This window comes from Barbus barbus, assembly GCF_936440315.1.
Source record: "Barbus barbus genome assembly, chromosome: 8".
In the NCBI taxonomy this organism is placed as follows: domain Eukaryota; kingdom Metazoa; phylum Chordata; class Actinopteri; order Cypriniformes; family Cyprinidae; genus Barbus; species Barbus barbus.
The window spans coordinates 19,519,617-19,663,795 of NC_136736.1; the positions used below are offsets into that span (position 1 = coordinate 19,519,617).

The 144,179-nt window shown below is 36.3% G+C and overlaps 7 protein-coding genes across 12 annotated transcripts in view; 3 read left to right on the forward strand and 4 right to left on the reverse strand.

The window, feature by feature from the left end:
* Nucleotides 1–1,090: 1,090 nt before the first annotated feature.
* On the reverse strand, nucleotides 1,091–27,912 carry LOC306874264 (general vesicular transport factor p115-like). Of its 4 annotated transcripts, XM_079424167.1 has the most exons (26): nucleotides 27,654–27,889; nucleotides 27,134–27,220; nucleotides 26,077–26,141; nucleotides 25,909–25,985; nucleotides 25,630–25,641; nucleotides 24,460–24,560; nucleotides 24,251–24,353; nucleotides 22,314–22,369; nucleotides 22,098–22,218; nucleotides 21,833–22,011; nucleotides 21,151–21,291; nucleotides 17,312–17,400; nucleotides 17,070–17,224; nucleotides 16,519–16,724; nucleotides 15,394–15,414; nucleotides 9,763–9,873; nucleotides 9,322–9,440; nucleotides 7,909–8,090; nucleotides 7,358–7,479; nucleotides 6,443–6,581; nucleotides 6,183–6,346; nucleotides 4,619–4,678; nucleotides 4,416–4,514; nucleotides 2,877–2,972; nucleotides 2,535–2,750; nucleotides 1,091–2,425 (listed from the first exon to the last, which is right to left on the reverse strand). In XM_079424167.1, exons 1-26 carry the CDS (start codon nucleotides 27,717–27,719, stop codon nucleotides 2,333–2,335), a joined length of 2,880 nt encoding a protein of 959 aa, XP_079280293.1. In that variant the 5' UTR covers nucleotides 27,720–27,889; the 3' UTR covers nucleotides 1,091–2,332. The 4 variants fall into 4 exon arrangements, with proteins under 4 accessions (XP_079280293.1, XP_079280294.1, XP_079280295.1 ...); XM_079424168.1 differs by lacking the exon at nucleotides 25,630–25,641; XM_079424169.1 differs by lacking the exon at nucleotides 15,394–15,414.
* A 460-nt stretch (nucleotides 27,913–28,372) lies between these two features.
* LOC306874267 (ras GTPase-activating protein-binding protein 2-like) lies at nucleotides 28,373–37,882 on the reverse strand. Its single transcript, XM_079424176.1, has 14 exons — nucleotides 37,668–37,882; nucleotides 37,300–37,555; nucleotides 36,739–36,855; nucleotides 36,568–36,649; nucleotides 36,300–36,473; nucleotides 34,762–34,852; nucleotides 33,602–33,704; nucleotides 33,280–33,466; nucleotides 32,205–32,306; nucleotides 31,985–32,087; nucleotides 31,789–31,848; nucleotides 31,532–31,657; nucleotides 31,307–31,425; nucleotides 28,373–30,800 (listed from the first exon to the last, which is right to left on the reverse strand). The coding sequence occupies exons 3-14, from the start codon at nucleotides 36,831–36,833 to the stop codon at nucleotides 30,519–30,521; spliced, it is 1,524 nt and encodes a 507-aa protein (XP_079280302.1). The 5' UTR covers nucleotides 36,834–36,855; nucleotides 37,300–37,555; nucleotides 37,668–37,882; the 3' UTR covers nucleotides 28,373–30,518.
* Nucleotides 37,593–43,594, forward strand: LOC306874268 (integrator complex subunit 12-like). Of its 2 annotated transcripts, none has more exons than XM_079424177.1 (6): nucleotides 37,593–38,845; nucleotides 38,929–39,087; nucleotides 39,188–39,372; nucleotides 39,795–39,954; nucleotides 40,049–40,201; nucleotides 42,779–43,594. In XM_079424177.1, exons 1-6 carry the CDS (start codon nucleotides 38,690–38,692, stop codon nucleotides 43,385–43,387), a joined length of 1,422 nt encoding a protein of 473 aa, XP_079280303.1. In that variant the 5' UTR covers nucleotides 37,593–38,689; the 3' UTR covers nucleotides 43,388–43,594. The 2 variants fall into 2 exon arrangements, with proteins under 2 accessions (XP_079280303.1, XP_079280304.1); XM_079424178.1 differs by having other exon boundaries at nucleotides 38,358–38,845; nucleotides 40,049–40,195; nucleotides 42,779–43,586.
* A 97-nt stretch (nucleotides 43,595–43,691) lies between these two features.
* Nucleotides 43,692–55,164, reverse strand: LOC306874265 (rho guanine nucleotide exchange factor 38-like). Of its 2 annotated transcripts, none has more exons than XM_079424172.1 (14): nucleotides 54,821–55,164; nucleotides 51,747–51,931; nucleotides 51,472–51,589; nucleotides 50,896–51,043; nucleotides 50,780–50,797; nucleotides 50,290–50,489; nucleotides 50,006–50,139; nucleotides 49,814–49,918; nucleotides 48,952–49,074; nucleotides 48,216–48,527; nucleotides 47,226–47,327; nucleotides 46,915–47,116; nucleotides 45,098–45,309; nucleotides 43,692–44,104 (listed from the first exon to the last, which is right to left on the reverse strand). In XM_079424172.1, the coding sequence occupies exons 1-14, from the start codon at nucleotides 55,044–55,046 to the stop codon at nucleotides 43,922–43,924; spliced, it is 2,268 nt and encodes a 755-aa protein (XP_079280298.1). In that variant the 5' UTR covers nucleotides 55,047–55,164; the 3' UTR covers nucleotides 43,692–43,921. The 2 variants fall into 2 exon arrangements, with proteins under 2 accessions (XP_079280298.1, XP_079280297.1); XM_079424171.1 differs by having other exon boundaries at nucleotides 47,196–47,327.
* Nucleotides 55,165–59,784: 4,620 nt separating this feature from the next.
* LOC306874274 (inorganic pyrophosphatase-like) lies at nucleotides 59,785–66,273 on the forward strand. Its single transcript, XM_079424211.1, has 12 exons — nucleotides 59,785–60,043; nucleotides 60,413–60,477; nucleotides 60,605–60,646; nucleotides 60,726–60,779; nucleotides 62,435–62,554; nucleotides 62,680–62,766; nucleotides 63,143–63,269; nucleotides 63,353–63,480; nucleotides 63,573–63,661; nucleotides 63,826–63,895; nucleotides 63,971–64,010; nucleotides 64,085–66,273. The coding sequence occupies exons 1-12, from the start codon at nucleotides 59,869–59,871 to the stop codon at nucleotides 64,111–64,113; spliced, it is 1,026 nt and encodes a 341-aa protein (XP_079280337.1). The 5' UTR covers nucleotides 59,785–59,868; the 3' UTR covers nucleotides 64,114–66,273.
* A 2,541-nt stretch (nucleotides 66,274–68,814) lies between these two features.
* LOC306874262 (methylcytosine dioxygenase TET2-like) lies at nucleotides 68,815–92,861 on the reverse strand. The gene is made up of 10 exons (XM_079424165.1): nucleotides 92,757–92,861; nucleotides 75,564–78,392; nucleotides 75,251–75,341; nucleotides 75,082–75,175; nucleotides 74,670–74,878; nucleotides 74,226–74,376; nucleotides 74,051–74,140; nucleotides 73,677–73,814; nucleotides 73,118–73,472; nucleotides 68,815–72,964 (listed from the first exon to the last, which is right to left on the reverse strand). Exons 2-10 carry the CDS (start codon nucleotides 78,346–78,348, stop codon nucleotides 71,577–71,579), a joined length of 5,301 nt encoding a protein of 1,766 aa, XP_079280291.1. The 5' UTR covers nucleotides 78,349–78,392; nucleotides 92,757–92,861; the 3' UTR covers nucleotides 68,815–71,576.
* Nucleotides 92,862–125,094: 32,233 nt separating this feature from the next.
* The window catches only part of LOC306874275 (CXXC-type zinc finger protein 4), a gene marked incomplete at both ends in the record, with an annotated part of 20,256 nt that continues 1,171 nt past the window's right edge, over nucleotides 125,095–144,179 (forward strand). Inside the window, one exon of the mRNA XM_079424212.1 lies at nucleotides 125,095–125,919. Within this exon, the coding sequence (XP_079280338.1) occupies nucleotides 125,095–125,919 (825 nt within the window). The remainder of the gene's footprint in view (nucleotides 125,920–144,179) is intronic.

Consider the following 144,179-nt stretch of genomic DNA (forward strand, 5'->3'; position numbering starts at 1 on the left):
CAAAACTACTATGATTGGTGCGAGCTTGTACAGCGAGGTGAAAAGTAACACACGCCACGTGACACCGCAGTGTGTGTTTTAAACCAGCATTTGCCTGGACAGCAATTTCCCACGATTAAGAATATTCCCGACTAACTTTAATACTCATTTAGTCTAAAGATATGGTTAAGAGTTCAAACAAACCTTACTTTTTTCGTACTAATTATACCTGTCCAATTAGAAATTACTTGCACGCACTAAGACCCGCCCATTTTTGTTCAGTGTGTTCCGTTCACCATCCGTCCCGTTTTTGAGATGTCTATGGGTGTGAGGCGGCGCTGCGGTGGAGTACAGGGTGGGGAGATGATGAGAGATGATATAACCCATAACCTGTGTTTGAGAACACTGTCCCCCTCCCCCCATCACACAGTACACAATCAGAGGGCCAAATAGGAACACAAAACATGCAAATAAATAAATGAAGTAATGTACGGGATACATGTGTAACGAAGTATAAATGCACGATAAATAATAAATCCTGTCGGGCATTTTTTTTTTTTTTATCTACAAGTAACATTTGCAACTCTTTAGTCATGAATTAGAGTTTTAATATTTTAATAGCTTATTAATTCTTGCAATACTGCATTTATTATTTTAAAACGTATTTATTTAGGCGTTTCTTTCTACAGTATGATAATGAGGGGGTAGTCAGTGTTGTTTTGATTCATTAGGATTTGGCTGGTCTGAATGGTCCCAGTAGCCCCTACTGGTAAATGTCAGAACTACACCAGTTTGTTTCAATCTTTCTTCATTGGCAGCTATTCAGATTTATATTCTTATTCTATAGCTTAGCATTTCAAATAAATGCTGTTCTTTAAATCACAGAACCATCAAGGGTCTCTATAATACAGCGTATTCATTTGGGAAAGGGGGCCACCCATAAAAATGTCACAGGCCCGTGAATTTTAACAAGGAGTCTCTGATATACTTGTCTTCGTTGTCTCCTGGTTGCTGAAAATAGGGCTTTCCATCAGAGGTAAATGTTTTAAAATATAAAAATAGACTTTTAATTTTATAAAAATAAGAATATTTCAAATTACAAAATTTTTATAATATTGCAGTTTGGACTTTTGATTTTAATGCTACCTTGAAGAGAAGAACAAATTGTAGTGTACAAACAGCAAATATTTACTTATATAGTAGCAGATATTTTTTCCCCCTAGTGCACAATTTTCTAATTATGGCATTGTTGTCTGTAAAGCTGCAAAACATGCTATGAACTTTAATATTATTATATACCTTCCTTCACAATTCCAAAATAATTATGGTAGAATTCATTATCAAACATGAGCATGAATGCAGTTGATAGCAAAATTATATTTGTAGGTATTAGGAGTGGAAAAATCCTCAGTCAATCCTCAAATACAGCTGTATATTGAACAACACACCTATTAAGAACATGAACTAAAAACTTCAGTTTAAAACTAAAACATCACAGACAAGCATTTATATAGTTTATTCTAAGGAGGCTTGTTTATCCATAAATTAACCAAAGCTTGAATCAAATTTTGCAAAATACCTCTCCAGTTTTTTAGGAACCTGAACGTGTAGCATACCAACATTTAATGGGACTTCAGAAGTGTTATACTGAAGAACACAATGCAGTACTAACACAATGTAATGCAAAGTGGGTTGAGTGTGTTTGATCATTTGTAGATTTGAATGTATGGATGAACAATTCTGAAAACTGCTGATACGGAGGAACAGATGAAAAACAAACAAAAAAAAAAAAACAGCCATTTGACCAGAAGGTCAAAAAAGGAAAGGGACAAAATTTGAATGAGATGTTAAACAGTTCACTATGCACCTGAGCAGAGAAGGTCTTACAGAATACACCCATCCATAATCAAGACACTCACTCACAAGTTGCCAAACCTTACGGAAATGCAGAGTGAACTTTCTCGGTGGCCTTGCACTATGTATAACAAAGAAGCAAATCTTTATTTTCTCCTCTCCATCATTAGTGCAAACAGCTCTCCAGATTCTTCTACAGGACATAAGCACTGGGAATGTTGATCAAAAATAAAGTATTCATCTGTATTTATTATCTGAATAAATTCAAAGCTTCTTTAAAACGAAATGGGTCTGGTTCAATTAGTTGGACTGTTTTCCACTGCAAAATAATTTCTAAAAATTAAAATGCAGTTTTGAAGAAAGTAAAGAAATATGTGATTCTTCTAAAAATCAGAAGATCAGCTCTACTGTCCAAAGCTTACAATCTCCTTCTCTAATCGTGTAAGTGACAAGTTAATATTAGCAGTCTTTCACTTCCAATTCTTTCACTTTCAATACTTTATTCATCACACTCTTCTTCCTCCTCTTCATCATCATCAGCATCATCATCATCAAACTGGTCCCTTGAATCCAAATCATCCTCATCTTCAATCTGTGTGGAAAAAGTCAAATAGGAACCAAGAATAAGAAGAAATGCAAGAAGACATTTGATGAGTACAAAGCCAGTGAAACTATGTTCTGCATTGTTGTGAGGAATGTACCGTCTCTCCCAAGTCCTTGAGTCTCTGTTTCAGGCTCAGAATCTTCTGGTCCTGGTCAGCGAGTAGCATGAGAAGATCGTCCTGCTCCTTCTTGGACTCCTGCACCTCCTGCTGCAACTTGCTCTTCTCTGCCTGCATGATGGCAGCTGTGCTCGTGGCTGAAGCAAGTTCTTTATCCATCAACTCCTTACTCTCCAGAAGAGTTTTAACTTCCACCTGAAAGACAGAGTAAGACAGAAAAAAGAGCAAGTGTTAAATGGGAAATTATGCAAAAGCACATAAAATACATAAACGAGTGAATGATGAAAAAAGGAAGGTGGCCATTCCTCTAGGGCAAGTCACCTTGAGCTTTTGTGTCTCTGCTGTCTGAGCAGAGAGCCTGCTCTCTAACTCTGCAATCTTCTCTGTGTAGACACTGTCTTCTCCTGGAACTGCAGCCTGAAAGAAAGACAGTACTGAAATAATAAGCACAATCACAATTGTACAAAAGTTTAAGGTCAGTTAGATTTTTTTTCATTGCTTTTATTCAGCAAGGGTGCATCAATCACTGTGAGACACCAATGTGTCCCTGAGCAAGACACTTAACCCCTAGTTGCTCCAGAGGCGTGCGACCTCTGACATATATAGCAATTGTAAGTCGCTTTGGATAAAAGCGTCAGCTAAATGAATAAAAATTTAAAAAAAATCTAAACATCTTTTATCAAATCTATGATAATCCTGAAAAAGAAAAAAATCTGTTTTCAACATTAATAATTATAAATGTTTCTTGAGCGCAAAATAAGCATATTAGAATGATTTCTGAAAGATCATGTGACACTGAAGTAACGATACTAAAAATTTAGATTTGCAATCACAAAAATAAATTACATTTTAAAATACCTTAAAACAAAACATTTAGTGCAATTTGCCTATTTTTGTGTATTGTAGGATCAGGTACCTTGTGAACAATTTAGTTTTTCTGGTGGACTCACTGTGAGATTGGTTTCCCCATTTTGAATCGAATTTCAATTCAGTATCGTACTTGAAATTTCAGGTGGTTTTTGTTCTGACCCTTTCATTTCTGGATGATAGTATTCAATGTGGCACTGCAGAGGTGGCACAGATGCTACCTCTGAAGTGGCATTTAGATGCATTTACAAATTAGAGTATGGAAAAATTAAATAATACTTTAAATTTGAAGCTAAAACCATTAGTAGATGGTGGTAAGTTCTTGTTTTAATGAGTAAATGAATCATTCAAACAATCTGTTCAAAGCATATGATTCATTCAGAAATGAAGCAAGTCACTGTTTTTATGCATGGATCACTGAATTATTCACTCAAATGATTAGTTAAAAAACACAGACTCATTCAATAACAAAACACTACTGTGTGTTGCTCAGAGATGCACAATGTTTCTGCTGTGGCTTTGTTTGAAACTATTTTCGTTGGCATTCTAACAGGCTAAATCATGCAGTGAAACCATGCCCTCTCAAGGCTTGTGTTTTTGCAAAGTGAGTGACACATTTATGGTATGTTTGTAGATGATGCATATCGCACATCCCTATGTACCCGACTGCTGCTCATGGCCTGAGGTGTCCCCTCTCTAAACTGTCTGGGTGCTGAACTGCTCTCACAATTGCCAATTTTATTTTGTTTATTATTTAGAAGATACATTTTCATAATTTGGGAAGCGATTTGAATTATTAAAAATAGAAATCACAGTGTTTCCCCTCCACTCCTAGTGGACTGATGAAAAAAGCCTACCCATGATGACTCCATAAGACTGTATTTTACGATTTTGAGATTGAAATACAGGTGGTCTGTGGGAATACTATCTGAAGCTGAGACTACAGTGTGGTGGACTGTACTGTCTGTTCAATTATTGTACAGACACACTTACTGTGGTCTCAGATCCTTTGAGTAGCTCCTTTTTTTCACTCTGTAGTTGTGTGATCTCTGCGGTCTGGCTCTGCAGCTGGGCTTTCAGCAACTCCACCTCCTGCAATCAAACGTTTAAAAAAAATTACTTTCAACTCAAAGTGTTTTGTATATAATATTAGTGTTTTGTAAGTAATATATTGAAGGGAAAGGTTGGAATTTGACCTTTTGTAATTCTGTGACCTCTGAAGTTGACCCCTCTGCTGATGGTACTCCCTCAGCTTTCTGTTGGGCACAAACCAAATATTTCCAAATATACCATTACTATTCAAACATTTTGGGTCAAAGTATCACAAAAATATTAAAGCACTTTTTTCAACATTGTAGTACACGTTTCTTGGGCACCAAATCAGTATATGAGAATGATTTCTGAAGGATCATGTGACACTAAAGATTTGAGAAATGGCTGCTGAAAATTAATCTTTACCATAACAATATACACTCACTGGCCACTTTATTAGGTACACCTTGCTAGTACCAGGCACACATCTTTTGCCTTCAGAACTGCCTTAATTCTTCGTGGCATAGATTCAACATTCTCTACATTCCCATGTTTCCATTCAACATTGGAAACATTCCTCAGAGATTTTGGTCCATATTGACATGATAGCATCACACAGTTGCTGCAGATTTGTCAGCTGCACATCCATGATGCGAATCTCCCATTCCACATCCCAAAGGTGCTCTATTGGATTTAGATGTGGTGACTGTGGAGGCCATTTGAGTAAAGTGAACTCATTGTCATGTTCAAGAAACCAGTCTGAGATGATTTGAGCTTTGTGACATGGTGCATTATCCTGCTGGAAGTAGCCATCAGAAGATGGGTACACTGTAGTCATAAAGGGATGGACATGGTCAGCAACAATACTCAGGTAGGCTGTGGCGTTTAAACGATGCTCAATTGGTACTAAGGGGCCCAAAGTGTGCCAAGAAAATATCCCCCACATCATTACACCACCACCATCAGCCTAAACCGTTGAGACAAGGCAAGATGGATCCATGCTTTCATGTTCTTTACGCCAAATTCTGACCCAACCATCTGAATGTCGCAGCAGAAATCGAGACTCATCAGACCAGGCAACGTTTTTCCAATCTTCTATTGTCCAATTTTGGTGAGCTTGTGCGAACTGTAGCCTCCGTTTCCTGTTCTTAGCTGACAGGAGCGGCACCCGGTGTGGTCTTCTGCTGCAGTAGCCCATCTGTTTCAGGGTTTGTGTTGTGCGTTCAGAGATGGTATTCTGCATACCTTGGTTGTAACGAGTGGTTATTTGAGTTACTGTTGCCTTTCTATCATCTCTAACCAGTCTGCCCATTCTCCTCTGACCTCTGACATCAACAAGGCATTTTCATCCACACAACTGCCGCTCACTGGATATTTTCTCTTTTTCGGACCATTCTCTGTAAACCCTAGAGATGGTTGTGTGTGAAAATCCCAGTAGATCAGCAGTTTTTGAAATACTCAGACAGCCCGTCTGGCACCAACAACCATTCCACGTTCAAAGTCACTTAAATCCCCTTTCTTCCCCATTCTGATGCTCGGTTTGAACTTCAGCAAGTCATCTTCACCACATCTAGATGCCTAAATGCACTGAGTTGCTGCCATGTGATTGGCTGATTAGCAATGATCCAGAACTTTTGAATGATATTGTAAATGCTACTGTAAAAGGCTAAGAAATTAGAATACCATTAGAAAAAAAAATTCCAATTTTGAATTTTTGAACACTCATACCAGGCTGGTTATTAGAGAGTGCTTTTCAGTCAGTTGTGTCTGCAGCAGCTGGTTTTGTCTTTGCAGTTCCTCAAGTTGTTCTCGGAGTTGGCTCAGCTCCTCTGGTTGCAGGCCGTTCACGTGTGCTGCCTCTGCCTGATTACCTGTCTGCTGGTTATCTTTACCTACAGAACATGAAGAAAGAGTAGACCAATTGTAACAGTAACTTCTACTGAAATACTGCAAAGACTACTGATATATATCTGATATTTTCTCAGTACCTAGTTTGAGTTTGAGGATGTTGTACTGATCTTTGTGCTGTTGGATCTGAGAGAACTGCTGTGTTATGGTGTTCTGCAACTTTTCATTTTGGGAAGTCAGCAATGTTACTTGCTCCTTCAGCTCATTTATTTGAGAATCCTGCAATTAAACGGATATGAACAGAGGAGAAACGGAAAATTAACGCGTAATTTAAACATGCTATTTTTCCTTCTAAAACCCTAAAGAGGAAAGAGAAACCAGTGTTTAAGCAGGGTTAACCCACTTTTCTTTGGTCATAAGTTTAATATATGTTTAGTTACCCTTATGACAATTATAGCCCTATAATACTATAATCATATTAGCCAGACTCCAAGCCAAATACATAAGGATTCACGTCTCTTGATTAAGATCCATTAGGGCTACCTATGGCAGCAATCAGAGCTCTAAATAAATATAGAAAATATTTATCTGTTCATCAATTCTTTTTGGTCAGATTTGCACCCTTTTGAACATCATATTTGAAGTGGTCATTTCACAGAAGTTGCTCAAGGTGCATTGGCTGGCTCACAACATAAATAATAATTAGAATTTAAATGTATTGGCATATCAGCTTTATGGTAGGTACAGATAATAATCAAACATTCAATAAACAATCTTATAAAAAGGAGAGACAATTATGTGCAACATGACTATTTTTTACAAGACTCTTTACATGTACTTATTAAAAAAAAGTTTTTAGCTGGGAAATATTTTTTTTTCAACAGAGCTTATGATTTTCATATCAAATAGACTGATGAGGTATGCAAATTATTGTTGCATCATGAATAACCCAAAATAATTGAATATACTACATAGATTAAAATATCAAAAGGACTACTTTGAAACCTTGCACAGACATAAATGTGAGAATGGAATATAGTTTGATGTATTTTTACCTGTTCTCTAATCAACTCTTTGTACTGGGTTACAATGCTGTCATGCTGTTCTAGTGTTTTCTTCACCTCTTCTTCTTGTTTCTCTTCCTCGCTTGACCTAAGCACCGCTTTTGTTATCATACCTATGAACAAATACAGAACCACAGAACATGGAAAAAAAAACTATTATGGATGAGGTAAAAGGGTCATATTATGAATAATCAAATTTTCTTCAAGGATCAGCAACAAAATACAGTATTTAATTCAAAGAGGATGAAAAATATGAACAAAATGAACATTTTACGAAGCACAGAATGAAGAATGGACTTCAAAAAACAACAACAACATTATGACACTTTAATACTAAACATAAAATTGCAGAGGTAATACTGCCCCTGGACTCTTAAAGGAATAATTCACCCAAAACTGAAACTTTTCAACAATGGAATTTCAATGGGTCTGCATCACATTTAGACTTGATTTAACACCGTGCACTTGTGATCGGATGACTGACAGATGTTAATAACGAGGGAAAAGAGGTATTAGTTTGTGTTCAGGGCTCCAACACTGACCTTCCAACTCTTTAACAAGTTTGGTGAACTCATGATCAAACAGCATGTGTTCTGGGGTGGAAAAGGCTGGCTGAGGTTTCTGAGCAGCACGAGAATACAGTTCGTGTTTGGTTATAAAGCTTAGCTTCTCCACAAAGTTTTCTTTTCCTATGCGCTTTTCAATCAACTGCTTCAGCTTTTCTCTGTGGAGAGGAGGAGAAAATACTTTGTGAAACAGGAGGCGGCATAACTTACGGCATATGGGGAAATGATATAAGGAGGGCTGTCAATGGTAAAATGTTCATTTATCAGGTTAATTAGATACACTTCCATTCAAAAGTTTTGGGTCGGTAAGATTTCTTTGATGTTTTTCAAAGAAGTTATTTAAGCTCACCAAGGCTGCAATTGTTTCATCACAAATACAGCAAAATCAGTCTTATTGTGATAGTATTACAATTAACAATAACAATATTAAAGTTTTATTTGTTTCTGTGATGGGAAAAAAAAACATTTTACAGCAGCCATTACTCCAGTCTTCAGTGTCTAATATGCTGATATGGTGCTCAAGTAACGCATTATTATCAGGAATGTTGAAAACAGTTCTGCTTCTGATTTAAAAATTTTTTTTTTATTTACAAACATGTAAACAAGCATTTATTGACCTTTATGTTTAGAGTATATTTAAAGGGTTAGTTCACCCAAAAATGGAAATTCTGTCATTAATTACTCACCCTCATGTTGTTCCAAAACCGTACGACCTTCGTTCATCTTCGGAAAACAAATTAAGATATTTTTGATGGAATCTGAGAGCTCTAAGACCCTCTCATAGACAGCAAGGATATTAGCACGATCAAGGCACAGAAACGTAGCAAGGACATCGGTAAAATAGTCCATGTGACATCAGGGGTTAAACAGTAATTTTACGAAGCTACGAGAATAGTTTTTGTGTGCAAAGAAAACAATAATTTATTCAGCAATTCTTCTCCCTGAGTTACAGACTTCCGCCAGTTTGGAGAGTACCCCAGAACGTAATCAGCATTGGAGGGTCAGAGCGCTCTCAGATTCCATCAAAAAATATCTTAATTTGTGTTCCAAACATTAACGAAGGTCTTATGGGTTTGGAACGACATGAGGGTGTAATAAATGACAGAATTAAAATTTTTGGGTGAACTAACCCTTCAACACCAATTTGTCCAATTACCTAATTTTGTACCTAATTTTACACAAGAAGAATCATATCTGCTTTCTAAAAAAAGGTTCTGTGTTCATGTAATGTTAATGTATTAACACAATAACATTATATGAACATTAATTACCAATTAAAAGATTAATCATAATTTTACATAAACTGACAGCCCCAGTTATAATACAAATAAATATGAATAAAAGAAAGTATGAGTAAAAATAAAGAAAAAGGGTAAAGTAAGAACATACTTTGTATAATTCTCTAAGCTGTTGTCATTATAGTAGATACAAATGCCCAACAACAGAGCACACAGACCCTGAACCAGTCGCTCATCCTCACCCAGGTTTTCTGAGATTTGACCGGTCAGCTGATAACTTAAGTTAAGTATAACGCACAAAGCCTGTGACAAACAAGTAACTGTACTTAATGACATGAGCCATCAAAATCATAGACAAGTCCACACTGGTTGTAGTCTAGTTTGCAAAGACTGAAAGGTGTAATATGGTTGCTCTAAATGTAATTCAACGACTAGCTGTAACCAGAACTGATCACCTTAAAGCCCATAGTCGCACTGTGAATTATTAACTAAGATTCAAGCTTTATCATCACTGTACAATGAATTTGGTCACTGTTTATAAATATGTACATCAGCTTAATAATCAGGTGTGTGAGTGTGGATAGAAGGATACAAAGGGAACATTGTCTTGATTGTGCAGGAAGTGCATGACAGCAATTGGACAGTTGCTGATCCAGGTGCAGAGCAACATGAGGAGGCCGACCTTCGTCTGCACCCTACTGCCCTGTACACAGAAACAAAAAAACACAATCACACACTCATACTGCCATACATATTTATATTGAGATGCACACATCTTTAACATCTAAGAAATGAGCAAATGAGTTAAAGAAATCACTGCAAGAAAGTCACATTGCATTGTACATCTGTCATTTGTTAATAAAACTAATTTTAGACAATATTTCCAAGGTCCTCCAAATCATATTTGCTCATTTCTGTAGAAATACAAGATTGCAGAGGGTTGCTTTTTGGAGTTAGAAATGTGCCGAGCAGTTGGAGCCCATCTAACCCTTGTCTTTGACCTGTTTTGCAGTTAATTTTACAAAAAACGATTCAACAAAAGGACTTAAAAAAAAAAAAAAAAAAAAAAAAAAAAAAAAGAGAATTACAAATTGAAAAATGTTTGCTGTTAGAGGGTCAAAAAAAAAGCTCAGCTTTCAACACTATAGTCCCCATCAAGCTGGCATCTAAACTCACAGACCTCGGCCTAAACTCCTCACTCTGTGACTGGATTCAAGACTTCCTCACCGGCAGACCTCAAGTGGTGAAAGTTGGCCAGTTCACCTCAAACTCCATCACTCTGAACATAGGAGCCCCACAGGGCTGTGTCCTGAGTCCCCTGCTCTACTCTCTCTACACGCATGACTGCGTGTCCTCTCACAGCTCCACATCTATTGTCAAATTCGCTGATGATACTGTGGTTCTGGGCCTCATCTCCAACAACGATGAGACCGCATACTTGGATGAGGTAGAGAGTCTCACATCATGGTGCCAGGACAACTGTCTCTCTCTGAATGTGAGCAAAACTAAAGAGCTGATCATGGACTTTAGGAAGAGACAGCAGCAGCCCTACACACCTCTTATGATCAGTGGGACCCCTGTGGAGAGGGTGAGTAGCTTCAAGTACCTCGGTGTAAACATCTCCGAGAACCTGACTTGGACTACACGCATCCAAACACAGGTCAAGAAAGCCAGGCAAAGACTGTACCATCTGCGACAGCGGAGGATATTCAGGGTCTCACCAGCAATCCTGAAAACTTTCTATTCAGGGACCATAGAAAGTGTATTGACTCAGTGCATCTCAGTGTGGTATGGAAACAGCTCCAATCAGGACTGCAAAGCACTACAGAGAGTTGTGCGCTTAGCTGAGCGCATCTCAGGGTCTGCTCTCTCCTCTCTGCAGGACATCTACCTCAAACGCTGCAAAAATAGAGCTGTTAAAATAATCAAGGACTCAAATCACCCTGGTAACCGTCTATTCACTTTGCTTCCATCTGGTAAACGCTTCCGTAGCCTGATGGCAAAAACTGAGAGACTTAGGAGGAGCTTCTTCCCCCAGGCCATCAGGCTCCTAAACTCTAACTCTGTGTCATAACATCACTTGACTCCATGTAAATATCACCATATCAATAAGCTATTCATAATTTTTCTCTACCTCATATTGCTGCTATTTAAATACCCTGTAGAACTTTTTTGCACATTATTTTTGCACATTCCTCTTATTACTATTTAAGTCAACAACATACTGACCTGCACATTTATATTTTTTATCTTATCTTTTATTTTATTTTATTCTTTTATTTTATTTTTTTACTTTTCTTCTCTTAATATTTGTATACTTTATAATTGCACTGTCCTTGGAGCGGACCTGACCTACATTTCACTGCTGGTTATACTCTGTATAATTGTGTATGTGACAAATAAAACTCTTGAATCTTGAAATTATATTCAACATTACAAAAACAAAAACAGTCAGAGAGAACTGTGTGTGTGCCATTTCGATTTTAAGTTTTAAAAAACCCAATTCATGTTCCATCACAGCATATCTGCAATTAGTAACTGAACAGATACGTTTTATTCAAAAGTCAAACGAGAAGGTTAAAGGCTTTCCAAGATTTGACAATTTTCTGTACTATCTACCAGCACACACACACACACACTTTTAGTTAATTAGCTTTTGAGGCTAAAATAAAAAATAAAAAAGATTAGATTAGGTCTATGACTTCCCATTAATAAAACAAAGGTGTAAAATATAAGTTATGTGAAAAAAACAGGAGAAGGAAACATCAAACACAAGCTCAAGTCCACTGAGATACTCGGAGCACTTATACATTTTAAGATCTTGCTAATTACCTATAAAGCCCTGAATGGTTTGGCACCTCAGTATTTGAGTGAGCTCTTATCGCATTATAGTCCTTCACATCCGCTGCGATCTCAAAACTCTGGCCATTTTATAATATCTAGAATATCAACTGCGGGCGGGAGATCGTTTTCCTATTTAGCGTCCAAACTCTGGAACAATCTACCTAACACCTGGTTTACACATAATACACTATCGCATTTCTATAATTCAAATCCTTTAAATGATTGTTAGGCTGAATTAATTAGGTCAACTGGAACCGGGAACACTTCCCAAAACACCTGATGTACTTGTTACATTGTTAGAAGAATGGCATCTACGCTAATATTAGTCTGTTTCTTTCTTATTCCGAGGTCACCGTAGCCACCCAGATCCAGACTGTATCCAGATCAGATGATGGATCAGCACCTAGAGATGACCTGTACAGCCAGGACACCTAGATGAGCCCCAGAGTCTGATCCCCAGTGAAGACCCTGTCTCCAAGACGGCCATCGGGACAAGACCACAGGAACCAGATGAGTCTTTTGCATAATCTGATTCTGCTTTAGCCTAGATTTAAACTGCTGATTTTATCTGGCCAGAGGAGAATGACACTATTTCGACAAACTATTTCCCCATCTAAATACTGTAAAGCTGATATAAAGCCACCCAGCTTTATATCAAGCCGATGTAAAGCTGCTTTGACACAATTTGTATTGTTAAAAGCGCTATACAAATAATATTGACTTGACACAAACACAAAATCTGGAGTGTTACAAGCTGTTTGTGCATATAGAAGATCTGTAAAGTTGCAAAGATTCTTTATAAAAGTTAAGACCGCCATGCCTTCCTAAAACAGCTCATTCAAACACACCCCCACATGTCTACATCATGGTGTGGGAAGATTTGCAAAACACTGCCCCAAACGTATACGCAATGAAAGAAGGCGGAACTCTTATTCTTGCTGTAGTATTGTTGCTGCTGCTGGCGCCATGTCGTGGAGATGCTGTGTGTTTCGTTGTGAAAGCGAAAGTACTTTGTTTGGGCTTCCAAAGGAGTACACATCTAGAAATCAGTGGTTAAGTTATATTTATACCACTGTTCCAGAACAGTACAAAGCAAATATCAGAGTGTGTGCAATACATGTTATGGAGGACTGTTTCCTGATCCTGTGAGAGAGTAGCCTACAATGTGAACACTATGAATGGCTGTGAAAACTATAAAGTGGGGCAATTCCAACGTCGCAAGGACAGTCTTGTGCTTCTGACTCACAGCCTGTAAGTATGTTTTGATATTTAAAGAATTTGCTACTGACTATTCAAACACGAGTTCTGAGCAGTGTAAAGTAGCGCTTGTTTGGCGTTTCTACTATAACAAATACAGACATGTTTATGCAGCGCGGCGCAACGCGTAAAAATACCAAATGAGTCATTATAATCAGTAATTATGTCCTCACTGAATGCAACAAATGCCTCGTTTATAATGGGTTTGATTGTTTTTGTGTCGTTGCGCCGGGACATGGCATCACAACATGGTAAGGGGCGTAACATTTACGCTTGAGGTATTTGGGAAAAATCGCAATGCACTGGATAGCTGGCCAATCAGAGCAAACCTCGCTTCTCAGAATGATGAGATTTGTAAAAATCGATGCGTTTCAGAAAGACGGGGCATAGATGAGCAACAATAAATGTACAGAATGTGGAAAATGTGTTTTTTAAACCTTAAACCGCGTAAACGCATTGCATTACACCAAATACACAAAATAATGTTCTTTTTAGCAACATCATATAACCCCTTTAATACAAATGCTACCATCTAGTTTATGAATTTAAGATGGGTAGTGTAACTCAAAAGGAACACTCAACATTTTTAGTACATGGAAGCAGTTTTTCAGTTGCAGATAATAATGTGCCTAATGAATGTTTAGTCTCTGCTCTTCTTAAAGAAAGCTGTGACTGAGTTTAAAAAGTATTTAAAATATGACTTTGTATTTTTAGTCGAAGAACTACATCCAGATATTCGTACACACTACACCTCACTGCATATTTCAGTGTTAACACACTTTAGGTCAATTCAAAGCGCACAGACAAACGCCAACAAACACGTCGACTGTTGGATTTAGAATCTTATGAAAAATAACTGTCATGTTTACACTGCCCCAAAAGGCACCAACAAACGCTGACTGAACATGTTCAGTCGGGTAAAAAAACAAACTCCGACCAACTGCAACAGACGCTGATAGGGGTAACACACTGAACTAAAAAACCCAACAAACGTGTTTGTTGGCATTTGTCTGTATGGAGTGAATTGGTCTTTACATGCATTACTAACACTAACGTTCAAATGTTTGATTTTAAAAAACTTTGTTTTTGAACAAAGTCTCTTATGCTCAGAAAGGTTGCATTTATTTGATCACTAATGCACAGTAATATTGTGAAAAATTATTACAATTTAAGAGAACCGTTTCTGTTTCAGTATATTTCAAATGTAACTCAAAATTTACTCCAGTCTTCAACATTACACAATACTTCAGAAATCATTATAATATGCTGATTTGGTGTTTAGGATCAAGTTTTTTGCTCAATATTTTCTACAAAACAGTGATACGTTTTCTCCAAAACAACTGTATTTATAATGACATACAAACATTATAAATGTCTTTACTCCTTTTGATCAATTGAACGTGTCCTTGAAAGTATATTTCTTTACAAAAGAAAAAAAAGAAAAAACCTTTTGAATGGTATCAATTTCGAGTTTGAAATTAAGCATGAACATTTCCATTCAAACACTATGCAGTTGGTTTTATTGTTCAACTTTGCAACAATTTTTAAAAGAAACAGCGTCTGTAAGTGTGAGCTTATGTGATTAAGGGTTATAAAAGGCATATTGGAAATTTTAAGTGATAAGCAACTTTTCTCAGTGTTAAACTGCAGTTCTAAATCATGACATAAGAGTAACAGAGATGCCGGGATGGGAGAGTGTTAATTGCTCAACAACTGACAAAATAAACGTTTAGAGGGGGAAAAAAATTAAATCACAAATAGCAAAACAGGAAAGTACTGGGCAGCAGAAAAAAAACAATCAGAAAAAATAGTTTTGAATGAATATTTGCTGTCATAAACTCATGGAACTTGCAGCCACCTGAAAATGAGTGAATAACAGTACAGATTTCACAGATTGAGTCCGAAACATCTGTATCTTCCAGAACAAGCCCGAAAGACCAGAGCATGCAGTCAGCAGTTGAAAATCAAATGGTCAAAGCCAGGGCTGCCAGGGTCAGTAAGGGGACACAAACAGGGCAGAAACAGCAAACAGAAAGAACACAAAACACCTAATGAACCCCCAATGTGGAAAATGAGGCCAAGCCACACCATTACATTAAAATGTCCACGCTGAAATACTCACCCTCCGGTTGAGCTTATCACCCTGCAAAAACCACAGCACATTTCATTTAGTGACAACCACAAGCTACCATTCCCATACGAGTTCCCAGTGTCTCCAAAATTTGGGACACCTACCCCACACCTGTTGAAAAAACAGCTTAGACCAGTATGAACTTGATGGTCTAGGCTTGTTTATGTTAGTTTGGTGCTGGTCTAGCCAGGGCCGTAACCACCATAGACATTAAGGGGCACAAGTCAATTAGAAATAGCCAAATTGTAACAGTGCGCTCATCAGCGTTAACAAAAACAAAGCGCAAATTCCAGCGTGATAATTCAGTTTTTAATGGTGAAAGAGTGTGAGGTAAGATTTAAATAGCTAAATATTTGTGACCCTGGACCACAAAACCAGTCATAAGGGTCAATTTTTGGAAATTGAGATTTATACATCATCTGAAAGCTGAATACAACTATTTGAAAATCTGGAATCTGAGGGTGCAAAAAAAATCTAAATATTGGGTAAATCACCTTTCAAGTTGTCCAAATGAAGTTCTTAGCAATGCACATTACTTATATATATATATTTTTATATATTTTTGTGGTCCACGGTCACATTTATTATTTAACAGATTTACGAAAGAAATGTTAACGGCAAACAGAAACTTTCAGTGATACAAACTACTAAACCTTTTTTGTCAAATTTATCTTTGAATTGAAAATAAATGCTGTCATTTATGTGATTCACGTCATTTTTTTAAATGAATGTGACGAGACAGGAAGGCATTTTTTGTGTGTTTGCAACACTACACATACAAATAAGACAAATGGTGCATATCTTCAGAATATTATGGTTCAAATTAGAGTCTTTACCAAAAAAATTGTATTGTTCTTGAAATGTTTTTCTTTACTCCACTGAATCCACGTAAACTTTTTAAATTAATTTAAATAAAATTAACATTACCATTGGGGTCTTTAAAAGACCCTCAAAGAAAATGGTCCCCCCAAAGTTCAAGACATGGTAAAAAATAAAAAATCTAAAAGTTTCTGTACCCTTGACCAAAGTCCACAAGCTCAGAGCCTTAAACCCAAATGTCGACTAAACATCCATGAAAAGAAAACACTGCCACATTTTGAAGTTAAGAGAGGGTACCTGGGACAGGATGTTGGTGCACTGCTGGAGAAGGGAAACGGGTGGCTTGCCGAGACTGGTGGCCAATTGTACTCGTAGTAGCTGTTCTTTCTGGGTGAGGTTATCCTGCAGCGCATGAGCCAGAGCCACAGCGGCACACCAGTTTGACAGAGAGTCCGCTGAGAACAGACCTCCACACAATAACTGCCCTGCTGAGATAGAGTTAGCTGAGGGATAGAGAGACATGACATGGGTCATAAAATGTACTCAAATGACAAGGGGGAAAAAAAATGTATTTTGAATGTAAAAGTTTGATTAGTAATCAAAAATTTAAACCATGAAAAACAAACAAAATAACAGTCCGAAAAATAACCAAAGTTATTTAAGTTAGTTAAATTGTAGTATAATTTTACAAATAAAATAACACAGCTACACTGGTACACAGTTTTTGGACAGAAATTGTCCTCCTATTGTTCCAATATATAAATCATAACCAACTGAAGTCAAGAAATGCATGAATAGTCGACACCAAGGCTTCCATTAATGGCAGAACTAGTCAGAGCAACCCTTACCATCTATAGTGGAGGGCAGCAGTGTGGCTACAATCTCCCCCTGTCCTTTATGGTTCTTGTACAGGAAGCATTGGAAGCAGTAAAGTACAGCACAGCGGAGAACAAACGGCTGTCTCTCGTTCACCATCGACATTAGAAGAACCACAATCGCAGGCCTGGAGGAAACAGCCAATATATTCATTTAACCAACTCTTCCTTTTTCAGTTACTGTTTCAATAAACAGTGCTAAGGACAAACCAGACCTTGGTGGATTGGATGGTGCGTTAACTGATGCAAAGTAGTCCTGATTCACTTCAGAGCCACGTATGACTTCCGACACAGTATTGATGGTCTGCACAAGAAAGACAAATAGAAAATACTTTAATACATTTCAGTTGGTACATCACTGATACAGTGAAATTTGATACAGTTAAAAAGAACTGAATAAGTAAAAAAATGGCAGCTTTGTATACATGGTGCAATACTGCACTTTTTTAACTGAATGCTGCACAGTTTTGACAGTTTTGCTAATATCTGGCATCATTTTCAGTATCTTGCACGTGAGCACTGCATTTTTAGAATGCTGTTTCAGTTGAACTTAGTTACACTGAGACACTGCATTCTTTTTTCCTTTCCACTACTTGTGCCTCGCAATTTTAAATGCAAAAACGTGCACTGTGTGAATGACCCCTTACTTTGAAAGTGCTTAATAGGGATCCATTACTTTGAACAGTGGTTTCACTGTCTGATGTATGTACACTGGTTGCTATAGTAATGACACAGCATGATGTCAAGTGACATGATAAGAGTAGACAGAAAACTAAATTTTGCCTCATGTCATCTCTGAACTCATGAGGTGCATGAGAAAACATAGGCGATGCAGGAAACTAGGGCTGGGTATCGATTCAGATGTCCCGATTCGATTCGATTCTCGATTTTTTGATTACATTCAATAAATATAGTTAATTCAAAAGCTATTGATATTTCTAAAAAATTATCCGTAAACATCAGTTTACAAAATGGTGAATTAATAAAAAGAAATTAAGAACCACAGGCCTGTATTTTAAACCTATTCTTTTTTTTTTTTGTATATGGTGTATTTTTTGTATTTTTCTTTCTTAAACAATAATAGGGCCCTATAAAATGTTCTTCATAATTTTTCTGGTAATCAGATGAAGGCATAAAACATTAATTTAATGCATCCTAATCAAATGAAAATTAAACCCTTTCATTTTTTGGCAAACAAAGTGCTGCATAACAGTTTACTGTTAAAATTAAATAGAAAACAAATGAGATTATTCCTTTAAAAATAAAGATTTATTAATATTTATTAGTAGTAGTAGCATTGAGTCTTAAGCCTGCTAAATAACTTTTATTTTGACAGGTTGCCGTGAGGAATTTGCAGCTACTGTGTATCGAAAGTGAAAGTGAAGTGACATACGGCCAAGTATGGTGACCCATACTCGGAATTCGTGCTCTGCATTTATCCCATCCAAAGTGCACACACACAGCAGTGAACACACACACACCGTGAACACACACCCGGAGCAGTGGGCAGCCATTTATGCTGCAGCGCCCGGGAAGCAGTTGGGGGTTCGGTGCCTTGCTCAAGGGCACCTCAGTCGTGGTATTGAGGGTGGAGAGAGCGCTGTACATTCACTCCCCCCACCTACAATCCCTGCCGGACCTGAGACTTGAACCCGCAACCTTTGGATTATGAGTCTGAATCTCTAACCATTAGGCACGACTTATCTGATATGATGGTAGTTTTCTCAAATTAAACGGTAAAATGCTAATGAAATGACTCTCAGAGCAGCAGTGTGTTAATATCATCATATAGTGAGACGGCAGAAGATGAAAACACCGCGAGCGTTTGTGTGTAGTAAACAAAACGTGCGTCGTGCCATCCGCCATTCATTGCGGAAATCATGGCGCCTTATGCATGATATCAAATGCTTCCACAGATTTATAGTATATAGCATTTCATATCATTTCACATTCAGTATCTCCACCATAATAAGCATGGACTGAATGACAGGCTTTCTGTTGTAACATAGCGCAAGGTAAATAAGAGTGACATCTAGTGGAGAAGACTAATGATAAGATTCACATTAATCAGATCTTGTTTTAAATGTGTGCTGAAATAAATACTGGAAAAGATCGATTTGTGGCTTTTGAGAATCAATATAGAGTCGAAAAGAAATGAAAGTTTTTGAGAAACATTTCAGGATTTTTCTTCACATAGTGGACTTCAATAGGTGCCAATGGGTTGAGGGTCCAAATTGCAGTTTCAATGCAGCTTCAATAGGCTCTACACTAGGGCTGTAGTACTCGAGTCCGGACTCGAGACGTTTTTCTGTCGTCTCGGACTTGTCTTGGACTCGTTGGTATTTGGACTCGGACTTGTCTCAGACTTGGTCATTGGACTCGCCAAATGTTCTCGACCGAGTCCAGCTATATATACAGTACGTTCGGAAAATGGGTAATGTAATTGGTTTAATTTACAATCCATCTAGAACGGGCATCGCCATTGGTCGCCTGGTAAATGTACGGCTGCGTCATATGCCTGGCTCTGAGTGTGTGCGCTGCACAGAGGCATAATTAATTTTTATTTTGGCCACAGACACAATGTCGGCGAGTTGCATAATACGGTTTGGTTTTACAAAGTTCGTTTGAGTTTTCCCTCTCTTCCACCTGACTTTCCTTCGCTTTTATATAGCTTATAAATGCCTGTGCGCATTTTACTTTCAATAGCGCAATTCCGCGTCAATTGTTTATAACTTACAACAACAAATTTTCTGCGATAAACATGGGACTTAAATCTGTCATTTTCTAGCTCAACCTCAAATTAATTTTTTTTGCCCTACCCTACCTTTTTGAACCGCAGCGCACAGACGAAAAACAACCATGCGTGGCCTTTCCATCATTATTTTGTAATGCGTGAAGTCGTGCATGCACATCACAGCGCAAATGCAAGTTGAGCATTTGTGGTTAAAAAGTATATATACACATTTTTATATCTTTTAGAAAATGACCAATTGTTTTACTAGATGCTATCCATATTTTTTGGCTGGGATTGTGTAGAGCCCTTTGAAGCTGCACAGAAACTGAAATTTGGACCTTCAACCCACTGGCTCCCATTGAAGTCCACTATATGGAGAACAAATCCTGGAATGTTTTCCTCAAAAATCTTAAAGAGTTAGTTCACCCTTTTATAATTTTTTTTCTTTCTTTTTGTACAAAATTTTTTCTCGTAGCTTCGTAAAAATTACGGTTGAACCCCTGATGTCAAATGGATTATTTTACCGATGTCCTTGCTACGTTTCTGGACCTTGATCGTGGTAATTACATTGCTGTCTATGGGAGGGTCAGAGAGCTCTCAGACAGCATCAAAAATATCTTAGTTTGTGTTCCGAAGATGAACGGCGGTCTTACAGGTTTGGAACGACATGAGGGTGAGTAATTAAAGACAGTACTTAACTTTCATTTTTGGGTGAACTATCCCTTTAATTTCTTTGCGACTAAAGAAAGAAAGACATGAACACATTGGATTCTGGAAGTCTTAAAACTGATTCTTCTGATTTGGGCAGTTAAATCGAAAGTACTGTTCAAAACTCTCTACGTGAAAGTGACATGTGGCCAAGTATGGTGACCCATACTCGGAATTTGTGCTCTGCATTTAACCCATACAAAGTGCACACACACAGCAGTGAACACACACACACCCGGAGCAGTGGGCAGCCAATGCTGTGGCGCCCGGGGAGCAGTTGGGGGTTCGTGCCTTGCTCAAGGGCACCTAAGTCATGGTATTGAAGGTGGAAGAGAGCGCTGTACATTCACCCCCACCTACAATCCCTGCTGGCCCTGAGACTCGAACCAGTTAATGTCCACTGTTAGATTTCACTTGCCAGTGATTGAGTTAGAGGCTAAAAAGTTTAGAACAGATATTTTTTTCGCTTGCCTACACTACACTCTGACTAAGTGCTTTCATGCTCTGTCTTTTCAGTGCACTATTCCTATTGATATCAACAGAAGCGCAGCAGTATTCTGAAGCAGTTTAAACTTCCAGGTTCTGGAAAAAAGGTTCTGACAGCAATCTGACCTCTGTGAGGATGTCTGCAGGAACACCTGTGGCCATGAGGATGGTGCAGAGCTGCTGGAGGAGACCACACTGGAACATGGCCTTCTGACAGCTGGAGGTGGCCCCTGGAGAGTTCACTGGAGAAACCATCACTCGTACCAGCTACAAAGACAAAACACAACTAGAGATTTTAACTTATCTTCACATAACAAAACAATGATTGCTGATTGTTGCTTCTATGCAACCTGGAATATTTTTGGGAATAACTAGTTAACTAGAAGAACAACAAAGTGCAGTAAACGGTAAAGCTAGTTTGTGTAAAAAAAAACATAGCATTTATGATTGTTAATGAATTGAAATAATATGATGACATATAGCAGGTTGCAATATAAAGTAGCATAACAGACTGCTTTTATACAACTCAAATAAATGGAAGCAAAAGACACCGGACCCATCGTACATTCAAGTTACCAATAGCCATGCCTGCTCTTATATTAAAAATAAGGTGGGTAATATTGTATAATATAATAAAATAAATAAATAAAAACACTAATAAATAATAACATTTGTTATCATTATTATTATAATAACTAGAACTATTCAAGTAATCTTCATAAAAACTAAATTCACAGTAAATGTTTTAATTCCACAATAAATCTTATTGTAACTAGTAATCATATTAAATGGATTCTTCATATCAGACCTGTAGCATTAGATGGAGGTTGGTGACCTTCTGTGCCGACCAGCCAGAGTTGTCATCCCCCACTTCAAACCACGGCTTCATCTTTTGTATATAGGAGCCTTCTTTAAAAAAATTCTGGTTGGAGCTATTGTTCTTCAGGAGGTTGAGCAACAATAAAAGACAGTCCTCCACCACAATACCTGTGAGGTGAAGATGTAGATTAATTCACAATCTTTGAAAATTAATTTTCCATTTTAAAAAAGAAAAGTGTCTGTTAACTGTATACCTCCGTCACTTGAACCCTCCTCTATTATAATTTCAAGAAGTCTCTCAAATGCATTTTCAAAAGCCACAATTTTCTGTATAGCAGTGTTGCCTTTGGTTAGCTGCTGCAGCAGCAGGAGACCCTTAATTGGGGGGGAGGGAGTGCAATGGTTTAATTTAACTTTAAAAAAGACTTCCTCTATGAATATTCATGTTAATGTAGAGCGATAACACTTACGTCATTACGAATAACTTCTCTGGAGTCAGCAAGTAGATCCATTAACCTGGACACTCCTATCGAGTGCGAAAACACAACAACATTAGAAACCAGATATCTAGAAAAGAATCCATACAGCTTTAAATAAGGATATTGACCTGTGAGAGTAAAATGAAAAAAATATTTATCCTCCAAATTTCAAGTGGCCAAAGCAATGGGTTGTGAATATCCCAACCGACCCAGTGGGTCTATACATTTTTTATTTTAAATGTTTTTGAAAAATGTTCACTAAGGCTGCAATCATTTGATCATAAACAGTAAATCAGTAACATTATAAAATATTATTAAAATAAAATACTGTTTTCCATTTTAATATATTTTAAAATGCAATTTATTCCTGTGATTTTTTTCTCAGAATTTTCAGCAGCCATTACTTCAGTCTTCAATGTCACACGATCCTTCAGAAACCATGTTGATTTGGTGCTCAAGAAACATTTTTTCAGGATTCTTTCAAGAGAACATTTTAAAAGAACAGCATTTATTGAAAATAGATTATTTTGTAACAATGTATAAGTCTTTACTGTCGATTTTGTACATCCTTGCCTAATAAAAGTAATTATTTTGCTGCATATATTAGTCTTTAACCACTAAACCTATAGTCACCACAAGCCACATATAAACTGTTTTTGTGGCTGCTTAGATTTTTGGGAGTGGCATTTATTCAAGGATTAACTGAACAAAAGGGTGCTGGAGTTGTCACATTGTTTGCTTTAAGTATATATTGGTTGTTAAATTGCAAGCAAGCAGTACAATACCCAACAAATCCAAAATCATTTCAAATGACCACTAATGCTTTGGTTCTAAAACTTCTTTAGGTGTCAGCAGATGCTTTTTTTTAAAAAACTGGTTAGTTCACCCAATAATTAAACTCAGCGGAGACCAACGTTGTGTTCAGAAATAAAGTCAGTGAGAGTGAATAAATAAAGACAAAATTATTATTCCTGGGCAAATTATGCCTTTAAGTACTCATTTTCAGGGTGCCAACCTGAACAAGTGAAACTTATGTAAACAGCACCTGCACCACTGGCTTCTGAATCCTGACTTGCCACTGCATTTCATGCACACTATTATGTGGTGCCCTGCTTTTTATATCACATGTTTTCTATTTAAAAAGAAGTTAAAAATTTGTATGAGAATGTGTGGGCTGTCATTTTTAATTGTGGTAGTCCATTGGATCACATTGGTTTATAGTACTTCATTTTGTAGTAATTCATTTCATAGATATCTCAGCTAATTTATAATTTCGTATGCAGTGTTATAAAGCACATTAAGTTGGCTAAATATGTGTGTAAAACTTATAATATATACACTCCAATTCAAACATAATATTTTTCAAAGAAATCTCTTATGCTCATCAAGGCTCTATGTATTTTAACAAAACAAATACAGTAAAAACCTTAAAACTGTGAAATATTATTACAGTTTATAATAACAATATTCAGCATGATTCTTCAGAAACCTTTCTAATATCCTGATTTAGTGCTAAAGAAACATTTCTTACTATTATCCATGTTGGGATTCACAATGTATTTGTGAAAATGTTTTTTTGCTTTGTTTTTTTTACCAGGATTCTATGATGAATAGATTTTATTTGAAGCAGAAATCTTTTTTAATATTATAAATGTGTTTACTGCAAAAAAATTAAAAATACTGACAAACGTTGGAACGGTCTGTATATGAAATGTGATCAAATATTCACTGTACATAATAAGTCATTTATTAAATATATTTATTCAAAAAGAAATTGTGTTCTATCACAAGAAATTTGCATGTAATTATCAGTGTTTTCAAACAAAAGCAGACCACTGGTACCAGCAAATAGTACTAAACAATCAGACACACTAATTTTGCAATGATTCTTTCCTAATTACAAGAGAAAAGGAAATTTTTGGACTAACCCATTGGGCTGACAAGGATGATGCCTTGGACCTGAGCACACTGGCTTTTCAAAAGTGCAGTTAGGAGCTTAACACCTGGCCAGCGGACATGGAAGTCAAACTCCTACCGCAGACAAAACAGTCAAACAACAGGAATATGTTAGAGAAATATTGTAAGCAACAAGACAACAAAAGTATAGTTAGCAGATGAAATATCAGCTCCAGTTTACCTCCAACAGTGTGAGGAGAAGTGTGATATTATCTGTTTCCCGGATGAACTTGTCAGTGAACTGAGCTCCCAAATCATCCTCCTGCTTTTGCTGGTTCTCCTCTGAAAGAGAAAATGAGAAGCAGAGAAACTTATTCTTTGCCGTTTTTACTTTTCTTTGATTACTTTAACGCAAAAAAATGCAGGGAGGAAAAAACAAAAAACAGTACATATGCTATCGAGACTTCAGATGGAAGAGCAGTGGAACATGTCTGCTGACAAGAAGTGTATTAATACAAAGAGAGAGAGAAAAAAAAGCACATCAACCCACAGGTTAGTAAACTGAATAAGATAAAATAAACAAAACCACACACCAGTTAAAGCTTAACCTCTTCCACACAGAGAAAAATGTATTGCACTTAATGCTACTGATGTTAGGACAAAGCAAGGACAAGGACATAGCTTGAGAAGTGCCGTTTTCTTTCCTGTTTCCAATAGAAATTTGATTTTGGGGTCTTTATTAAAAGTAAACAACCTAAAAAAATTCTAAATATATGGTTCCCTACATTTAGATTAAACCAGACTAAATCCAATTATTATTAAATGATTGTTAATTATTGTTATATTATAATTGTTTATTCATTTTATTCTTACAATTTAATTAGCATTAACTTGGAAGTCCACTAACAACTAAACCATGTAATCAGTGCAGTAGCTCAACGTTTGATTGAGTTGAACATATGGGACAAATGCCTGCAACCAAATCTTAAGTATCTCATTTAATATACTGATCAAAAGAAATTTTAGGTTTTGTATCATCTTATAATCTCTAATCTCCCAACCAGAAGCAGAAACTACTCTTAAAAATACAAAATCTGCATATGACCCGTTAAAAAAACATCTGGAAGTGAGTTAAATTAGATTTGAGTTTCCATTCATTTACGCATCTTTCCATTTAGGCATCTAAACAACATTTTAGCACTTGAGAATGTTTTCAATTTAACTGAACATCTGTTAGAACCAGAAACCATTACACTGTTATATGTAAAATGCCTAAATGTTGCTGTTTTATGGAATTGGGAAACTGAGAAATTCCCCGAGTATCAAATGCATAGTGGAGGTATTCTGCAGGGATTTCAAAGCGCGGATGGGCTAGTGGTTAGACAGCATCATGCACAAAAAAGTGCTTTACCTTCAGAATCATCTGGTGGATTAAACATAGAAAGAAAAAGGAGGACGATCAGATATACAATATTTCCCTGCTCATCAAACATAAACTGCAAGAGGGAGACTAGTAACAGACTGAAACAAGGTTTATGGATTGTAAGAACAATTTAAAGGAAAACAATTCATTTGGAATCAAAGAATAAGACCTGAATTAGCCCAAGATGCTTTATGGACATTGAAACAAATCAATTAAAATCCCAACAAGTCAATATATGAACCAGACAATATAAAGAATATAACATACCTGGTTCCTCCTCTTCGTCACTGCAAACAATATTGTACAAAGTGTCCAAAGCGTAACCTAGGATTTCAGTGTCTGTCCTGTTTCAAATAATCACCAAAGACAAGTCATATGATGAGGCAAATGTCTTTACAGTGAATGTTATATTTTTGACCAAAGTTTGAGACATACCGGTCAGTCTGCAGTATACGAACCAAATGGTCCATAGCCATAGTGCCAACCTCCGTACGGTATTTCTGTAATCAATAAATCTACTTGACACATGTTCTTATGTATATATTTCTGTCAATACAAAAATTTCTTTTCTGAGACAAAAGTACTTTAGAGGTGTAGGAGGAAGCATTTTACGTTTATGTTTGTGAAATATAGATCATTCTGTGAGATTTACACATGTGCTGCTGTAGTCCTTCTATTTTGATACTCCATTTTCTGTAATATCACCAAAGCATTATGAGCAGTTCCCAATGTTCAAGTTCAAGTTTATTTGTATAGTGCTTTTTACGATACAAATCGTTGCTTTAAAAATAGTTTTTGTTCATTTATTTTGCGTTTTTCTGGTTTAATCACGATCGGACTTTTTCTAGATCCTGCATTAAATTTATATTTTGACCTCGCTATTCGGGGAACAGACACAGTCTGTATAGATTGGACAACGAAAGTACTTCTATCTTTTAAGTGGGTACAACAAAAGTCATCATAGTAGTTATTTGAGAATTAGCTTACTAGTCAATGTAAATAGACAAAACAATTAACTATGGTCTCGAGTCCCGACCTCTAATTGATTAAATACATAATTAAATTTAAACATTATTACAATTTAAAACAGCCGTTTTCCATTTCAATTTATCTTAAATTACAATGAATTCTTGTGATGACAAAGCTGAATTTTCAGCAGCCATTACCCCAGTCTTGTGCCACATGATCCTTCAGATTTCATTTTAGTATGCTGATTTGCTGCTCAATAAACATTTCCTCTAATTATCAATGTTGAAAACAGATGTGATGCCTAATATTTGTTGAAACCATGATACAGGGGTCTTTGATGAATACAAAGTTCTAAATGACAGTATTTATCGGACAATCCTTAATGCAACCTTGCTGTTTAAAGTATTTAATTTACTATCTTACCAAAACTTTTCCCGAAACTTTTAAATGGCAGTGTTCAAGTACAGCACCCATAATACCTCAATTACTAACATTAACATGAAAAGCATTAATTGCTGGTCACCTTGGAAAGAGATTTGAGGGCACGGACAGCATCTCTTCGATCCTCTAACAGGGTGGATGAAGCCACTCGGTCACACAGTTTTTGAATCTGACAATGAATAGACAGATGCACAAGAACAGTTTGTGAATACCTTGTCATTATATGGAATAAAGTGAAGTCAAATTATCCATACATAAAAAAATAAAACACACCAAACAGCAAACATACAGTCTAACTGAACATATGTCATTCAAACTTACTTTACATCAAGGCAAGCATAGACATAAACACTGCCTGATTTGGAAATGTCATTTAGAAACGTTTTGAAATCCTGATTCATAAGCTTTCGTATTTAAACACACACAAACACACACACACACACACACACACACACACACACACACACACACGCGCGCTGAACTGTTAAGCCTTATGTAATGTTTGACATTGACTCGATAAGCAGGTGCTTTCAGTTGTTTATAGACTGCATTAATTTTTATTTGTTCACACGTTTATTTGTTTACGCAGTAAATAAACTCACTGTTTCTTCTCCAGTCGGCTGTTGGCCTGTTGGGTGCCTTCCCACTACTTCCCAGATGTAATTCATCCTGCTATGTGTCCGCTTTAGCTAGTATTGTAAACGTCGATGTTCAGACAGATTAAACGTCTGTTAAAGTAAAGAGAATTTCCAGGACAGACAGACAGACAGTAAATGTCATTAAAAGCAGCAGCTGCCTGATGTTGATCTCTCAACACAACAGCACCTAGCCCGGAACTGACTCGGACGCGCATGCGCAGAGACTTGGAGATACGTGGCTGACCAAAGCGTCAATGACGGTCTTTTAAAGACACAGTTACACATAAACACCATGGTGGGCAACTATATTGTATAAATTCATTCATTGACCAGCATATTTTTATGTGTAGTAGCTTTTCAAATAATAATAATAATGATGATATTTAAATGATTAAAAAACTCAAATAATTGATTGTTGACCTTGTGGTTCTGTGGTGTAATATAATATGATTTAGTCACTGATCTATAATAGATAATAATTATATATAGATCAGTGGATTTAGTTCATTTAAGAATTTCATGTATTGTAACTCTCATGTATTGTAATTGATTCACTGCAACAACAACAAAAAATAAATAAAAATAAAAAAGCCACGCTGAATGTTTCTTTTGATAAATTAAACAACCTTCAAGTATTACACTTCTGATCTCGTCTTTTGATTTCAAGCCACAACACTTGCACTGAACAGCACAGATTTCAGTTTATTGTATGTCAAGTCTAACACATTGAGATTGAATAAAAATGAAATAAAAAAAATGTAAATAATAAAAACAGTAATAAACATCCAGCTGCAACATGTTCTACTCGCACAAAAATGCAGTCTAAGTAAAACAACATGGTAACCACCTTCTAATACAAGAACATGTTCTTGTTCCACCAAAATGAACTACATCTATAAACAGAGCATTTATAAAACTCATAATAACTGCATGAAAACCAATGTTTTGCATTAGGATTAGAGGGTTAAAAGAATCTGATTAAAATGATATGAGCTAATAAAACAAATTAAAGTCTGATGCATATTTTGGGTTGAAAAGCACAGTTATTTGACCAAGCCCTAGGTGTATTGTCTTCTTTTTGCTCTCCTGTAATCCAAACATTCAGAGTATTTGGCTGACTGAAGTACTTAACATCTAAAAAGAAAGGCCATTGTGGCATTTATTTACACAGTAATTAAAATGTTCCAGGTCCCAAACTCAGAACACGTAAGAACTAGGTAGAGTTGATGGGGAAAGAAGTCTCTAGGCGGGACTGTAGGCATATTTTCTTCCAAAAGTTAATGTATCTGCAACCAAAATGTCTTTTAACAGCGAATAAGCTGTCCCAAAAAATTAACAAAAAAATACAATGTCCCTGATGAAGATTGTCCTAGAAATACTGCAATTAGTGCAATCTACCTGACACGGAAGACATTAAACATCAAAAATAGCGCTACATCAAACTGTACTTACAAAATCAGTGCAAATTGTAGACGGAGTACCACTGCACAATGAAAACAGTGTCTACCCTACTGTACTTATGCTTCCTTCCATTCATGAAGAGCAGCATTAACATGTTCCTCATCATGCAAATGGAAATAAGTGGATATCAATTAAACAAATACACATGAAAAATAATAATAATAATAATAATGAAAAAACAAAACAAAAAAACAGGAAATTATGCTTCCCCCAATAAGGCATAAATTCTGAAAGGACCAACAGTTCTGGGGTTGGGGGGGGGGCATTAATGAAGCCTTATGTGTCTGGAGGAAAATTGACAAACTTTTTCTAATCAGTGCTATTTAAAATACCATAATTTCTTTTTTTTTGAAGAAGAAGAATGCAAAACTAGTCCTTTTGGGAAAGTCAGAAATGCACCAGCAAAGTTTCTCTGTACCCTGTATAAATACTGTTATGCTTTAATTTAAAAAGAACAAGAACAATTGCTTGGATGTAAAATGAAACTCGCATCACAAAAATGAGATTAGGATTACATAAAAAACTAAATGTAATAAAGTGACTCTGCCTTAGAAAAAACATTCAGCATATATCCAAAATGCCTTTACACAAAAATCATGGTACCTTTCTACTTTACAAATGCTTCCATTAATGCTCCATTCACTTATTCAGGCAGACCCAGAACATAAAATGTTGTCAAATCTGTACATTAAAAAAATAAAAAACAAAAATAGTACATAAACACAAACTGGAGAGGACATGTCTTGTCTCCACTCTCACGGTCTTGTACTTTACCTTTCCTTTTTTCTTTTTTTTTCTTCCCGTACAAGTCATTACCATTAAATGAAATATTGTTAGCTCACAGTTATGATTACAGGTAGCCTTTCGCTTATTAATGAGCTGATTAGTGAAATTACCTAAATAATATGTATTAAAAGGCTAGCTTTAAAAAAAAAATTAAAAAAAAATTGTTTTCAAAAAAGCCACCTTTCAATCTGCACATTTGACACTAACAGCAACTGGAAGGTAAACTAACAGGAAATGTCAAAGAAACATCACAGAGCAGAAATTAGACTTCTATCAGCACTAAATATACCTAACTGATTTGTTTCCCTACAAAGTTTGTAATTGTTACCACTTGATAAATGACAAACCAGAGGACTTGCAGCACAATTCCAATTTAAAGTGAACAGTGTGTTTTGAGTCATTACATTGTTCAAGCTGTTGATCTGTTTCACAAGAAACAGCTGACATTCCAAAAGGCAAAAATGCAAGTGTACACAAGAAACTGAAAAAAAAAAAAAAACCTGATGTATGTTTTTACATAGACTTCTCAATATCATCATAAATGAACATTTTACTACTTCCAAACTACAAGGGGAGCTCCTCTCAACGCCTCTGAGCAGTAAAACGACCCTCACTAGAACCTGCGCCCCTCCCAGAGGCCATGCCTGGTTTAGGTACGGTGGAAACACGTGAAGGTGGGCCTCTGCCGTCACGGTCTCGCATCATGCCGCTTCCGGGAATGCCACGTGGCCCGCCTGGACCACGGTCACTACGCCTTGAGTCCCGCCGATCTTCTCCACCTCCACTACGTGTTTCCCGCTCACGCATCGCCCTCGTCTTTTTCTCCTCCACGTTCAGACGTACCTCACCACGGAACATGATCGGCTAATCACAAATGAAATGGAGATGGGTCAAAAAGTATTCTCTGAATACCATATCTTTGTACATGAAGAAAAGTATAACAGGTATTACAACAAAAAGCAAGGATGCACGTGTTATATATATATCTCAGTACCATTTAGCAACACAAAAGTTAGAGTTTTATCATAGAGTTATCATAGAAATTGTTTGTTTTTTGTTTTATTCACTGAATATTTTATTTCATGTGACAAAAATGTTTTTTTTATATATATATATATATATATATAGTATAAGTACCTGTCTCACAGTGCTTTGCAATAATTCTGCAGTTATCAATGTTTTTTTTTTTTGGTCATTTATTTAGAGAAAACTATAGAATTTAAATACAGGCCATTTCTATGTTATTGGCCCAAACATGAAAATGATTATTAGCTTATTGTGTCGGCCAGAATTGAAAAAATTGTAAAATAGTGCATTCCTAAAAATTGTTTTAAAACCACATGCATAAAAATAAAAATAGCTTTCCTTACTTTAACTCCTAAAATTCTTTGTACCGGCTCTGAATCATCAAAGACAACAAAACCAAAGTTGGGAATCTTTCCTCCAGTGCCTTTAGTGTTGATTCGCAGCTCAACAACATTTCCAAATGCTTGATGGGATAGACAAGAAGCAAATGTGAAACTGATTGATTAACAGATATGAGAACATGGATGGTTACTACAATCTTAAAAAAAAAAAAAAAAAAAAAAACTTACTCATGAAGAAGTCTTTGAGTTCACTCTCATCAATGTCATGAGGGAGATTGCCAACAAACAGCTGATGACTGTCTGGATACCTGACAACCCTTCTGCTGTCCATTTCACTTGACTCATCACCCCTTCCTAAGCAACATACAAGATTTCATCTGCTACGACAATGCAGGAATCAACAACATCAACCTTTCTGTATACATTAACAGCATTATTGCCCAAACAAAAGCTATATCCTATTAACAATGGAAAGACATATTTACCTTTATTCACAAAGCTGAAATGTGGCTTTCCAGTTTGAGAGTCAGAAGATAAGACACCATCTAATGATATAATAAAAAGTGTTGTTTTGAAAAAGGTCTAAAACACATTAATAACAAATGAAAGTTATCTGTAATAAAATCATTTGTAAGAAAGTGTGAAAGTATTTGGAAAGATGTAAGTATTTTAGATTCATACCAGATCTAGGCCCTCTCGAGGTTACCGAAGGTCTGTCACGGATACGCTGGTCACGTGGACGGATTGTAGCAGACGATACCTCCGGCTTGGTCTCAACTCTGGGCTGACAACATTAAAAATCAAGAAAGCATGCACATGAAGCATGGTTCTAGTAACTTTGAGTCAACAGCATTATTTTAAAATGAGAAAGAAAGATGTTAAGGTATTCATAAGTACTTACCTGTGAGTTTGGTGCTTTAACAACATGTGGTTGAGCTCCAGAGGATGGAACAGTGCCAGCAAGAGGCAAATTTTTGCTGGTCACAGAAGCCCAAGATGAAGTCTGCCAGAGATATGATCATTAAAAATATAATAAGACATACATAATTAAAACAATAATAAAAATAACAGTAATCTAGAAAAAAAACAAAAATACTTTCCAGTGAACAAATTATAATGGAATTAAAAATAAATTATCAAACTATCAGTACAAATCAAGCTCTTTTATCATTTGTTCAGATTAGGGATCTAAAATAGTCTGAATTTGTAACTAATTAAATCCAATTTTTTAAACATGGGTTAACAACAACAACTCTGTGATGAGATGAAAAGTACTTCATGCATAAATGGCATTAAAGACCTTGGCAGGTCAACAGTGCAATTGAACAGTGCATTGTAGTGTCATCCCAAAGAGGCACAAAATCACTTTCACGGACTTCTAAATCAAATGCTCCCTCCTGGTGGAATGACCTGCCTAACACAATCTGAGCAGCTTAGTCCTTAGCCATCTTCAAGAATCGGCTAAAAACACATCTCCTTCCATCTTTATTTGACCCTCTATTCTAATTTTAGCTATTTGTTTTCTTTTTGTATTAAAATAAAAACACTTAACCCTTTAAAGACTTGCACTCGATTTGTTTTCTAACTGCTTGTTTTCTTAAAAAAAAAAAAAAAAAAAAAAAAAAAAAAAGTCTAACACTAGCTTTCTCTATTCTATCCATTTATTTTTTATTATATAATTAAAAACAATCTATTTATTTTCTAACTGCTTGTTTTCTTTAAAAAAATGCCTCTAACACTAGCTTTCTCTATTCTATTTGTTTTGTTTTCTAGTAATTTATTATATAAAAAAAAAAGCAAAAAAAACTTGCTACATGTACTGCGTTATGCTAACTAAGACTTGTTATAGCACTTGCATATTATTGCTCTTTTGTTGATTTTGATGGCTTCCATTGTCCTCATTTGTTAGGTCGCTTTGAAAAAAAAGAGTCTGCTAAATGACTAAATGTAAATGTAATGTAACGATTAAAACTTACTTTTGGTGGTTCTTGTATGTTAGGTGGCGATTCCATAGGAACAGGAGACGGTGGCTTCTCCTCAAACTCCTCTATGACCTTCTCCTCTGCCTTGAGCTTCAGCTCTTCAATCTTGGGTTCTGGGGCAACCTCAGGCTCTAGTTCCATAACTGCTTCCTCATGAGATTCTTCAATACCATTGTTACAGCTGAAGGTGAAAAAGAAAGAGATAAAGATATTTATATTTAATAATTCAACAGTACCATACCAGAACGAGAAACCTCTACAGTTCTAGAACATTATAGTAAGCTTTCTTTTTAAGTTCCAAGTGAAATTTGGATACCTCACAGGATGGGGTTCATAGCAGTTTGCATTACTGGGGCTGTCCTGGAGGGGCTCAGGTGATGGTTGCCTGTCTTCTGGCTCATCGATTTCTTCTTCGGACTCTGTCCCAGCATAATACATAAAGTTTTAAAAAATCTGAATGATAAAGAACCATCCTATTGCTTTAAAACGTTCCTGTAGTTCTAAAGAAATCAATTCACAAAATATAGCTGCAAGCAATTAGAAGATACTGATTAAATAGACTTAGGTGACTTCTGTAAAACATAATTGAGTCTTTTATGCCCGACCAAATCTAGTATTTTGTATGGCTGACTTTCGTCTATAATAAGGTAGCATTGACTGTTTATATCCTTAGATACTTAGAGTTATATGAATCCCAAACGCTATATATTTTACAATCAATAAGAAGTCCATCATTTTATGAAGAATGCCCTTGTTAAAGTAGCTTTGTATAGATGTAGTCCAACCCGCATCAATCTGAAAATGCTGCATCAATTTGACTGGTGTAATGAATGGAAAAAACCCCCCAGACATTTTGGGATGTAAAACATTAGTGTATACCAAAAAATTATTTTAAATGAGCCAATTCATAAAAGCCACATCCAGACAGATTCATTGGGTGAGCGGTTTCTTTAGAAGATTGTTTGTAATGGTTTGACTGAAAATGTCAAAGAAAACATTTTCAAAGTTGGACTTATGAGTACTTTAAGTTATTCTTGAAATTTGTTCCACATGTCCCCATGTGGGGATTTTCAAGCAAATTTGAAGATTTTAGCTCAAATAGTGTAGCAGAGCTGATGTTTGGAATATTGCAAATTTAACTGCTAGTTGCTAGGCAACCATATATCACATCCATCTCAAAACGACACAAAATATAATTAGTCACAGTCCATTTATGCACTTAAAGTACGATGAATTTTCACTAAATGCATAAAAAGTTCAAAACGTGAAGAACAATAAATGAAGAAACAAATGGAAATCCCTGGGGTCCAAGTTTACTGTAAAAGTAAAGAAAAAGACTCCAAGCATAACAGAGCTAGAGCAATACCAATGCCAAGACATGCACTGCTAATACTTTTGGATATGAGAAGCAACAGTCTTTTTATCGATGCTGAATGTATGAACTGTGTGTGTAACAATCTTTAACTATCAACTAACCTTCATCAAGCTCCGCCTCAGAGTCACCAAAGACCTCATCCTCATATCGGAAGATATCGTTGTGAACATAAAACTTATTGGCCACAGAACCCTAGACAACAATGAAACAAAACTAAATAAATGTCATTCTGTACATACTAGCACACAGCAGGACAAGTTTGTTCTTAGCATTGTGGGATAAAATTAACAGCAGACAGCCTGAGCGGCAGTGAAAGTTTCTTGCTGCTTTTGGGCTTTTTGGTTATTTTCACACCTTTATATTGGGCATGTCTTTTTTTTTCATTTATGTTAACTTTGAAAAGAAATAGTCTTTTGAAGCTTATGCCTGTAACTCCTTTACAATTGTGAAATCAAATCTACCACTTATTGACAAACTCAGGGTCTTTCATATTTAACAATGTGTCAGGAGTCAAGAGAAAATGAAGACTATTATGTTCACTTTTACATCCAACTACAAAACACCTGCTTTGCTTAAGAAACATTGTTGTCACTACAGCTGCTTGAGCACGGAGAAAACGGCGGATAGCATACGACTGGCTGAGGGCAGAAATATACTATTGTCCACACACTAAGACACATTTATTTGCAAACCATGTAAAAGTGAATTTTGCATCCAATGTCCCCTTTAACACAAAGTTTAAAGGGAACTCAATATGCATCTAAGTTTTCTAAATGTAAATGCCTACAGAGCACAAGAATTACGAACATTTCAGAGTTTAAAAATACAACATATTTCCATTACTTTTTAATTCATTTTGCAAAGCAATAGATAAAGGCTTGAATAGTTCTGTTTCCAACCACTAGAAAATGGAAATAACCATAACTTTCACTGTACCTGCAGAAAAAGATCAGTATTTTTGTCTTGGTTTTCAGTATGAATGTCTAAAGATTCTTAGCTGAAGATACATATAGATGAGAAGCTAAATAACATAAGAAGTTGGTTATCTGAGAAACTGATGAAAATGTAGTAAGTTTATGATTAAAACAAGAACAAAATCTGTCAGTGGGCTCAGAAACATGAAAACAAGTTGATATTTGTTCTCGTTTAAGCATAAACTCACATACTTTTGTTCCGTTTTTCAGGTAAGAGACTTTATACCCTCATTTTGCATCTCATACAAATGTATCTTGAGTTAAGGATGTTTAGATATTTGTTCTGAAAACAAGACAAACACTAAGGAAGATATTCATTTTTGCAGTGCATGCAAGTGCATTTAATATTATAACTTTACAAATGTAAGACTTTCTGTTCCAATTTAACACCATTTAAAGGCCTTGATTTGTGTAAGGACCTTTGGAAGACCTGCAGAAACCCCATACTAAACACCAACTGTGGAGGTGAATACCAATGCAGATGATTATTTGGTGTTTAATAAACTGACAAAGTTGTAGAAATTCGTTTTCAGTAAGCAATGCTAAAAAAAGACTAAATAGGTGCTTCGGGGTTTTATGCTGCAAAACAAAACTTCTAAGGATGTCTATCCTTTTTTCTAAGGAATGTACAGGGAATTCACTTGTCATGTTATTATTACACACACCTCTGGAGCCAGTACAAATGTCTGTAGGAACTTCCTCATGGGCTGCCCATTATTGGAAAGTTCCCCCATCACCTGGACAACCACACCATCACTCAGAGTGGCATGGGCATCCACATGCCGGATTTTTGTGTGGCACTCACTGAATTGCAGGGACATTACCTTTTTATGTATCTCCTAGAGATGAGGAGAACAGATGCTGGTGAATATATTTAAATTTCTGATGTTTTGACAGGTTATACATGAACCCTCAACAAACATCAAGACTTACAGCTTGCCCATAGACTGCCTCTGAAAGCTTTCCATTCGAATCCAGTCCACCATGGACATAGGATGAGTTTCGTCCATAGAATCTGAATTATGAGAAAGTTTTTTCATTTTTCAGATGAAAATTCCATGAAAGAGATGAACTCATGAAATTATGATTTTACAAAGCATATACCTGTGCAGAAAGTCTGGTGCTTTATTGAGAAGTGTGTAATACTGTCTCACAAACTCCCGCCCTACCAGCAGGGGACTGGGCTTCTCCATCACCATTTCTTTGCTAAAAAGTCAGAATCTGAAGGGGTTTGAAGTCAGAAAAAAAAAAAAAATTATTATACTACTACTAACAACAACAATAATAATAAAAATAACAACAATAACAAAAATAAAACTGTAAAAAACTAATTAAAATAATCTTCCCCTTCTCATTAGTAAATTGACTCTTTTTATAAGAATTTGTATTATAATTAGCATGCCAAGAATGGTTTAAAAGTATCTCATGTAATTTATTATAATGATGCTTACACGAGGGCTGTATGCAATGCATTAAGAAAAAAATGACAAAGAAACAGGTTATTTCAACTTTACTCTCTGATAACTGTCAATAACGTCATAATCAACATTTATTTATGCACAATAATAATAAAAACATGACATCTAAATGAATCCTGTTAGACTATAGAGAAATGAAGCGTGTCGAGATGAACTGAAATGGTTTGGGATTTATAGATCCACTTACCTTTTTCTGGGATCTATTTGATTTATTTAAGTGATTAAATAAAAAAAGGAGAATTATTCAAGTCGTCTAATAAAATTTTAACTGCCGTGTGTGTGTCAGCGACAGCTGCTCAAAACCACAGAGAGATCAACTCCATCTATGCTGTGTTATTAATGGAAATGCTGCTGTTTGGATCCTTATTGTCTAACCCCTGCGATCTGGGACAAGAACCCCCGTCACACTGGAACAGCCAATCAGCTTCTTACACTCGACAGCCCTGTCAACAACACCATAACCCACGTGATTCGCCACTTAATTCACACAATAAATACATTGGATGGTTGTATAAGAATATGGGTTTTGATCGTTCATTATAAGACCGCACTTACCATTTTATCGAGGTCAATACGCAGTGCGTAGCATTTCCTTGTGTTACATTTATTAGTGTCCGACTCATTTGCTCTTTAAATTCACTGATACGCTCTCATTTTGTTTGCTTGTTAATAAATGCATATATTAGTGATATTTGTAAATCATTTGAAAGTTAATATTTCTTGTGGAGGTGTTGTGACTGAATAAGACAGCTAAAACACATCGTCGGTATGATTTAAAAGAAACACAAAGAGTCATCATCAGAGAGAAATTAAGCAAGAGTCATCCTGAAGGGGGCACCTAAAGGCTCAAAAAACAGCATCCTACAGTGAGACACATTCAAACCTCATGGCATTTTTTTCTTATTAGATACATTTGTACAGAAAATCAATAATAATTTAACTCAGTTTACTTCAAGGAATAGTGTTTAACCCACTTAGACATTTCCGTCACGTAATTTTCATTTTAATAATTTATAATTAGTAATCAAAAACGACTGTGATTGAGCCATTCTGATTAGCGGTGAGAAAAGTAACACGGATCACGTGACAAAACAGATTCTGTGTAAGCAGTTATGTGATAACAATACAATAATTTAAACGTGGCATTGATAAACGTTTATTGTCTTTGAATTGAAAACCCACAGAAAAGAGATTAATTAGAAGATAAAAGCGAAAAACCCGCAAGCCCCGCCCATTTGGAGTCTTCCCAGATATAGGCTTCTCTGTTCAGTGTGTTTCTGTAAGGTTAGGTTGTCGGACCATAGCAGCAAAATGCTCACTGCTAAGTTAGTTAATTAGCGCTAAGGGTAATATTGTGATTTACTAACGTTACTGTTTATAAAAACGAGCTTCCCACAAAAACTTGAAGACCTTAATTTCGTCAATCGGTTCCAGTTGCTTAGTTATCCTAAAACTAGAGGTTGTGCGGGACATAAATGCTGGTTATCTCGTGTTATTCTTGTATACAACGCATTAAACTCCACAGGAAGAGGGCTGATTCGTTGTCTTATGTAAAATCATACAATAACCGCTAAACAATGTCTGGAACAGTAAGTTTCGAGCTAGACCCCATCTTTCTGAAGGGACTGGGGTACCTTCACTCCAAGAGCAAAGACTCAGCAGAGAAACTCAAGGCCCTGCTGGATGAGTCTTTAGCCAGGGGCAGTGACTCCATCTATAGGACACCACTGAAGGTGATCATATTAAAAAAGGTATTTTTATGTTTGGAGCTTAATTGTTTGATGTATTAATGTGCAACTCATTTTCCATGCATTAGGAAGCCGAAGTAAGCAAGGTTTCATTACCAAAAATGACCAAACAAGACTCCAAATCCTCCTCTAGTTCATCATCCTCATCATCCATCACCAGCAGCAGCAGTAAATCAAGCAGCTCAGACAAGACCAAGAAAGAGAGCGAGAAAAGATCTTTGGAAAAGGTCTTTTTCAATGTCATTTTGCACTATTATTTATTATTGTAAATATGATATAACTGGAAAAGCTCAACCGAAAACTAATAAAAGATCATGTAATATGTAGATTAGGGTTGATCCTGGGGAAGGAGTGGAGCCACCAAAAAAACCTCGTGTGGATAAGCAGGACAGTCGTTCCTCGCCGATTGCTTTTCAAACCAAGGACATTCCCATCCCGGATTTCACAGATATTGATGAAACCAATGCTGACGACTTTGCCATGGAAATGGGTCTTGCTTGTGTGGTTTGTCGGTGAGTGATTTAGCATAATATTGGCAGAAAGGCCTGGTAACCAAAAGGTTGCTGGTTTGGATTCCACAAGGATTTATCACGTTATGTATAATTTAAACTCTTAAACTCTGGTTTCATTTGAACTCTTTAAACATTTAAAGTCAGCTGTTAATACCATTTACCTATTTTCTTACCCTAAATAAATAAGTTAAAGTACAAAATATTTACTAAAACTGAAATAGTGTAAAGCTACATAGAAATATAATTTTACAAAATTGCTAAAACTTAAACAAAAATTCAAAAGAAAACTGAAACTATAAAAATGAAAGCTCATTGAAAATATCACTGAATAATATGATTTATAAACATTGGAACGGTATTTGTCTTGTCATTGACGTCTATGGAATCCTTCACTAAATTGAGCCAGCTTTCTCTCTTCTCAGACAAATGACTGTCACTTCTGGCAATCAACTAGTGGAGTGTCAAGAATGTCATAATCTGTATCATCAGGAGTGTCACAAACCTCAGGTTACTGACAAGGATGTCAATGACCCACGGCTAGTGTGGTACTGTGCTCGATGTACCAGGCAAATGAAACGAATGGTAAGAATATTATGACTAAACGTTAGATGCATATCACTTAAGAACTTTCATATAATAGTAGCAACACTCAGTATGATGTTTATTAATGTCTCAGGCCCAAAAGACCCAGAAACCTCCACAGAAACCAGCTCCTGCTTTGGCAACAGCAGCACCTATGCTGAAAGATCCACTAGTGAAGAAAGCTGAGCTAAAGCCCAAACCGGACACAACAGGTTCATTCCAGGCCTTTAAGAGAACGGAGGTGAAGGTTAGTGTATTCACACACCAGTACAGGTTATGGACCAGGGGTCTCAAATTCAAAGTACTTGAGTCAGTTGAAAAATTATAACAAATTTAAGGGGCCCTATCATACACCCGGCACAATGTGACGCCAGGTGAGACACAAGTGTTTTTGCTAGTTTGAGCCCGACGCAGTTATCATTTTCATGTCCAGTGCCACTTTGTTTAAATACCAAATGCACTTGCACCCATCTATTCACCCATGGGTGTACTGGTCTGAAAACAAGGTGTGTTCAGGTGCATTGTTGGCACATTGCTATTTTGAGGCAACTGAAAACAATTACACCAATGACCAACTAAACCTGGTCTAAAGTCAATGGCCCATTATTATTTTTTTTTTTTTAATTGGCGTGTTTGTAATTTGTGCCTATAGGTGGGTGCACAGTGCACGTACACTCTACATTTTACACACAGGGTTGTGCAGCAGCACACAAATATGCCAAATATTAAAAATAAAAGGATTACAATGTAAAAGATTATTATTGTGTATGCTTTAACCTCGCACACAGGCACATCTGTTTCCTTTCTGGAGAAGCAGAAGCACATTCCTTTCCTTTCTAATCTTTGCTATTGCAAATTCCGCCATGTAAATAGCGAATCTGCCATGGTGCAAGCGCAACTGGTTTTAAAAAGGGAATGGGAAATGAGACTCTGGTTTATTGCACATTACGCCCAAAACACACCCATGACTCATTAGGAGAATAGGTACAACCCTTTAGGGCCATGCGCCTGGTGCGGCGACGTTTAAATTATACAGTTACTGATGCATGATAGATTGACTACCAACTATCAAAAACATAAGCTGACTTCAATGTAAAGGTCAGTAATTATTTAAATATAAAAAGGCAGAATAGTCTAATTAAAGATGCAGAATGCTTTTAATTTTAAAAACTTTTTATATATATATATATATATATAACACACACACACACACAGTGGGTACGGAAAGTATTCAGACCCCCTTAAATTTTTCACTCTTTGTTATATTGCACCCGTTTGCTAAAATCATTTATGTTCATTTTTTTCCTCAATGTACACACAGTACCCCATATTGACAGAAAAACACAGAATTTACATTTTTGCAGATTTATTAAAAAAGAAAAACTGAAATATCACATGGTCCTAAGTATTCAGACCCTTTGCTCAGTATTTAGTAGAAGCACCCTTTTGATCTAATACAGCCATGAGTCTTTTTGGGAAAGATGCAACAAGTTTTTCACACCTGGATTTGGGGATCCTCTGCCATTCCTCCTTGCAGATCCTCTCCAGTTCTGTCAGCTTGGATGGTAAATGTTGGTGGACAGCCATTTTTAGGTCTCTCCAGAGATGCTCAATTGGGTTTAAGTCCGGGCTCTGGCTGGGCCATTCAAGAACAGTCACGGAGTTGTTGTGAAGCCACTCCTTCGTTATTTTAGCTGTGTGCTTAGGGTCATTGTCTTGTTGGAAGGTAAACCTTCGGCCCAGTCTGAGGTCCTGAGCACTCTGGAGAAGGTTTTCGTCCAGGATATCCCTGTACTTGGCCGCATTCATCTTTCCTTTGATTGCAACCAGTCGTCCTGTCCCTGCAGCTGAAAAACCCCCACAGCATGATGCTGCCACCACCATGCTTCACTGTTGGGACTGTATTGGACAGGTGATGAGCAGTGCCTGGTTTTCTCCACACATACCGCTTAGAATTAAGGCCAAAAAGTTCTATCTTTGTCTCATCAGACCAGAGAATCTTCAGGTGTTTTTTTTAGCAAACTCCATGCGGGCTTGATTTTAGCAAATGGCTGCAATATAACAAAGAGTCAAAAATTTAAGGGGGTCTGAATACTTTCCGTACCCACTGTATATAAGTAAGTGCATCATTCGGGAATGTAAAAGGCTCTCTTTCTCTTGGGAAGTTTCAGTGTGAACATACTATTCACTCTATTTATATTACAAAATGCCAGTGAATAGTGCAAAGTACACAAATTGGAATGCACTTTAGCAATGTAAGTCCAGCTTTAAAGTTATCTGTTGTTCCCTGCAACCACCTAGTCGTGTGTTTGTTTTTTTTATCATTTATTTAGTTTAGTGTTCATTTTAATATTTATTTATTTAGGGGGTTAATACTTTTATACATCAAAGAAGTATTAAATTGATCAAAAGTGACAGTAAGGACAGTTATTATGTTACAGAAGATTTGTATTTTAAATAAATGCTGCTCATTTGAACTTGCTATTTAAAAAAGTATCAGTCCAGTTCTGGGTCCAAGCGCTCTGTCAGATGGCAAAAGCAAACAACAGACGTATACGTGTACTGTACAGTAAAATCATGATCCTGACCTTTATCTCCATACTGAAATCTCAGAAGGCTAGGCAGGGTTTTTATTTATGTATTTTTTTTTATAAATTATTAAAATATTGGTGAACAGGATGGCAGGCTGCTGAAAATTTAGCTTTGCCATCAAAGAAATGAATTCCATTTAAAGTATATTTAATATTCAATTATTTAATAGTAATATTACATAGTACTGTTTTTACTATATATCTGATCAAATAAGTGTCTTTTTTGTGTTCAGGCATCTGTGGCATCAGGAAACTCTTCCAGCAGTAGCTCGTCTTTGCCCACAGGCCTTACAGGATGGGCCGCTTTTACCAAGACCTCAAATGTAGGACCTTCCAGTACCAAGTTGAGCACCAGTCAGCCAGGTAGCAGTAAATCAACCCCACCTCCCTCGGCCTCCAAACCTGTGGGACTCTCTGCACTGGCCAATGTTAAGCCCGGTCTGGCTACTAAACCTTCAGGAAGCAGCAGTGGTGGAAGTGGTAATGGAAACAACGGCTCTAGCACGGTACCCATGAAACCACCCCCTCCACTCACACTCGGCAAGCAGGTGTTGAGTCGCTCAACAAGTGGAGATAGCATGGGGAAAATGACTTTGACTGGATCACAGTCACCTGGAGCAGCACCCTCTAGCAGCCTGGGAGGCAACGGTGGGTCAGGAGGCAATGGAGGGGGCAACGGGGGCAATAGTGGTGGCAATAGCAGCAGCAGCAACAACAACAGCAATGGAGCAAAAGCCTCAGCTGATAGCAAGACGCCCACTTCCCAGGAGTCTCAGCTCAATGCTATGAAACGGCTGCAGATGGTGAAGAAGAAAGCAGCACAGAAGAAACTGAAGAAATGAGGAAGAAAAAGCCAGACTATTATGATAAAGAGCAAGTCAAATCCTGTTTTTCAAATCAAATATACTTGAATTTGAATGTTACTGGTCTTTCAGAAACGGTTTGGTTTGAAGATGTGCTTCATTCTTTCTAAACCAGCCACTTTACTGAAAACAAGCTGCTCATTTTAATGATGTGTTTAATAAATAACACCTTTTTTCGAAAAATTTATTATTTTAAATTATTTTTATGTTTATGCTAATACTTTGAAAAGTGTAGGAGATGAATGAACAACAGCCCACAAACAAATAGACATGGTAATCTGCATGATCGTAAATATTTTATTCATCACATAATCTTTTATATATTACTATTACTATATACAATTACTTAAAATACATTTTTTGATTAACAAGCTCTCTATAACAATTTGTATAGAATTCAAGCAAACACTGTTGGTAGCATCACGTGCAAAAATATTTGTGCGGGGGTAGCCTTCATTAAGCAATTAATTTAAATGCTATATTCATATTTTTCTTCTTAATTTTTTTTTTTAATTAAGCATATGACATCTTTCCAAGGTAATTTGCTGGAACGTAGCCTTTTTGCCCATTAGATTCAGCGAGCCACCAGTCTTTGTTACCAACGAGGTCAGAAAACTGAAGGATACGAACATGCTGGTACTCCTGAAGTGTGAGCTCTTGTTCACAGCGTGCCTGGAATGCATAAACTGCATAGAACTGTGAAAAAGAAAAGTAAAATTAGTCTCTTTAATAATTCAGCTTGACAGCAATACAGCCTCAAAGCAAGAACATTTAACTTTAAAGAAAAGATCATTTGTTTGATAATTTCGATAATTTGCCGATGTAAAGCTGGTTTGACACAATTTGCATTGTTAAAAACGCTCTACAAATAATACTGACTTGAGTTTGAAACTACAAAATGCACTGTATTGCCACATAACAGAATAGTATCTTTTTGTCTCATTTGAAATGTCTTTGTTTGTCCTCCTGAGATCCTTTCCAGGACATATTACCAGTAGATGGTGCTGTCTATCCGTAGTTTAATACAACAGAAATAGGACATTTGACTTCGTTTTACTCCACTTGTGTGTGTTTGTGGCATTCCATACAGGCTGTCAGTTCAGCAAGTCATCATTTTACCAGTAGGAGGTGACAAGTAAGTGGCTTTTTGTATCTTATGAGTCATTCATTAATTTGCTTAACTGATTAGTTCAAAAACACGGATTCATTCAGGAATGAAACTGAGACATGCAAAGGTCGATCCTGTATGACTTCCCTGGGAACCATTTCTATTGGGGGAGCTAAAAAAATTAGCTGCATTATTGTGCCTAATATGTATGCTTCTGAATATTATCTTTTTTTAATTGAGCTGTTGTATACAAGCAATGTCACACTCACAACTGTGTTGTTCTGTACCTGGGCTTCGGCCATTATTACCTGCCGAATCACATCCACGCAAAATAATTGTTCCGAAACAGAAACCAAAAACCTATTTCCTGTTGTAGCTCATCCACATAGTGTGACTGAATGAAAATGTATCATCGAATAAGCACTAATTAAACATCACTGTTCCTGTCAATGATTCTGCCATCCAAAACTCACTGTTATGCTGTTTCGACCGGTTGCAAAAATTTTGAAACAACAGCACTTCTGCTTGTATAATTTTCTAAGCCTAATGTACTACACATACACACTCTTTATGTGTCTTACATGTTGGTCCTCAGAGGTGTCCGGCTCATCCTGTGGTCCAGACTGAGGGGACATACTGTCTGAAGTGCTGTATGGACTGAAGCTCCGCATGCTACTGCTCCTGCTGTTCAACATAAACAGACTCAGATTGTCAAAGTCATCTGGTCTCTCAGTCACCTCCCGTTGAGGGTTGTAGGCTTTCAGGAATGAGGAGTACACGTAGCCCTGCATACCTAAACACACACACACACAAAGAGAAATGTCATTATCAGCAGCAGGAGCCTGGTTAACCTAATAGGAGTAAATAAAAAATTGCTTTGTGAGACCATAAGAAATAACGTGATCTCAGACAGATCAATTTCAGGCATCAAACAAATTGAATGAGCTATCTGAAGGATTATGGATTCCACTTTTCACATTCCTCTTAAGTAATACAATTAAAATATCACTTTCATGACCAAATTACAAAAAACACTCTTTTTTCCGTATTGTGATCTTTAAATATTTCATGTAAAAAGTATCATTTCAAGGGCTTTAGTGGCTTAATTCTTTTTTTTTTTCTACTTCCAAACGCTGTTGTTTTATTCCCCTACTGACCTCAACAACCTACAGTAGTTGATACAGACAATAAGTCACCTGACATAACCAGAACACTGGTCCTGTTGTGAAGCAACAGTCTCTGTGGAGTTAATGAGAGGCTAGTTTATAGACATGTGATGAAAGAATATGCTGAGGGGACTTCATTACTTTCTCTCCATAAAGTTATGGAGTGCTACCACAGATAGTATTCATCCAAAATTTCCACCAGCCTTATTAATGCTTTAATTAACGCTGTCTCTTGGTTTAAACTCACATTTGAATTCATAGCATAAACATGGGTAAAAACAACAACAAAACACTTGTAAGGTTTAATTTGTTAACATTAGTAACAAATTGAATTATATTTGGTTACAGCATTTATTAATCAAGGTTAAAGATAAATTATAAATATGCTATTGTTTATCATTCATTCATATTTATTCATGATACACAAACTACTGTTTATACAACTTGCGCTGTTAAAATGTATGAAATGAACATTAAGACTAATGAATACAGTAAAACTTAAGTTTCACCGAGAAATTTTAGTTTTACATGCTACAACCACTCTTTTACTAATAAATAACAGAACATTTGCTACTGTTCAAAGGTTTGGGGTCAGTAAAAAATAAATTAATACAGCAAGGATACATTAAATTGATCAAACGTGACTACAGAGACTTCTGTTACAAAATATTTATTTAAAATTAATGCTGTTATTGTGAACTTTCTCTTTTTCAAAGAATCCTGAAAAAATCTGAATTTTCAACTGTGATAATAAGAAATGTTTCTTGAGCACCAAATCAGCATATTATTATGATTTCTGATGGATCGTGTGACACTGAAGACTGGAGTAATAACTACTGAAAATTCACTTTTGCCCTTACAGGAATAAAGAAAAATGAAATATTAAAATATGAAACAGTTATTTTAAACTGTAATAATATTTCACAATATGTTGCTGCATCTTTTTTTTTTTAAATCAAATAAATGCAGCCTTGGAGATTATACAGAGAACTAATCTTACTGACCTCAAACGTTTGAATGGTAGTGTGTGTCCTGTTATTTATTTGTAAACGAGTGGTTACAGCCTGCAGAACTAAACTATTTTTTGTTAACACTTTACAACAAGGTTCTATATTTTAACATTAGTAATGACTATCAATATTTCATAATACTTCCCTCTTTTGTAGATTATTATATATTTTTCTTCTAAAAAACAAATGTAAGGCCATTTGAACTGACATAAACAGACTTACTCCCAGTATGTACCAGCCAGCGGCTGCTGCTTCCCATAGGGTCTTTGTCTTCCAGCAGGCCCACCAGCTCCCCCTCCAGCAGGCTGATGTCATTTTCCTGGCAGGCATTGCAGTTACGCTTGAGCTGATAGAGCCGATCCACTGCAAACTCTTCCAGGAGCCAGGCTCTGTGCTCCTCTGTCTGTCTGGGGATCTCTGGGACCTGAAGAGAATTTTCAAGTCAGCTGGGACCTTATTGGGACCCTATGGATTTACCCATTTTTTTTCATTTGTAATCCTACCATTTTCTTGTCTCGTTTTTCAAAGCTCACTTTGCGCTCCATCAGCTTTTGGGAATTATCTTTGAAGAATCCAAGGTTGCCCAGCTCCTCCATGATTGAATTTTGGATTTCACTAAAGTTTGATAAGGGAACCTAGATGACCAATGGTTAAAATGTCATATTAAACATCCATGATGGAATTTAATAAGTCTTAAAATTATTTAAAATGAGTCATATCAATATAATCTTAATTACAATTCTAAAATACTTTAAATAATGGCGTACAAAATTAAAGCGACTGTAGTTTTGTATATTATTGAGAGCAGTTAAGTGTTGTACAGTGAATTACAGTGGATTTCTGTACACATGCAATTGTTGCTGCTGTAAAGCAATACACCCTTTTTTCAAACCCTTTCACCAAACTTCGCCATATTAGAAATAAGTGTACCATCAGAGTGATCTTAAAATGATATCAGGATAAAAAAAATTATATTCTGTTGTTTTAAACTTACATAATATTTTGAGTTGATTGCTTTTTATTAAAGCAGAAGTCAAAGAGGTACATATCAGCTTGATATGTGGGCCTTCAAATATTGGCTTGTACAAAGGAGTCAAAAAAGGTCGAGAACCCCTGCTATGGATGGAACAACTACTGTAATATTAAAAACCCATATTACACTTTTGACTTTTGGTATTTATCTGCATTATTGCTGTTTTACAGGAAGTATGGAACTGAGTTTTATCTTGTAGCCTATGCTTCTCTGTGAGAAGCTACAGTATATTATATGCCTGAAGATTTATGCTTAGAATATAATAGGTTAATGGTTTCGGATAACATAAAACGTTGTAGGTTTTAATCCAAGTGTGGACCACAGCAGTAACCTGATAAGTTAAAAAAAAAAAAAAATTTGCCCTTGAGTAAGATACTTAAACCTGAGTTTTCTAGGGTGAAAAAGGGTTCTGTCACTTTTCATCTTGATTTTGTTGTTTTTTAAAACTACATCAGTATTTTAGCATAATTTTCTACCTTCTTTAACTTACCGGTATCTGGTAGATAGGCGGCTGAGCTGCTTCCATCAGCTTTCTAATTAATTTTACTACACAAATCAAGCAATTGGTGAGGATTGTCCTGACAGCTCGGTTGAAGCATTGCAGCTCCTCAAGCAACTGGGCATTGAGGGCCAGGTAATCTTTTTTGGCCTGGCCCTGTTCCTCTTTGGAGGATCGGGAATCCAACTGGCTGCAGTAGTCCAACAGTTTATCGTAGCGCTTCTGTATCAGCTTCTGTGGTGATGCAAACATTCCCAGCAGGCTCGAGAGTGGAGCAAGAACAAGATGCTCCATATGATCTTTCTGAGGAACGCAAACCACACAAATTTTTAATAAACAGGATGAAGGGTGGGAAAGCTGATATTCACTGATGCAGACATTTATAGGCCTACATTACAAACTAAATGATTTGATAGAAAGAAAGCACAGGGATGTGTGTGTATGAAATGTGAAATAAGCCTTACGGGAATAGTTAAATGAGTCTCATAAAATATTCAATTTAGAGTTCAGCATTCTGGTCATATATTTTGCTGTTATTTTATCCTACTGTACTTCCTATTGCTTTAACTTTAAAAATAATTGTCATTGACTGTTTGAGATGTTATGGCTCACACTAAAGGGTTTTTTTTTTTTTTTTTTAGAAAGAAATGAGAAAGAACTGAGGAGGACTTTTAATTTTACTTGCTAAATTATGCACGTGCATGTTTGTGTGAGGGAAAACACTTACAAAGTGTTTGTATGGGTCACTGCCATTCCTCTTTTGCTGAAAGCCATTTGTGTCTATTTTGTCTGGATCCTTCATTATAGCTTCTAGGTCCTGTGCATTTTGAACAGCAATGGATATCATCTCCTACAATATAAAGAGAAATAGAATTATATACTTCAGGTGCTAAATTGTCTTAAACAATACCCAGAGGACACAATATTTAAACGTTTGCTTTGAAATGCTTTCAATTAATAGAAATGCAATCAATGGGGCTCTGCCTTTCCCCCCAAAACACTAAATAAACATAGCTAAAATAATCTCAGTACTTTCCTAAGTTTCTCACTGCACTGGAAATATTGCAAAAATTGATCCGTGCAATAATTTTGAGATTTATTTTGAGGTCATTTGACAATTTTATGATTTTGCTGATTAAGCAGAATGAATGTATTATTCATTTATGAGACTTTATCTCATAGATCAAGAGTCCCTAAATTCATTACATATATTTTGAAATCACATGTACATTCATGTCAAGGTGATTAAATTAAAAGTTTTTAGAAACCGCTGATTAAATGCAAGGAGGACAGTATTTGGGGTACAAAAAACATCCACCATAAAAGACCTACTGTGGCCAAAATACACCCAAAACACTGTTAGGTCAGCACAGGAGGAAGATGGAGAACACCGGTCATGCAACAGATTTTTTCTATAAGTGTGAAAAATATACTTATGAAGGATGTAATTACACTAATTTTTTAAATTAATTTTGTTTTTACACAAACACTTAAGTATATTTTGGATATTTTAATGAATTTGTCTACACTTAATGTATTTATTTTTGCATGCTTAAAAGTATTTCCCGTTTAATAATGCATCTTCATACCTGAGTATAGAGCAAGTAACAGGTGATGTTTTTCACTAGCTGTCTCACAGCTTTCTCAAGGCTACGGAAAAGTTTTTCCTCTTTGTCAAACTCTTCATCTCTCACCTGTGAAGACAGAAGCCATAACAGTACACTCATACTGCCTTTAGAAAGGTAAAACATGGCCATTTTAGCCTTGTTTCATTAAACTACCTGTGGCTCAACACCAGTGAGGATCTTGAAATAGCTTGTCAGCCGGTCTGATTTCTTCCTGATAGAATGAATGTTGAACTTGTTGAGTTTACCAATCAGTGAGGTCTCATCGTCACTCCTCTTATACTTCAGCACTGAAACAACACAAGTGTCCTTTATTTGCATACTTGAAAACTCCCAAATCAAATAGAAAGACATTTAGTCAATTGTTAATTTAGTAAATAAGCTAATTTGACAAAATATATATTTTTAAAGTGTACTTGATATAGTGTACAGTGTCTCACCTATGTCTTTCCTCCTCTTGAACTCATTAATGTTGATGTTAATGATCTTAACCGTGGTCAGAGCTTCCTGTAAGGGTCTGTTGTCGGGGTGGTTGGTGGGTGTGGCATTCCACAGTTCAGCCAATAGCAGCGGGTATTTCATGATACGCTGCACTGGTTTAATGAGTAGAGAGCCCATGTCAAGCAAATTGGCCTTCCCTCTAAAAATAACATTGAATGAAGAAAACATTAAAAACAGAACATGGTGCACTCCACTTTGTTCACTCTATATAAACTGTATAGATTACTTTTATGATGTTTCTGTAGCAAAGCTGGTGTTAGCAACAACAAAATTGGAGGTTTGATTACGTATTTATCAGGCAATGCCTTGCTTGAGTCCACTCTAGGTTGTGTTGAGAACTAACATAGGTCTATAAACTAACATTCATGTTTATGATTATGAAATATCTGAATGAATATTATTTATGACAATGTTTAAATGCATACTTACTCTTGGTCATATATTTTCCTGTAAGAGAAGAGACAATAAATCATTAATGTGAACTTAAAAGCCAAAGGCCTAAATATTACACGTATATCTGAGATAAATGCAGATAACATCATTACTTGAGTGTGGATATGCATCTTCTAAAATGCTGCTGGACGTCTTCCTGTGCTTCATAAGACTTGAGTAAAGCATTAGCCTCGTCATGATGATAGCAGTAAATTTTGTATTCATCCTCCATGACGGCTTTGGTTTGGATAAACACTTCTCCTAAAAAAGACCAGACTGCATTTTTGCCAGAACTCTATGAAGTTTAAAAATATCGTAAATATATTTTCAAATAATTTGATATGGAAATCTTCATATAGTTGTATAATTTGATTTTTTTTTTTTTTTATTGAAATTAAAAAATGTTAAACGATTAAATAAAGTTGAATGAAATTATAAATAATTATGATAATAGTTTAATTTAATCTTTTGTAGCCTATTTAAAAACTAGATCTTAAAATTATTTTATTAATTTTATTAATATTTAGCTTAATAATAAACATGAATAAAATAATCCTCATTTTTAATGTTGGCTTTTGCTTCACAGAAATGTTGAATAACGTTAGTCATTATCACTATAAAACGTTTTTGTTTGTTAATGAAATGATTGTTAGTCAAATATGTCTGTTAGAATTTTATTTCAAAATTACCTATGAGTTGTGTTTCAGGGTCAGGGTCAGCTATGGCATCTCTCAGTCTTTGGAGCAGTTCAGCAGAGACAACACACACAGACTCAATGTTGGTGAACAGTCGATCTACATCCACCACCTATGAAATAACACATCAGACCCCATTTAAATCAAATACGGTTTTTATTTAAGTGGCAATTGATAGATATAACATATTGATAGATTTTCTTTTTTCTTTTTTTGAGAGAGAAAGAATACATCTCTACGGAAATATGGTTGTGGGACTGTGAACATGCCTGGGCTGCTCTTAAAGGAAGCAGAACCTCGCTTATGCAGAGCTCCAAGTCCTTCTGATAGTCTCCCTCTGTCCTAACCAGCTCCTCAATGACCTTTGACCTTTTTATCATCCTCCTGTGGCGGATTTCTTCTGGATCCATGGCTGGGGACGTGGGTGAGGAGAGATCATGGGGGGACATTTTCTCTGATGTGAGAAAGAAAACAAGAGACAAATTATGCTCTTTAGATTTACATACACAGTTAAATCCTGTTAAATTTATAGTAAAAAAATGAAAAATAAAATAAAAATGAATTACCATATTGCCTGTATATTTGTATATTTTATATAACTTATAACCCTATATTTAATCAATTGATATAATGTTAATAATGATATAAGGTTAATAATACAGGTTGTTAAACAGAAAGCCACATGATGAATTAAAATACCATCAATATAACACAAAAAATATGCAATAAACATTAACTATATTACAGAAAATGCAACATAAAACACAATATGTGAATTGCACTTGGACTAACTGGAAAAGCTGACCTAGAGTGGTACTGACCACTAATATAGGTGCGCAAAGGAACAATTACATTACAGTATTTTCATTAGTAGAACAGAATATGTTCAAATTGCATTCAAATCGAAGTAAAAAAAAAAGATGTCTTGCTGCTGAACAAAGCAGGTATGTACTTTGGGAAGTGAGATGATTTTTTTGTTTCCTGATCAGCTGAATATGACACTTCCTCTTACAGAGAGGCTACTGGCAAAGGTGGGGCCAGGTGTCATATTACTTTTTGTGATGTAATTGCTGTCTAGGCCTTATATATTTTAGTACTTGCACATCCCAAAGATACAGTAGATTTAGTGTTTAAACAGACTAATCATTAGACCGAATTTCAATCATTTCAGATGTAAATAATGATACGATTGCTAGTATGCGAGGATTTTCCCTTGCATTACATGGTAATAACACTTCTAAAAAGATCCAATCCTACATTTTACACTTAAAGTTTAAAATTCAGTAACTTTAATTACCCAGGAAACAAAACGGTGACTTATTCTGTGTGAAAAAATGTGCAATGCACAGACATAATTTGAGAAGCAAGTCGTAGACAAAGAGTTTGGTTCTGACAATGGAGGAGCTGTATTTCACTCATCCCATTCACACAGAATCATATAACAAATCTCTGCCCTACAAATCACCATAACGTGTTCATTATTCAGAAAAGAGTGACACATGACACCAGACTCAAGCTAATTCAGTGGATTTCTTCATGGCAAATGCTTCATCAGTAGTAAATTATTCTCTAGTGAAGCTGCAATTGAACTGCCTGAGCAATTTAGACTGGCAGAAAGGAAAATACAAAGCCTTTCACAAGACTTTTCACTGAAGGCCGACTAATGGAAACTTGTGCTGCACAGAACAGATCACATTTCTGCAGGAAAACGTGACCTGACTGAACTCAAGTTTGGAGATGCGAGCTCTGCTCTGCGAGCTCTGTGTGAGTGTGGATTTACCTCCATCGATAATGATTTGCCTATTTTATTTTAATTATTTTCAATCATTTGACAGCCTCAAGCAAGACTGTCATCCTACTCTCTCTGCTTGGTTTGACTCAATAACACAAAAGTAAACATACAGGATGCAAACATATCTTTTATACACACACAAGTGGAACCTGCCCTGCAAGTGCCCATTAAGAGCTTGTGTCTCATGTGATCAAGTGTTTGCTTTAGACATTTATTTTTCTTTTGGGACAGGCATGAAAATATCATATTTCAAACAAAGTCATGCTAACTTGCTAACACAATATTCTTTTTCAGTGAATCTATTGTTTCATTTGGTGTATTTTTTTTGAACACTTCCTGTTCAGGGATCACCATTTCCTCAATGATGTCATCATATTTGACTTGAAATGTGCCATATGACATACAGCTGGCTGTCAAAGACATACTAAGAAATTTAAATATAAATATAAATTATATAAAATGGATTACAACACTGTGCTGGAATCATTTGCAAATATATTAATAACTAGGAGTATTTCATTTGAATAACTAACATATCTAGAATTTAAAAGTTACAAAAATTATTTTAATGTCTGATTGCTAATGATTCTATAGAAAAAGGAACTAAAACTGCTAACATATTCCTTGCTGTCAGCGTTTCAGATATTCAATATGTAAAATGGTTTGTTTGCTTTTCAGAGATATAGTTGTGAAGTCTCAGAATTCTCCTTCACATGATTTGAATGAATGACAACTCATTTTGTTTACATAAAGGCTATTGTCTGCAAACTAAGAAGCTTTTATGACAAGACTGTCTACATATCTGGAAGATGTCCTCAATGTCATGACTTGGCTGTCCTGAACTATTTCATTCCCTGTTCACTGGTTAAACTAGTTTTTTGAAGTGATGTCATTTTCAAGTTAAGATTATGATGACTCTGACATATCAGCGCGACCAGACTGTGACATGATGTTCACAAGAAAATGAATGCATGAACAACTGTATATTTCTCACATTATTTCTTTTTCATTGAGTTTAAGGCTCTAATGAAACAAAAAGAGTGCAATTTGGAATAAACTAACTTAGTAGATGCCTAGAAACTTCCTGATAAAGTAAACAACATAGGCATTGTGGCTGAGCTTGTTTACGACTATTCCACGGCCATGTTCTGCACTGTGGCCAAGGTTCAGTTTGCATATGTGACATCAGTCCAGTGGGAATAGATCTTTCTCTGTAACGTAACAACGCAACAGGTGCTAAGCATCAGCACACATACATGCCCTCTTTTTACTTCGCTGCATACAAAGATCTAATGGAATTTGAGATGGGAGGCTTTACAAGAGTATAATTGGTATAAAACCAACTCTGTGCTAACCTGCTGCTTTGCAGGATGACAGAAAAAAATGGGTCACTATGTAAAAACGAGTTGTAGTAAGCGTAACAACTGTGTTTATAGGGTTAGCAAGACTTTACTACAAACATATTTTATGTTTAACCACTATAAGAGAGCACTGCTTCATACAAATTAGCTGAAACAGCACATTAAATTTAGTTTGTGACAAAATAATTACCTTTAAGTTTAGCACTATACTCTGTCTTGTCAGAATGGCTCCTTCTCACCAAGGTTGCAATGCTGATGTCACCTTTGGAAGCGTCATCATCCACAATAGTATCTGTCTTCCTCCTTTCCAGGTATCTTATAAAAAGTCTGTTTCTCCGTTTAATGCCTTTATCCTTCTCTTTTCTCTCCCCCTTTTCATTCTCTCGGTCATTCCCACTGGCCTGGTTGGGATCCATGTTGACCCCTTTCTGCTCCCTCTTGTTTGGCTGTCTGATGTAAAGGTGAAAGAGAGAGACAGAGAAGGGGAGAGTCTGGGAAGAGGAACAGGTGCAGTGTTGCTGCTATTGCTGTGTACACTAACTCCATGCAGGTAAACCCTCCCCCTCTGTTTCCGCTATACCTGCCTCAGGAGAGCTGTAGCCACACCTCCTTCATTTCTCTCTTTACAAAAAACACACATATGAAGCTAGAGATGAAGGAGTTTTGTCTCCCTTAAGGTGAAGACGGATGGTATGAAACAGGATTCACACAGCATAATATTTTGCAGAGTGACTTGAATTTGCAAGGCAGCATTTGCATACCTGTTGGACATGTGGAATACTGAGAGTCAGACCAGCAAGCCAACCAAGACACAAGAAATAAGTCTGTCTATCTATCTATCTATCTATCTATCTATCTATCTATCTATCTATCTATCTATCTATCTATCTATCTATCTATCTATCTATCTATAACCACAAAGTAACCCATATCTGAAACAAACTTTAATTTTGGTTGATAAGCATACCTTCAAATTGTGGTTGTCATAAGTGTGTGAGAAACTAAACAATCCCTTTAGATGGTTGAAAATATGTGTGCAGATAGAGTTAATATTAAACTAGAAGGAGGGTCTGATGACTTAACTTTGAAGGGCATGACAAAGGTCGACATATCAAACAGGCCTGTAAAGTTTTCGATTTGTGTCAACATTTACAAAGTATTATGACAACGCTGGTGTATACCAGATGCAAACCACTCATTAGCAAGAAGAATAGGAGACGAGCCTCAAAAATTCTGGGACAAGGTTTTATGGACTGATTTTATGGACCAAAGTGATGGAAAGGCTAAAGTTTGGAGAAAGAAAGGATCTGCTCATGATCCCAAACATACAAGCTCATCTGAAACACAGTGTACACAGGTGTACATTATAGTACACATTACACAAGTAATGTAATGGCTTGGGCTTTCATCGCTTCTTCTGGGACAGGCTCATTAATCTTCATTATGATGACACATGATGGCAGCAACAAAATTAACTCGGAAGTCTACAGAAATATTTTGTCTGACAATTTACAGAAATATGCAACCAAACTGATTGGGAGATCCTTCATCACGCAGCAAGATAATGACCCAAAACATAGTGGCAAAACAACAAAGGAGTTCATCAGGGGCAAGAAGTGGAAGGTTTTAGACTGGCCAAGCCAATCTTCACACTTAAACCCTGTAGAGTATGCATTTTACCTGCTAAAGAAGAGACTGAAGGGAGTAACCCCCCAAAACTGAAAGAGGCTGCGGTGAAAGCCTGGAAAAGCATCACAAAAGAAGAATGCAAACGTTTGGTGATGTCAATGGGTCACAGGCTTGATGCAGTTATTGAAAGCAAAGGATTTGCAACTAAATATTAAGTCTTTTCATTTTAATTTATGTTAATTCTATCTGTTCCAATACTTCTGGTAACATGAAAAATGGGTGGGTTCAAACAAAAGGTGCTATCTTCTAAGTTGTGTATCAGATCCAGATGAAAATACCTGTAAATAAAAGCTGAAATGTTAATCTCTCATCTCATATTCATCTTTTGATGTCAAACCCAAATGTTTTCAGTCTACAGCTAAAAATAAAGGAATTGGCCTTACTTTTCCAATACTTTTGGAGGGCACTGTATATCAACATTTAGACCAAATGTGTAAACGCTGTGAAATATGTCATATGACTGTGGCCTTTCAAATAAGTTTTTTGCTATATTCTGGTTACTGTTTTAATAGATCAGATTTCCTATCAAAACTCAAATTTAAACTTTAATGAGAAATAGTTGTTGAGCCATTTTAACTCTGACTAACATTCATGACTACATTCAGGGGGTCAGCTGTCTGTTGTGTAGTCGAAAATGTAGTCAAGAATGTCCCATATACAGGGATGTGAATGGATAATACCTTTCATACGTGAAATCTGGTACATCTGGAATTATGAGCTGCATAACAATGTGTGTCTGGTGAAGATAAAGAATGAGTGAATGGATGCATTCATCCGCCCATTACAGAGAGAAACAGCATCAGAATGTGTTAATTCTGCATACAACAGTTGTTAGACTGTTTTTCAATTTTCATTTTCTATTTTTCAAATGTACTGGAACTTATAAACTAGTTGATCTATTAAGAATACTGAGGAAAATTGGTGGAAAAAAAATCATTTTTTTTGTATTTTAAAGTAGATATAGTTATAGATGAAATAATGTGGGGTAGATGGGAGATCATAATCAGCAGTTTCGCTAAATCAGGAAAAAAAGGCCATACTGCATGTTAACAGCTAGTGATGGCAGTGACTTTTACATATACATAATGAGAAAAATGTTTACCTTTTAATAGTCCATAATCTGCAACCATGTGTTTAGAAAAGCAAACAAAAGGCAAGGAAACTAACTTTCATATAAACATCGGGTAGGTGGAAAACAATTGTACCTTTAGAGATACAACAGCTTCACTAAGTCACTTTCTTTAAAGGGACAACTTTGTACCTTATTCCTCTAAAGCTTCATTGAAGTACCCAGTTGGTGAAATGATTTTGCAAATGTGACTCTTCTGCAGATGACAATCTGATTCAAGTCATATTGGCTGATTGCACACCAAAACTAAAAAATAAATAAATGCTGTGGCATAAATGACTCTGAATTTGGTCTGTTTAATTAAGTAATCCTTTCCACTGAGCACTTTCTTTAAACAAACAAACATTTGAGCTAAATACTTGTATAATAAAAACATTAAATTTGTATGTTTGTAGTATTTGTAATATGTAGTGTTGCCCTTTTTGTGAGCAGGCAATTTATTTGTGATTTTGTTTTTTGTTTTTTCATTTATTTGTTGTGAGTCTATAATTTTAGAGTCAATTAACCCCTAGTGCTATCCTGTTTTGAAGGTGAATAAGTTTATTTTTTTCAAAATGTATTTATTTAGTGCTGATGAAACAAATAAACAAGGAACTCTATTTTTTCCTGACCGTGATACCTGTACTCTTCTGTTACTGGTAATAGGATTTGCTTGATAAACGTTTTTGTAAAGACCCCTAAACATTGCTTCTGGCCTCTTTCTGCTTCATTTTTCTCTTTTATCAAATGGTATAGTTTTTGTATCTTTCTAGTCAACATGACTCACTCACCTTATCAATGTTTCTGATCAGTTTTAGCAGCAGAGGTGGAGAGGATCACAGACTGTTTTTTTTTTTAAGTCTTTTGCCCGAGAAAAGGGAACTGTTGACATTGTACCTGCATTTCATTAAAAATGAACTGTTTTCCTTCTTTATTAGGGCCAGTTTGACTAAAACAGATTACAGAAGTCAAAGGTCTTCTCAACATTTGTGATGTCACAGTTGAACTTAAAAAGATAAAGGAAAACTCTTTTATAACTAGGCCTACATACAGGCCCAAATTAATACTTGGTAATGGTAATATGAATGAGATGAACAAATTTGTTTAGATTTAGTTAGTTGAAATAATAAACAGTTTACACTAATAAACACACACAATTTCAGTATTATGGTGAACGCACTGGAGTCTTTAGGATTCTCCTTTAACTGAAACATGTTGTGGGATACATTATCTTCCTACTTTACTGCACCACTGGAGCTGGTTACAGCTAATGATCACATCTACCTGGATCTAGTTTTATAGGGGCTTGAATTGACATAGGCTACTATATTTGCACAGTATTGATTGGTACAAGAACAAGTCTTTATCGTCTCATTGCCTACATCGAGTGCATTAATGTGAGATTAAAATACACTTTATGTCAACATGCGGAGTTTTATAGTTAACCTCTGTGCAACTGGTGAGATCAGTCCTGGTTTGTACAATGTAAATATTTCCAGATACGGCCACCTTTTGAGCTGTTGGCCAGGTTGTTTTCTTCTGCATTTGAGGATGCATTCAAAACTTCCAGCAACGGGTTAATACGATAGCTGGGAAACTGGCTAATACTTTGGTATCTAAAAACGTAGGATTTAATTATTCTCTAAATATCTCTAAAATATGACTTGCACAATTTGAAATGGTTAAGATACATATGGACAAATGAGATTTTAGAGGAAAAGATTATCAGTGAATAAGTTTAATTTCAGTCTTCTCACACAAAGCTATTGGATCTCAGAATACTTGAAGTACAGTGTGTGATTGGTTTGGATGACTTTTATACGTTTATAGGGAATTTTGACAGCCTGTGGTCAGCTTTCACTTTTAAATGTATGGAAAGAGTAAACATTTGATTCATTTGCATCTGTTAAGGATGTTTAAGGTTATAGCCTATATTCTTGTATGTAACAAAACAAAAAGGTGAATCTGTGGCAATGCAGTTACCTACATAATTAAAGTTTTCACCTTTCGTTTTTATTTTGGCAGCTATTTAAAGATGAAGAGCACCCCCTACCGAACACTCATCAGCTGCCTTACATTTGCCTAATATTTTGTATTTGTACAACTGAATGAATGTTTTTTATATATATATATATATACAGGCCTATATATATATATATATATATATATATATATATATATATATATTTATATATATAATTAAAATAACCCTAACACTAAATAATAAAAATAAATAAATAAATAATAAGTGAGGTAATATCGTAGGTAATATCCGCACTGTTCCTCATTTTTGCATATTTGCTTGGATACTTTGGCTAACCTTTTATGTGAGTTACGATCATCTGGCTATAGGTGGCAGTATGGAATATCTAAAAGAGATTTTGTGATGCGTAATGTATGAGACGTTCAAACGCAAGCAGGGATATACGTCGATGTAAACAATGCGTTCAGTTATTCATACTGCCACGAGGTTTTCTGCTGCTTTCTTCTCTTCACAGTCCTCTCGGAAAAGCACGTCTTTATTTTCAGCTGCTTCCATTCACCTGAGAACAATGGCGCATTACCTTAAAGAACCGAGAGGACGACCAAACTCTACTGACCACAGGGTTTACTTGAGTAAGTTTGCCCTTCTCATCTTTTAATGCCAGTCATAAAACGAGCATTATAAACGGTTCACACCTCTCAAATAAAATGATTATTGGTGACAGAACGTTACGTCGCTGTTTGGATTGATGCGCGCTCTAATGGCGGGAGATTTCTGAACGTCATAAATAAGAGACAGAACATGCATGCATTTAAATCCTAACGATTCAACTATATAATTTGCCCATATATCGTTGTATTTTGTACACTTTACGCTTACTGCATATGGTCTAGCAACACACAAGGTCTCATGTTTAAACACAGAGTAGAGAATATTTCATTGACACCTTGAGATGAATTGAATTTGGATGAATGATACAGATTGTAACATTTGCTTTGCAGAAACATCAGATGGAAAGTACATATCCCCTTTCCATGACATTCCTCTGTATGTTGCTGATGAACAAGTTGGTATAATGTACTTCAAATCAGTGATGTTATGTAGTAATAAATAAATTAGGAATTGATTGAATAACCTAATTGACATCAAGATAACAGGCACTTTTCAAATTTTGTTGGCGTTGTGTTTCTCAGGAATGTGGTGTTCCACAAAAGAAGAAGTTTAAAACCAACGAGGTAACCATTCATCAATCCACACATTTTGGGACCGTATTGTTGCAAATAGAAGTAAATAAAATTGTCTTGTCTTTAACAGATATTGTTTAATATGGTTGTAGAAGTACCTCGTTGGTCAAATGCCAAGATGGAGGTAAGTATATTTGTACAGAGTTGTAGCAGTTTTTCTAGTGTCTGACTGTGGCTATAATGACCAGTAATTCTCTATTTCTTTATTTGATTGATCAGTTGGCTGATTTGGCCAATAAATAAGAAAACTAATTTAAAGGGGTCATATGATGCGATTTCAAGTTTGCCTTTCTCTTTGGAGTGTTACGTACTGTTGGTGCTTAGATAAAATTCCTGAAGTTGCAAAGACTAAAGTCTCAAAACCAAAGATATTCTTTATGCCCCCCTAAAACGGCTCATTCAAACATGCCCCCACATGTCTATGTCACGATGTGGGGATATTTTCAAAACACTGTAGTATTGTTGCTGCCGCCGGCGCCATGTCCTGGAGACGCTGTTTCGTTGTGAAAGCGAAACTACTTTGTTTGGGCTTCCAAAAGAGGACACAACTAGAAATCAGTGGTTAAGTTGTATTTACAACACTGTTCCAGAACAGTACAATGCAAATATTCGAGTGTGTGCAGCACATTTTACGGAGGTCTATTTCCTGAACCTGGCAGGAAATAGACTACAATGCTGGCTTGCACAAAGGCTGTTTCTATAAAGTGGGGCAATTCCAACTTTGCAAGGACAGTCTGACACTTCTGACTCACACAGCCTGTAAGTATGTTTCTGTTACTGACGATTCAAACGTGAGTTTTGAGCAGTGTAGAGTAGTGCTTGTTGTTTGTCGTTTCTCCGATCACAAATGCAGACATGGTAATCTAATCTTTACCGACGTGTAAAAAGACAGTATGAGTCATTATAATCAGTAATTATGTCCCCAATGGATGCAACAAATACCTTGTTTGTAATGGGTTTTATTGTTTTAGTCTCGTCTGCGTTAGGAAACGGCATCACAATACGGTGAGGGGCGTAACATTTTCGTTACACGCTTGAGATATTCGGCCAATCACAATGCACTGGATAGCTGGCCAATCAGAGCACACCTCGCTTCTCAGAACGATGAGCTTTGTAAAAACGCGTTTCAGAAAGGTGGGGCATAGAGGAGTAACAATAATGTGCTTTTTGAACTTTAAACCACATAAACGCATTGCTTTACACCAAATACACAAAATATTGTTCTTTTTAGCAACGTCATATGACCCCTTTAACATTGAGTAAAAGACTTACATGAGAAGAATAAAATAAAATGATATAAGACTTGCATAATAATAATTATAAATAATACCACATAGCTAATCATGTAAATATAGCCTAACTTTGTATCTGGGTTGTGTAGCTTTGGGCTTATACTGGAAGTACCAAATCAATCATAAAAAATTACATTTTGATATTAAATTTAAAATGTTAATCCTTTAAATACTATCGCCTGGTTTCACAGACAGGCTTAAGCCAAATCCTAGACTAAAATGTAAATCTGAGCTGTTTCAACTGAAAGAAACTAGCACTAACTGATCTTAAAACATGTCAGTGCCTTTGTTTTGTCTTAAGATGCATACCAGTAATGCTTTTTTCTAAGGCATGTTTATAAAAATTACTTAAATGTTCTAATTGAACTATGGCCTAATCCTGTTTTAGGCTAAGCCCTGTCTATGAAACTGGGCCTGTATGTTCTTATATTGTGCTTAATGCAATAGTATGTTATTTTAGTATGTTATTTTTATTTTTTGTCCACAGATAGCAACAAAGGAACCACTAAACCCGATCAAGCAAGATGTGAAGAAAGGCAAGCTGCGATATGTTGCTAATATTTTTCCACACAAAGGTTACATTTGGAACTATGGTGCACTTCCACAGGTGATGTCATGGTTTTGTTTATGGCTATGATTTTCAGAACTGTCTGCAATCTGAATTGAACATCTTAATTGTACAGTATTCTTGCGTTGTGTGTATGTTTGTGTGCGTGTAACCAATGTTTAAAGACATGGGAAGATCCCAGCCACACTGACAAGGAAACCATGTGCTGTGGAGACAATGACCCCGTAGACGTGTGTGAGATTGGCTCCAAGGTGGGAACCACTGGTTGATATAATATTTTACAAAACTATTTAAACCATTTAGCAGTTTTGTATTTCACACACACACACACACACACACAAATCCTATATCTAAGTTTTTCTTTCAGTTCAAAACTCTGAAACCTTAAAATCAATATTTCTCAGTCTTTTTTAATTATTTTTTAATGACTTGTCAGTCAGTACTCATTATTTTGTATACCTCTTTGACAGTTTGACTTTTTTTCCCTTCTAACACTGCATTTTTGGCCCATTGTTTCATCAGTGTATTATTATTTTGCATAATACATTTTTCTTTCTTTCCTAACACAAATTGGTTATGGGTCTGATTACTACTACTCTAAAGCCACTGTATATTTCTGTGTCACAGGTGTGTGTAACAGGGCAGGTGATTCAGGTTAAAGTTCTTGGAATTCTGGCTTTGATAGATGAAGGAGAGACTGACTGGAAGGTAATAGCCATCAATATAGAGGACCCTGATGCATCAAGCCTTAACAGTGAGTAATTTTTAAAAATTTTTATGTTGTTATTATTTTATCTGCATTTATGACTGTAATCTCAACTAGTGTATCTTCAACAGGTATTGAGGATGTGAGAAAGATTAAGCCTGGTCACCTTGAGGCTACTGTGGATTGGTTTAAAAAATATAAAGTACCAGATGGGAAACCTGAGAACCAGTTTGCATTCAATGGACAGTTTAAGGATAAGGTAGTGTATCATGGAAGATTGATTATGAGAGAGAAGTGTTAATCCATTTAATGATCAATCATCTAATGTTAACTTTGTTAATATCATGTTAGGACTTTGCTATAGAAGTCATAAAATCAACACACAGCTACTGGAAAGCATTAGTGATGAGAAAAAAGATGAAAGGTGATAAGATTGTTTGGTGAGTGTAAGATTTGATTTTTATTTCAGATTTATTAAATGACAGCAGTGTCTCTTTGTAATATATTTGAGTTTTTCTACATTGTCAATTGCTTGATATTTTCTAGTTATTTTGATGACATTTTGATTTTTGTGACTATTTACTTTGATCCATCTCTTTCTTAGTCAAAACACTTCCTTATGTGAGAGTCCATTCAAATGCAGTGATGCAGAGGCCAGTACTATAGTTGAAGCTGTGAGTATTTTCATCCTTTCAGACTAGCTAATTTTTGCCATTTGACAGAAGACAAATACTCTTTTGCTGTTGTAGGCTGCAGAATATGGGGAACCCCTCTCAGTGCCATCTGAAGGTAAAATTGTATTAAATGTTTTTCTATACTTTTACAAGTTACATGGCTTGGTTAACTTCGTTTCTATTTTGCAGTGGACAAATGGCACTTCTTCACAAAGTGATCTCAGAAGAAGGTAGAAAAAGCCTGAAGATGCCTTTACATGGGTTCAGTAATGTCCCTGGTGCAAAGATTTTTCTTTTATTGATTTTGTTTTATTACTTTTTGTATTTTTCTTCTTCAAACTTTTACAGTGCCTTTTCTTGTGTGTGTGTGTGTGTGTGTGTGTATGTGTTTATTTGTTATTTTTTATTTCTATTTATACACCTATTCTGACAAGTCATTTAGGAACAAGCAGGGCTCTAGACTCCTTTCCACTGGTCGCGCTTTTGCGACTCTCAGTTGGTCGCAATTTTTTTATTTTTTTTTGCTACAATTTGATTAATCATATACATAACATTTATTAACAAAAATGAATAAGATGAGGCATGGCAAAGGACACATCACATGCTTTATTATATACCGACTAATAAATTACAGAATGTTTAGCAAACACTGAGGAATCAAATAAATAATATTAAAAATATTAAGGAAAGCCTCCATACCATAACGTGAGGTAAACAGCAAAGATAAAAAGTTTTTCAAATCTAAAACTAAACTGGCTTTCGCTGATAGGACTTGCATGTTTTTTTTTCTACTAGAATATCAACATGTTCACCTTCTCTGGTTTAAGAAGCGGTCTTTTCTTTGAAAACCAAATCCTCCATCGTGCTGACGCAGCGAGTATAAACCAGGCTCTACCCACGAAGCGCTCGCGCTGAAAGCGCCTCTCTTCACGTGATCAGTGAAATCTGACTCCTGCTACAATCAGGGGCGTGTTTAGTGTTTTGGGGGCCCTCAGCAAGTGTTCCCAGAGGGGCCCCCCTCGGTGGATTTTGCGATCGATTCTGGGGTAGGGATGGGTCTCGTTTACATTTTATCGATACTGATACGATACTTATCAATACAGTTATCCATACTCTATAATTTGGTGCAAAAATAAATTATGTAAAAATTTCAAGTTATTTTATTACTGCAGTTTACAAATGCCTCCAAGCAAACAGAAAAAGGCACATAAAGCATATTTTTAAAATAAAAAGGCCCTTCAAAGAGAGAGAGCGAGAGATTTCCTCAGCATACCATAGCACAACATATTTGAACATCGTGTGCATAGGAGCACAGCAGAATGTAATCGAGAATTCTGGCGTCTCTAGCTATTTTTATTCAAGAAAATTAAAATATTGACTTTCTCAGGGAGCGGGCGTGATTTCTCCTAACAGAGAGTGTCCCACTATGTTTTAGAGGGACTTTTTTTATCTACATGATAAAAAAAAGGCTTATTTTTAACATGTAGACTTATTTATAGTGATTCTCCAATCAGGATTTTTACAGACATTCATTCAGGTCCTGAGTTTCATTTTTGAAAATGGGGTGAATTCCCTTTTAGATGACTTGTGAGAGGGAGGATTTTTTTAACTTGAGTGGTGGAGGGGGGGGGATTTTTAATAGTAATAATGATTTTTTGTCATTATTACTATTAAAAAAAATTTTTAAATACGGGCAAACTTAAAAAGAAATGCAAATTATAAACTTTAGTGATGATGCATGTAAACTGTGACAATTCCTGTGTCAATCCTGCAGTGTGCACTGCAGCTCGTTTATAGTGCAGACCAGGGGCGTAGATTACGCGGGGGACGTGTCCCCCCCACTTTTTATAAAAAGTAAATTCGTCCCCCGCACTTTTTCATTGGACAGTTGTGTTCTCGATATGTTGAGGTTTTAATGGAGCAATGTATATAAATGCAGAATGATTTAAAATTCAAAGAGACAAGATATACATGACGTTTACGTTTCCATGGCAATCAGGCACTCAGTTTGTGACGTCACGACATGCCCAGGCTCGCGCCCGCGGTCCCGCGCTGTATGCATCATTCATTAGAGGTCGCGATGAGTTCAAAGCGGCAAGAAACTCTTCACTCCTTTTTTACGAAAAAGTCAAGCAGCGTAAGTTGTCATGTGGGATCCGAATAGTGTTGCACAATGTTGAGTGACTCTGCCTATTGATCTTGTTAAATAATTAGCAAGTTTTGATGTTCATTATATGAAAAAAAAGCTGCCTGGACAAACATGCACTTATTTATTTTCAGTGTATTTTTCCGTAACTCTTTTGTAACGTCTTTTATTTTAACACGTATGTATGTTATCAGAACCCTTCAAATAAGAATAAAGATAATGTTGAACTGAGATTTTACAGCGTTTGCAGCATTGTGGCACTCTGCCAATTCTACATGATGTATTTCAATCAGGTAGCTATGCAAGCACTGATCTGATACAGGATCGATCTTAATTTAGGGCTGCTCTGTCATTATTGCACTAATTTTACTTTTTTATGTGTTGTCAAGAATAAACAAGAAACAGTCAGCCTAGGTTTGTTAGGGGAGAATCAGGACGACACGCAAGAAAAACACACTTCACAGGTGAGAAGAACTGATAGAGTGGCTTTTAACACCTGGCTGTTTTTACATTGTATAAAATCTATTAATACACAAGCGTTTGTAGGATTATATATGGACCAATCATAGAAAACACATAATTAGTCAAATATAGAAAAATAAAAAATAACATTAGTATGATGAACAACTTCTCAGCTATCATTTTTAACTACAGTATGTAATTATTAGCTTGCATATTGGTTGTTTTATTAGTACTTAAGCACATATTAATTCTGTATTCTTCATGACCATATTCTGCATCCCATAATCCTAAACTTAACAACTACAACAACTACCTTACAAGCTATTAATAAGCAGTAAATGAAGAGTTTGAGGCAAAAGTCATAGTTAATAGTGAATATGTGTTTATCATTCTAACGTGTTAAATAATAATTTAGGATACAAATGATTGGTTATTGTCCAGCAGTGTACTCAATTAGTTATTTTCTTCTGTATGTCACTATTCCCTGTATGTAGATGTTTCAAACACTGCTTTATTTGCTATAGACAGAGGCAGAAGTGAATACACAGATGAGAGTGAATGAGGCAGAAAGTTTCAGTGAGGCTTCAGAGGTAAAGATTATTTACAGCATTGTCTATGATAAGATATTTCTTTTAACATAGACTAATCAGACTAATGTATAATAGAACAGAACAGAATAAAGTAGTATGTGAATGTGCAAGTATCCATTACTGTGTGCCATGTACTGTACATACAACACACACAAAATACAGTTTGAAATATGTAAACAATAGTACCCTTATAAGGACATCTTTGTAACTTATACTCAAAAAGGTACCAATATGTACCGTAATGTACAACTATGAAACTTTTTGGGGTAAATAAGGTACAAAGATGTGCTTTTAAGGGTACTGTCCGAGTGACAAGCTGTTGTATTTCTTTCTTTCTTTTTTTCTCTCTTTCTTTCCTTCTGTTTTATAATCATATATAATAATATAATCATAAAGCATATTAAGCAAAAAGGTATGATTAAAAATAAAACCTGTCAATTAGACAAGGGTTAATAAAAAAAAATAAAAATAAAAAAAAAACAGGTATAACACTATAGACATTCTGTCCCCCCCACTTTTGAAATGATGGCTACGCCCCTGGTGCAGACGCGATGTGGTGATATGAAGCCATTTGCGCATTTTGAGAGGGAAAGACAAGCTCGCGGAGAACTCATGCTGTTGGTAAAATTACGCCTCACAGAAAGTTTTCAAATTATTTTATAAGTTATTTCATAAAGAAATATGAATTGTACCTCACCTTCAGCATTATAATTATTTTACACGCGCCGGACAGAGTTAGACTGTGCCGCTGCATGTCGTCCCAAACCTCTGACGGAAGACAACTTGAGATCGGTTTACGAGAACAGCTTCTAATTCGCACAGAAGTACGGAGATAAAACAACGCACGTATCGATAACAGTATTGTTTGTCCTCAAACTTATCGGTAGTCCGGTATTGACCCAGTTACGCACTGGTCCAAAAAAATGCCGGTTCTCAGTTCCCATCGGTAAAAATCGCGTTCCGCGGGGCCCCAAGCAATTGCGTGGGTTGCGTGGTGCCTAAACACGCTACTGGCTACAATGTGCCGCGGCTCTGCAGCGCAGACCATGCACTCGCACGAGAGCGACCACGTCAAATTTTAACTCGCACACTCAAAAAAAGGGTCGCTAATGCAGTCTAGAGCCCTGGACAAGTTTAAGCTTAGGTGCAAGTTTAAGAAACCCTTTTGGTTTGTAATTACTGACATTAGGGGCCAATATAAATTGGGTATTAGGACAAGATGACCAAGAAATCAAACTCTGTAGCAAGAATGTAGTTCCATGCCTGATTTAAAAAAATAAACAATACTCTACTTCTTTCCTTGGAATGTGTACCATCAGAATCAACTAGTATACAGGAAATAAACTCGATCAATCTTTTTTTTTGTTTTCAATGGTAATGTATTTACAAAATAAAACGTTTTTAAATTGTAACTTTAATAAAAAATTAAAATAAAAAGCTTAATGACTTTATGCATTGAAAGAAGAATTGTGTTTTAAATGTATTCTAATTTAAATCTTATCAGTTATTGTAAAAAAAAAGTAAATAAATAAAAATCACACCCTTGGACTTCATTGTGTTAGTCTTTGTTAGTAATCAAAAATAATGAAATGCAAAAAATAATTAAATCAAATTGTTGTAAAGAAATAAAACATCAACGCTTCCAGAGGTCAAGTACTTTTGTAAGCACTGTTTGTAATTATACCATTTGCAAATTATAAATAAAACAATATTATATGTTTGGTTTATTTAATCATGAAAGGAGTCAAAATTATGAACATAAAGTTGCACAATTTACAGTAAATTCTTGAAATAAATATAATTTTTATTAAAAACAACCCACATTTCAGCAATATTAGGAATGATAACAAATCATAACAAACAGCTTTCAAATAAACTGCATTCAGTTCTTCAGTACATTACAATACTTACAGTATTCAAAGCCATTCTTAATTCAATGTTTTAAGCATTAGAAATTTGGGCAAAGGGAAAAGGGGAAGCATTACAAAAAGGCAGAAAATAGCACATTTAAACCTTTAGTGTCTAATGGCAAAATACCAACAGGTGTACATAAACAGCTAGCTTAATGTAAAAGTTGTGCACCCCAGTTCGTTAGTTGAAGTCAGAAAGTCAAGTAAAGTTAACTCCACTCAGAAACTCTCCGAAACATCTTCAAGTATGGCTATTCTTGTCACTCACTAAATTATAACCACCACTTTCTTTTGCTTCATACACAACCTGCTACTCAAGCTGGGTTCTGTACGTGGAAATTTAACAGCTAATTAAAACTACAAAATTGGAAGCTTCTTTCATAACTAGGCAGTACATCAAAGTGATTTCTAATAAAAATAAATAAATAAATTGTAAACTTTGCTGTTGTATTCAAAAAAAAAAAAAAAAAAATTAAGTGACTTGAATACCAACAAGACAAAGATTTTAGGGGGAAATCTATGATTATTATATGTGTGGAGTGATGGTACTTTTAACATGTTAAATTAAACTTTGTACACAACATGGACTTAGACTTCTGCAATGCAAGCATGTGGTATATACAATGTAGCAAAATCTATTTAATTTACAATAATCTACCTATTTTGAATTTACATACTTTTTTTGTATTATTTTTGAAAAAACAAATGAAGTGCTTTAATTTTTTATGTCAGAGTGGAATGAGTTGTATATAATTCATTACCAATTATTCATCACTTTTCTAATTTGATTCAGTGGACAGGGTTGTATAAGAGGCATTACCATGTTTAGTGGTTGTAAATACATTTAGCCTCAAACTGTACATATGCTAATGCATAACTAATGTGCACACAATAGTTTAACTGATTGGTCTTACCTTTCAGTAAAGAGCAAATGCATTGCTTTATATATGCTGTGACACTTTCCCTTTAATTAAATCAGTGCATGTTAAAATGTTCAAATTACTTATTGAAAAGATTATCTGAATTCTGCTTCAACAGTACACAAATTCAGATTCTTTTAGTTTTATAACAAAGTTAGATACGTGTGTAGTATATACAAGAAATTTAGATTGATTTAAAATGCAAAGGCTCAAACCTGATTTAGAGAAGACAACATGAACACAAGTGATGATTATGCACAGAAATGAGCTAAGATCCCTGATTTTGCAATTCCATTGAAACTTGAAGTTCAAGTAATACTTTCTAATAGATAAAGTGTGAAGAAAGTAAGAAATGAACTTCGCATCAATGATGGCCTTAAGGTCTGTGTTATATTTGCTACAATGTGTTTGGAAATAAAAGAACATAAACACCTTGGTATTATAATTCTATTGCCAAACTAGTTCTGAGGTATATGATAAGTAGGTTTTTCTACGTCATTCATAAGCCTTCTAAACGCCCTTAGAAATTCTCACATTATATGTATAGCAGGTCAAGTAGCACCATTTGAAATAAGATCAGTTCAAACCCAAAGTAATAGTACTCATCTTTACTAAACTATTATCTAAGCGTACATTCGAAAAAATAATAATAATAGTAATAATTTACTGTACAAATTTAAACTTTTTTTATACAGCTAAAGTTGCATTATGTAAGAACCGCCACAGCAAGCCAAGCCAGCTGCCTTTGAAACAGTGACATTGATGCAAAAGTAACCCTGTTATGTGTTCCTTGATACATGCTTTAATGACCTAATATTGACCATTATCTTTCTTGACTCCAAGTATCAGTATTCAGTGTTCTGAAATGTCACAGTTTTAGTGAATCAGAACATTACTCTTACAAAATTGACCCTCAATGGCTCACTATACAGTAAGTATAAAGGATTTCTGAAATTGTATAAGCACCAGAGAAATTCTTTAAAAGGCTGATACATGATGTTTGACTATCCACCATGGAGTTCATCATTAATGTTTTCCACATTGTGAAACTAAAATGGCTGCAGTGTAATGAATTGTCTTTCAAATTGGAGGGCATAAAGTAATACAGCCTCACTATTATTAAAAAGTGCTTCTAAAACACTAATTAAGCAAATTATTTCCTTAATTGCTCAATCAAAATAATTGTACTACTTCAAAATATTATACAAGGTGTTATGTTGTTAAAGAAAGGCATTTGAAAACATTTGCATTCAAAACACTCCCTAGCACCATACAAAAGTAATTAGCCACAAAAAGTCACCAGACATGACTATTTTTTTCCAGTAATATGTCCAGATTCGTTGGACTCTAAGCACCATGGATGAAGAACAGTGTGTTATCATAGAGTAATTAAATAATAAATAAATATTTCCAATTGATTATACAGTAAAGCTTGACTTCGTAAGAGCATGAAAAATCCCACTGATGATCTACCTTTCCATATAGTAGGATACTGAATCTATCTACTCTTAATAACGTCACACAAACTGAGCCAGCATTATGGGTTATTTGGCCAGTGACACAGAGGTCTGTAACACTATTGTAGCACCATTTAATTTACCTGATGCCACTCTTGCTCTTGTGTTTGTGAATGCTCTGGACCTATGGAGGTTTTCACAGGAATTGATTGTAAGGTCCAGTCACCTTGGTGAAGGCATAGGGAGATGTGCTTACATATGTATTGGTAGTGCAGGATGTTGACTGCTTATTAAGCATGAGAAGGAACTGCTTATATGGAGGCTCTGAAGGTTCAGAAGGTTCTGAATGTTCTCTTTTCACCTTCTTTCCACTGCTCTTGCTGGGTGTATTTTCAGTACCATGCTTCTCAGCATCCTCCTCTTTCTCTCGGGCCTTCTCTGCCATCTTGGCTTCCCACAGAGACAGTCCATGTTTTGCCTCATTCATGTTCTTGTGCTGGTAAAACACTAAAGAGATACGGGTGGGATGGTTGCGGTCAGGCTTCTTAAGTGGTGTAGTCGCATGGAGCTCCCGCTTAGCACACTCAATAATGATCGACCCATGACTAGGTGCCACTGCCACTCCTCCAATGTCAGGGTCAAGGAAGTTGTGCTCACTGTCAGACCACACATCCTCCTTTTCTTTTTGTTCTAAAGTCTGGGTAGGGGGTTCCTGTTTGACTATGGGGTTAAGGGCATTTTCACTGGAAATCCTCAAACCTGGAGGTTGGATTGGGTTGAAGCATTCAGTACCCAAAGGAGGACACACCTGAGAGATACCATTTGCTCCATGCATGTTTATCTCTAAACCTTTATTATTTTGCATACTTAAGGTATTTAGATTTGGGGGAAACATCTGAGGATTCTGTGACATATGAAGTTTGGGGTAAGCTTCAAACTGGCTGCTTTTGCTTATAGCTGCATAGTCCACATGTAGATGGGCCGAGGGAGGCCTGGAGAAAACATCAGGTGGCATATTAGGACCATAACCTGGGTAACTTCCCATGGCGTGCATGCCAGGTTTCATGTTACAGGTGCCATAACCATTGGCTGGCAAGCTAGGCTCTCCATAGTGTGGTGGGTAGTTTAACCCGTAATGTTGAGTTGCACTGTACTGCTGCTCAGAGTATAGTGAATTTCTCTGGGGATGATACATATCTGGATGCTTTAGATTGGAAGAGTAGTAAGGGTGATAGTTGTCCATGGGGAGTCCTCCATTACATTGGTAACCAGTGTAGAGAGGGTTGGGTGTAAGAGACCTGGGATATGGGGTGGGTGCATTAGACACATTAATGTAAGAGTTGGATGCATGTAAAGGAGATGGATAAGGACTGGCAGAAGATGGGGTTTGAGGATGTGGGGTTACTGATTTGGAGCTGTTTAAGAAGGTTCCTGATGCATTTGAGAATCTAGGGAATGGTGGGACAGTGTAAGAGGGGTTGGGATTAGGTTGCGCTCGCTGCTGCTGCTGCTGCTGAGGCTGATGGGCAGCATGAGCATGTGGGAGATGCCCAGAGTCCAGATTTGTTCTCACATTACCTGAGCCTGGAAGAAATAATTTGATTAGACCAAAATATAAACTTTCGGTTGTAATATTGATAAACACTTGGAATCTGCTCCATTACTATAATTAAATTCATCTTCCCCAAAAAAACTATATATAACTGAATAATGGTTTTTGAAGCTTTGCTTCAGTACCTGTTACAGTTGTGTTCTGGCCTGGGTTCTCATATGCGACCTGTTTCTGCTTCGCTTGCTGGGTGTTGTCAATTTTGGAGTTAGGTGTGTTGGGGTTGTTTGGTTTGTTAGCTGCAGCTCTCTTGGCATCCAGCTTCTTCTGCCGGCAAGACTTGGCAGGCTCTGGTAGCATACGCACCTGTCTACGAAAGGCACTGAGCACCTGTATAGCACCAGTCTTGGTCTTCTCCAGCTGAGCGTCAGCACTGCCAAACTCATCAGTGGATGAGGCCTTGTATAAGGGAAGCACATGTAGCTGCTCATCCTCAGGAATTTTTCCAATCTCACGATTGTCCTCCCGTGTTAGTGTGCAGACCTACAATAGGGGTAGAGAGGGAGGTTTGGAATTGTTTTATATTGTACACACTACTTTGTTTTAGCCACCTTTAGTTTTTCACCTGCAAGGAGAATACAGCAATGTGTAGATGATTTGTATTGGTTCGTAAAAAAAATGATTGTTTTAGTGAGTGCTTTTTATTAGTCTTATTATGGCCCTCTATCATAAGCATTTAATTCTTACCACAGTACTGCCCCCCTGCATGTTGTGAAGATCTCTGTGGGCATGGGCACAGAAGTCTAGACAGGCTGTTACTCCAGAAAATGGCCGCCCTTCTTTTAGACCCAGACGGCAATCGGGAGCTCTGTGTTCATGATCTACCTGTAAAATATAGGTAGATATAGAAATGTAAAATTTTAGAATTTAGAATTTCAAACTTAAAATTTAGTTCTAAAATTTTAATGACTTTTTTTAGACGCTCCACAGTACATACACTTTTGATATGACTTTCAAATATTACAACATCACTGCAGCTTATTATTCCACTTCCTCAAGAAATGTAAACATCATACATATACTTGATAGTGGTATAAGACCTGAAGCAGAGATATATATACCTGATTGGCGTATGCATCGGGCGCTATTTTTTTATACGTTGGGGCAATTAAAGTTGCAAGACCCTGGAGATTTTGTTCCAATTTCTCTTCCTGTAGGGGAATAAAAATATCTTTAATTTTATATGCCCTTAATTCATATATAATTCAGTTGTGTGTTTGTGTGTGAGCATCTCACCTCCTTGGGATCATCCCCAAGTAGTTTGAACTTTCGAGGGATTTTACTCCTAGCAAATTTGCAGCCATTATAGTACATACTCCATGAGCAACCAAAGGAGAAAGAAGCTCCACAGGCATCAGGTTCAAAACCCTGACATGCACATGTTCTCCTAAAGACAATAACAGAAATTACAGAATGTGACATTTGAAGATTAACATATTGTAAATATACCTTAGAGAACGTTTAGGATTTTATATTCTGTTGAAGCTATTAAATATACCGTAATCAGAAGCATAACTATACATTACTATTATGTTAAGCAGAAAGTGGTTAGATACATATGTAGCAATACAAAGACCTAAGGTTATCAATTTGGATTAATTGTGAATTGATAATAATGAGTTTTGGTTACTGAGTGTTCACTGTATTTGTGAGAAAGCAGTAATAAACATTTGTCCTTACTCCTCATTTAGAGCACATCTGCGGTTGGTTAGGGCACCATGCTTTGTTAGAGTGCCACTGAGTTCTGAGTAGAGACGGTCAGCCAGGTTGATTGGTATGCCTTCCCAAATTAGGATGACCACTACTATACAGGATGTCTCACATGAGTGACCAGCCCGCTCTCGTACCAAGACCAGGAGTTTCTCATCTACATTTGCCCTCCGTATTACCTACACAACATAGTGCACATGTAAACATATAATTAGAAAATATACAGGAATCAGTTTGAGACATCTGTTAAGTAACTGTGTTTTCCATAGGGGGCGCTGGTGATAAGAAAACCAACAAGCATGCTTTAATATTTAACAGACAAAGAGAGGCAATACATGTGCACACACAAAGAACACACAGGATGAAAATAAATTGTCTTTACCCATTTAGCAATGGGACAGCCCTGCCCACTCTTCCCTTCCTTTCCTGTATAAACAACTTTTTCAATCCTAATGGCGCTTCCAGTCAGTCCAGATCTGTCAAAATGAAAGGTAGTAATATAATATATGATATATTAGTTCATAATATCATTAGAGTTCATAATATCACACCTTTCCTCCATAATTTTGCGGATGCCTGCAACAGTTGGTGCTGATCCCAAGTGAGTATAATATGGGCCTTCATCCCTTTCACTGATTTGATCTGTGGATTAAAGAATAAGGGAAAGGTATTGTGTATTTTTAGTAGATGGTCATAAACAAAACTATGTTTAACTAATATGTGAAGATACAGCATTAAACTATTAACATGAAGTACAACTGAAGATGTTCTCTTAAGACATCTTAACAGGTGTGCAGTTCAAATATATAAAGAACACAAAATGTGTAAAAACTGGACTAAAAGTAGCTGTGTAAAACCTCTTACCAACACAATGGCATGATGAAATATCATACTGTGTCTTCAAAGGTGTATCTAGCAAGTTTTTTAATGGTGTATCAAGCATCTTCATGGGTGACTCCAGAAAGGTTTGTAACCCAGGTTCAATCTTTTTAGGTGGGGTGAAGTTTTGTAGTTTGCACTGTTCCTTGACATTCCCCTCAGCAGTGGTTGAGAGCACAGTCACAGCCCCAGCCATCTCTACCTTCACCTTATAAGGTGACTTGTTGACCAAAGACTTTCTTTCAAACACAGGTGAGAGCTGATATTGTTTTAACTGCTGCTCCATGGTAGCTAGAATACTCCTCTGCTGGTTTTGTTCACAGGACAAAGAAGGATGCTCCTGCTTTACTACGACTGGCATGACTTTGGTTTTGTCTTGAACTTGCTGTTTTACTTCTATGAGTGGAAGTTGAGCTGAGGTTTCTAAACCTGAGCAGTTTTCTCTTTTTATGGCCGGCATACTTGGCCTGATGTTGTTGGGGCCTTGCCGCTCCTGCCTCTGCAGAAGGTGCATTCGCAAGGCTGCGTGCCTCTGTAAATCTCCTTGAGCACCTTGGCTTGGGAGAAACTCTCTCTGGATTTGGCCAAAAGATTCTTGGAATTCAGCTTTGGTAAATGTTTGAACAGGTATCTGAAGACTATTAGAAACTTGTGACAGCTGTGATTGAGAAATCGGAGATTGAGGAAATTCCAAATGATTATGTACCCTTAGTTGGAGAGGTTGCTGGTAGATTTGATGTTGTTTACTGGTGTTCTGAGAGTACTGCATGTTCTGCTGGAGTTTTCTTTCTGTTAGAGCTTCGGCTTCTTTAGTCAAGAATTGTATATTTGACTTAGACAAGTCTGGAAATGTAGAGTTTTCTCCTGTAGTTGGACTAGACAGTGTTTGTGCTGGTGTTTCTGTACCTAGAGATAACTTCTGGGATTCTGAATGAAGGCAGCCCTCTGTTTTAAGCCTTTTCAAGAGTGGTGCATCTACCTGGATGTGGGAAACATCTTGTGATTGTGGAGCTGCTTGCATATTCTGTCTATCCTGAGGGAGCTGATGGGGAAATGTGCTGTTGTCATGCTGATGAGGCTCGGCAGGTGGTGGTTGAGAAAGGAAGCTCTGGGATTGTATCTGGTCTTGATCATTTTTGCACAATTGCTGGGATGTGTGTTTGTTAAATTGCATATTACTATGATCGTGCATACCAGAATTGTTCTGTTGACATTCAGGGACAGAATTGTGGGGGAACTTTGTAGGAGGTAGGGAGTTTTTGTAACTATCTTGTGCCTTATTTACATATGAGGGACAAATAGGATTACTGAAATTTTGAGACCGAAAGTTGTTTGAGGACATGGAATTTATACAATGACTTTGGCTCTGTGTTACTGTATCCTGCTGCATGTGGGTCTGTGGAAGGAAAAAATCCCACATCTGGGGGTGGTCGGTAGATAGCTGTGGTGCTGAAGCTGAGTTTAAATCTATCCATTTAATCTGGGATGAGTGATCTGTATTCTCTGATGTTGTCTTTTCCTGATCTGGTTTAGGCTTATTTTTCTGCTCACTGTGTTGATTGTGAGAAGCTGACGTACAGGCCTGGGAGGTCAACCTGCTGTCTACTATATGTGGCTCAAGAATCTGTTGCTGTGGCAAGGAAAAGTCTCTATTGTCGTGGAGGCTTTCATCGGTTGGTTGTTTCTGCAGCACCTTAATCTGTAGGTTCTGCTGACCTGTCTGAGTATTTTGTGATGGTGCTCCTACCATCACTGGGGGCAATATATAAGATTCACGTCTAAAATCTTGGTTGGACTTGCTTAAACAATCAGAGTCGTCCGTAAGGCCTTTTCTATCTTCTTGAATCTGTGAGCAACCATTGATGCCTGTCTGTGATGGCACATTGGACTCTGAAGCTTCCTGACTCAGCAATTGTGTTCCCATATCTGGCAGGTCAGAGAGCGGATAAGTAGGCTTCTTTTGCTCGGCTATAAAACTAGAGTATCCATTCACTGTGAATTCTGGATTGTAGCCATTGCTGCCTTGTACTTCTAGGGGTGCCTTGGCAAGTGGCTCGGAGGCAGATGTTTGGGGTGAAATAGGAAAACCTGAGGTTAATGAAGGTGAAGGAGTTTCCTGCTCCGGCAGGTTGCTGGTGACCTGATCTACTTGAGATGAGTTGGTTTGAGGTGCGATGGACACATGCTCTGGGTAATACTGAGACAAAGTTTTCTCTAAGAGGTCACCAGTTGTACCCTTTACTGAGGGTGAGCTTGTTGTAGCACCATTAGGCATTGGAACTGGCTTGTTCCTTGACAGTAAGAATAAATCGCCATTGGGAAAGTTACAGTTTCTTTTACTATGTTTTATCTCAAAATCCCCTGGCTTATTGTGCTTAGGGAATCCCTCTAAACGGTTCTCCATTCCTGCATCTCTATTATCCCAAAGCCTCAGATCCTCATTTCCATTCATCTCTGAATCAGTGCAGAGTTTTTTAGGCTGGTGAAAATCTAAAAATGTCTGTTCACTAAGAGCATGTTTCATCTCATGCATGCTTTGATCCAATATCCCCTGCATATTACCAGGCCCAGAACAATTCTCCTGTTGACTTTTCATTGGGTAAACTACTGTGTTGGGCTTGAAATGGCTCCAATTAGTGTCCCCATTGAACTGCTGAGACGGATCTCCATTCTGGCGCTTGGTGAGAAGAGGGTCTGTTTGCTGAGTGGCACTGATTTGTGAAAGTATCAGACTTTTTTCCGTCTCATGGCTGGTCTTTTCTGTTTCCATCTGGTCTGCTCAGGGTCCATTCATAAGGCTGCCCTCTCTGCGTCCTACATGGAAGAAATGGGAAATTACCGATAGTAAAAACACATCATTTTTGTTAGCATAATGTTCTGGGGTAGTGTGGGGTGCAGGCAAGTGATCTGGACTGTCAAAAAATGTAAGATAATCAAAACAGAAATTGCCTAAATAGGTGCTTAGAAAAGATATAACAAAATTCCAAATGTTGTTTCCCTCCTCAAGTCAGACTCTTCTGTGAAATATTAGCCCCTGTTTCAAAGCAGACATAATCACCAGAGTAGCTGAAAAAAAAAAAAAAAAAAGAAAGAAAATGTCATACTTTGCATTCTTTGCATTTTCTTGTACAGTAAAAGTTAACAGACTATAAGGGTTGTGCAGTGCAGATACCAATGGCTTCTTTTTTTCTTTTTGTTAAGATGATGCAACCAAATCTACAGAGACATACAGAAAGAACAGGGATGTAAGATATTTAATATGTAACAGATTCTTCATGGAATATCTTCCGTTGGTTTGAGTCCAGAATGGTAGGAGAAAAGGATGGTTAAAAACAGCTTAACTACTGATCTACTGGACCTTTAAAATAGTCTTTTTAAGCAACAGTGGGATCTTTTTAAGCAGGGGTTGGAAACCTGGCACCATTGGCATGTGGAGTGATAAGGGTAAAATAAATGCATTATAATATACATTTTGTTATATGTTTTATTATTTTTGTAAGAAAGGTGCAATGGCAAACTACAACCCGAATTCCGGAAATGTTGGGATGTTTTTTTCTTATTTCAATAAAATGAAAACTAAAAGACTTTCAAATCACATGAGCTAATATTTTATTCAAATATTGTTTACAAGAACCAAAACTGACTTGCTGAAATCAAAACGTGGACGGAAAAGGGAATCACCGTTAGCGCGAGTCTCGCTCGCCGTGAAGCAGGAGCGACCAGCCGGCAGAGGATTCTTCAAGGTCTTAAAGCCTTCATCGAGCGGCTACATTTGCAATTCAAACAGTAATTTGTCCAGAAAGAATGATTAATTATAAATTGTGCTAATATTAACAAAATTTACATTAAATTCAGATTGTGTAGTAAGCTAGCTAACGTTATCTTATTGCACTATCAAAAGTGCTTTGAGCTGATGTCAGTTTTAAATTTACAAGTAATCAGGACACGGCCTAACTGTTACACTTGGTGTCCTAAAAATACAATCAAGTCCAGGGATCAGTGTGGGAAATGGTAGTAGAAGGTAATTTATTATTTCAATATTATATATTAAATCTCATATAAATCTGCTGTGCTTGTTTCACATCGGACACAAATATGGCGGTGAACATAGCGGAAGTGACATCTTTGGTACCCATGGATAGGTCTCAAAAAGGTTGGCACGGGGGCAACAAAGGGCTGAAAAAGACAGAAATTTGGAAAAGATTCAACTGGGAGAACATCTAGAAATTAATTAATTAACATCAGGTCTGTAACATGATTAGCTATAAAAGGGATGTCTTAGGCAGAGTCTCTCAGAAGCAAAGATTGACAGAGGCTCTCCAATCCATGAAAGAGTGCGTAAAAAGATTGTGGAATACTTTAAAAACAATGTTCCTCAACGTCAAATTGCAAAGGCTTTGCAAATCTTATCATCTACAGTGCATAATATCATCAAAAGATACAGAGAAATCTTCGGGCCCTCAGACGACACTGCATCACTCATCTGCATTATTATGTCTTTGACATTACTAAATGGGCCCAGGAATAGTTCCAGAAACCACTGTCTGTAAACACAATCTGCCGTGCCATCTGCAGATGCCAACTAAAGCTCTATTATGCAAAAAGGAAGCCATATGTGCAGATGGTCCAGAAGTGCCTTCGTGTCCTGTGGGCCAAGACTCATTTAAAATGGACTGTTTCAAAGTGGAAAAGTGTTCTATGGTCAGATAAGTCCAAATTTGACATTCTTGTTGGAAATCACAGACGCAATGTCCTCCGGGCTAAAGAGGAGGGAGACCTTCCAGCGTGTCATCAGCGTTCAGTTCAAAAGCCAGCATCTCTGATGGTATGGGGGTGCATAAGTGCATACAGTATGGACAGCTTGCATGTTTTGGAAGGCACTATGAATGCTGAAAGGTAAATAAAGTATATTAAGTATATAAAGGTTTTAGAGCAACATATGCTCCCCAGGACGATGCAAAACCACATACTGCAGCTATTACAACAGCATGGCTTCGTAGTAGAAGAGTCCGGGTGCTGAATTGGCTTGCTTACAGTCCAGATCTTTCACCTATAGAGAAAATGTGGTGCATCATTTAACGAAAAATATGTCAAAGACGACCACAAACTCTTCAGCAGCTGGAAACCTATATCAGGCAAGAATGGGATCAAATTCCAAAAACTCATAACCTCGATGCCCAGAAGTCTTCAAACTGTTTTGAAAAGAAGAGGAGATTCTACACCATGGTAAACATGCCCCCGTCCCTTTGAGACCTGTAGCAGGCATCAAATTTGAAATGAGCTCATTTTGTGCATAAAATTGTAAAATTTCTCAGTTTAAACATTTGTTGTTATCTATGTTCTATTGTGAATAACATACTGGCTCGTGTGATTTGTAAGTCTTTTAGTTTTCATTTTATTCACATTTAAAAAATACGGGTTGTACCTCATTGTGACCCACCCTTATACTCACATAGGTTAGACTGGGTTTTTTATAAAATGTTTGTATTTAAACATTTAAAGAACTAGCATGGAAAATCATACATTGGAATATTCTATTATCAGTCTTATAAATAAAAAAAACAATATGTATTATTTGTCCATTATGTGAACACTTGATTTTTCAGAAATAATGTAATCTTCATCATTCAAAATTGGAAGGAATTGTAGTTGTGGCTACAATGTGGCTACCATGCTAGTAGAATAGCGTTTAACAAAATAACCAGGGCACTTGAACAAAAATCCTAACTTCAAATAGGACTAAGCTGTAACCTCAAAATGACGTTCTCTAATTTTCATCTCCCCGGTATATAGGGTAGTCAGTAAATCACGATTGATGTCTTTGGTATTTCTGATGTTGTTTATAAAATTGTTAATAATAATAATAATAATAAAACTTTTCTGTAACTTGGCCTGGGATATATATGAGTGGATATAATCCAATAATCCTAATAAAAGTTTGATCACATTTTAAAATTGCATCTATTATCATTTCTGGAAAGGGGAGATTGTGATTGGTTTGGAGCCTGCATGAGTGCTACATTAAATTTGAATATGGATCCATTCCAGAGCCATTTCAGGGTTTCCCAACAGCTGAGAAAGCCAAACAGCTTGACACAGAAGGATAAACCCACACTGAAAACAGCACAAAAAAAATAAAAAAATCTCTCTGAGCAGGAATGACAAAGCACGAGATCTCAGCTGAAAGCTGTCTATATATATCTTTCATACAATGGGTTTCCATTACCTGTGTCCATACATGTAATTAAAACAGCAAGATTAATGCCTTTTTTATTTTAAATAGGATATGTTTTTTTTAAGAACTTCTGTGGACAATCCTGTGCCTTAGCCTTACAGTCTCACATAACATAAAAACAAACTATTTAAATATTCCTTTATCTTAAACATCTTCTTTATCTTGTCTCTTGACAACTGGGAGTGGCTTTGAATTCAGTTTGTTGCCTGTCCTGTTTTTTGAGTTTCCTTCTTTTCAAATTCTCATTCTCTCTCTCTTTGTATATTTAAAATTATCTCTCAAAAACCCTCAACTATTGTGATCTCCCACTTTACTAATTGAATGTGTTCAACTGATCAGTGCTTTGCATTCTAAACCAATACACCAAAGCACACAGCTACTAAGGCAATGGTATTTATTGTTAAATGATTTAACCGTTCCTTAGCCTCAGGGTTGCTCTCTAAATATACAGGGAAGTGACATGTTCTGTGTCTTTCATGGTTCACACTCTAACAATGGTACTACGGACAAACAAGTGAATCGTTTTTTTGTTGTTGTTTGCTTAAAAAAATGTGAGGTTAGGTAAGAGTCAAATAAGTGTAAAATGTATGCTGTCCACATAATGTCATTGTTTCTATGTCATGATGAAAAACTCAAGTGCTTATTTTACTTTTTTAAACTTACTTTTACATTAGTTTTCAGTGTGAAACAGGCAATCAAATAAATAAATGAATATTTTTTTTTCTTTTGGTCTTAGGCATGCAAAATGTGTCATATTTGTTACACATCTGTGTAAATCAAAATCCATATTTGTTTGAATAATGTATGGAGTGTTTAAATATATATATATATATATATATATATCAAGAACAAACATTAAGTGCCGATTGCTCCTGCACAGTTCTGTTTTTTTTTTAAAAAGGAAACGGACAGGAATGAGGTAATTCTTTTAAAGTTACAAAGTTAAAAACAATTAATAGATGAATAGCCTAAGAACAAACCTTTTTCTTTTTCTTTTCTTTAGGTTTTAAAACAACTTGCTTTGCTACTCCAGTACTGACATAGATAACTTCATGTAGAATGTTGTTCATCTGAGCTTTAGTAAACATACTGCTGATAGGTGTTTGACTGCAGTTGTGCTTTTGAGTGAAACTTCATCCTCCCTTGGTTCCTCCCACTGTAATTTGATCATACAGCTCATGTGCAAGTGTGCTTTAAATGTCACGCATGCATGGCTGTAAAAGTGTCCTCCTCGCACTTCTCCTTTGAGCGTTAACCATACCTTATTTTCCCCTGACATACAGACAAGGAAACAAGCTCAGCAAGAATATCAGCTTTCACAGTCAACTTTTGTTGACATTTATTTACAATTTTGACTTGAACTTACCAACTTTGACTTGAAAACATATTTTCCAAGTTGCTATAAAGAGTAACAAAAGAAACCACAAGCCACTCAACATAATCTTTCCTTTTCAAGTGTTAAGCTGCCATTGGAATGTGTGTGTATGTGTGTCAAGAAAAAAACTGCACTCTCACTCCATTCAACACATCAGCACTATGACTCAGGAAACATTTCTAGCTTGGGCTCTGAACTCCACAGCATTTTATTTTCAATAAGAAGCAAGTAGACATAAGCATAAGAATGGAAACAAAGAGAAAAGAACCCCTTTGAAATGAACGGGTATTTATAGAGAGTCAGCATGTGTATGGGGGAAGGTATGAGACATGCCTCAGACTCAGAGTCTGTTTGGAAGAGCACTATGAGTTTTGTTTTATAATATTTTGATTGTATGTATCACATTTTGATTTTAGTCTTCTTAAAACAGAATAGATAAGACGACAAAATAGTAGAAGTTGTTGTTTGCTTTTAAAGTTGCTTCATTTTTCCTTGTCTGCACGCTTTGTTCATCCCCAATGACATTTCAAATCCTCTTTGTGGGAGAGGATTTGAATAGAGGTAGATTACTTCAAAAGCTGAGCAGATATACACTTCTGTTTGTAATTTCACCCACAGCTAGGTCCCCTCTGAAGAGTCAGGTCTGTGTCGGACCTGCCATTGTCCTTTGTTCCTAATAGAAGGCAGATGTGGCTCTGCTGTTTGCAATCGAGTCTTTGTGCTCACGTTCACTCAAAATGGCATTTGCATGACCTGCATTGATACAACCAATGATTATGTTGTGTTAGCTATCTAAAAAAATTAAGCCCAATAAGAAAGAAAATCTAACTGAAATGTTGTATAATCACATTGACATGACAGAATTTAGACTGAAAAATATGTTATAATGACTTACAATGTGTTCAGTTTCTATGGTGTGTTACTAGACTATTACAGATTAAGATAGATTATGTAGTAATCTATCTATCTATCTATCTATCTATCTATCTATCTATCTATCTATCTATCTATCTATCTATATCTATCTATCTATCTATCTATCTATCTATCTATCTATCTATCTATCTATCTATCTATCTATCTATCTATCTATCTATCTATCTATCTATCTATCTATCTGTGTATACACACACACACACACACACACACACACATATATATATATATATATATACATACATACATATGTGCGTGTGTGTGTATATGTTAGTATCAATGGTGCATTTAAGATTCCTGACCAAGCTGTAGTACTTAGTTGGTTATGATAATTAACTCAGCATAGGCTGTATAGCTAACATTATAACACAGCAGACTGAACCTGCTGACCCTTTGCTTCAGAGTCAAACACTGTCAGTAAACACAGTAAATACAACCATGGATTACTACAGTGCAATTTAATGTGTAATAACGCACATTGTCATACAACAACCTCCCTGTCCCAAAATCAACTTCCAATATACATTCCTCTCAACTTATTTCTGTCTCCATCTACAACTACCCCCTCCCGGTTTCTTTTTGTCTGCACCAGCCAATATATCTGACTAATTTGATGAACTGTGCTCAGGGCAAAGCAAATTTCTTTCAGAGAGCGAGGTAGCCATGGTGATCATTATATTGGTGCTGCATGGCCATCTGCTCTAAACATTAACTGAGCATGAATGACTCACACAGATAGAGAGGGACAGAGATAGAGAAAATGCAAAAGAGTGAACACATGTGCTGACCACATTGATTCTGGTGGAATCAGCTCTTTTATGGGTATGTGACAGAATTTTATTTTCTACCATGACATGAAAGCTGAGAACCAATAGACATCTCTTCACTTTGAATGTAACTCTCATATCTGGACAGGGGCTTTCAATTGCTGTAAAGAAAATAGGCTCAAAGTTACAAAACAAGGCTAAACAAAGTCAAGCTCAAGAATAAAAAAAGCTTCTTAATGTTATAGGTAAGATTTTTGAGCTTGCCATATGTGTCTGCACTCACTGATTAAAGATTTTGTTAATAAAATGAACCCCCTGTAAGTCCTGACACAGTTTCCCCTACACATTTTGGTGAAACACAGATTTATTGATGCTCATTGCAATACACAATGAATTTCATTTGGAAAAAGTCTAAAGTAAAACAAAATAGTTGGAACATTTGCTAAAGTGTAAATTAAAATATAGCATCCATTCAGCGTACACTCGCAGAACTAAACCTTAACACAAGTGTAACCTGTGGATGGGAGAATTTGAGCTAGATGCAGATGGGTTTCATCTTTTCTACAGCCTGAGCAACAAGGTTGCTGCAACCATCACCACAGATGAAGCTTATTGTTTCACCTGTTCTTTTCATGGCGTAAAGAATGAAATGATTACTGAGATAGATTCACTTTGGTAACTACTTCATCTTATTCGACTTATATTAAATATCATGCTTAATGAATTCCATGATACCCTTAACTGATCTTCTTCAAAAATAAACTGTGCCTGTTCACAGCATTGACACAAAACTTTGGCTCAGTGATGAAAAAAAAACTGATTCTAACTAATATATGGAAGACTATGTGCAGAAAATGGACATTAAATTCTATACAGTGAAGTAGATCGAAAGGGACTTTTTATGTACGTTTCCAGTAAAATACTACAGTTTCAGTTTTAAACTGAAAAAAAAGAACAGGTCGTCTTACAATTTACAATAAACTGACATTCTCAAAATTCTCAGGATAACACCTCACATTGTATTTTTTAAATGAAATAATTGTTTCTTTTTGTTTGTGTGTATGCAACCCGGTCTCATCCCAAGTCGTCACATATTGACGCTTTGGTTTTGGCGTCGCTTTTTGACGCTCAAGGTACCCCTTTAGCGTCACTTTTTGACGTGAAGGGAAGCGTAATTTTTCGGCGTCGATATGCTAACGCGCTATTGGGAATTTTATCGTCATAATAAGGTTGCCATTATTGCATATATGTAGAGGTGTGATTTTTGAATGTAAACAGTCAAAATAGTGACTTACCCAACCCCTGCCCCTAAACCTACCATCTGTGAAGAAAACGCAAGATATAGGAGGCAGATGCAAATACTGGCATAATTTATTTAAAAATGATTAATATACGCTAAGTGTTTCCTATTTAAAAAAATTACCTTCCCTTCACGTCGAAAAGTGACGCGAAAGGGGTACCTTGAGCGTCAAAAAGCGACGCAAAAACCAAGCGTCAATATGTGACGAGTTGGGATGAGACTGTGTTAGTGTATGACACTGTGCACCTATGAAGATTGTGGAAAAGCTACTTGCAATAAACTTTAATTCTTCATGTGGCTTTTTCTTTACCACCTGTGTTTTTAAGATGGTTGTCAGTATGTTATAAAGATAAAAACAGATTAAGTAATTAAAAAAAAAGAAAAACACAAAATTTTATTACCATATTTTTAGAGTAAATATCTGGCAACCACAGCTGTCAGTTTTCTACAGTAAATTTATAAAAGAAAAATATTGTTTTATTTCTTATTCGTAGGAAATTGGAAACCTGGAATCACTTGTGCTTTAGATGCTATACAGACTTTCTCAAAGAATTTCGGCCTAATCTTTTAATTACAGTGAGCTTTGATTGATGGCGATATTCATATTGAAGATGTCACAAGATAAACTAATTCTGATTGATATCAATTCGTCTGGGATCCTTAGAAATGTTAGGGAGCATTCTTAATAATCATACATGTTTTGTAATGCGCTGCATGAGATTTATCAACTATTCTGCCACAGGGTGATTATACCTCTGATTGCCTCATAAAAGTTACGCAAACTGTATTAAATCCACACCTAACAGGTTAATAGAATTGTTTCAACCACTAAAACAGTTTCTCTACCAACCCCATATCTGTCTTTGCTGCTTGGTGCATTTAAAAACTGTAAAGCTTGATGTTGTAAAGAACATAGATTTTCTATTTGCTTTGAGAACATAGCTTTTTCTATTGCTACATTCACTGGGAAAAAAAACTACCTCAGACTTCATTTAGTTCAACAGTCACACTTAGAATTAATGGAGCATAGATAGAAGACAACTAACTTGAAAATATTTTGAAATACTAGGAAAGAAAGTTTATCAAGTTATATTCCAGCATTGAAAGCTGCAAGGTCAGCATGTCTTAGCAGACTCTTAGCAAATAGTCACTGAGAATCACAGTTATCTGTTCACCACAGTGGCTATATTAATAAGGAACTGCGCGTTGGTGGACATTCAATTCCATTAATTCTATTATATTATTAAATTGATGGATTCTAGCATGCAGAGTCGGCGCAAAGTGTCCTATTAGACACCAGTGGAGCACTGCACTTATAAGGGTGTATGCTGTTACCCCATAGTATTTCTAATAGGGATCCCTTTATTGAGTTTATTAAGTTGTATTATTGCCTAATATAACTTGGGGGAAATCTATCCCATCGATACATGGCAGTATACAACATTCAGTAGAGAGGAGACAAAGAGTGATGTGGCCAATCTGTGTTGGGGATTAGTAGTCCATTATTGTTTGAGGTGTAAGATTTGACCTCTCAGATCAATCACTTTGTGTAAATAACAAGGTGTCAGAATTAACAAAATACTCAGTCTCAGGCCTCATGCACTTACTCCATTTTGGTGCTGTTATTACTAAATGTGCACTGGAAATGTGTTAATGTGCAATTTTTAGCTTTAAGATGTATTACTCTAAACCATTAAAATATTTCTATGTGTATCCTTAAATAGTCAGGGTATGTATGTTACCACATAAATCAGATTTTTTAGGTTACCTGATAAACATTTTGAGGCTTTAGCTTTTTGTTATAATGGGGATAACACTCAGTTCTCTATTTCCTCTACTCCAGAGGAAATCTCAGTCTTCCAAGTGGGTGGACTGCATTAAGGACATCAAAGACTGGATCTGAAAAACATTATTTGGCTAAATTCTATTAAAACTGAAATACCAATCATTGGATCAGACATTTCTAATAGTTGCTTGACTATAGTTTGTGTCTAGATGGTTTTACTGCTCTACAGTTAAGGACGTGGGAGTCATGTTGAATTTGTCATTTCAAAGTAGCATTCCAGTGTCTCTGGCACAGCATTCCTCCAAGATATATCACTAAGTTATGAAACATTCCTTCTATTCATGATTCAAAACGGTTTTATATTTAAAACATCTTTTTAACCGTATCTTCTTTTCACTGGTTACCTGTTCTGCATTAATTCTAAAATGTTTATATATTGTTCATTCAAATTGTTAACAAAGCAAATGATTTAGTTTCAGTATCTATGAACTTATTATCTCTCATGTCCTTTAAGGTTACAAAGCTCTGATATAGTGATGCCAAAAATGACAAAACTCACAAGAAGATTTTTTGCAGTCTCTAAGGCTTCAAATGTATCTACATAATAGAATAATAGCAAAACTGTTCAATGTATAAAGCTTTAACGGAATCATCTGAACCAAGGTAAGAATGTCACAATACCAGCGTTTTGGTGGTTCAGATTAAAAGTCTAGAGTGATGCTATGAGACTTGAAGATATTGCTAATGAATCCTGTTCTGCTTATTCCTAACAAGAATTCAACTGAATATTTAATCACAAATTCATAAATTAATAATGGAATTTTTTGTCATATGTATCTTGATTCATCCCAGTGTTCATTCCTCATCTTACCTTACCTTATAAATTTAAGTATTTTTTTCTTGCCATTGTCACCTTTGGATTGTTTAAGGCCTGAGAGCAAGGCATTATTCCTTCTAAATCCACAGCAGTATTATATACAGCTCTAAAAAAAAAAAAAAAAAAAATACATACATACAAACAATTATCATTATGCAACTTTCCTGGAAAAAGTTTCACCCAATACTTTTAATCTCCTGACAGAGCATGTATTTTACATTTCATGTTGGCTTGTAATATCTTCCCATTTATTTTTCACCAAACTTCAGAGACTGCTGATATAGCATTACTTTCTGCTGGGGAACATGCAATGCACAGACATGGTCTCTGACACAAAAACCACATGAAAAGTATTGGACCACTTTGAGACATCCTCTGTCTGACCCAAATTTCAGATCGACCCCTGTTCATCTTTAACCTCTTGAAATGTCATCCAAGTCTTATGGGTAGTTTACAGTCTTGAATGACATTGAGGTCCAGCTGTCTCTGTGGTAAATCTGCTGTCAACAAGGTGACTTTTAGCTTGCCAACCAGTGAATATACATGTGAATCTTACACCCCTCTCCCTTTCAATTATCAGCTTAATGAAAATATTATTATGAAGTATTTTATGAGAAGGATCCTTTTAGATTTCTTGACTCTGTGGCCTTGCACTGAGGCTGTTGGGCTTGTGAGCAGCCTGGTTGTGATTAGTCTGCTGGTATTGAATGTGTGCACCCCCACATACACACACAAAAGATTTCACAGACACATGCAACAGACCTCTTCTTGGTAGACTTATTTCTGAGCAATTCTTATATAAGCAAAATCCCCCTATAACCCCAAACTGACATCAACAGTTTTCGAAATTAGCACATGGCATATGATTCTTATATTAGCCTGACATACATATTTTTTCTAAATCTTTGATTGTGAGGGGAAACCCATCAAGCATTTCTGTTATGAACCACCATTCTACGCCTCTGCTGTAACCAACCAGATTTTCTCTGAATCCACACAGCTGGAACTGGAGAGAAAACCTATGAAAACCACATTTATAAGTGCATCATCACTTCGTTCACCTCAGAGGAAATTAACATGTGCTTTTCTCAGAAGTACAGTTTAATAAGTAATGAAAAATCTTTTATAGAGATCCACTGAGATTTACAAATATATTCAGCCAAGTCCTCAAACTACAGGACATTTTTAGTTTTCAGAGAACTGAAGGTGGCAGAAACTATGCAAGCCACGTGCCATGAGTTTAACTTAGCTAAAGTCTTTTGAATACAAATGTTCTGGAAAGGGTCTAAATTGGCGCAGTCAATGACCGTGTTTTCCAGTGACCTTCTTGGCTGGTGTAAGTACACTTCTCCATCTAACCCTGTGACTGGGTTGTGAGGTAGTGTTTGTAAACAGAGCGACCATGTGCGCTTACGCACGTGGAGTGTGCTCTTCAGTTCACGCCTGAGAATTAAACCTGCACAACAATACATATTCTAACACCCCAAAATTCTCTTCAAAAATGCAAACATCCAATGATTGTATTGAAGGATGAGACAAATATGTATATGGTGTCATATAAATCCCAGCAATCAGAGCTATTGTGACAATTTACACCAAAAATGCTTAAAATATTACTCAATCAAGTGCAGTACAAGCTATAAGCTTAACTAAGACAATTAATTACTATGCAGGCTGGAAAATGTTTTTGGCCAAGGGTTATGATTATTGATAAATAGTATATATGCCATTATTAATAAGCTCTAAAAATAAAAATATTGTAATTAAATAATATAAAATTCCCATATTTTCATTGCAAATAGAGGCAAAAGTTTGTCTTTTTAGAGAAACTGTCCAAAATTGTGATTTTTAAACGGACCCCTAGCAAAAATATGATGAGCACAAATCACAAGCAAAGCAAACTTGAAAGTGACAAAAATGGTGGGGAAAAAAGATGAAAAAAATCAACTTTCTGCTTTTCACTCATACATTCAACCAAACAAAACATTTTAGCATTTGTATTTTTGTTCTAAATAATAATTTGAGTTTACAACACACAAAGAGCCTTCTTATCGTGAAAGAAATCTATGTCATTGAACAGAAGTACATTATTGTTTTGCACCAAACACTCTTATCAGAGAAAAGGGTCTGCCTGTACTTTCAGTCCAGATAAGCTCCAGCTAATGCTGTATATTCTCACCAGTTAAAACCATACCATGGACACACAACCATTGCAATTGTATAAAAGCAAAAAAAGTTTAGTGACTGATGTATTGCTGTATCACCACTACTACAATTATCTGTTCTAAACATAAAGTTGGAGTGGAAGCTTATACAGTATCCAGATTCCTTCACTGTGGTTACATTAGCATTTGCACCACCTCTCTATCACGTTTATTGACAACACTCCATAAAGGATCCCCTTGTAGGCATGGGCTAACTTCCACACTTCACATCTAAACAGAATGTTGGAATACACAAGCTAAATACACAAAAAAGGGGACAGGACTTTTATATGTATTATTCCAGTAGCCAATTATGATGCAAATCCTAATAGGGCTGTTAAAATCAGTTAAGCAAAGGTAACATTTGCAATTCATTAGTGCAGATAAAAGAGTTGCTGCTGTAGCCTTTTGTAACTGTTTACTTGAGTTAATACATTTGATTGTTACTTCAAATTGTTACATCTGGAACATTCAGACTTATATTCAGACATATTTCCAGCTGAATATTGACTTTCTCAATACAATGGTAAATTTATTAAAACATTTGAAATTTTCTTTGCTCAGTCTTAATTTCCATAGCCTATAGCTAATGTCAGACATATGCAAATATATTCCAGGCCACTACAACACACCATGGACTGTGAGCTGTAAATAATTTGTTAATGGAATATAAATAAAATTCAGCATGGGCACTAAATTGTTCTCTATATGACTGAATGTTATACAGAGATACATTTAATTTTTGCTTCTAATGAAAATATTCACTGTGAGCATAAAATGTAGACATAAGCACAGTTAAGATGTTGTGTACAAATAAACAATGGAAATCATATTAATGTCAGACAAGGCAAAAATTCCACTCTCTGGTGGCCCTCAGCTAATGGTGCTATGGCGTTGGGTTTCAGTTCTTTTAAAGCTTCTGACCTTGTGGGCTTCCACCACTACGCTCTTCTGTTTTTGTTTGTTTGTTTTTTAATCCTCAGGACTGTGCCAGCCTTTGTGTCTGCTTGTCATTCACTGATAAATGCAATGAAAGCAAGGATCTTCACTATTCCTAGCCAAACACCTACATTCAATCAAAGCACATATCAAATAAAGGAAAAATGTCCCAAAAACTACTTTGTCATATTTAAAGTAAATAATATTTCTTGTCACATTTACATAAAAAATAATACATATATTTCTTTTAATAAATATTTTTTTCAGAAACCTAAAATGCCTCTTTCTTGGACATACAGATGTCTAGCTAGGTCGGTGGACATGGAAGAGATAAGATAATTTTGTTAGCAGTGTGACTGTTTAGTCTTTCTCTCAGCACAGGAGATGTATTGGGAAATAGTGCCTGAAGAAGAATTGGCCAACAGCCTCACAAAGATCACCATTTTTCAAAGCAGACGCATTCCTAAAGCTGTCCACTGCACAACATCTTAGATAAAAATGACTGATGAAGACAACTGAGATTTAAATGCTTGAAATACATCAAAACAAGCCATCAAAAAAAGGGACAGAGTGAGGGGAGGGAGAAAGAGAGAGAGAAAATGTCAGCCATGTTGGTGAAGCTTTATCTAATATCCTTTCATTCTTATGTCAGCTCATGGTTTTAAAAAGGACAGTACATTGCTAAAAAAGAGCTTGAAGACATTAAAGAGACCCTGGAGGCCAAAGGAAAAAGAGCAAGAACAGAAAAAACTCTCTCACCTTGTTTTAAGTCCTTCCACTTTGTAGAATTCCAACAAACCGTCTAGGTCTCCTCTTAAACAAATCCTAAAGGGCAGCCATCTTGATTCCTTCTGTTCCGTCTATGAAACAGACTACCTCCGCATCAATATTCATGGGCTAGTCTGACGTCTACTTTCATCATCAAGGGTAGAAGTCTTGCATTGCTGTTGGATCTCGTAGCACGTCCAGACACAGCCTGTAAACACACGCTCACTCTTGTATGTGCTTCTATAAGCAGTGAGCAGAGTGAGACAGTCCAGTGTGCAAGTGTGTGCAGATCAGAGGAACCAAGCTTGCTTCACCGGCAAGCTGAAGTAATTGCAAAATCGCTTTCCTGCTGGGTCCTCTCCACACAAAGGAAACTGAGTTTCTTTTTTCCCCCTCCTTTTTTTTTGCTCTCTTTCTTCTTCTTTTTTCAGCCGTACACAATAGTGCACACTTTACTGGCTGCCCTGAAGCACTGGACTGGATTGCACAGTTCATGGCTTCACCGTCCACTCACTCCAACAGACACAGAGGGAGGGAAAACCCCTCCACTCACAGTCAGTTTCAATGACTCACAGTATTCTAAATGCAAACAGGAAAAGAGAGACAATTACTACAAGACATTAAACCAACAATTCTTACTCACGCTGTTTGGTCTTACTCTAAAAGCTCTCTGTCCTTAGTTCCTCACAGATTAGATGATGAAGCACTGCCTCAGCTTCTATGAAGCCTTACCCTTGTTTACACTTGCTTGGTCTTATTTTGGCACACAGTGGTTTGGGGGCTACACACTTAGACCTTAAAAAAACTCTGGAGCTTGAACAAATTCTTGTCTGACAAACAGGATACCAAATTTATACTGTTAAATCCACTACTGTGAGACACTTTGGTGAGAAAGAAATTTGATATTTGACCTAATATCTGAATGCAGTTTTTCTGTACAGAAGACAGAAAGTTCAAAGATTCTCTTTTAACACTATGGCCCTTGTGTGCAGTCATGTACATGTGAAAGCTAGCACTAACCCATCTCCTCCTCCACCCTCCGTTTAGAGCTTTTAAACATCCCTTTTTTTTGTCTTGTCTGGATTTTAACAGGTGGTTCTTGTCTGAAAAAAATCTGCCTTTGGCTCCACTCCAGTTTTGAAAGGGAGACCCCACCTCTTTCCTGTGGACCACAGCCTAGCTGGAGTGACGTTTGTTGACTCGCAGGCAGGGAGCAGAAAAGGAGATTTGTTGTTACACTGCATGGAGGAAGGGCAGTGGGGGAAGGCAGGAAGGCTTGCATGAACAGTAATCAACAGAACTGGCCATTCAACATAGATCAGGTAAACATTATTGGTAGCAATTTGGTATTGCACTTATTACAATTATCAAAGAATAATCCAAGTTATTTGGTCATGTTTTAAGAAAAAGTGACACAATGTAATCATAATGTTTGCAAATATTGTCATTTTTTAATTATCACATTATTACTGGTTAATTCACTGTAATAACTACTTAATAACACATGTACGTGCAAGTATTGTATGAACAAATTGATTTCTTATGAATTTGTAAGATCTTACTCATTTAAAAACATATCATTTGTAGGTAAAATTTCACCATGAAGGTTCACCCCTAAACTTAACCCTCACAATGGTGTGAGAGGTCACTATAAGTCACCGCAAAAAAAAAAAAAAAAACTCTCAAGACCATGTGTTGGTACCTTTAGCAAGAAATTGCACAAGTTGGCCTAAACACTACAAAATATAGTTTTGGCTCAGTTTCTCTCATTTTAGGGTTGTCACATATTTTTTCCGGTATGATCATGTTAATAACTGATGTTAACTACATTGTCCCTCCAAAGGACAAAATCATGTATGCCTCTTTCATAAAACTTCTGTGAAAATTTGCTCTGGCACTGTGAATTTTGTTCATTTGCATTTCCAGAGCATTCCTGATTTCTGTGCTTTAATTAACACACACCTTAGACAGGCCCATAAAGACAAGCATCACAAAGTGACTTCTTACATACTCACAGAAAAACCCTGCCCTTTCTGGAATCACTCCAGTTTGCTGACATTGTTATTTATGTTGGGGGTGCTAAGGGGGTGCTAAAAAACGAATTAAATTGAAAGTAATGAACGCCTAAACTTTAGCTATCAGTTTTCTATATACAGCAGCTTTGAAAAAAGCATATTTCACTTTTTTTTGTAGTATTAAACGTCTCATATGACTGTTATTAGTAATATACTTATGCCAACTGCTAAATGACACTTACAAAGTAATACAATTTATGAACGAATATAGAAAATGAGAGAAAGTTGGGATTTTTTTATTTTTTCAATTCAATAAAAACAAAAACATTTTTTTTTTTTTACAATTCATAAAACTATTTCCACACGGCACACATTGCGGCTGATGACCTCCCCATGCTTATATGCATCGTATCATGTGTCGATGATAGCCAGAGATAAGCATTAAAAATTGGATTTAGCATTTCCAATTAATGTAGGCCTGTTACGTTTTTCTTATTATAAGGTCTATTATTATTTTTAGATTACTTTTATTGTTGAATTACATGAAATGATTGCCCCGCAATAATTTCATAGCGCATGTGAGGATATTAAAATAGGCTATTAGTTTACTCCTCATTGAAAATGTTTTTAAAACAGGTCTATTAATTTATACAATGAAATATTAATAATTAAAATTATGAACACTGCAGTTATCAATGAAAAGCAAGTTTCTGATGAGGCTATAGCCCCGTCAAGCCCCGCCACTGTGTATAAATGTTCTCCTTCTTTCACTGGTCCAATAGTCGCACAATAACTAATGTCATGACATGGGCTTGATACTGGTAACATTGCTACTCTTATACCAGGATTACATTTATCAACAGTCTGCCTCTGGCTTGTGTTCACACAGAAGGCTCTATAGCATTTTCCAGTTTGCTGGAATTAGAGCCTATAGTGTGAATGCTCTGTAGTTGAAAATAACATAGCTACCATGTTGAGCAAACTAAACTAAGCATCCCTCCTGGTACCCAGTGGACGAATGCAATGGCTTGTGAAAAAGTGTCAGAAATGACAAATCATCCTTTCACATCACTCCTCACCTCTTGAGGGGAAACCTCTCACCTTGTGTGTGAAAAAGGGGTTGACCCCAAACTGCTGGGGACAATGACGGAATGGACACACTTTTAACACGAGTGCCCTCACACGTCTGCTTGATTACAGGCATTAAAGAGGGCAACAAATGTGATGCTTCAACTCCAATTAAAAACTTGAGAGATGACAGCCACATGACACCTGACATTTTACATAGGCTTAAATAACAACATGCATTACAAATTTTAGGATTGTGGCCACTAACTATTATTGTCTGCAATAAATCAACTTCTGTGCAAATACACATTTGACAATAGGTACCTCCTCTGACAAGAAGTCACTATTAGGTATTAGTTGATATTTGATTGATTCTGATAAATCTTTACTGGCACACTAAAGTTACAGATATAAATTACCATCTTAAAACAAATGTTGGTAACACTTTATAATAATTATTAATATTAGTTAATGCATTATACCATTAAAGAACAATTAATTTGTTACAGCATTTCTGTTAATGTTAGTTAATGAAAATATAATTGTTTATTGTTAGTTCATGTTAGGTCAGGTCTGTTAAATAATATTAACTTTTGATTTCAATAAAATATTAGTAAATAAAAAAAATTACATAACATGACTAAGATGAATAAGTGTTTAGAGATATTTTTTCATTGTTAGTTCATGTTAACTAATGTTAATAAATAGAACCTCATTGTGTTACCCAATGTTTTGTAAATCATCACATTTGCACTGCGTACTATGTACTTAGTACTGTGTTCCTACGAGCATTCAAAAGTTATTAATGTGTGATGGCACATAATCTTATGCGAAAATATTTCAAAATAAATTAAGTTATTGTCACGGTGCACACAGCAGGGAGGAACAAGGAACACGCAGACGGGGATGTAACGCCAAATAACGGTCTTTACTGAAGACATCAAGGCAAGGCAAGGCTGACACAGACAGGAACACCGGGGAGTAACGAATAGACCAGACCAAATCAAACTGAACAGACAGGACTATAAATTCACAGGATAAATCACACAAACACAGCTGGACAAGAATTAACTAATAATCACACTAGACGAGAACAGGAAACAAACCAAACAAGAGGCGGGAACACATGACACAGATGACAGATGACTGACAGTTATTTTGTTATTGCAGGGGTTTTTATTTTTATCTATGTATTAGTTGGTTTGTTTGTTTGTTACTTTTACAATTCTATAAAGTGTACCGTGACTGGCTGTAACTGGGCCATTCGAGTAACTTTATTTTAGTATAGTTTTGTGTGTGTATGTGTGGAATGACTTGTAAATTGCAATTGTGAAAATAAATAGAATTCAGTATGGATATTCCTGCTATCAATAAATTTGCTGCGTCCATTTATGCAAAATTATAATGTATTACACATCAAACTTTTGTTTAATTCTACGTATATAGTGCCGACAAACAGCATATACTGTATATAAAGTATTTATAATGAGATATTTTATCACATTTATTTGTAAATTTCAACTTAATTCACTAAAAAGATTTGCTTCACTACAATAAATACTGTTTTTTTTTTTAAGTTTAAATGTGCCTATTGATTTCAGCACCAGTAAAAATTTGTATTCATTAATTTGATTTGGCTGTTTTGAATATCTGGATGAAGTGTTTATCTTCTGTTTTCAGGTCATCTGTCATGATAGACAGTTCACCATCATTCTGTAAACATATAGCCAGATGAACATCTGTTGCATCCCATAAACTTTGGTTTAGCTCAAGTTATGGCATTTTAAAGTAGACGGGTGATCTCTCATTAAAGGGAAGAATCTTACTAGCCAAAGCTGAAGGTTTGTCAAGGTTAACATATGCTGCTCTCTCTTTGAATGTTGACACCGCCATTCTTAATTTTTTTTTCTTTATGAACACCATTGAGAAAGGGGGTTTAAACTTTCATGATTTTACCACTGTAAACAACACCTTTAAAATAAATTGGATAAAGAATTGTATCAATAAGCTCATCTACATGGAATTTGATCCCTAATGTTATTTTTTGGTTTAAGTTTCTTATTAATCTGTAACTATAACATCATGAAAATCCTTATCAAATTATCTCTTTTCATAGGCAAATATTATTATTATTTCATAGACAAATAATCTACTGTATCTCTTTTTTTCTTTTTTTTTTTTTTTTTTTGGAATATTGGTTTAAAATTTTTTTTGTGTGTCTCAATTTTTCCATCAAAATGGTTCAATCTGTAATTACTTTTAGTTAGTTTTTAGTTAAGCATGGAATTCCTGTTAGTCCAAAACAGTTTGCAATTGTTGCTGATGCAGTGCCACATGGCGTTCTCATGCTTTTTATAGGTCTTTCTTTTCCAATCTCGTCACTCAGTGAATCTTTGTAAAACATTTGTAGGTAAACAGTGCCTTTCGTCATCTAAATAAAAATAAAATATCTGTTTTGTTTCAGATGGATTCTATTTCTGTGATTTATGTAATCTCTTATTGGAATGGTTTAGTAAGTGATATTCCCTGGAAAAATGTTTGGTGATTAGCTCACAAATACTTTATTACTAACAAAATGAGAAAAATTCCATTTAAATTGATTCATAGATTATACCCGGATAAGACTTAAGAATGATCTTAATACCAACTTTTCTTTCTGTTTATAAAACCCTGAAACCTCTTTACATTTATTTTGGATTTCTCTTACATATCATTTTGGTGTGACATTCTTGATTTTATCAAATGATATGTGAATCCTAATTTTGAGTTTACTTATAGAAATGTCATTTTTGGTTTTCATGTGAAAAAAGCTTATTTTATAAATCTTATTTTGCTGTTAGCTAAATATGATATTCATAAATGTAAATTTTCTAAATGCAAACCTCTTTTTTGAGATTCAAACTTGAAATGAAAATGTATTTTGAATTCTCTACAAACTTAAAAGCGATAAGAACAATGGCTTTGCTAAAGGACTTGGCACTTCCTCTGGACTGAGGGACTGACTGACCCTGGACTGTTGTTGCATTGTTATGATTTTGGCAATGATGATAATTGTTATTGTTATTTTCCAAGCATTCAATTAATAAAAAAAGAAGAAGAAAAAAGAAGAGGTGCACCCCCATCTGTTGGCTAACTACAGTCACTGCAGCAATCTGCACCAATCAGACTTATCTGAAAAGTCAAAATAAGCATTCATATATGAAATTTTTATTTAAATTTTGTCAAACTTTTACATCTGTCAAAATATTTATACACATAAAAATACTTTTGTGTGCATATTTTGACAAATGTAAAAAATATACATATTTTCCCAAATAGGCACACAGAAGATCCCAAATATATACATAATTTTTAGCTTGCTCTCACTATTCTTTTTAAATAAATATTTTTGTAAACATACACTTAAGTTAAAAATCAGCTGGACTCAAGGATACCATCTGTGTAAGGGGGAAATATACAGACTCTGGGTGTACAAACAAGGAGGAATTTAAACCTGCCACAGGAGCTGCTCAAAGAAGTTCTACTCCGCCATCATCGAGTCTGTCCTGCGCACATCTATAACTGTCTGGTTTGGTTCAGCTACAAAATCAGACATCAGAATACTACAGAGAATGGTTTGGACTGCTGAAAGGATTATCGGTGCACCCCTGCCCACCCTCCAAGAACTGTATACATCCAGAGTGAGGAAAAGGGCTCAGAAAATCACTCTGGATCCCTCACATCCAAGTCATCCCATTTTTTTACTTTTGCCATATGGGCGCTACAGAGCCCCAAATACCAGGACAGCCAGGCACAAGAACAGTTTCTTCCCCCAGGCACTCTACCTTATGAACAGTTAAATGTTCCCCATATTATGCAATAAAAATGTGCAATAACCTTATATTTATTTGTTACCAGCTCCATCCTAGTACATCCCTGCATCTCATTCTATTCTATTCCATTCTATCATCTATAGCACAACTGTACATACAATTGATTTATTTTTCCATTTATATTTACATGTGTATTATTTATTCTCATCTTATTTTTATTGTCTGTGTGTTGTTGTCTCTGTGTACTGGAAGCTTATGTCACTAAAACAAATTCCTTGTATGCGCAAGCATACTTGGCAATAAAGCTCTTTCTGATTCTGATTCTGACAATCTGGCATGAAAAATGTCATAATATCATGTAAAGCATGATAATATCATGAAGCGTGATATCGCTTTGTATCAGCATGGCTGTGATTTGGCCATTGGAACGAGTGCCAGGTAATCACAGCTATGCTGAATAAATAAAATAAGATAAAATAAATAAATAAATAATAATAATAATTTAATCCAGAGCTACTTCATGGATTCAAATCTCATGTTGCCAGTTTAACAGCTGAGCCTGGATTAGCCTACAAATTCTGAAAGGTCTTTTCAAACTAGTAACGAAGGAACGTCGAGTTGCTTCATTGAAAGCTTATTGTAGGCTATAACTGTAGGCTATTGTAGGCTATTAAAAGCTTACTGTAGAGTCGAGTATTATGAGAGAGAGATGGACTGAACGAGTGTGATTACCTGCATATGACACAGCATTCGTTCTTCACTTCAATATCATATTCAAAATAAAACATTCGTTTGAATGTCCACTGAGGAAAGTGATATCTTTGTCGTTGTTTCATCTGTTAAGGGCGATTTCCGATGACAGCTCAGCTAAGTGAATTGGTTGGTTGCGTCTTACAAAGTGTTGGTGAAAGTCAAAATTCTGTCCATGTTTACCTTGTTTTAGTATTTTTTAATATAAAAGTCTTTACTGCTGATTCACTCATAAAACAGTCTCTTGTCGCCATCTAATGTAGGAACAATGTAACTATAATCACCATCACACATTTGAATACTTATATTTGGATCTAAAAGACATTACAAAGACAACAAGATCAAAATACTCTGGGAAGAGTTTTTGACAAGGTGACAGATCTACAATTCGTGGCTCACATACTTGCACAAGTCCTTCCATTTATGATACTCAACACATTAAGGATAAACAAAACATCTCCGGCTCCATATTTGCATGCTCCCTATGGTGGCTGAAATGGAGCAGAATTTTGCAAGCCTTTTTGCCTCCTTTTTTTGCAGCCCCCCCCTAACTGCATCCCTCTGATCACACTCTTATGGACATGACCCAAACTTCCAAATACCAGAATTATTAATCTACAGTTGTATCCAAGTTGGAGAATGAGATCTACCCGAGGTTGGTATTTCAATAGTTTGGACACACACATACACACACACACACACACACACACACACACACACACACACACACACACACACACACTTGCTTTTGTGAAAAGTGGGGACATCCCATGGCGTAATGGTTTTATACTGTACAAACTGTATATGCTAATGCCCTACACCTAAACTTAGCCCTCACAGGAGACTTATGCATTTCAAGTTGATGAAAGTATATAATGCGATGAACTAAATTGCTGCCTCAGATAACAGTTACAGCCTTTTACAATGACAGACAAAACACTCAATCTCCGTCATTTGCTGGTCAAAAACCTTGTTAACTCCATTTGAACCTCTGAAACAAAACGTTTTACAAAGATCCACTGAGTGACTGGAGTCTATTTCTGTGCCTTATGTAATCTCTTATTGGAATGGTTTAGTAATATTCCCTGGAAGAAAGTTTGGTCATTACCTCACAAATATTTAATTAGTAACAAAATGAGAGAAATTGCATTTAAGTTGATTCATAGAGTTTACCCGGATAAGTGCTCTCTTAAAAGACTTAAGAATGATATTAACACCAACTGTTCTTTCTGTTTAGAAAACAATGAAGCGTCTTTACACTTATTCTGGAATTGCTCTTACACAACATCATTTTGGTGTGACATTCTTGACTTTATCAAATGTTATGTGAATCCTAATTTTGAGTTTACTTATAGAAATGTCATTTTTGGCTTTCATGATTGTGAAAAAAGAGATGATGCTTATTTTATAAACCGTATTTTCCTGTTAGCTAAATATCATATTCATAAGTGTAAATTTCTAAAAGCAAACCTCTTTTTTTAAGATTCAAAATTGAAATGAAAATGTATTTTGATTCAATTGAGTTCTCTAAGAATTTAAAAGCAATGAGAATGGTGGCTTTGCTGAGGGACTTGGCGCTTCCTTTGGACTGAGAGACCCTGGATTGTTATGTTATTGTGAGTTAACAATGTTGACAATTGTTATTGTTCTTTTTCAAGTATTCAGTAAAAAATAAACTCCATTTGAACTTGAATTTCATATAATGTTAAGTGCATTAAGTGCACACTGATCAGTAAAGTTTGATACAATACCAACGCTGACGACGCAGTGTTGTTTAATTATTGAATATTTTTCTCCTTCTATTTTTTATTTATCAAACATTAATAGATGAATATGAGATGAGAGATTTTGAAATGAACTCAGAAGTCTACAGAAATATTTTGTCTGACAATTTACAGAAAGATGCAACCAAACTGATTGGGAGATCCTTCATCATGCAGCAAGATAATGACCCAAAACATAGTGCCAAAACAACAAAGGAGTTCATCAGGGGCAAGAAGTGGAAGGTTTTAGACTGGCCAAGTCAATCTCCACACTTAAACCCTGTAGAGTATGCATTTTACCTGCTAAAGAAGAGACTGAAGGGAGTAACCCCCCCAAAACTGAAAGAGGCTGCGGTGAAAGCCTGGAAAAGCATCACAAAAGAAGAATGCAAAAGTTTGGTGATGTCAATGGGTCACAGGCTTGATGCAGTTATTGAAAGCAAAGGATTTGCAACTAAATATTAAGTCTTTTTCACTTTAATCTATGTTAATTCTATTTGTTCCAATACTTTTGGTAACATTAAAAATGGGTGGGTTCAAACAAAAGGTGCTATCTTCTAAGTTGTGTATCAGATCCAGATGAATATACCTGTAAAATAAAGGAATTGGCCTTACTGTTCCAATACTTTTGGAGGGCACTATATTTATATATATATATATATATATACACACACACACACACACACACACTACTAGGCTAGTCAAAGACCATCTTCCAGGTTTCAGACATGCAGTGCTTCTCTTAATTATTGGCAGTATGGCATCTTGCTGACGGGTTTGCTACTGTCACAGCTTACCAGTTCAAGCTTCTTCCTATCAGCCTAGCCTTGATGCCTCATACATTTATGAACAATCACAATAGACACCTCATTAGTAGGTTGGGGCAGTGTTTATGAAGGGCACTTGGCCTATAAAGTCTGAAGGGGCGATCATCTCACATTGGCAGATAAATTGGCTAGAGATGAAGGCAGGTTCCTTGGCTTAACCAATTCTTTTTTCCAGATCCTCAAGATTGCCATGTGGTCTTCTTGAGAATAGACAACATATCAGTAGTTTCATACCTAAACTGCCAAAGGGAATCCACTCTCACATTTGTTGTGTTTAAAGAGGCACATTCTACTTTGGGCACAAACAGTTTCTGTGGTTAAGGACAGTACACATCCCAGGTTGGTTGAACCTGGGATTTGACCTTCTGCCAACACATGGGTTGAAGTGTGTCTTCAATTGGTGGCTCCATTTTGGCTGTGTCGTGTGGTTCTCAGCTCAGCTCAGCTCAACACAACTCAACTCAACTGCTCTCAACAATCAAAGCAGATCAGATCTTTGAATTCTAGAGGTCACATTACTAGGTGACTGTATGCATTTAAGTGATGGCTATTCACTTCTTTGTGCAGAGAGCCCAAGCTCAGTTGGTTCAGTGCTGGCATCCCTTCAGGAGCTTATCTTACTGTGGGTTTGGCCCCATCATTTGAATTTAACCACTTTAGTGTATGTGATGTAACTATTTTTTTTACTGAACTCTCTAAGAATCTCTTATAATTACATTATACATTCACCATATGAACGGACAGACTACCAGTGAAGTGAAACCTTCTCTATTTGCAGATTATCTCACAGACAGTGGAATGGTTGATTTTAAAAAGCCAGAAAATGGGTTTAAATTCCTTTCCAGACTAATAAGCATCTACAACATCCCCAAACAGCTCTTTTGATCTTCGTACCATGTACTTCAATGGCCATGATCAAGCCAAACAGGTTATTTGAACTTTCCTGAAGGTGTGTCCTTCCCCTTTAATGATGTTCAACTAATTTGCACCTGATTCTACTAATTTGTGGCCCTGATTATCAATTTAGACAATTAGTATGATGATAAATGTTTGGGGGTACTAACTTTTTCCACAAAACAAGATATTTAAATTAATGGCTACAAAATGGTGCATGATCAGCCTAATGGCATTATAGCTCTGTTCCCCTTTGCAAGAAAGTAAGTTAAAAAATAATATGTTATAACTATAAAGGCATTATCACTAAAACCTTTTTTTTTCTACGTACAGTAACATACAACTTGATTGCAATTATTAAGGAATGTTTTGCAGTGTTTTTGTTTGGTAAATTAATTAATAGTATTTTATGCTTCTGATGCAATAACAGTATCTTACGCACTCATAAAAAAATACAACAGCTGCTAACATGTATCTTTCCTATAGTAATTTGTACACTTTAGATAATAACATGTACTTTAAGGTACTAATATTCCCCCTTTAGGGGGTAAATACTGTACCAAGGCATACCTACTACCCCAGTGACAGCTGTTGTACCATTATTTCTGAAAATGTAATCACCTCATAGAATGAGCAGGTTTAAAAGTTTAGTTTAGTTTAGTTTAGACCTGTGAGGGACTGGCCATCTGTTCAGGGTGTCCCCTGCTTGTGGTCTGAGGGGGGGAAATGTAACAGCAGATCTCTTTCCACATAATGGACATTCTCTTTATTTAAGGGAGGAAAGAAAACCATGTTGTCTAATGTTAAGTGGCAACGTTGGTTTTTCCTGCTTTTAAAACCTCAAAAGTGTGTGCTACAACGTGACCTAACTGCAACCAAAATTCAAGTTTTTGTAAAATTGCTAAATTATTGTAAAAACTCATAAATTCGATGCATGTTAAGATATATTTAGTCCTGCAGAGGGCAGTATTGAACTTAGTTACGGGAAGTGTTCGAATGCATGAATGAGGCTGTGAATACTGAAGGAAGCATTTGCTGTTGCAAATAAATATGCATTTATATTTACATATGTTTTAAAAATTATTGCCTTTGTGTCATATTTGAAATGGCTTCCTATTTTTATAAATTATATTTGTGTGGTGTCCTATTCCAGCAATGCTTCTGAAGGCCACAAAAAAAGCTTTTTGAAATTCACCCAATGTTAAGAGACGGGAAGGGTCAAGGGTGTGCAAATAAAAATAATTCAACACGAATTAAAATGCTTTTATTTATGATCAAACAAACAAAACCTTCCATGAAGGAGACCAGGTGGGGTGAAAATAAAGCAGTAGGCTAGTATTTAGCATCTCAACTAATCATATCTCCTACTGAACTAGTATGCGTAGGGCACTTAGTCAATTATACATACAAATTTCATTTTCAATTATACATTGAAATTTAAATTAATATAGTCAATAAGTCTCACAGAAAATTTAGTGATGTCCAATTCATTAGGTCAAACTACCATGTGCAGTCTGGTACTGCATTTTAAATAGTTGTTATAGTAAGCACCTTTGTTTATAATTGTGGATTATGGGAGTGGTCTGTCTTCAGATGCGTATTCATATTTATATTTATAAAAAAATGTTTTGCAGCATTTTTGTTTGGTAAAGGAATTAATAGTATTTTATGCCTCTGATGCAATAACAGTATCTTACGCTCTGATAAAAAAATATAATTTATGTATCATTTATGTTGTAATTTCTACACGTGTACTTTAATGTACTAATATTCACCCTTTGTTTAGGGGGTAAATACTGTATAGTGCATCGATTGTTGAAGGTTTTATAATAACTTCCATTGCAGGCAACTTTTTTTTTTTTTACTGCACACAAAACATTATGCAAATATTGTATTAAAGCATTGTGATCTGGTTGTAAAAATAGGATTAATTTTAAAATAATTAAATATAAAATAATTTTAATAACTTTTTTTAAACATTTGAATTCAAATTTACAGATTATGTTGTTTTACATACAGATGTTGAAGTTTGCAATCCACCAGGTGTAACACTGCCAAAATGTTTTATTTTGGCTGTGTAATTGAATAAAAATATTCATTTGTGACAAAAATAAAACTTTTCTCAAAGCAGCAATTTTAATAATGATCATGTAATTCAAATATGTTGTAACAAAATGGGGCGTGACAATGGGGTGATGGATCCAAATGTAGGCTTTATTTTAACAAAACGAAGTCTGACAGGCAGAGTCGAAACAACAGCAAACAATCACAAAACAGATTAACAGTCCAAGATAAAAAACACAAAAGGCAAGGCGAGGCAAGGCAGAAGACAAGAAACATTACAGGCTAAACAATATCCAGACATGGAAGTAAGTGTGCAAGTAAGTGAGTGAGTGAGTGAGTGAGAGTGTGTGTGTGTGTGTGTGTGTGTATGTCTTATATAGTGTGAGACTGATGAGGTAATGAGATACAGGTGACTGCAATTGGTTATGAGTCTGGGCAAAGGATTATGTAGAATGTAGTCTGTGAGCATGTGAGAACAGTCTGGAGGGGAGTGCCAATAGTCAGGGATTGAGTGCCCTCTGGTGGAGGGATGGAGCTGAAGACCACCATGGTGGAGCAGGCAGAGCTGAATACCACCAGGGCAGAACAGACGGGACTAGAGATCCCCACGGTGGAGCAGACGAACGACAAGGCGGATCAGGGATAACTGGAACAAAGGGCACAGAGACAGGACAGTCACAGACGGCTTCCTTGGCCGTGGCTAGACAGGCAGAAAGTTCAGTAACGGCCTCCTCTTCTGATGCTGGACAGATAGGGAGTTCACAGGTAGCCTCCTTGGCTGGGACAGGACATTGAGTGAGTTCAGAGGCAATCTCTGTGACTATGACAGGAAGGACAAGGAGTTCATAAATGCCCTCATGACTGTGACATGCCTGACTGAGGATGCACAGATGGTCTCCATGACGGCATCAGGACAGGCAAAGAGTTAAAAGGTGGCTCTTGTGTCCATAACAGGCAGGGCTGACAGTTCATGAATAGCTTCTATGGCCGAGATGGGTATGACAGGGGATTCACAGACGGTCTCCCTGACCACGTCAGGACAGAAGAAGAGTTCATAAGTGGACACCCAAGCCTTGAGAGGAGCTGAAGCAAACACCGCTGCCACCTCTGGAGGTTCTGCAGCAGGTGCCACCACCCCTGGGCTAAACTCTGGGAATGAATTTTAGGAATAGAACGGATTCTGGAGCAGACTGGGAGTGCTGAGACTGCGTGGCTTGAGAGCGTCTAGGTTGCGGGGTAGCCAGCCACTTGCACCGACACCAGTGGTGGAACCTCCACACTGGATGCTAGTCTCGGACACCTTGGGACTGACATTGTGGCTCTAGGCATGGTCAACATGACGTGAAGAAGCTCTGGAACGGGCCATGACAGGACGAGACTCTGGAATGGCAGCCATTTTGTGAAAAGTCTCTGGGCTGGCGGCCATTTTGTAACAAGTGTCTGTGCTGGCAGCCATTTTACGAAAAGTCTCTGGGGCTTTAAAGTCCTCTGCCTCTCCCACAGTGAAAGGAGAACCGCATAACAACAGAGCAAAGTCCAAAAATTTGCAGAGCGACCCCCGAGGACCATCACGAATGAGCTTGGATCTCAGTGGTCCATGACAGAAAAAGTTAATGAGAGCATAGTCCGGGAGATTGAGTAATAGATTAATATGCAATGTCAATAAAGTCCTGAATGTGGTCCTCGTGGGAACATGTTGCCTGAGTGAGGAGAACTAGCCTCATAGCTGGGTCTATGGCTGGCCTGGAAACACTCATAAAGCTGCTGGATCCGGGTATGGCTGGATATTCAAACAATGGATCCAAATGCAGGCTTTATTTTAGCAAAACGTAGTCAAGTCAAGTCACCTTTATTTATATAGCTTTTAACTTTTGTAACACTTTTAACAATGTAAATTGTGTCAAAGCAACTGCACAATATCAAAAAAGGAAAATAGTGTGTCACTAATGTAAAATGAAAAGATTAAAAAAAGGATTTTCAGTTATTGAATTAAGTGATGTCATCATCCATTTCAGTTCAGTTTAAATAGTGTCTTTGCAATCAGGTCGACGATATCGCTGGAAATGAAGTGTCCCCAACTAAGCAAGCCAGAGGCGACAGCGGCAAGGAACCAAAACTCCATCGGTGACAGAGTGGAGAAAAAAACCTTGGGAGAAGTCGGGGGGCCAGTTCTCCTCTGGCCAAACGAACCAGCAGTTCAATTCCAACTGCAGCAAAGTCAGATTATAAGGGCTCAACTGGTTCCAGTGGTCTTTTCCTGATGGCTGTCTAAGTGGCGGGGTCCTCACTGGGGATCTGTCTCTGGCGCTCATCTAGGTGTACTGGTCTCCGCTGACGTTCGGGGCTGTAGAGGTCATCTCTAGGTGCAGATCCAACCTCTGATCTGGATACGAACTGGATCTGGTGACTGCAGTGACTATCTGGGCTGGATACGGACCGGATCGGGTGGCTACGGTGACTGGGGATATGTCCCCGGGGCTCATCCAGGTGTCCGGCCTCCGCCGACGATCAGGGCCACATACATCATCTCCCGGCGCCGATTCACCATCTGATCCGGACACGGACTGAGAAACAAAATAGAAACCGACAAATATTAGCGTAGACGCCATTCTTCTTATGATGTAACGAGTACATCATGTGTTATGGGGAGTGTTCCCGGTTCCGGTTGATCTAATTAATGCAGCCTAACAATCCTTTAACGGATTTGAATAATAGAAGTGTATTAGTGTGTTATGTGTAAGCCAGGTTAAAGAAATGTGTCTTTAATCTAGATTTAAACTAACAGAGTGTGTCTGCCTCCCGAACAGTATTAGGTAGATTGTTCCAGAGTTTTGAGAACGCAGCAGACGTGGAGGACTATAATGTGATAAGAGCTCGCTCAAGTACTGAGGAGCTAAGCCATTCAGGGCTTTATAAGTAATTAACAAGATTTTAAAATCTATACGATGTTTGATAGGGAGCCAATGCAGTGTTGACAGAACCGGGCTAATATGGTCGTACTTCCTGGTTCTAGTAAGGACTCTAGCTGCTGCATTTTGGACCAACTGTAATTTGTTGATCAAGCGTGCAGAACAACCACCCAATAAAACATTACAATAGTCTAACCTTGAGGTCATAAACGCATGAATTAGTATTTCTGCATTTGACGTTGAGAGCATAGGTCGTAATTTAGATATGTTTTTGAGATGGAAAAATGCAGTTTTACAGATGCTAGAAACATGGCTTTCAAATGAAAAATTGCTATCAAACAACACACCTAGGTTCCTAACTGATGTAGTGTAGAAGATATAAGCTGACTACGCCACCTCCTTATTAATGGCAGGAGGAGCCCTTCACAAAAAAAAAAAAAATCACAATACTTGATTCTGGGCAACAATGGAGTTTGTAAGAAATCACAATTTTATTGTCCAACACAGACCACCAAAAGTTAAAACGCATCAATAATAAAATCCACAAAAGTAGGAAATAGCTCTCCTCAAGACTGCAAGAGGGTCGGGCCTGCTCTTATAAACCTCCTACCAACTGTATGAGACAAAAGGAGAAAAACAAAAGAAACCCACAGCATACACCGCAAATAAATAAGCATTTCAGTGCCAACCTTCTAGTACACACTTCTAGTGCCACTCCACCCAAATCACCTACACCGAAGGAGGTTTAGTATCGATGCAGGCCCGGCCCTCTACAAAGTCACTGAGCACTGTAACACACAAAAAGAGGAGAGCAGTACCACAGAAACAAAAAAGCAAATAACACACACAATATTTAATATAATCACGTTAATCATCAATATCGAATAAAAAAAAGACACTAAAGCACAATATAAAGCTTAAATAGATAAGAAACAGTGGCCGGTCTGCCCCTTTAACAAAGAAAACAGGCACGTTAAAACACATCAAGACAGCCCGCAATATAAAACAAACAACCAAAACATACTTTATCGAAAGTACAACTGCAACACAGTTACCCAATCTCAGCTCTCAATCCCCAAACATGATAGATAAAAGGTGCTATAAAACAAGAGCACGGATATTAACCACAAATAAATTCTCATGTATTAATTGCATCAAACTCATAAGCAGTCGGCCCCAGTAAAGTGTATGCTGCATTTACCATTATTCAGCATTCCATCACGGCCGACAGCCCATTGAAGGTACCGCAGCAATAAATGTTTGTCTGCCCCACTTCCCAGACAGAGAATAAAAACCTCTTAAATAATCAGACTAAAAGAAGAAAAGCAATTCCATTTTTCCACCTAAAAATGGAATTGCGCCATCAAGGTGCAGTCATTCAACGCAAACAAAACCACACAGCTAATAACATACCTATGTGAAAGGGTACAGAGGCTGCACGTCGAGCACAACATAAAAAACACGGCAAAACTGCAGAAAACACTATCTGTTGTTGCAACAACCATTTATGCGGTCTTGATCATATGACTAGCCACCTGCACCTGAAACTGATTGCTGGCCAGTCTCCTCCCACACTGATGAAGAAGAATTAACAGAGCAGCCGTCAAGTGTTAGATAGTGTTCTAGGTTATTACATGTGGGGTTTTTAGGTCTGATAATTAACACCTCTGTTTTTTCAGAATTTAGCAGTAAGAAGTTACTCGTCATCCAGTTTTTTATATCGACTATGCATTCCGTTTCTCAATTTGATGTGTTTCACTGGGCCGCGAAGAAATATAGAGCTGAGTATCATCAGCATAACAGTGAAAGCTAACACCATGTCTCCTGATAATATCTCCTGATAATATGTAGTCAGACAGGCAGGGTCAAAACAACAGCAAACAATAATAATCCAGGGCAGAGGCAAAAGAGTAATACACAAAACAGGCGAAGGTCTGGGCAGGCAGCAAACGATCACAAAACAGATTAACAGTCCAAGATAAAAAACACAAATGGCAAGGCAAGGCAAAAGACAAGAAACATTACAGGCTAAACAATATCCAGCCATGTGTGCGTGTGAGCGTGTAACATATTGTGACGAGTCGGCTGCCTCCCCCCTTATCATCATCACCACCCCGTCCCGTATTCGCCGCTCTTCACCAGGCTCCCGACGGGAGTGGGTGTGTGAGAGAGGAGGGGCGCTGAAACAGCCAGGGCTGGCGGCGTGTGATGAGGCGCACCTGATGTGAATAGAGCCTCATCACTGCCGCCGTTTAAATGCCGAGCGCGCCTCTCCTCAGGAGACCGGTCTCTTCCCCGTGCATGCACGCTGGTGTCCCCCAGAAGCTCCGGGGGGGGGCCAAGGAGTAGGACGAAGCCGCTCGAGAGAAGCCGCCGCCACTCGCTCCCGGACCCGAGAGGGGAGCGTGTGCGGCCACCGGACTCTGCCCCTTCCCTGGACCCTTCCTTTCTGAACACTGCCCTCCTTCACGTACCCCGCAGCACGACGAGGACACCAGAACCCCTGTTTATTTTGGACACTTTTCCCCCTTGGACACAATTTTGATTATTATTGTTTAATAAAAACCTCTCCGAGGCCTGACGCCACGCCCACTGTGTCTGTCGTTTGCTCCTCCCGCCACAATATGTAAACTGTACATCATTTGATTACATTATTTTTAAACTGATTTCTAAAATGTTTTTAAAAGTTTATGCTGCAATGTGATCCAACTGCATCCAAACTGCAACCTTTTTGTAACGTTGCTAAATTATTTAATGGGGGGAAGAGACTGACACAGTGATTTAAGAAGCTCAATTTTTTCTTTCCTTTCTCCCAACAACCCCCCACCCCCTCTCTCTCTCTATCACACACACACACACACACACACATACACACACCCACACACACACACACACACACACACACACACACACACACAGACACTCATACCTATAGTAAGAGACTGGCACAGAGCCAGTCATGTGGCTGCCATGTTTGGCCCATTCCATTCCCAGGCTACAAACACTCTCGATATCTCGTCTCTGTCTGCTGACAGTTAGGACCATCTCTGCAGATTTCCCAGGAGGATTAAAGGGATGCTCATAAGATAAAATGTGTCTGCAGTAAGGAGGTTTGGACTGACACAGATGTGTCCATGCATAATGGTCTGAAACTGCAAAGTGACAGTGAAAGCATTTATCTAAAAGAGCTCACCTCACCAACACTATAAAAAGAGATACTGGGCAATTGCTATCTTAGGGAGCCATTTCATCTATTTCTATCCATCTGATCTGACTCTTTAAAAATCTATATATTTCTTGTTGATTTGGCCTAATGTAGCTATTCAGTAATAATAAATGAAATTTAGCCTTAAAAATGGTTAAGAACAATTTACATTGTGATATTAAATTCAACTTTCAGTCACCTTTTTAGATTTTTTAATTAGTTATATCAGTGTGCAGACATCACGTTTGTTTTTCGCTTTTGTTTTAATAATAAGGCAGTAGTTAAGTTTGCTTAACTTAAGCGTAAAGAGTTTCATTTCAAGCTTATAGAATGTCATTTAAAACTGATCATACTGTTGATCATGATGATGTTAAAAAAACTATTGTCTTTGAAAATATGATATATGACATTTCATTAGAAAACACTATACTACTGTTCAGGTTGGTAAGATTTTTAAAATTGTTTTTGAAAGAAGTCTTTCACACTCACCAAGGATGCATTTATTTCATATGAAAGATGGTCATATTGTTAGCTATCATATATACTGTATATATATATATATATATATATATATATATATATATATAAATATATATATATATTTTTTTTTCCTTATGTTTTTTTTCTCATTTATTTTTTCTTTTATTTACTTATGCATTTATTTACGTATTTATTTATTTATGTATTTCCACATTTATTTATTTCTACATTTATTAATTTCTACATTTCTTCGTCCATAGGGTAATAAGGAGGGCGTGTTTTACCCAGGAATAGCAATAGAGCCAGAGTAGTCGAGGGGTAAGCTTTGAGGCCACAGGGACACTTTGTGGTGCCCAAACAAAGTACAAACCCGATTCCAAAAAAGTTGGGACACTGTACAAATTGTGAATAAAAACAGAATGCAATGATGTGGAAGTTTCAAATTTCAATATTTTATTCAGAATACAACATAGATGACATGTCAAATGTTTAAACTGAGAAAATGTATCATTTTAAGGGAAAAATAAGTTTATTTTAAATTTCATGGCATCAACACATCTCAAAAAAGTTGGGACAAGGCCATGTTTACCACTGTGTGGCATCCTCTCTTTTCATAACAGTCTGCAAACGTCTGGGGACTGAGGAGACAAGTTGCTCAAGTTTAGGAATAGGAATGTTGTCCCATTCTTGTCTAATACAGGCTTCTAGTTGCTCAACTGTCTTAGGTCTTCTTTGTCGCATCTTCCTCTTTATGATGCGCCAAATGTTTTCTATGGGTGAAAGATCTGGACTGCAGGCTGGCCATTTCAGTACCCGGATCCTCCTTCTACGCAGCCATGATGTTGTAATTGATGCAGTATGTGGTCTGGCATTGTCATGTTGGAAAATGCAAGGTCTTCCCTGAAAGAGACAACGTCTGGATGGGAGCATATGTTGTTCTAGAACTTGGATATACCTTTCAGCATTGATGGTGCCTTTCCAGATGTGTAAGCTGCCCATGCCACACGCACTCATGCAACCCCATACCATCAGAGATGCAGGCTTCTGAACTGAGCGCTGATAACAACTTGGGTTGTCCTTGTCCTCTTTAGTCCGGATGACATGGCGTCCCAATTTTCCAAAAAGAACTTCAAATTTTGATTCGTCTGACCACAGAACAGTTTTCCACTTTGCCACAGTCCAATTTAAATAAGCCTTGGCCCAGAGAAAACGCCTGTGCTTCTGGATCATGTTTAGATATGGCTTCTTTTTTGACCTATAGAGTTTTAGCCGGCAACAGCGAATGGCACGGTGGATTGTGTTCACCGACAATGTTTTCTGGAAGTATTCCTGAGCCCATGTTGTGATTTCCATTACAGTAGCATTCCTGTATGTGATGCAGTGCCGTCTAAGGGCCCGAAGATCACGGGCATCCAGTATGGTTTTCCGGCCTTGACCCTTACGCACAGAGATTGTTCCAGATTCTCTGAATCTTTGGATGATATTATGCACTGTAGATGATGATAACTTCAAACTCTTTGCATTTTTTCTCTGAGAAACTCCTTTCTGATATTGCTCCACTATTTTTCGCCGCAGCATTGGGGGAATTGGTGATCCTCTTGCCATCTTGACTTCTGAGAGACACTGCCACTCTGAGAGGCTCTTTTTATACCCAATCATGTTGCCAATTGACCTAATAAGTTGCAAATTGGTCCTCCAGCTGTTCCTTATATGTACATTTAACTTTTCCGGCCTCTTATTGCTACCTGTCCCAACTTTTTTGGAATGTGTAGCTCTCATGAAATCCAAAATGAGCCAATATTTGGCATGACATTTCAAAATGTCTCACTTTCAACATTTGATATGTTATCTATATTCTATTGTGAATAAAATACAAATTTAGGAGATTTGTAAATTATTGCATTCCTTTTTTATTCGTAATTTGTACAGTGTCCCAACTTTTTTGGAATCGGGTTTGTACAAGAAGTGTAGCTTACATGACGCGCCTGTTGATAGTGTGGGATGAATCACTTATATGGCCAAAATCTTATATCACCGTTATTATTAGGCTACTTATATCTTATATCACCGTTATAATTTCCATTTCAGGTGGGGGGTTGTTTTGGCTGGGAAGCGTGCAGTCTGTGATCGCGTGCATTTGCTGAAGCTAAAGTTGCTTTCTTATGCACGCTGTTTTGTTAGGTTTCACTTTCAACACATACAATGTATGTTTTAAAGATGCGGGATAGAAGGAGGCATCAGTTACTGTAGAAGATTTGTCGCCCCATCAACTGATTATGGGTTCTCTTGGTGCAGACACGGCTTCGGATTAATCACACTTCATCAACTGGAAATATCCAGAATTAGATCAAACAAAAGGTGTCCATGGGAATGGAGCTAGTGAAACACACACACCGTGCATTGCAGCCTAAAACATGTTTAATATTTGCGACTGACACCAACGATTGTATGCAGCTATGCAGTTGAGATGCATCAAACAGGGGTGTCTAAATTAATCGTTGCATCAATGCATTGCAATGCGGACATGGACGATTCTGCGCTGACACGCGCACATTGCTTGACAGTGAGGACCATCTCGTTATTTTAGTTTTTTACTTTAGATATGCTTTCATTTCTACGGTTTGGAATGCAGTACGTAATAGATGCACGAAACTCACGTACTGACAGACTTTCGCGTGCGCTTTGTGTTTGTCCTGAAGCGAGAGAGAGCAAGCGCAAAAGCTGGCAGTGGCAGGTCGTAGCGCCACTTCCGGTGGCATCGTCAAATGCCACCGGCAGCTGCCAGAGTTCGTGGCAGCTGCCAGGTCGTTTCTGGCAGCTGCCAGATTTCTCGTGGCAGACGCCATGGTTTTTCTCGCTGTTTTTGCTGTTTGCTCGGTAAAAACTACACTGTTCTCAGTGGCGTGCGGTGGTGTTTTTTGTTGTAGTTGTTGTATTATTATTATTATACATTTTTATGGATCAGCTGCCAGAGTTAGTGCCAAAAGTCACGATCGTTTGTCGCCGTTTATTTTTAAATGAAAGATTTGATTATGCGTATTATATACCAGCAAGCAGATGCGATCAGAATATGAACCCAATAAGCTAAATTGCTTAAGTATTTTACCATAAAGAACATACACACAGATAAGGAGTGCCCAGCTGCCGCTATCCAATACTGTATATGCACACGCGCTCGCACAAACAAACATATTTTTTTATGTATTTAATGTAACACTAGTTATTAACTAGTAGCTTGCATATTACTATAAGCTGTTTATTAGTACTCATAAAGTACATACTAATGCCGTATTATACGTGACCATATTCTACACCCTATACCTGAACAGTAGGCTAATTAGGAGTTTGAGGCAAAAGTCATTAGTTAGTTAATAGTGAGAAATGGAGACAAATATATAGGAAGTGTGTAAATATTGTTATATATAGAAATAATCATGAGACCATTGTAATTGAGACACTCAAGTTTTTATAGATTTTTTTTATTGATCATTGATTGATTTTTTATGACTTATGATGACTTATTCTTCCTCAAATCTGGCGAAGATTTTGAACTTTGATTTATCAATCATTTCTGTGCAGAACACCTCATAATCTTTTTTTTCCAAAAATACAAAAGTGAAAAATTCCACAGGAGAACTTTTGTCATAGTCACCCATCCAGCTCTGCAATTTGCTTTGGCATGCAATTTGTTCCTCCTTTTCCAGTAAAAGGACACTGGGAAATTGTATTTCTCCATCCCAATTTCTATTTCTGCACCAGTCAGCTGCAGTCCTGGCATCTCTCAGAAGGATATCCTGCAATAAATAACAAATATGCTCAAAGTATTTCATGTATGCCAATTCTTCAAACATGTAGACGACATAAAGCTCTTACAACATTTTTAAGAAATAAATCTTTTCTTATAATTTAATGCTGTCTATCAGTTCTTGTGTCATGTATGACCTTAATGGATCTTAATCAAATCATGTTCCTTCAGAATTAATTAATTTAACTGTTATGCATCATTTATCAGGAATCCAACAGATATTTGCCAGATATTTTATATTACAAAAATGTTATTTCATTCATGAATCATGAAGAGATCATGAATCTAGCATAGATCAATGAAAATTGGGACGCTATGTCATCCGGACTAAAGAGGACTGTCACAGAACGGCCAGGCTCATCACAAAACCAATTACCACGATCCGCCTCACCTGAGTTCTGATCACCTTCACCTGCACCTCATCACCGCTACTATCACCACCCTCAATAAGAGCACCGTCCTCAGTTCACACAGTTGTCCGATCTTGTTGTGACTACAAGCAGAGACCGCTTACGAAGCTACTAGGCTGAGTATACTTCCTGTACTTCCCTACCTGTCGTACTTACCTTCTGCCTTGTTCCTCTTCATCCACCCCGCTCTCAGGAACCAGCTCCTGGTGACTACCATCTTCCCCAAGCTCGAAGTAACTCCGGTTCACCACGGACCTGCAAGTCAAGAAAGGGACGGTTAGAATCCTGACGATCGATCACCAAACTCACGGAGAATCACCACTCACCTGTTCTCACATCATCCACCGGTGCTGGGAGATCACCAAGACTGTTAATAAATATTGTCACTTGAAATACTTACCTTTGTGTCCGACAGTTCCTTAACAAGGACAAGGACAACCCAAGTTGTTATCAGCACTCAGTTCAGAAGCCTGCATCTCTGATGGTATGGGGTTGCATGAGTGCGTGTGGTATGGGCAGCTTACACATCTGGAAAGGCACCATCAATGCTGAAAGGTATATCCAAGTTCTAGAACAACATATGCTCCCATCCAGACGTTGTCTCTTTCAGGGAAGACCTTGCATTTTCCAACATGACAATGCCAGACCACATACTGCATCAATTACAACATCATGGCTGCGTAGAAAGAGGATCCGGGTACTGAAATGACCAGCCTGCAGTCCAGATCTTTCACCCATAGAAAACATTTGGTGCATCATAAAGAGGAAGATGCGACAAAGACCTAAGACAGTTGAGCAACTAGAAGCCTGTATTAGACAAGAATGGGACAACATTCCTATTCCTAAACTTGAGCAACTTGTCTCCTCAGTCCCCAGACGTTTGCAGACTGTTATAAAAAGAAGAGGGGATGCCACACAGTGGTAAACATGGCCTTGTCCCAACTTTTTTGAGATGTGTTGATGCCATTAAATTTAAAATAAACTTATTTTTCCCTTAAAATTATAAATTTTCTCAGTTTAAACATTTGATATGTCATCTATGTTGTATTCTGAATAAAATATTGATTCATTCTGTTTTTATTCATAATTTGTACAGTGTCCCAACTTTTTTGGAATCGGGTTTGTAGTATGCATCATCAATTTTTTTTTAAATAAAAATCCATTCCAATTTCTGTTACCGCACCAGTCAGCTGCAGTCCTGGTGTCTCTCACAAAATGTTTTCCTGCTGTGAAAGAAGAAAGTATGGTCAAAATATTTGGTGTATATACAAATGTTACAATTAATGCCTCAAACTTGTAGGCCTAAAGCATTTACAGTACATGACATAAATGATCTTTTCTAACAATGAATGTTTTCTATAAATATTATAAATACATTACTACCGTTTTTCTTTGTAAAATAACAGTAAAAATTATTTGCAACAAAACTTATGAAAATTGCACATTGTTTTGCAACAAATAAAACGTTTTTCTACACTCACCATAGTTTAAGCATGCTGTTTGTAGTAAAACTGTGGCTATAGCCTACAAATTGTAATAAAAAACATTTCATTTCACGGTGATCCCTCATTTGCCCATTTTAATTTTTAGCTTTTCAAAAATTCTATACTTAATTGAACTGCCCAATTTCCATTCATCACTTTATTAATTTGCATGCATGAAATCAATGTAAAATAACCTGCAAAAATGTACATAACCTCAAAGCCGCAAGGATCATAATTTAAGATACTGAATTTCTGATGTTTGTGTGTTGTACGGCTTCTGTCATCAGTCGTTGCCTGCCATCAGTCAAGGCAAGGGAGGCAGAGACTCTTTAGAGAGAAAAAAAATTGATGAGAAAACTATCGATATTACAAAATCAATGCAAGTATTACAAAATATGACATTAAAAGCGTAAAAGTCACTAGTATGTATAAAGTAATTGTCCAACAGCGACACCTGCTGGTAAAGTTAAAAAGAACAGCTGAACATCAGTTGACAAAAAAAATGTTTGTATTGTTACTACTTTTGTTATTATTTTGGAATAAATGTAAAATACGTAAAAACGCTAACTTGATGACATTTATTGGTTTTGATAAACAGAATATTACACAGTGTAAAAATACAAAATATAATTGTATTTGGCCTTTTTAGTGTAATGTTTATTTAAGGGAAATGTGACAACATATACACATACACGAAGCCGGAGGGCTTAGAAAGTGCAAGACAGACTCATATTGAAGTAATAACTTACAAAGTACCAGGAAATCCCTAATATGGACAAAAGCATCCAGCTATCACTGTATGATCTGAATAGAAGGCAGAAACCTTTGGAAACATGAAGGCATTAAACACACGATTGCGACCATATATGGTTTATTTGTACTTTTTTTCAATCATCTCCAGGTGATTTTATGGTAAATTACCAGGTAAGTTTATGAACAATTCAGTGCTACCTGACATAGCATTTATTACAGTACAAAAACTATTGTCTTATATTTGATAAAAATTAATAAAAAAAAAGTGTTTGTAGTACATTAACAAATCATTTATTGGTTATTGTCCAACAGTGTATCTGATTTCTAAGCCAATTAAAAGACATAAGAGAAAAAAATAAAGTTTCATATATTCTTATAAACAGTATCCTATATATATATATATATATATATATATATATATAAAATAACATTTTTGTCCCACTCACTTCTGAAATGTTGGCTACGCACCTGTGTATAGTATACACGTGCATATATACTGTCTATACAGCTAAGCACTCCTTATGTGTTCTTTATGGGAAAATGCTGTTTAGCTTATTGGGTTCATATTCTGGTCGCATCTGCTTGCTGGTATATAATATGCATAATCAAATCTTTCATTTAAAAATAAACGGCGACAAACGATCGTGACTCTTGGCACTAACTCTGGCAGCTGATCCATAAAAATGTATAATAATAACAATACAACAACTACAACAAAAAACACCACCGCACGCCACTGAGAACAGTGTAGTTTTTACCGAGCAAACAGCAAAAACAGCGACAAAAACCATGGCATCTGCCACGAGAAATCTGGCAGCTGCCAGAAAAGACCTGGCAGCTGCCACGAACTCTGGCATTAATCTGTGCATTAGTGTGAATGCAGTCTATTAAAGCTACCAGTGGCTATGATCTCATCAGTAAAATCATATGGCAATGATGCTGAGGAAAAAAAAGAAAAAAACAACTATGATTATCTGTAAACTTTCCATACTTAAAGCACTCCCAGATACTGAAAGTGCTTTTTGTTTATCACTTGTAATTGCCCCCCCTCCTTTATTACTTCATATTTGCTTGTATGTTTTGAAGCTATATTTACTTTTAATTCATAATAATTAATTAATATTTTTTAATTAAGTAACATAATTATTTTAAAAAGTAGCCTGCTTATATAATTTAATAAAAATGCACAGAATAAATTTGATTTAATCATGATGCATTGTGATTTGTTAAAAACAATTGTTATGAAGAATTTTAAATTAAATTTATAACAAATAGGCTAGGCTAATGAATTTTCGTCATAAGGAATATACGAACATAACGAATCTTGAAGCTATTCTTCAAAATGAAATTGTCATTAAAAAATAAAAACAAATTGTTTAATAAATGGCACAGCAATTTGTCTTGAATATATTTTGCATTAAGTCCGATGCTTCTCTTTCTTTTTGTAATTGTTGCTTGAGAAGAGACATTTCATTATGTAGGTTATTTTCAAATGCCTATAGGCTTATATGCTTAATCCCGTTAATTATAACATTTCTAGCGCTATTTTAAACGTTTAGTAAAGCAGTAATATCTCATGCATGTCTAAAATCAGGGATTAAAAATGAATTGGTATATATATACATAATATTTTTTTCGCTATATTCGTGATTTATGAAAATTTCATTTTGAAGAATAGCTCGTGAAATGTTCGTATATTCCTTATGACGAAAACTCATTAGCCTAGCCTATTTGTTATAAAGTTTTTTTTAAGAAGTTAATTAGCCTGTAGTCTAGATCTATAGGCTAATTGTATTTTCTTAACCTTTATTAGACTTCAGATCGGGGAAAAAAAGAAGAATTCCTGATAATATTTAAAATGTGAGAAATCACTGACATAATTTAGGCCATACTTTTGTCACGAATCCTGGCCATGCACTTCCGTTCACTTGCCACCAGAGGTCACTCGTTCACCACACTGACTCATACACCACACCACAGGCCCATTACATTGAACTACATTTCCCATCACCCACTGCATTGACACAGCTGTTCACACTGATCACGCTTGCACCTGAGAACCATCTCACAATCACCATCACCCAATCACACACACTACATAAGCTTGGGACATTCTCTTGCTCTCTGCCGAGTATTGTTTAGCCCTGCTACTCTACGAAGCGGGTGCTGTTTATAGTTTTCCTGGTTAGATTTCCTGTGTTCTGATTCCTGCCCGGTCTCCTGGATTATTCTCTCTGCCTTGCCCTTTTTGGACTCGTTTGGATTATTGCTCGTTCTCCTGGATTATTCTCTCTGCCTAGCCCTCTGGATACTGTATGCTGATCGTCGACCCACGCTGCCCTTCAGATTGCTCTGTGTCTAGCCTCTGCCATACCTGTCTGCTGTTCATTGACCCTGCCTGCCTTGACCATGTTTTGTAATAAAGCTTTGCAAATGGATCCGCACGTCTCGTCAACCCCGTAACAACTTTCTTGTATAGATTTCAGAAAAAAATGAAACCATTTAATTTGCAGTGTTAAATTATAAATGAAAAACAAGAAATAAAGCACAACAATAAAAAATATTTTACAATAAGAACAAAAGAAAAAATATTAGACAAAATTACAAAATGAATGCTGAGTGATGTTTGACGCATCTCCACTGCATAGCCGAACACAATCGTTGGTGTGAGTCGCAAATACTAAACATGTTTTAGGCTGCAATGCATGGCGTCTGTGTTCTAGATCTAATTCTGGATATTTCCAGTTGAGGCATCAGCCTAAAACACGTGATTAATCCGAAGCCGTGTCTGCACCAAGAGAACCCATTATAATCAGTTGATGAGGTGACAAATCTTCTACAGTAACTGATGCCTCCTTCTATCCCGCATCTTTAAAACATACATTGTATGCGTTGAAAGTGAAACCTAACAAAACAGCGTGCATAAGAAAGCAACTGCACGCTTTCACCAGCCAAAACAACCCCCCACAAAGTGTCCCTGTGGCCTCAAAGCTTACCCCTCGACTACTCTGGCTCTAATGCTATTCCTGGGTAAAACACACCCTCCTTATTACCCTACAGATGAAGAAATGTAGAAATATATAAATGTGAAAATAAATGTAGAAATAAATAAATGTGAAAATAAATAAATGTAGAAATAAATAAATGTGAAAATAAATAAATGTAGAAATAAATGTGGAAATAAATAAATGCGTAAATAAAAGCATAAATATGAAAATTAAATAAAAGTGGAAATAAATGTATACATAAAAGAAAAAATAAATACGTGGAGAACAAAAATCATAAATAAGGAAATAAAATTATAAATAACTATTTATTTTTGCTTTTTTACTTTTCGTTGTACATTTATTTATATATTTATTTATATTTGCTTTTTGTACATTTCTTTCTTTTTAATTACGGCAGCTTTGACTTTCCATACTAAACGTGTGTCACCACAGTGACTATAGCTGGTCAAAACATTATGAGTGATGGTACAAAATAGAGCTCCATTCTGGTATTTTTTATGAACAATAACAACAGCAATAATAATATCAATATTTGACATAAGCCATATCCGCACTTTTTTGTTTTTGTTTTGATTAAGCCCTCAAATCTCTTTCAGTTGATGTTATTCTAGTAGTAGTATTCAGAAGTTACTTTAAAAGACTTTACTGTGCCTAGAGTAATTACTAAAGCAGATACCAAGTAATACAATAGAACCTGGGCTATAAAGTACAAAAACAGTGAAATTGGATTTGTTTTTTAAATGTAAGCTATTTCTTCTGTGTCACATAGAATAAGATATTCTCAAAATGTCCGTTTTTTTTTGTTGTTGTTGTGGAAGTCAGTGGTTCAATGTCTTCTTCCATGTGTTCCTCAAAATTTTTCATTTTGTATTTCACAGCTTTAAATGATTGAGTGTGAATTTGTGGTACTAACTAAACTTGGTGATAGGCTAAACTCCCCAAAAATATACTTTTGTTAGTGTAACCAAACGTTGTTATTTCATATATTAACTTATATTAGTAAATAATATTATCGACTGAAAAAACAGTAAAGCACATTTAGTTTCTACCTGCGGCTAACGAACTGACTGCCTTTCTGACAGCAGGGTTATGAGCTAAAAAGCCAACATGAAAATATTTTAACTGCTTTTAAATACACTTAATATTGTAATTACAATATTGAGACTGTAATGTAAAGAGTTACCAAACAGCGAGAGAATGCACGCTGTTTCCCGGTGGAGATTGATGAGCATCCCCCTCCCCAGAGCTCCTGGTGTTTCTATAGTAATTTCCAGCCAATGATCAGTTGGTGTCCACATCCCCATCCTCCTCACCTCAGCACCAATCAGCCACACACAGCGACAGGAGACACCTCACCTCCAGTCATCGCTCCACGGACAACAGGCTCAGCCTGGACGCCATCACAAACATATACCTTTTCTTCTACTTTTCTTCGCATGAAGAATGGCGTTTTGTGCGTAAAGATGGTGTTTTTGTAGTGATCACTCGGCGTGTGTTTATTGTGTATTCATCGCAGTAATGTGCTGCTCTAGTGTCTGGATTGTCTGGTAGGTGATGCTCTTTCATTTTTTTCTCTCTCTTAGCGATAGTGGCGCATGCTTTCTGAATGTCCACTGTTTTATTATTTATTTCGGGTGGTTTTGAAGGCGCCAGAGTGATTAAATTCCATTCTGCAATTTGATCTGAATGTCTCGGGCTGTAATCGACGGCACACTTGTCTACTCTCGACCTCTTTCAGTCTCCTCTGAGTATCGGATATTTCTTATTCTCTGAACTTTGTTTACAGCTTTCAATCAGCGGTTTAAAAGCACCTTTTACTCGTGAACAGAAAAATAAAAAAAACAACAGCGATGATAATAATGATTTGCATCATCAGTAGCCTTCAATGTATATTATTTCTCAGAATAGAACACTTCTTATGCTTGTGAGTGTGAAGTGATCTTTATTTGCTCAGTTTTGTTCTGTTTGCCTTTAATTAGGAAGTTATAAAGCAGCATGAGCCTCTTTAAGAAACTTAATAAAAACATTACTGGCTTCATGTGAGGTCTCAGGTGATTAATGACAGGGTCTTGTATGAATGGTTATCCAGTATTTGTCTCTCAGGTGGAAATGTACAATTAAATTCAGAACCAGATGTTAACAGAGCTTTGAATTACTGTAGTCGTCTTGCAATGTACCACAGACAGTCAGTGAGAGAGTCTAGTGAAAGGTAATGCAAGTAGAGGAAGATGTGTCTAATAGGCTTTTATCTGTGGCAACAAAACCCATCCAGACTGGGAGATCGGAAATGGATCCCCCCCACACACTACAGTTGCAAGGTCTGGGACTTGGTTGAAGTGAGCCTCACAAAGTATCCTTGTATCATTGGGTGAATCTTGACAATGTGCTTTATATTTCAACATATTTTCATAAGAACTTTGTGCTTGATGCATGATCACGTTTTTTTTTTTTTTTTTTTTTTTAATTCAAGACTTCTAAAGTTTGAGGTTGTTTATATTTGATATAGCTATTACGAAAAATAAAATAAAAAATAAATGTATGTTAAAAGTGTATGAATGTTTTGTTTCTATTATGATGCTACTTTTATTTTCCAAGTATTGGTCCCATAATATAAATAATATAGTAAATAATTATCTAATTTTACCATTTCTTTCTGGGAAGTCAGTGTACTGACAATATATATATATATATTTCAATCTTGGTGGTGCAATTATATGACTTTCACGAATGATTATGCCTGTTTCCTATGGTTATGCCATGTAAAAGTGTCAAAGCTACAATGGTAAGTAACGAGATTAGAATCCCAATTTTATGACTAAAGCAATCAGGAGAGGGAAAAAAAAAGAAATTGACAATTTGACTTGTGAAATGACTTGAGTTGAGTTTGACTTGAGTAACTTGGAACTGTCAGATGATGCACAGGAAATGTTTGTCACTTGTATCCGTAATTGTTGTTCTCTTGTTTTAGTGGAGAGGATAAACCAGGATGGTAATGTGTTGTGTCTAACAAGCTTCACCTTGACAAAAAACAACTGCCACCCTCCCCTGAATTTTTCTTGTGAGCACTTGAAACTTAGCAGTCATGTCTAATCTTAACAATGCACTTTGCATTGAAAGCGGCCAGAGCACCGACATGTCACTCTTGCAAAAGGATAATCTTCAGGACGGTGGATTAAGCCAGCTGTTGGATTACAATGCCGAAATGGAAAGGTACAGGTCGTTTGCAAACTTTTACAAAACCAATGGGGCATTTCCACAGACCGCTAAGATTGCCCGCATAACGACACCAATTTTTCCCAGCGCCAGAATCGGCGTGTCCCCTTGGAACTGTGATAACGGCATGCTCTGGGGAAGGAAATCAGCAGCAATAAACCCTAATAGGACCAGCATGCATAGAAATGACTCCCAAAGGCCGGGGAAACCTGGCGTGCCGCCAGAGACGCTGCAAATGGCAAATAATAATTTCCTCTCTAGCTTATCCCCTGAACACTGCAGACCTTTAGCAGGAGAATGCATGAACAAGCTGAAATGCGGTGCTGCTGAAGCAGAGATAATGAATCTCCCGGAACGTGTTGGAACTTTTTCTGCTATTCCGGCTTTAGGGGGCATCTCATTACCTCCCGGGGTCATCGTCATGACAGCCCTTCACTCCCCCGCAGCCTCAGCAGCCGTTACAGACAGTGCGTTTCAAATTGCCAATCTGGCAGACTGCCCACAGAATAATTCCTCCGCATCCAGCGGAAACCCAGCGAAAAAGAAAAGGAAAAGGTGTGGGGTCTGCGCGCCCTGCAGGAGGCTAATCAACTGTGGAGTGTGCAGCAGTTGTCGGAACCGTAAGACGGGCCACCAGATCTGCAAGTTTCGGAAATGCGAGGAGCTAAAAAAGAAGCCTGGCTCATCACTAGAGGTGAGACGATGGCTCAGACACCACACTCCCCCTCCCTCTCTCCCTCCGTGCACTCAAAAGCATTAACCTTTCCTTCTAGTCACGTTTCTAAGCCCTTGAAAATTGTTTCCATGCCCACCCATGCCTGAACATCCCCCCAGCTTCTCAAATCTGCCTACCCGCCTAGCCTAATTGGCAGTAATTAGGGGTGTTTGTGCGGAGCGCAAGCTGAGCTTGGCTCAGACACCCCTAATTGCTGCCAGTCAGGCTGGGGCTGGAACGCATCCGAACAACCCAGGGCTTGGCTCTGCTCCAAGCTGAGCTGGGAAATGGTTTTCAGCAGAGAGCCATCCTTCTCTGCACTTGGTCATTTTAACCAATTATAGAAACTGTCTCCTGACGAGGCTAGTCGATCTCTCCCACAATGGGAGCAATAGGAAAATTCCTGCTGCTGTTCTTCTATCACACTTGGGACGTGGAACGTCTAGATTCTCATCCTAATATCCTTACACACTGAAAAGGAAATAAGAAAAACAATCGAAAGCATTTTTATTAATTTTGGATAAATGAACCACATAAAGACAAATATAGGATATATTTCTAGAAACAGGAGAATTTAGTTCCGCTAACAAAGGCTCTGTTTACACATGGTGTGAACATCCGTCTTGGGTGATGTGATGTGAACAGCACAATATACAAGTGTAAACAAGTTACAATGTGCACATTTTACAAATTGCACAAAAGGACAATAAAAAGCACTTGGCATTTGTTGTGTAAATGCTAATGTGTCCTAATGCATCTCGAACAACATGACTACCTACTCATCTAATATGTAATCAATGCACCAAAACAAAGGTTTGAAAATTGCACATTGACTTCTGTGTCTGACATCAACATGCACTGACCTTCCCTTCAACGAACTGCAATCACAATCAGTGGTTACAGGAGATGCATATGAAAAGCATGTTAATACCAGTTGTAAATAGGAACTAAAGCATATTTTCACAATGAGTAAATTCTACACCTGCTGATTGAGTGCATGGAAATTTATCTAAATATATTTAAATACTTGTTAATACTGTTTTCTATAATCTGTTGACTTGTGTGCAGGTTAAGGTTGAGTGTTGTTTGTTACATACGTTTGGTGTTGTAGCAGCTAGTAGTTTATGTTGTTCTATAGTTACTTCTCATTACTTCACCAAGAATGTACAGGCCAAGGTTCTGAACACTGATTTGGCATTGTTGATGTGATTGTCATGCATGATAGGTGGAGTGTGGAATTTACATTTTATTTTAAAATACTTTTAACTATCCTAGCTTAATATACATGAACAATGTGTAAGCTATTATAGGTTGATTTCTCATAATAGCATAAGCAGTGCTATAATTTGTGGCACTTTCAGAACCGTCAGAGCCTTTCAAAATCCCAACAGTTTGGGTGACCAATGGCAGATGGGGGAAGTGGTCTGGTTTGGAAACCTGTTTGAAAAGGTGTTTTTCTGTTTTGTTTGTTTTGTTTTTTTGCTATTCCATGTGTTGCTGCTTTTGAAACAGATGTAACATACTTCACCTAAAGTTGAACCATGTATTAATTTATTTTAGGACATTATGGCAGTTTGGAACTATTAATTCATTAATTTAATAAATCTTCATTTTGAGATTGTGAAATACACTTCTCTGTAGAATGCCATTTTGAATTCTTTAGAATAAACTCCATTGCTAAAGGTTTTAATGAACATGTTTCATTTTTGGTAGATAAAGTGATACAGAAATGAATCAATGGGGTATTTATTGATCTAGGATGGTACAACGCTGCAAGAGGGCTAATAGTAATCTCATGTAAGGTTTACTTCAGGTATTGTGTACAGTGAGGTGCCTGTTGATTAAAGAAAATTTACTTGAACACCAAATCAGCATATTTTGAATAATGTCTGAAGGATCATGTGACACTGAAGACTGGAATAATGACTGCTGAAAACTCAGCTGTGTCATCACAGGAATAAATTACTTTTTAAAATGTATTAAAATAGAAAACAGCTGTTATACATTGTAATAATATTTACAATATTCTATTGGAGCTCTAATTAGTATGTGAGGAAATGGGTGATCTGAGTTTGCTGTAAGACTTATTATTGACTTGCTTGCAACTATAAGTCTGGATGCACAACACACAAACACACACTGATTCACACACACACACAGACAGACACACACACACACACAAACACACACACACACACACACACACACACACACACACACACACACACACATGTATGTAGACCCAGCTGATTGCACCTTTTGCTGCTAACAAATGATAAACTCCCAGTAAGCAGCTGGATGTTCCTGTCAGTGTTTTGCACCTGGGAATCACCCTGAACTAATTATATCTTAAGCGGCAGTGGAAAATGCAAATTAGAATTTTACTTACACCCCTGAAATCGGAGAGCCAATTTAATCTAATACCGCCTTTAATTTAGCGCGCTAATGCAAGATCCCGGAGGATTACCCTGTGTCACTGCTCTGCTGTTCTCGCTCTCTCTCTCTCTCTCTCTCTCTCTCTCTCTCAGACACCAGAATGGATTAGTCTAGCAGAGTCATCTTATCTTTCCTAACGTTTCCTGAGCTTGCTTTGGGTCCAGTAATGCTCCGGGTTAGTCAGACAGTTTGAGCTTGGGTTCTTTTTTGGAAGTTTTTTTTAAAGATGTTGATCAAAGGGCTGTGTGCATACATACGCCAGGATCTATATTGGAAAGTGGTTGTTTTTGTGGTGTGAAATGAATAGTTTTTTTTATGATAATGCACAAAGATATATTTCAGCATTTAGTGATTGCTCAGTGATTATGAGAAGTACCGCAGCTTAAATGCTGCATAAATTATTGAATTTTTGCTTGGGGAAATTAAATGTAAGACAAAGTATTTTGTTTGTTCCATGAATAGGGCTGTTTTTGCCTGTAAAAGACTGATTATCTGACAAAGAGTTTGCCAGGATAAATTAAAATAATTTTACACTTATGTCATAACTTATTCACACACTTCATTCAAAACCATATATACTGTATATACAGTAAATTACAAGCTCCTAATATTACAAAAAACAAATCACCGTAAAGGCTATGACTTCTACTATAGGGCAGTATATTTCACTATTTATGTCTTCTGAACCAGCATCATACTGTAGCTTTGTGTGAGGAACAGAATACAATTTAAAGGGATAGTTCACCCAATTGTTAAAAAAATTTTTTTTTTTTCATGATTTACGCACCCTGTAAACATGTATGACTTTCTTCTTTGCAACATAATAGAAGGTATTTTTTTAATGTCTTTGGAAATGTTATTTTGTTCTCTTTGGAAGTCAATGTCAGGTTTGGGACAACAATTTTCATATTTGGGTGAATCGCTTTATCTTATTATTCACTGAATATATTTTCTCTCCTCCACAGTTTACGAATCTTATCAATGTTTACAAATTCAAGTTTAAAAAAAAAAATCCCATTGCTCTGCACAATGTGCTACAACTTTGTTGCTGAATTTATTGTTTTTTCTTGCGCTACCAATTAAGACTGAAATGTAATCAGACATGCCTGGCCTGTGCCCTTACCCATGACGCCTGCTGTCTCCTCTGACCTGGCTTGATTTAACATCTCCAGTTCAGTGGCGAAAGCAACTCATTATCAGTGGCCGTTTTCTAGGATGGGGATGGGTGGCAGATCAGTGGAGGATGGTCAGGGTGAAAGTGTAGGTGCGGCGAACGTTAATGTGTGGCACTTTAAATTTTAAACAGGCGACTGTAAATAATTGATGGCTAGCTCTGGATGAGAAGTTAAATGGTTCCCCATCATTGCAGTGACCTGTTTGAAAATACGTGAAGAAAGTCAACGCAGAAGGGGTCTTAGTATTTACATTTAGGCCATAAAAAATATTGCAGACATTTTGTACCGCATTTCAGCAACATTTACAGATTCAGTTAAAGATACATCAAAAATAAATAAAAAAAGAAAGAAATTACGAAGAAATAAAAAAATATGTCAAATGAGATCAAGGCTCATAAACCCTTGTAAAAAACTGAAGTACTGTACACTTTATCATACTTTTAAAAAGAGTACTTATTGTGGAAATAATATATTTTAAAAGAATGTGCAAACTGAATGTAATGTTTTCAATTAAATAAAAAAAATATTATAATATAAATTTATATTAGATGCAATCAGCTTTTAAGAACTTTAGAACTTTAGAGGGCTTTTGGCCACTTAAGTAGGACTTAAGTACATATTTATATATAATTTCATAATTACTTCAATTGTCTTTGAAATATAAAGCGTGCTACTGAATTTACTTTTATGCATTTATGCTTATTTATATTTATATATAATCATAATACTTATAGAATAAAATAGAATATTTATTCTTAATAGAATAAAACTTGTATGTCATGTTTTTAAAATATTTGTAATTACAGATTTGTAATGATAAAGTTGCATTTTGCATTTGATATTACTTATTTTATTTACATAACACATGCATTATAGGTCATTGTTTCTGCAAAATAAATAAATTATGAGTTACACATGAAGAGTTCATTTGCAAAAACAGAGAAATCCATTTTTAACCATTTTCAAAAATCATGTTTTTTCATTGTGCTTTCCAATGAATTTCAATCAAACTGCAGTTGGGTTATTTTGACTAGGTACAAAATTACTAAAAAATACTAGCTAAATAACACAATAAAACACAATAAAAACATGATAGGATAATAAAAAAACATGAATTTTGAACATTTTTAAAAACGGAGTTTGCTGTTTTTGCAAAGAAACTCTTCACGTACTCATTTGAATGAGTAACACCCTTGTCTTTGCTTCATGCTGAATCTACACAAATAGGTGTCAGTATAAAGTCCAAGTCATTGACATTATCTTAAATGCACAATGTCCAGCACACTAAAGCATGGAAGACAGTAATATTGTCAAATTACTTGAATTTTGACATAGATTTGGGTATGAAGAGTAGGGACAAACTAAAAGACTAATAAAAGACTTAAAGATTAATGATCCCTATACCAATATTTACAACTGCAGCTGATTTTGCATTCATCAAATCAAAACATTTTATTAACCTAAAGTTCTAGTAAAGTGGTTTGATGAGCTTTTTTTCCCCTCAATGCTTTGACATATTTCCAATTGAAATAAGAAGTCAAGGGGGGGCATTTCAAAGAACTCCTCTATAGCGCTTTAAAATACAGCATTCTGTGTAGTATGTGTAGAATTCAAAAGGGTTGGATAGGTTTTGTGGTCTCGCACAAATGATTGGCTCTGAGAAGCACTGAAAATTTTATGAGAGGCTAATGAAGTATGATGTCATTAAAATTGTCCATCCATATTGTTGATTCAGAGAGACTGTAAAATTTTAAATCATAAATCTTCTATATGCAAATTTTGTCATTGTTTTGGAGCACTCTAATTTATAGATTAGCTTAAGGTTAGCAGATTTATACTAAAAGCTACAAAACATCAGTTTGATTGGAGACAGTTTTTGCTGTCTTTTATTTGTCCCAGTGGTATATACTGACATCTCCTGGTGTGGATGCATGGAGTCTGTTCGTTAACCATTGGTGCTTCACACCAGGCTGTTTGTTTATGTTTTGTTTCTTTTTGTCTGATGAGCTCAGGTGAAGAAAAAGTGTCATTCTCGCTTTGTGTTGTGATGATACAAAGAAAGCATGGAAAGAAAGTCTTATCTTCATTTCTGAGTGTCTGTTAATACAGTATGAGGTTTTAGCTGATTGCACATGCTGATTGTGCAAAATATCATTGAATGGTACAATGTTGTTATAAAGGATGTTACAGCATCCTTAATGTTTTTGTTAAACTTTTTATTTTTATTTTTATTTTTTAACTATATATGTATTGTAGTCTAATGCATCTTGCTGCTGTTTTTTGAGGCACATTTTCTTTACTTCTTCTCCTCAGACCATAAAATAAATCCTTGTCAATTTTGTAATGAGTTATGGCTTCTTAGCACATCATTGCCTATGTTTTTCCTTGTGTCTTCAAACACACATCAATTAAATTGACATTCTTGGATTCAGTCCCAACAAATTTGCGTATGTTGTTAGTGGATCATGATTCATGAAGCAGAGTATGGCTGCCTCAACATCTTTCCCATTTTTTTAGTGTATGGTTCGCAGCTGTGTTTCTATGTCTTTGACAGACACATTTTGTGGTGTGATGGCTGCGGATGTCTTGTCTTCATGAAATCCTGACATTTTTCCATGGGGAAAAAGTACTGCTACATACAATCACCGGACACTTTTTATAGGGTATGATTTCTGTGATTTGAGACATACATTACACTATGTGTCAGAACACTAATTACAGAACCTTTTTTTTCATATTTTGTTTTATTAGGTTTACATGCATCCGAGGCCAAAAAAAAAAAAAAATGCAGATCACCTAATTTCTCAAAGAGTCTAAGACAGTTTGTTCAAAGACTCAGTCTCTCTAAAACTGCACTTTCCTGGATCCTAGTCTGCTTTGATTGGTCAGATGGCCCAGTCTGTTGAGATTTATTTACCGCTTACATTGTGTTTCCACAACAAAACGCCCATGACCATATTTCTGCTCTGGAGGCTGTCAATCCTCAGTGATTGTGAACACTGTAACTACAGTAATGATGGCATTGATTTTAGCAATCCAATGATGTCCAATGATGAAATTTTGAAAGAACTAGTTGATCAACCAGAGTCTCCATTGCAAGCACGACTTGAGCAGGACATTTCTTAGTGATAAGTTTTTAATGACTTTGTCTTATATTATGAGATGTTGTAAATGTGTTTCCTCAACATCAGCATTAACAAGTGTATGTCCATCAATAAACTAAAACTTACAGTTTCAGTAAGACAGTAATAACGTGAGTTGTCCGGTTAGATGCAGACCTACAGCTTGTGCACTGGCTGTGTACTGTGTACACAATATAAAACCCAAAGCTACATATTTTGAACACTTGGTATAAAATATATACCCCAATAATTAATAATTCCTACAAGTTGTGATTCAGAGGAGAAAGTGGGTACTGTCCTGTCTTTAATGGATAAGCTATGTAGATAAGTTATGGAAGAGAGACTGGAATTAGACTGGAATTACAGATGACTTGTTTTGGGAGTTCAGAGTCTTTCGTTTGGGAGACAATAACTTTATTTACTGTGCACTTTGATCCTTAAAACTTTGCAGACCTTTTAAATTCACAAACAGCTATATTACACAGTGCATGAAAGATAATATTTGAAAAGCATAATGGGGCACTTTAATTCAGTTTTTCACCTTTCAGTAGTTTAGATAGTTTAGAGGTATAGTATATGCTAATCACAGGATCTTTGGTATGACTGGAAGATGACTATCCATTAATGACCAACATGTCTAAGCTTGAATAACTCTGTTAGGGAGAAATGATTGCTCCTTCTAGATGAGGACGTTTGGTTGGAGATATATTGAAGTCTGTAATTTAACAAATATTAAAGTATTAGATCACTCCAGAATGAAAATTCTGTAATCAATAGCCTCCTGACATTCCCAACATGTATAACATTTTCCCTGAAGGAAATGCTTAAGATGTTCTCGCTGCTCTTTTCCATACATTGACCATAAAAAAAAAGATTTTCACATGTGCACATTCATACTTTGCTAGTACCCAGCATCTCTTTTCTAAGTTTTTATTTGTATTTTTTTGCAGTTTGACAGTCACCAATCCTACCCACCAATCATAAAGAACAGCATCACAGTGTACGCCTGGTGTTACAGACAGTTTTAATTTCTGCTTAAATGATGAATTATCTTTACCAACCAAATCTGGTATATTAGAATATATTTAAAAATTCTGAATTATGATTGATAAGTAAGTAGAACTGAAACAAGAACTGAAATACAGAACTGGCTTATCTTTGAGAGAATTTTTCTACTTAGAAAATAGTACAGTCCTTTTCTTCAGTCTTGAAGATGGCTAAAATAACTGGCATTGCAAACAGACAGACCGAGGGCTTCACAGTCAGTGGGAGATTCAGTTTAATTACCTTCAAATATTAGTGCTCCCAGAGAAGCTGGTGAATCTGTTTAGAGAGGAAGGCCGGTCAACTCCTGTTTTGCATTTTGATTTAACATTTCAAAAAACAAGCAATCTGTTCAGATCGCTTAGCCCTCGCACCGATACACCCACATGGCTCATCGCTATGCTGCACTCACTCTCCTGTGCCGACGCCAATGACTGACGTCCTGCTGCCATTCTTTAAAGGCCTGCGGGCCGCCACAGGGAGGGAAGCTTTCCACAAAATGTCCCCTGAGAGCCCTTAGAAAGCACCCTGCTGCCACTGTCTTCCTCTCACTCTTTCACCATCCACTCTTGTACCTTTTCTACTTGTGTTTCTCCGCCTCCTAAAAATGAGTTTTTCTTTTTCTACCCCTCTTCATTTTCTTGATGTAGCTCAACAGCTAACAGTGACATCAGCCTTATTTTCCTGTTTCTCGCTGGCCTTTCCTGTTATACCACTGTTTATGGGGTTGTTGTCTGAGCAATAATGATATCTTAGAAGTGCTCTTACAGAAAGCTGGATGGTGTTCTCTAGACTGTGTTGACAGACTCTGAATACTGAGCAGTTTAAAATTATAATGGAGATGTAGTCATCATTCAACACCTTTGAAATTTTGGTTGGAAGATATATCTTCTAAAATATCTATGCGTTTTTATTTAATTCTTAATTATGTGGTGCTACTTTATCATGCAAAAGGGTTTTATTATTTTATTTTATTTTATTTTACTAACCACTTGTCTTATGTGAGGTCCAAAACATGCTAGAATCTATCCAAAAACAAAATAAAACAAAGAAAAAATATGGATGGCCGGTCCATCACAAGTCATTTTATTTCATTTTATTTTATTAACCACTTGTCTTATCTGGTGTCACAGAAATGCTAAAGCCTATCAAAGCATCTCATCATAAGCAAGGAAACGGCTTAGACAGCCAGTTCATCATAAGTGTTGTATTTTATTATATTTTATTAACACTTTTAATAAGAGGAGCATATACAGAATGATGATAAAGAGGTGAGCTTAAAAATTACACAAGCCAAATTTGAACTTGTGTCATCACCATTAGGACCACAGCTAGAAAACAAACACTAGACCAACACACTTTTCTTTTTTTTTTTCTCAGAGCATTTATAGCAAGAAACATTCAGAATCTGTCCCTCACATTTAGTGAGACATTTAAAGTAGTCTCCAGCTTGATTGTATCATCTCTCCTGACTGGCTCTCTGTTATTTGTGTTAAGTATTGTATGAGGGAAAAATAGCCTATGACTTCCAGATGTACTTCATGGTATTCTAGATCTTTACTTTTCTTACAAGGTCAAATGTATACTCAGAAGATGGCATGGATATTACATCTCATAACTGCTCTCTTCACACATTTCTTTCTCTTTCTCTGTCCATATCTGACAAGATGCTTTATATTAAACAGGTACTTTTCTATCATTGCTCTGTGGTCTGATAAATGTGATAGACTCAGACACCAAACAGTATGTAAATAAGACACTGTTGTTCAAGTAACAGATTTCCTTTGGGAATTCCACTAAATATTTCTACAAAATATTCCCACTACTTGACAGATATCACAGACATACTGTAGGTGTGCTTTCTCTGTGTCAAGCTCTGGGCTCTCTTCAAAACACACTAACTAACTAAATAACTAAATAAATAAAAATAAAACACAATGGAAGTGACAGATTTTTTGAATATTTAAAAGTATTAAAAAAAATAAAATAAAAACCACTTGCATACATTTTCTTTCGAAATGTCCATATTATTTGATTTGCAAAGCGGTTTAAATAATTTTAAAGTCTCTTTAGGACTTTGGGCATTACGTTGTCATTGCAGCAAATCAACTTTACGCAGAAAAATAAAAGGAAAATAGTCATGCTTTTTAGCTAGTCATAGCTTTGCAAATATTAGTCCATTATAACTGCTGTATCGTGCAGATTCTGTCTTGTAACAAATCATATCTGTTGTGTTGTAGATAATTGCATCATTAAAGGTTTATACAGAATTTCTCTCAAAAAAAAAAACTGCAAATAACTGCTGTAAAGATATGCATTATATATTTCATATTTTAAATACTGACCTGATTAGCTAATTCACATTGGCAACATCAAACTGTGATATATATATATATATATATATATATATATATATATATATATATAATTATTTGAATTTTTTGTGAAAGCAATGTTTTTAAACATGATTGCTTGTATTTTTAATCATTCATTCTGTTTGAATGAAAGTGTTTATATGTAAGGCTAAAGCAATCAACTGCAGAATGTGGATGGCATAGATGAGCGGTGTGCTTGTAACAGCCTTGAACTGGCTCCATATTATATGCCGCTCAAGCAGCTGGGATATTGGCTACCAACACTGAGATGAGATCTCCTTCTGTGAATGTTGGTGATGGATTGCTGTACCTTCCAGGTTTGGGCTCGGCAACGCCCCAATATTCCCGCAGAATAGAGTGACAGGCAATATATAACACATCAGTTTGGGCTGACTGCACCAGAAAAACTTTTTTTTTTTTTTCTGTCTGGAGAGCAGCCCTGTATTTTTGGCTAGCCCTCACAATCCTAAACTGCTTGAATCTTTTGTATTTTTCCTCTCTTTCTGTGATTCTGTCATCCTCTGTTCTTCAGAGTTACTTGCTAGAATTGACTAATTTAAAAAAAAAACTTTTATAGCTTTTTTGTAATTGCCAAGAAATTGATGAACATTTGTGCTGTTTTTAAGATGAAGACTGACAGTAAGACAACCATCCATACTTATCTGTATGGGCATATGAGGTTGTGCCCCGCCAAAATATTCATCCACCTGAAAACATATAACTCTATATAAATTGAATCAATCCTAAATTCTAAATTTAGGAATTTTGATTTAACTTGTAAATGTTCAGCATTATTCAGCAAATATGATCAATTTTATAGCCTTTATTAGATATCGTTTTTAATTAAAATATTCATATTAATCATATTAATCATCATATTCATATAAATACCTTATTTCGAAATGTACAGAAATACATGCTTTCAAATGTTCTTAAATTAAGATTATTTCATTTATTCACTATACTATTTATTACTAATGTCTCATTTCAGTTTTAGTTTGGCTCTAGTCTTGTATTTATTCCAGTTTATATGAAAAGGTTCATGTAGCGTAGATTAAAATTCATATACAGTGTAAATCCTTTTCACTGAACGTTAAAAATTAGTTTGAAAAAGTTAGTTTGCTGTAGTTCGTTTATAGCCTAAGTTTAGCTTTTCAGTTCTGGTGCTTATATTTAGGCTTCAAAATTCGTCAAAGTTATATTATTTTGTGAAGATTATCTTGATGGACAAAACGTGTAAATTTCATTAACTATGATTGAACACAGAGCTTATTTTTTGCGATAATCCAAAAGCCTTTGGAAAAATCCTATTGGGTTTTTGTCGAGGGAACCAGTTTCATGCTTAACAGCCGATCCGCCTACAAAATGACGTTATAGTTCCCCCACTCTATACATAAGGTGCTGTGAGTTATTAAGACATACTACTGCAGCACAAATAGCATATATAATAACCCATAGCAGACCTGTGCAGGTGGAGCTGGGGAAGATGCAGGGTTTCAGAGGAACTCTGAATGCGCACTGCGAACTGCTCTAGTAAATGCTAAACAGCCATTTAAATGTAAAGCAGTAAGCTAACTGGCTGTGTATGCAACATGAACCAATCATCTTATGCCAAGTAGTTTAATGCTGTAAATATCATCAGTTTGCATTATTTACCCATCAGTCTGCACCATCTAGAGTTTTTAAAATATGTAAGTGCAAAGCTGAGATGAAATGTTTACATCTGCTTAGCAACATTGCAGTTTGCTGCATTAAAATAGAATTCAAGTGATGTGCTCATATGTGTGTACTATGTGTGTATTGGCTATTTTACAATGGTTTCAAATGCAGCCTATGAAAACTGGAACTACAGATGGAAACATCCATTTATAACATTAGTTGAGGTGTTTTGAGTCTTTTGTTTTGAACTCATACAAACATTGGTTTTCAGTGATCTTATCTTTTGGATTTCATCAGTCAAATTCAAGCAGAAAGTAATCCTATGAATAATTTTCAAGATATTTAATTTCACTGGATTGGTTTCTAAAAATAAGCATTATCATATGGTTTTTAAAAGTATCTAAATCATTTTCAGTATGAATGCGTGCAAAGATCTGGAAGGTGCTTTTAAGTTGATAGTTCTTTAAAAGTTGATTTAGATCAGATTTATTTTGTAATGGTAGCTAAGCACAAAACACAATTATATGGTCAGTGGCATTTTATTATTTGCATTTTTTTTTCAATATCCTGCTGTCTGACCCCATCAGAAAAACGGTGGCATCATATATTATTACCATAACAAGGATTTAGTCATAATGCATACACCTCTCACTCAATGATTGCACATGATATGTACACAAATTTTCTGAAATTAAATTAAAATGTATTATGCATGATATTTAATTTTAATTATGAGACATATTAATTGGCTTTCCGATATATCGGTCTGTCTTAGTTCTTGTGGTTTTAGGTTGAGTAGTGAATGCATGTGAAATATGTTTACAGGTTCAGCGGTAGAAACAGTCTGAGGATATGAGCTATTCTTGTGTTGGGAGCATAAGCCATGAAGGAAGAGAGAAGTGAAGGATTATTTATTTATTTCTGAAAGAACCTGTCAGAATTGCCTCCAAAGGATTGCAGTCATGAATGGTGGCCTGGTTCCCAGTCCATACGTTAATAAATAATGGATATGTCAGGGCAACGTATGGGCTGTGCGTTATAATGAGCGTTCTGGAGCACATCAGCACACTGCCTGGACTGGTATTCATCTTGTGAAGAGACGAGGGTCTCAGCCACTGTCACTGAACCCAAGCCCCCTCGTTCTTTTTTTCCCGTCAGCTTTCTGTTTCTTAAACTTTACCCTTCTTTTTTTAAAAGAAAACTTTCTAGCAATGTAGAGGACATCTCAACATATTTTTACATAAACATTATGTTCTGGGTACTAACTGATTACATGTAATCTGGATTATGTAAACAGATTCCAAAAATGAAATGCTTGTAATTAGATTATATCCTACTTTAAAATGCTCATCATCAGATAACAGTTACTTTTTTATGGATTACATGATTACATTTTATTCACACAATGCCTTTAAATTCTTCAAAATTTGTATTCTTCCTAAGTTTTCTTCATTGTCTCTTAAACTGTCTCTTAAATCTAAAAATCCTACTTTGACAATTCACAATATAGAATGGCCATGGCCATAAATTTAGGTCGAAGCACATATGATTGTAATGGTAAATTTTTTTGTAAGGGTATCTTAAAGGTATAGTGAAAGAATAAAAAATGATGTCATCCTTTACTCAATCTCATTGTGTTACAAACCTGTGTCACCTTCTTTCGTGGAACACAAAAGAAGAGTTTTTTTTTGTGCTTTTTTGTCCATACAAAACAACACTGAGATTAAAAAAAAAATATATATATAATCTGCTTTGTTAATAGTCATACAAGTCATTCAAGTCTGAAACATCATGAATAAATTATGACATAATTTCCTCTTTTTTCTGGTTAACCATTCCTTAAATTCAGGGCTGTATTTGGCTTACTTCAGTTGATGTGTCTTTAACGTGTGTCAGCGAGCGTATTTCGTTCTTAAACTCATCTACGTTGACGGCCCAGTGCTGATTGAATTTGAGTCTCTGCAGCATCTGCCATTATCATCCTCGTGGTCTTGAGTGGTTATTCTGTGGCCTCTACGAATCACCATATCAGGCCTTCTGGGGGTGGGGAGAAAGGATATGAATGTGTGTGTGTCTGTGTGTGTGCGTGCGTGAGACAGAGAAAGAGTCTGTGTGCATATATGTGTGTGTGAAAAAGTATGCCCGTGTCTTTGAGTGCGTATGTATGTGTGTGTATGTGTGTGTGTACGTATATATATATATATATATATATATGCACTGTATAAGTACAGTACTTGTTGGTATGTGTGTGTGTGTTTGGAATTGATTAGGGTTTGATTATGAGCCAGCACTCTTCCAACCCCATCAATCTTCTCTTTTCTTCTACTCCCCCTCACCTCAATCAGAGCAGGACATGTACGGCCCCTGCCATTAGCTGCACCTGCCATCCCCAATCAGTGTCAATGGCTGTTAGGACCCCCACCACATCCAGAACTCTCTTTCATTCAGTCTGCATGATTTTGGCTTTGACGTGTCTTTCTTTGTGATTTGAACATTTTGTCAGATACAAATAATTAATAATTGTCTAAATAATTATTGATATAACTGTCTGGTTTTATTATTTACAACATGAAAATAATTATCAATTATAAGTATTCCTTTGCAACATTTTGTATGTTTGGGTAGATACTGAAACCTACAATAACCTCTAAATGTAGGCAGAATTACGTATTTACATATAGAAATGTAAAATATTTACAAATCCTTTATATCATAAATATATTTATGTAGTTACATTTTTATAGTTTTTAAAAAGATATATTTTAGAGCTGGATTTTTGTGGTTATGGTTGCTACTGGGGTTGCAGATAGAGAACACTGAATGAAGGCTTGAATTTAATCAGACTGATTTAATTCAGCATGTTCAGAAAACTGCTGTATTCTACAGCAAACAAAATAAGTATTACACTAAATAATGGTTAAACCATTACAGAAATGTTCTCATTTTAGGACTTTAAAGTATAGTCTTGTTGAAATGATGTAATCCTTTAAAACAAGTCAGCATCAGAAGTGACACAGAACAGTGTGTAATGTTATCGTTTCAAATCAGCAAACTAATAAATGCAACTGAAAATTTTAAAATCTCATTGCTTATAACAAAATCAACTGATTAATTAAATTAGTTTGGAACAGCTTCTGAATACAGTGGAAATCGAACTGAGGGTTTTCAAAAAATGGTTTGATGATAACAGACTTTTACTGAATTTAAGTAAAACAAAGATTATAATATTCACTAATCGACAAAGTAACAATAAAGTGAAACTAATGATTAATGATGAGGAAATAGAAAGAAATACATTTTTGGGTGTTATAATTGATCATAAATTATTTTGGAAATCACATATTAATCATGTAAAAACAGAGATGTCCAAATCCATTGCAATATTAAATAGAATAAAACTTGAATGAATTATTTTGAGTGAAAAAACTTTATATATATATATTGTATTGTGTGCTCATAGTTCCATACATTACTTATTGTGTGGCGGTGTGGGGTCACACATATAAAACCAATTTAAATTCAATATATATGTTACAAAAGAGAGCTATTAGGATTGTTAAAAGGATTGATTATTACGAACCAACAAATAAATTGTTTATTAATTTACATGCATTAAAATTTGTAGATTTAGTTGATTTATATACTTTACAGTTAATGTACAAAGTTTATAATGATTATTATAATAAAGGCTGTTCAAAATAAGAGAAAGTCAGTATAATTTAAGAGGATTGTATATGTTCAAAAAAGTAAGGGCAAGAACTAATGCAAAAAGTAGGTGCTTATCTGTTAAAGGGGTAAATCTATGGAATAAATGTGATAAGGAGCTAAAAGTATGTACCAATTTAAGAAAATGTATAAAAATAAGGTGATAAACAATTATATGACTCAGTATTAATAAATTGTGGTTGTATTGTTAAAAAATTGAAGTAATAGCTGGAGTGTGTATTTTTATGTTTGTTTTGAATTATGTTTGTACATTTTGGGAAATGTTTTTGTAATATTGTTTATTTTGTGTTATTTAACTCGCCATTCAGTTAATTATGTATAAAGGGTAGGCATAATAAGCAAGGCTTCTGCCTACAACTTTTTCGGTAACTATGTATTTTTATTTATTTTGTGAAAATTTGTCTGTGAGGACCGGAATAAAATTATTATTGATTGATTGATTGATTAATTAAATTAATTAAATATTCAGGTCCCACTTTATATTAGGCATCCTAACTACTATGTACTTACATCATTGAATAAGTACATGTACTTATTGTGTTCATATTGTATCGAAAAACACTTTGGCTGCTATTGAGGTGGGATACGGGTAAGGTTAGGGAAAGGTTTGGTGGTGTGGGTAAGTTTAAGGGATGGGTCAACAGTGTAATTATAAATGTAATTACAGAAATTTATTTTAGATGCAATTACATGCAGGTAATTTTTTAAGTATAAGTACAATGCAATAACGTTTTTAAACAATAAGTGCATTGTACCAATGATTAATTTAAATGTAAGTGCATTGTAGTTAAGGTCAATGCATATAAAGTGAGACCAATATTCATATATTAAATAAGATTCATAAACATTTCCTCATCTATAAAACTGTATGTACATTTTAGATACAAGATTTTCTCTACTGTATATCAATATGGTATTTCAGTGTGTATGCAAATGTATGTAAATGTTCATTTGGTAGAACCACATTTTACAGAAAAAAACAAACAAACATATGAATACTTATGAGAAAATGTTGGATATGGCCAGCAATACAATATATTATTTTAATATTTTACAGTTTCTGACAATATCTGATACTGGAACGATAAAAAAAATAAAAAAAATAATAATAAAACAAAACAGTAATATTACCTGACAGCAATGTGGTCTCTGATATGCTGGCAACCTTGAGGACATATATTTTAAAAATGATTTTCCACGTATAAAAAAGACTAAGCATTGATTACAGGCTAATATGTATGTATGCCCTGTTGGCCAGCTGAACGTTTGTCCTAGCATCTTGATTAGAAATAAAACCTCAAAGTTACTTGCATCTCCCTGTCGTATCACAACCCCCTCTATCTGCGATTCCCTCCCCCCTCTCTCTGGGTGGTTTGATGGAGTGATTTTGATGGAGTGCGCAGGCGGGAGAGAGCCGTCGTCGAGCTGTGCTAATTGAGCTCTCTTTGTGCCTGGTCACAGCAGTGAGGCGAGGAGAGACGGCTGGAAGTGAATTTGAGCAGCACTCAGGAAGCCTCAACCAGATCGATAGTGCGAGACTTAACAAAACGCAGACATGCCGGCCACGCACATCAGGGTCATTACTATCTATAGTGAACCACATTTCCACCGGGGACTGATCAATGGGGGAAAGTATATGGATTTAGAGAAACATTTTTTTTTTCTCTAAGCCACAACTTATTTCTCATTCAAAAGAAAGGGGCTTTTTTTCCAAAAATCTCAACACTGGGATTAGTTTTCTGTGGTTGGCAGTTATCCAAAATATATGTGAGAAGAGAGTCACTCTATGCAAATCAATCCTTTTGTCCATGGCTCTTTCTGTTCCTCTCCTGCTCTTTACATTCAGTCATTCATGCTTTTATTTACTGAAGATATCATCATTCTGCACACTTTATCCCCTTATGATTCTAAACAGTCATGAAAATAATTTTTCACTGTTCAACATGAAAAACAGATATTTTCCATTATTGTCTGATTGGTCCCTTTAGGTTACATTCAAGAGAAATATCTAATTAGGCCTAAATGTAATAGTGTTAACACACAGGGTTAACAATAATAAACTTAATGTGTTGCATATTTGTCAGTTATATGAATGAAGCAGGTACCCCCCCCCCCCCCCCCCCCCCCCAAAAAAAAAAACAAACAAAAAAAAACATGGCATAGTAGAAACAAATAGGATTTATTAAAAATATAAACCTGGTTATTATATATTTAAAACACATTCAGTTTTGTTAGTACTATTACAGAAATCTGACAAATATGCATCACATTAAGTTTTAGTTTATATTAAAACTATGTAATCCAAATGGATGGAAATTTTGCATGAAATTAAAATAAATAAATCTTAAATTTAGGTCTAGATATTTTTTCCCCAGAGTAAGGGTGCTCGGCCTCTTCAGATAATTTGTTCTGTGTTGGTCTAGGAGTGTCTTTATTGCAGTAATAGTAACAGGTCACAAGTTATTAAAATGGCACAACAAAGACTTAAATAATTGCAGAGTAAATAATTTTTTTCCCTTTCTTTGCATTGCATGCGAACATTGAGTTGAGTGAATGTTGAGTGTGAATGTAAGCATTTTTGAGGAAAGTGTGGAGTCTGTGCATAATAATTCTGTAATGTCTTCAGTGATAGATGCAGTACTTGATTTACCAGCAGTGCAACGTAGCATCAGTAAAATGTGTAGATTATTTTACTGTTTACT

Coding starts and splice junctions, on each gene's coding strand:
- LOC306874264 (XM_079424167.1), bottom strand. CDS start 27,719: ATGAATTACATCTGGGAAGTAGTGGGAAGGCACCCAACAGGCCAACAG. Junction 26,142..27,133: donor CCCTCAAATCTCTTTCCAAG/GTGACCAGCAAT, acceptor TATTGATTACAG/AAATACCGTACGGAGGTTGG. Junction 17,401..21,150: donor CTGCAGACATCCTCACAGAG/GTCAGATTGCTG, acceptor TTTCTTGTGCAG/ACCATCAATACTGTGTCGGA.
- LOC306874267 (XM_079424176.1), bottom strand. CDS start 36,833: ATGGTGATGGAGAAGCCCAGTCCCCTGCTGGTAGGGCGGGAGTTTGTG. Junction 31,426..31,531: donor ACTCAAAGACTTCTTCATGA/GTAAGTTTTTTT, acceptor TATCCCATCAAG/CATTTGGAAATGTTGTTGAG. Junction 30,801..31,306: donor AAAGAATTTTAGGAGTTAAA/GTAAGGAAAGCT, acceptor ATTTGTGATTAG/CCGATCATGTTCCGTGGTGA.
- LOC306874268 (XM_079424177.1), top strand. CDS start 38,690: ATGTCTGGAACAGTAAGTTTCGAGCTAGACCCCATCTTTCTGAAGGGA. Junction 39,955..40,048: donor CCAGGCAAATGAAACGAATG/GTAAGAATATTA, acceptor TTAATGTCTCAG/GCCCAAAAGACCCAGAAACC. Junction 40,202..42,778: donor TTAAGAGAACGGAGGTGAAG/GTTAGTGTATTC, acceptor TTTTGTGTTCAG/GCATCTGTGGCATCAGGAAA.
- LOC306874265 (XM_079424171.1), bottom strand. CDS start 55,046: ATGGATCCCAACCAGGCCAGTGGGAATGACCGAGAGAATGAAAAGGGG. Junction 51,932..54,820: donor GTATAGTGCTAAACTTAAAG/GTAATTATTTTG, acceptor TTCTCACATCAG/AGAAAATGTCCCCCCATGAT. Junction 44,105..45,097: donor ACACCTCTGAGGACCAACAT/GTAAGACACATA, acceptor TCTTTTTCACAG/TTCTATGCAGTTTATGCATT.
- LOC306874274 (XM_079424211.1), top strand. CDS start 59,869: ATGCGTTCAGTTATTCATACTGCCACGAGGTTTTCTGCTGCTTTCTTC. Junction 60,647..60,725: donor AGAAGTTTAAAACCAACGAG/GTAACCATTCAT, acceptor TGTCTTTAACAG/ATATTGTTTAATATGGTTGT. Junction 62,555..62,679: donor ACTATGGTGCACTTCCACAG/GTGATGTCATGG, acceptor CAATGTTTAAAG/ACATGGGAAGATCCCAGCCA.
- LOC306874262 (XM_079424165.1), bottom strand. CDS start 78,348: ATGGAAACAGAAAAGACCAGCCATGAGACGGAAAAAAGTCTGATACTT. Junction 75,176..75,250: donor CGCAAAATTATGGAGGAAAG/GTGTGATATTAT, acceptor TCATTTTGACAG/ATCTGGACTGACTGGAAGCG. Junction 74,377..74,669: donor AGATGTGCTCTAAATGAGGA/GTAAGGACAAAT, acceptor TATTGTCTTTAG/GAGAACATGTGCATGTCAGG.